Genomic DNA, 144179 nt, shown 5'->3' on the forward strand with positions numbered 1-144179 from the left:
TAATGCCTAAAGAAATAGAAGGAGTCATAGAAAGTCTTCCAACCAAAAAAAGCACAGGACCAGATGGCTTCAGTGCAGAATTCTACCAGACCTTCAAAGAAGAGTTAACACCAATACTCTTCAAACTATTCCACAAAATAGAAACAGAAGGAACACTACCCAATTCCTTCTACGAAGCCACAATTACGCTGATACCAAAGCCACAAAAAGATCCAACAAAGAAAGAGAACTTCAGACCAATTTCCCTTATGAACATCGATGCAAAAATACTCAATAAAATTCTTGCCAACCAAATCCAAGAACACATCAAAACGATCATCCACCATGATCAAGTAGGCTTTATCCCTGGAATGCAGGGTTGGTTCAATATACGGAAGTCCATCAATACAATCCACTACATAAACAAACTCAAAGAACAAAACCACATGGTCATTTCATTGGATGCTGAAAAAGCATTTGACAAAATTCAACATCCTTTCATGCTTAAAGTCTTGGAGAGAACAGGAATTCAAGACCCATACCTAAACATAGTAAAAGCAATATACAGCAAACCGGTAGCCAGCATCAAACTAAATGGAGAGAAACTTGAAGCAATCCCACTGAAATCAGGGACCAGACAAGGCTGCCCCCTTTCTCCTTATCTTTTCAATATTGTACTTGAGGAACTAGCTCGGGCAATTCGACAACATAAGGAGGTCAAAGGGATACATATTGGAAAGGAAGAAGTCAAACTATCATTATTTGCAGACGACATGATCGTCTACCTAAGTGACCCAAAGAACTCCACTAGAGAGCTCCTACAGCTGATAAACAACTTCAGCAAAGTGGCAGGTTATAAAATCAACTCAAGCAAATCAGTGGCCTTCCTATACTCAAAGGATAAGCAGGCTGAGAAAGAAATTAGGGAAATGACCCCCTTCACAATAGCCACAAACAGTATAAAGTATCTTTGGGTGACTCTTACCAAACATGTGAAAGGTCTGTATGACAAGAACTTCAAGACTCTGAAGAAGGAAATGGAAGAAGACCTCAAAAAATGGGAAAACCTCCCATGCTCATGGATCGGTAGAATCAATATAGTTAAAATGGCCATTTTGCCTAAAGCACTATACAGATTCAATGCAATACCCATCAAAATCCCAACTCAATTCTTCACAGAGTTAGAAAGAGCAATTATCAAATTCATCTGGAACAACAAAAAACCCAGGATAGCTAAAACTATTCTCAGCAACAAAAGAAAATCTGGGGGAATCAGTATCCCTGACCTCAAGCAATACTACAGAGCAATAGTGTTAAAAACTGCATGGTATTGGTACAGTGACAGGCAGGAGGATCAATGGAACAGGATTGAAAATCCAGAAATGAACCCACACACCTATGGCCACTTGATCCTCGACAAAGAGGCTGAAAACATCCAATGGAAAAAAGATAGCCTTTTCAACAAATGGTGCTGGTTCAACTGGAGGTCAGCATGCAGAAGAATTCGAAGTGATCCATCCTTGTCTCCTTGTACTAAGCTCAAATCCAAATGGATCAAGGACCTCCACATAAAGCCAGACACTCTGAAGCTAATAGAAAAGAAACTGGGGAAGACCCTTGAGGACATCGGTACGGGGAGAAAGTTTCTGAACAGAACACCAATAGCGTATGCTCTAAGAGTAAGAATTGACAAATGGGACCTCATAAAATTACAAAGTTTCTGTAAGGCAAAGGACACCATCAAGAGGACAAATCGGCAACCAACAAATTGGGAAAAGATCTTCACCAATCCAACATCAGATAGAGGGCTAGTATCCAATATATATATATAAAGAACTCAAGAAGTTAGACTCCAGAAAACCAAACAACCCTATTAATAAATGGGGTACAGAGTTAAACAAAGAATTCTCACCTGAAGAACTTCGGATGGCGGAGAAGCATCTTAAAAAATGCTCAACTTCATTAGTCATTAGGGAAATGCAAATCAAAACAACCCTAAGATTTCATCTTACACCAGTCAGAATGGCTAAGATTAAAAATTCAGGAGACAGCAGGTGTTGGAGAGGGTGTGGAGAAAGAGGAACACTCCTCCACTGCTGGTGGGGTTGCAAATTGGTACAACCATTCTGGAAATCAGTCTGGAGGTTCCTCCGAAAACTGGGCACCTCACTTCCAGAAGATCCTGCTATACCACTCCTGGGCATATACCCAGAAGACTCCCCATCATGTAATAAGGATACATGTTCTACTATGTTCATAGCAGCCCTATTTATAATTGCCAGATGCTGGAAAGAACCCAGGTATCCCTCAACAGAAGAGTGGATGCAAAAAATGTGGTATATCTACACAATGGAGTACTATTCAGCCATTAGAAACAATGAATTCATGAAATTCTTAGGCAAATGGATGGAGCTAGAGAATATCATACTAAGTGAGGTAACCCAGACTCAAAAGGTGAATCATGGTATGCACTCACTAATAAGTGGATATTAACCTAGAAAATTGGAATACCCAAAACATAATCCACACATCAAATGAGGTACAAGAAGAAAGGAGGAGTGGCCCCTGGTTCTGGAAAGACTCAGTGAAACAGTATTCAGCAAAACCAGAACGGGGAAGTGGGCAGGGGTGGGTGGGAGGACAGGGGAAGAGAAGGGGGCTTACGGGACTTTCGGGGAGTGGGGGGGGCTAGAAAAGGGAAATCATTTGAAATGTAAATAAATTATATCAAATAAAAAAAAAGAAATAGAAAAAAAAAGAATGGTTAATCCAGCTTTTTTCTTCAGACTGTTTGGTTGGAAATTTTTTTCTAGCCCTTTAACCTAAGGTAGTGTCTGCCTTTGTAACTGAGCTAGATTTCCTGTATGCATCAAAAATTTTCTCTTTGGTGTGTATCCAAGGTGGTACATCCAGGAGCACAGTGAGGACAGGAGTGGTAGAAAAGCTGGGACAGTGTCCTTCCATGATTCATCTGCAACAAGGAGATGTACTTCTCCATACCCATAAGTCCACTGGTCCTGTCAAAGGAGATCTGCTCTCCAGGGAGTGCTTTGTCTCCTGGTTTTTGGAGGTGAGACTACCATTTTCTCTCCTAGTGACTGTCCAATGTGGGTATTACCAGGAGCACATGGAGCACAGGAGTGGCAGAACAGTTGGGACAGGGTCCTTCCAGGCTCTATCTGCAGCCAGGAGCTAGGCTGATCCACAGCTATCTGAGGCATGGGAGAGTTGGTCTCCCAGGGGTGCTGAGACTGGCCTACAGCCCATAGGAGGGACAATTTTCAGCCAGAGCTGGCTGAACCAACTGTCTGTTAACACCAGAGATAACCAGATTGTGAAAGGAAAATGCAAGAACATTACCAACAGAAACCAAGGCGACATGGCATTATCTGAACCAAGTTCTCCCACAATAGAAAGCCCTGGATACCCCAACACTCCAGAAAACAAGATTTGGATTTAAAATTTCATTTCCTGATGCAAATAGAGGACTTCAAGAAGGAAATAAATAACTCTCTTAAAGAAATACAGGAGAACACAGGTAAACAAGGGAAGGAATTGAATAAAACCATCCAGGATCTAAAAATAGAAGTAAGAAACAATAAAAAATCACAGAGGGAAACAACCCTGGAGATAGAAAACATTGGAAAGAAGTCAAGAGTCATAGATGCAAGCATCAACAACAGAATACATGAGCTAGAAGAGAGAATCTCAGGTGCAGAACATACCATAGAAAGCATTAACAAAAGAGTCAAAGAAAATGCAAAAGGCAAAAAGCTCCTAACCCAAAACATCCACGAATTCTAGGACACGATGAGAAGGCAAAACCTAAGGATTACAGGTTAAGAAGATTCTGAAGATTTTTAGCTTAAAGGACCAGTAAATTTCTTCAACAAATAATAGAAGAAAACTTCCCTAACCTAAATAAAGAGATATCCATGAACAATCAAGACGCCTACAGAACGCCAAATAGATTGGACCAGAAAAGAAATTCCTCCAATCACATAATAATCAAAACATCAAATGTACTAAACAAAGAATTTAAAAAGAAGTAAGGGAAAAAATCAAGTAAAATATAAAGGCAAACCTATCATAATTACACCAGATTTCTCTCACAAGACTATAAACCCAGAGGATCCCTGGCAGATGTCATACAAATCCTAAGAGAACAAAAATGGCAACTCAGGCTATTATATCCATCAAAAATATCAATTACAGTAGATGGAGAAACCAAGGTATTCCATGAAAAACACAAATTTAAACAATATCTTTCCATAAATCCAACCCCACAAAAGATAATGAATGGAAATCACCAACAAAAGGATGAAAATTACACCCTAGAAAAAGCAAGGAAATAATCGTCTTTTAACAAACCTGAAAGAATACAGCCACATAATCGTAACTCCACTTCTACTAACAAAAATAATATGAAGCAGCAATCACTTTCCCTTGATATCTCTTACTATCAATGGAGTAAATTCTCCAATAAAAGGACATACATACACTAACAAACTAGATTTGTAAACATGACCCAAAATTTTGCTGCTTACAGGAAACTCACCTCAGGCACAAAGACAAACACTAACTCAGAGAAAAAAGCTGGAAAATAATTTTCCAAGCAAATGGTCCCAAGAAACAAACTGAGGTAGCCATTCTAATATCGAATTAATCTCACTTTCAACCTAAAGTTATCAAAGAAGGAAGGACACATCACACTCATCAAAGGAAAAATCTACCAAGATGAACTCTCAATTCTATACATCTATGCTCTAAATGTAAGGGCATTCACATTCATTAAAAAAAATTACTAAACCTTAAAGCACACATTGCACCTCACACAATAACAGTGACTCTCAACACCCGACTCTCAACAATGGACAGACCATGAAAATAGAAAATAAACAAAAACACAGCAAAACTAACAGATTTGAATTTTTATTTAATTTCATTTATTTTACATGTTCACTTTACATCCCACTCACTGCCCCCTCTCAGTCATGCCCTCCCAAAACCCTTTCCTCACCCCCTCTCTCCTTATCTCCTGAGTTTGTGGGGAACACCAAGGTAATCCCCCATCCTGGCACTTCAAGTCTTTTCTAGGCTAAATGCTTTCTTCCCCACTGAGACTAGACAAGGTAGCCCAACTAGTAGACATCTAGCAAGTACAGGCAACTGTTTTTGGAATAGCCCCCATTCCAGTTGTTAGAAACCCATGTGAAAGCCAAGCCACACATCTGCTATATATGAGGAGGGATGCCTAGGTCTAGTCCATGTATGTTCTTTGGTTGGTGTTTCAGACTCTGAGAGACCCAACACTCAAGGTTAGTTGTATCTTTTGGTGCTCCTATGGAGTTTCCATCTCCTTTAGGGCCTGTATTCCTGCCTCCTATTCTTCCATAAGAGTCTCCAACTCCATTTACTGTTTGGCTGTGGGTGTCTGTATCTGTCTTTGTCAGGTGCTGGGTTGATCCTCTCAGAGAACATCATGTTCCTGTCTGTAAGCATAATGTAGTATCATTAATAGTTTTAGGGTTTGGTGTTTGCCAATAGGATGGGTCTCAACCTGGGATGGCTATTGTTCGGTCATCTCCTCAGTCTCTGCTCCATCTCCTGTACCTGAATTCCTTGTCGAAACCCATAAGTCACTTCATGGATTAGATAGGGATACCTTCGATGGGGCAGGGGCAGAAGGAGTATGAGGGACTGACCTCTGACAGCGGCACTAGTGGACACCTTGAATCCTGTCCACCACAGGGTTGGAGCAGATTCACCATCATCCTTATTGCTTAAATCAACTTGTTTACTCAGACAAAGTGGGATGGGTTCAATCACGGAAAGATGAATATTAGTATGATCCTGGCAGTGTTTGTCATGGGTAGCCACCACTTCCTCTAGGGAAGAATTCTTAAGACTGTAAATGACTGCAAGGAGCATGGGAACAAAGAACAAGGAAGAGATAATCCCAGACGGTACCTCACTCTTCTGGGCAAGGAAGAAAACTCACATTCAGAGGTTAGGGACCCAAAAGTTTTCTGGGGATACAAAGGGAGACCAATATAGCAGCCTCCTCTCAAAATTGGTCGAGCATATGCGTCTTAATCTCGAGAAAATGAACTACCAGAAGGGTTTTCAGAGCCCTAATCTGGGGTTCCTTGATGGCACAGGGAAGGGAGCCTATGATAAAGAGCACAAAGGAAACAAGCAACAGATATGTCAAGAATGACAGAAGAGGCAATGAAAGTCAAGGTGTAATAAGCAGGGGATTCCCTCAGGTGTACCTCTAAGGCCTTATGCCTGGATGGGGTAGCCAGGAACAAAAAGGTGTTCAAAAGCTGGTCCCTGGTACCACCACCTGGGGAAACCAGTCCCTATGTCAGGGACTAGGATGAATCCAGACCAAAATTGAACATGAAGGGACAAAGACATAGAAGGCAGAAAAATGGCCACTGTGTGCTTCTTGTGGCACAATTACCCAAAGGCAATAGAGCAAAAATGTCTGTTGTACACTTGCAGCATGCTTGCCACAAAAAGCTCACTCAAAGACAAAGAAAAATGAAAAGATGGCCACTACAAACACTTGACTCAAGCTTGCCTCGGGTGTGTTTCACAGTTACCTCACACTTCTATCATGTTTACCTCACACTCACTCTTGAACAAAACAGAGACCCAAAGCGATATTACTGGAATGGACAGACAGAAAAGACAAAGAAGTCAGGAATTAGGACCGTGCACTCACCTTCGCTGGCCCAGAACATAGAACACTAAGGAGCCAACTCTTCAAAGAAGCAAGTGGATGGGGGACAACAGCAGCACCTCGAGAAGAAGAAGAATAGATCAGGCTGAAGCAAAAGTACAGTCCTTGCATCATCATGCAAAAAACAAGCCCCCATTAAGGGGATTAGCAAGCAGCCACAATAGGATAACAATGAAGTAGTCCATTGACATATTGGGTGCCAGATGTTGCCCAGGAAAACTTTCTGCTGGACCCTACCTGCTCTTGGGTGTTGAGAGTGAGTTGGCTCAGAGTCACTGACACAGACTCCAGGAGCAGGTGAGAAATGATGCAGCAACCTCATCTGAGCACTGCTGCAAGGTCTTTGAATACTCTCCACCTGTGCCCAGATTCATCCCAAGAATGTATCTATTCTAAACAGCTGTTCAGTAAATGGCATTATTTGGACCAGAAATCCTTACTCTCTCAGGCAGTCCTCAGTTGGATCCTCCTGCAGGAGATTCGTCTGCAGCTGCATGGCCCCAGAATTTACATAGAGGCAGCCCTGCTGTTCCTGCTACAAGCAGCTACCCAGAGAAGGCTGTCTGAAGGCCAAATATGGCTCTGTTAGAAAGTTTTCTGGCTTTCTGATTTTGATTGGAAACCCCAATAACTATTTTTAGAATTTTTCTAACAGGATTTTTGACTTGGCCAGAAGCTTTTCTTGACTTTGTACAGGAAACCCATAAGCAATTTAGAGAAATTATAGGATTTTTACTAGCAGAGAAAACTGTCTCAATCAGATAGGTTTTTGGATTAGCAATGAATAGCTGCCAAGAACAGAGCAAATGAGAGAGAGAGAGAGAGAGAGAGAGAGAGAGAGAGAGAGAGACAGAGACAGAGACAGAGACAGAGACAGAGACAGAGACAGAGACAGAGAAAAAAGACACAGACACAGAGAAATAAAGACAGAGAGACCAAGAAATTAATCTGAAAAGCTATCTTGGGCAGTCTACAGAGGGAAGAGCTATCTAGAGGGAGCTCCTAGGAAGCCATCTTAAGCAGAACATAGGCCACCAGATTAGGTCAATTACTTCACTTTGATTTGTTTGTTTTAGCCACTCACTGATATCCCTGTCTCAGGAAAACTGATCCTAGGCAGATAGCTGCTGTGGGAAAGTAAATATGTTCTCATCAATAATTCTTTAAATTGATGAAAAACCTCAAAATAATCTGTGAATTGCTAGAAACATGATGGTGTCTCCTCGATCAGAAGAGAGAGAGGGACTCTGGGATGCAAAAGTGAATGAGCATTCATCATATAATTCACCTTCTCTTCTTTGCTATACAATTCACAACGTTTTTATCTTTTAAGGCTTTGAGAGAAGAATAGTTATTCATTCTTATCACTACAACTCCCATCAATGAGCTTTCTAGGAATTATCACTTTCTCCCTAAGAAGCAGACCAAGTTTGGGGTACTAGAAATTCAAAAGGTCTAGGCTGAAACGCCATTCTTCCACTTATCCTGTGGGGGTCTTAAATGAAGATCAGACCTTGGGCTAATGTGTATAAACTTCAATGCTATCTCTACTTGTAATTAGTCTTGTGTCAGAGAACTATCCTTTCCTGAACTTGGTATTCTAATAGTAACAAAGTTTTGACAGTTTTCTTTTTTAATTTTTAAATATCTATTCCAAGACTCTTGGTTAAATTACATCATTTTTGTGACAGAGAACTTAGAACTATAAATTTTACATTTTATTTCTGAAATTTTTTTCTCTTTTTTGTCACTTTCTGTATCTCTAGCCCTTTTCTTTGTCTCTGTCATCTCTCCTTCTCTCTCTCTCCCTCTATCTAAACACATACACACAAACACACACACATATACACACACATACACACACACACAGAGAGAGAGAGAGAGAGAGGGAGAGAGAGAGAGAGAAACATGTATTATCTCTTTCTGTAGAATCAGTTGATAAACAAGTTCAGGATTCTATCAGATTGTGGTCTGGTTTGGTTTGGTTTTTCATCTATTAACTTTTTCAGGTCTTGAAAAAATTCACTCATTTCTTTCACCTGTTTGAGTGTATACTCTCATATTTATTTATATTCATCAATTTCTACTTTAAGGGCCTCTATCATCTTCATAAGTTTAGATTTAATATCACCTTCTTTTGATTCAATTGTGTTAGCATGTTTAGGCTTTCTGTAGTATAATAGCTGAGTTCTAGTGGTACCCGATTGCCCTGGCTTTTGTTGTTTGTCTTCTTAGGCTGACCTTAAACCATTTGGATATACCTAGTGTTGCCCGGCCTTGTAGTTCCTGATGAGAATTGTTGTAGAAAATATTTAAATGTCTGCCAGGGACTTCTACTTCATCATGATGTTGGATGAAAGTCACACTCACAACCTCTGCATTTATAGTAAGCCATAATCAGCATAATAGCTGGGCAGTTACCTACTCTCCATGCTATTAGAATCTATTTTTCTATCGATAATAGTAAGTTATTACTTACTATTTATTATGCTCTCTCTGGTTTGCTCTTAATTCCAATTGGGCATCCTGGGGACCATAGACTATTGGCCCTTAACCCATGCCAGCTTCTCCTACTTTCTCCTGCTCCTTCTCTTCATCCTACTATCCCCTAAGACTGCAACATAAACCCCACCTATGTCTCTTTTGCTCAGCGACTGGCTGTCTGCATCTTTGACTTGGGGACAAGATCAGAGGGTCTATGTGCAGACATAAGCCTTTCAGGACCCCTATTTATCATTAAAATAGATAGTAAAAGCCAAAACCTCAATAGGTAGAGTTGGTAGTCCCTGTTGTCAACAGGCCTCTGAAATTGCAGGTAGACCTGGTTGCCTATAGTGGCTCAAGACTTCCGGTGATGCAGGCAAAACTAGTAGAGTCTAAATGTTTCAGCCTGCTAGAAGTCCTGGGAAGGCTTGGTGTTGTGCTTGTGATCAAATTCCCAAACAAATAAAGGAGTCAATCACTAGGCTAGTATACAGGACTTCTGGGTTCAATAGAAGAAAAGAAGAAGCAGGAGAGAGTTAGGCATCTCTGTATGTGGGACAGCAGAAGGGTACAATGTAGCTACTACAGTTTCCTAGAATCATAGTAGATTTGCAAGGATTATCCACTGTAGGGGTCAGACTTTAATAAGGCCTACAAGATTAGGTTTTAATTGTGCTCAGAGATTGAGTTAACATTGTTTATAAACTAAGTATGTGTTGTGTCTTCCTTCAAGTGGTGCCCAGTCTGGCTTCAAGAGAGAAAAGTATGGTGGCCATGCATGGTTTGCCTGAGGTGCACCACAACGGCTGTGGGGTATTTGAAGCATGGGTTTGACATGGTAGCAACTTGCCATTGTGGACCTGGAAAACTATGTTGAGAAATTGTGGAGTTCAGAGTCAGATTCTCCATAAGATATAAACAGGTCACCCACTGCCCACAAGTCCATGGCCTGCCAGTTTGCTGGGGCAGAGGCACAACAGCAGGAATGAACCACTTCTACTTTTTTACTATTTCACCTAAAATGGGCAGGTGTCCAGAGATGGAGGTAGAGCTGGTGGTCACTGATAGTTGCAGTTCTCTCTTTGCCCCAGGCAACAAATTCATTCAAGGATAAAGGCAGATCTGTGGCCAGGAAAGTGCAATATGAGGACAGGATGATGCTTGCTGCTATTGGATTTTCCCAGTCAGGAAACTGAGGATAAATAGTGGTCTCACCTAGCAGTCACCAATGTCTGCACATGTCTCGAGTCATGGTTACAATGTATACCTAGAATGTGAACTATGAAGGGGTTATTGCAGACATCATGACTGCAGAACTGCATGGGAACATAGAAAGTAGAAATTTAGAGCTTGGGGAACTCAACTGCTTGACCCTGGAAGCAGCAGGAAAAGGGAGCAGGGGTAGGAGGATCAAGTGTAGGGAGAGCATGGGGAAAGAGATGGAAAATCAGAGATGGGGGATCTCTAAGACATTCCAGAGAGCTGAGAAATAGGCACCCACTAAGATTTCCTGGGACACAAATCCTATTCTTTTTGGAGACTGTATTAAAGATTCCCAAATGTTCTTTGATGCAAGAATAGTTCTTCTCTGTCAGTAGTTTCATTTTACATTTTAAAGAAATTCATTGTTATTTACATTCCTTGGGTATATTCTTGGAACAGGTACTCATGGAAAAAAATCGTTTTGTTTTTCAAATCATCTGAGGCAAAATCTGAACAAGAAACATCTGAAAGTCAAACTACAAACTATGCATGATTAATTCAGAAGACTACTTCATTTGCAAGGTTTTTAGGATAAAGAACTTACAATGACTACACCTGAGATGTTGAAGTTTATGATGCCTCTAGCCTGTTTGTCCAGGAAGCATTTTCAATAGATTATTGAGTTACAAAGTCAGTAAATTAAGTGACTTTATGTGAAGAACTCAATAAGAAAGCCTTGGAAGAAATAAGACAGAGACATAATGCATTATGTAGTAGTAATATAATTTGGGTAACTCCTAGTGCTGTTTAACTGTTCTTGGAAAAAAAATAAGAAACCATCTTATGACCGTATCACCAATGATACCTTGGAGAGACAAAAGTTTATGGCATTATGATAGTAATTTGTTTTAAATATTACTTTCAGGGGAATTAATGGCTCAAAGGCATGTGCAACATCAAACCACCACACCTGAACAAATGGTGACTTCCAAATACTCTATCATTAAATGAGAGTTTTTGTACACATTACTGTTTTGCCTACACATATGATAAATATGAATGTCAGAATATGGTACTGGATTCCCAGGAACTGGGATTATAGCATGTTGTGAGTTGGCATATATGTGTGTGTAGGGAACTGAACCTGGAAGCTCTGCAAGAGCAGCAAATGTTCTTAACTGCTGAGCCTTTTCTCCATCCCAAAAGCTGCATGTTGGAAACTCTGAGCAGTTTTCGGACTGTGACACAGGACAGCTCAGAAAGTCTTATCAGAAACCTCAACTAGTTAGCTCTCCTCTTGTGCTGAGCAAGCTCACTGCTTCCTGCTTATATCACATTCACAAAGGATCTTGTGGATCTTGCATTCAGGTTACCCATACTGGTTATCTGTGCTTGCTTCCTAAGTCTGAGAGACCCTCGGTAACATTCAAACTCAAGCTTATAAAGTTGTATTACATATTAACTCTAGAATAAGAAACATCAAATATTAACCTAAAAAGCCTATACAAATTTGGAATGTGAAGGATATTATTCCTCAAGATAATTTTAATTTCTGTTCACCTGTTTCCTCACTGAATAGATTGTAGTAACTGTCAATATTTGCATTCTAGAATATATGTTCACATAAACATATATACACAAATATATATTCATATATTGAGTCAATGGTATACATACATTAGTACCTGTGTGAATATATAGTACATATGTCAATAATACAGGTGCATATGTATCTGTGTATTCATATATGTGCATGTGTGAGTATGCCCATGACCTGGTTTTATCCTTCATGTTTTAGTTATGGAACTTCTACTCATGGACATTTTTAAAAGCTATGGATTCCTGCCCCAAAGCCACTGCCTTTTGTTGGGACAATGATTCCCTACAGAAAGGTGAGTGATGTGGAATTTCCTACTTTGCTTCAATGACTGTCATTTTCATGGGTGTCAAGAAACCCTGTGTCCATTCACCAGTACAAGTAGCCATTGCAATGAAATGCTAAAGTTTTCAGCTTTTAAAATTGTTTGTGCTACACTAACATAATTGTCAGGTTATTCCTGGGATTTATTGACATGAGTTTGTGACAACAGGTCTTTGTCAGGTCAAGTGAGAATGCTGGATTTTGATCCACCAAGGCCTGATGCTAAAATGCTGAAATCAATCTGCATGAAGACATGGCTAGCCCATAGTATCTTGTGATGCATTTGCCCATTTTAAAGTGTCAGAAAGACTACACTGCCAACAGTTCCATAAGTATGTTGTAATTCACAGTCTGAATTAGAACATTGCAGATCATGATTTGTCTGCATCATTTAATGATCTAGACAAATAGCCTTACTTTTATCCACTGTCATTTAAGGGTTCTTGGCTTCATTTATTATTAATTAGGACTTTTTTTAGTTGTGTAAAATGCATTAATTCAAACACAAGTGACACATGATTATAAATTCAGAAGAATATCTCAGCCCTCACTTAGGTAAAAGCAAAGCAGTTTATAAAAATATTTCCAGTATTCTCAAAGTAAGGCTTAATTTTTATCTTTCTTTATTTTTTATATTTTTATTTATTCCTTGTAAGTTTCACATAGGCCATCCCCATACTGTTCATCTTCATATACCCCCATATACTCATCTCAGCCTTGCAACCCAACCTCCCCACAAAACACACACACACACACACACACACACACAAACACACAAAGTCCACTACTACTGATGACAACAATGATGATGACCACAATGTCATTGGGTCTCCTCCCAGCTATTCTGCTGCTTCCAAGTGTCAAGGAAATTCTGAAATGTTGAAAAAGAAGGACTGGCAAAATACATGTGTCTGAGTCACTACCATATAATGTAGTTTTGAGGTGGGCCATCTCAGAACCCTGGACCTGGGCCTGGGTAGTATGAGAGCTAGCTAGCCCACTGGCTATCCCTTATCCACACTACAAGGGTGAGCTTACCAGCATTGCTATAGCCCTGCCACCCAATAGTACCATCAACAAAACACAGGATCAGCTTTCCTTCTTTCATTCCATGAGATGGTTCACCCACACCCACATCTCCAGAACCATATTTACTGCTGCCCAGGGAAGATGCAGAACTGATTCTTACCAGGGCTGCAGATGAGGAATAGGGCCAGTTTATCATTTCTCATGACCAGAGGGCCAATTCTCCCAGCTGCCATAGGTAATGAGGGGGAAAAGGAGGAGGGCATCTCTCCATCACCCACTGCACCTCATGGCAGATCAGTGACAGGGACAGCTCTGGCTCAATCTCATCCTCAGGGCTGACTCACCTGCACTTCCTCAACCTGGCCATCTCTACTGTGCTGCTCAGGTGAGTGGTAATGCCTCTAATTGTTAATTTTAATATAAATAAATATAAGGTGTAAATTAATATGATGGCTATTTTTCATTATCCAAGCTAGTTCCCCAGTAATGGCACAGAAAGACCAAGGTTTATTTTGAAGCTTACCCCGATCCTTGGGAAGTCAATTGTTTTATCTTATTCCCTTAAATGAATCTGGATACCTTCAAGCCAAATTCTGTGTAATACATTAATTTAGAGCCTTCCATGCTTCTGCTCAACTCTCATGAACTCCCTCCATTCTCCTTGTGGTTCAGTCTAAAACTTCCTTCCTCTTTCTCTTTCTGCCTACCTATTGGGTGATCAGCTTTTATTGAAATGGCAGAGAAAATATGATAAGGTAAAAATTTGAGTCATGAGATTATTGGCATAGGCATTACAATGCCATGTCCAGATTGAAATAATATATGGATAGCAGACTGGGCGGCGGCACTAGTGGCGGCAGCAGCAGCAACAGCAGCTGGTCCAGTGGAAGGGCCATCAGCAGTGGAACCAAGGAGACAGAGTCCAGGCAGGCCCTGCAACCGCTACCACTGACCTTCGCTGGCCAGCCAGGCTACAAGCAGTGGCAGATTTACAGTGACTTTCACTCCACAGAAGCCACATGAGAACTGCCTGTCAGTTAAGAGAGACTCTCCACAATCTTGGATCTCGGGCGCCAAAGAAATCAGATAGACTGAGGTACACAAATATAACTCGAGGCCAACATCGTGGGGGTCTAAGCCCAAGGGATGTTGGCCTACACCCAGGCCCTGGGCTGTTCGGGTGCCCATCGGTGTGCCAACCAGGCCAGGAGGTTGTTTGTCTGGGCCTGCGCACACACCACCATTTTGACTACAGGACGCCAGAGAGTTCTAGCAGGCAAAGTCAGCTAAGAGTCATAGCCCAAGGCTAACATGGGGGGGGGGGTCTAACCCGGACAAGCCTTGGACAGTCCCCAGACCCTGGGCTGCTTGGTGGGCCATCTGTGTGCCAACCCGGCCAGGAGGTTGTTAGCCTAGCAGACTCTCCGGGCACTTTCAATGAGCACGAGCACACACTCCACCATCCTGGCCACCTGACAGAACCAATTAACAGTCATAGCCCGAAGGGAACTTTGCTCGGGTCTTAGCCTACCAGACTTTTGCCTAGACTCAGGGCCTCAGCAGCTAGGCTAGCCTTGTGTGCACCAACCCAGTTGGGAGATCGGCTGCCCAGCAGAGTGACCAGCACTTGAAAAAGGTCTCACAGCATACACCATCAGCACTCCCCAAAGGAGCAAACGGGCACAGCCCTTATTCACACAGTCTGGGGCAAGGCACACTAGGGCTCCAAGGGCACCCAAGAGGAGGACAGCACATCAGCAATATGTAACAGGGGAAATCCAGCATCCAGGGTTGCAGAAATAGCCCTACAGCCTCACAGGAGGCACAAACACCAGCCAGAGATGAGACCAACTAAGGCCAGAAATAACAAGATGGCAAAGGGCAAACGCAGGAATGCTACTATCAGAAATCTAGGCAATATGGCAGTGTCTGAACCAAACTCTCCAGCATCAGCAAGTCCTGGTTACACAAACACACCAGGAAAACAAGATTTGGATTTAAAAATCACTATTCATGATGCTGCTAGAAGAACACAAAAAGGACATAAATGAATCTCTTAAAGAAATACAGGGGAACATGAATAAGCTAGAAACCCGTATAATGGAAACACAAAAAATCACTTAAAGAAATTCAGGAGAATAAGGCTCAAGAGATAAAAGCCAATAAAGAAGAAACACACACACACACTCACACACACACACACACACACACACACACAAACTTAAAGAAATGCAGGATAAAGAGAGTCAAACAGCAGAAGTCATGAAAGAGGAAACACAAAAATCTCTTAAAGAATTACAGGAAAACACAAACAAGCAAGTGCAGGAAGTAAGCAAAACGATCCAGGATCTAAAAACAAAAGTATAAACAACTAAGAAATCGCAAAAAGATACAACTTTGGAGATAGAAAACCTTGGGAAGAAACCAGGGTCCATAGATGCAAATATCAACAACCGAATACAAGAGATAGAAAAAAGAATCTCAGATGTCGAAGATACCATAGAAACCATGAACTCAACAGTCAAAGAAAATGCAAAATGCAAAAAGCTTGTTACACAAAACATTCAGGAAATCCAGGACACAATGAGAAGGCTAAAACTAAGGATTATAGGCATAGATGAGAGTGAAGATTTACAACTTAAAGGGCCAGCAAATATCTTCAACAAAATTATGGAAGAAAACTTCTCTAACCTAAAGAGAGAGATGCCCATGACTATACTAGAAGCCTACAGAACTCCAAACAGACTGTACCAGAACAGAAATACCTCCCCTCACATAATAATCAAAACTCCAAATGTACTAAACAAAGAAAGAATATTAAAGGCAGTAAGAGAAATAGGCCAAGTAAAATATAAAGGAAGACCTACCAGAATCACACCAGACTTCTCACTAGAGACTATGAAAGCTAGAAGATCCTGGACAGATCTCATTCAGACTCTAAGAGAACAAAAATGCCAGTCAAAACTACTACACCCAGCCAAATCTCTACAGATGCAAAAACCAGATATTCCATGGCATATCCAAGTTTACCCAAAATCTTTCCACAAAACCAGCCCTACAAAGGATAATAGGGGGAAAACACCAATACAATGAGGGAAACTTCACCCTGAAAAAGCAAGACAGTAACCTTCTTTCATCAAACCCAAAAGAAGATACCCAATCAAATATAAAATATAACATCAAAAATGACAGGAAGTAAAAATCACTATTCCTTAATATCTCTTAACATCAATGGACTCAATTCCCCAATAAAAAGACATAGAATAACAGACTGGATATGCAAACATGATCCTACATTCTGCTGCATACAGGAAACACACCTCAGTGACAAAGACAAACACTACGTTAGGGTAAAAGACTACAACACAATTCTACAAGCAAATGGTCTCAGGAAACAAGCTGGAGTAACCACTCTAATATCAGAAAAAATTGACTTTCAACTTAAAATCATCAAACGAGACACTGAGAGGCACTTCTTGGGGATCAAATGAAAAATACAACAAGAAGAACTCTCAATCCTGAACATCTATGCTCCAAATGCAAGGGCACCCTCATTCATAAAAGAAACTTTACTAAAGCTCAAAGCACACATTGCACCTAACACAATAATTGTGGGTGACTTCAACACTCCATTCTCCTCAATGGACCAATCAGTAAAACAGAACTAAAAAGGGACACGGTGAAACTAATTGAAGATTTGGACCAATTTGAATATATATATATATATATATATATATATATATATATATATATATTCAAACATGTTATATATATGTATATATATATATATATATATATTCAAACATGTTATATATATGTATATATATATATATATATATATATATATATATATATATATATATATATATAACATTTTATCCTAGAGCAAAAGAATATATTTTTCATCAGCACCTCATGGTACCGTCTCCAAAATCGACCATATAATTGATCACAAGATTGACCTCAACAAATATAAGAAGATCAAAATAATCCCATGCCATCTATCAGAACACTATGGAATAAAAGTGGTCTTCAATAGCAACAAAAACAACAGAAAGCCCACATACACATGGAAACTGAATAATACTTTACTCAATGATACCTTGGCCAAAGAAGAAATAAAGAAATCAAATAATTTTTAGAATTTAATGGAAATGAAGGCACAACATACCCAAATCTATAGTAAACAATGAAAGCAGTGCTAAGACAAAAACTCATAGCCCCGAGTGCCTCCAAAAAGAAAATGGAGAGAGCATACACTAGCAGCTTAATGGCACACGTTAAAGCCCTGGAACAAACAGAAGATAATTCACCCAGGAGGAGTAGAAGACAGGAAATCATCAAACTCAGGGCTGAAATCAATCAAGTAGAAAAAATAACATATAAAGAATCAACAAAACCAGGAGCTGGTTCTTTGAGAAAATCAACAAGATAGATAAACCCTTAGCCAGACTAATGTGGAGGCACAGAGACAGTAACCAAATTAAGAAAATTAAAAATGAAAAGGGAGATATAATGATAGAAACTGAGAAAATTAAAAAAAAAATCTTCAGATACTACTACAAAAGCCTATACTCAACATAACTGGAGAATCTGGAGGAAATGGAGAGTTTCCTAGACAGATATCAAACACCAAAATTAAATTAGGATCAAATAGAACATCTAAACAGTCCCATAACCCCTAAAGAAATGAAAGGGATCATAGAAAGTTTCCCAACAAGAAAAGGCACGGGACCAGATGGCTTCATTGTAGAATTCTATCAGATTTTCAAAGAAGACCTAACACCAATACTCTTCAAACTATTCCACAAATTAGGAACAGAAGGAACATTACCCAACTCCTTCTAGGAAGCCACAATAACACTGATACCAAAACCACACAAAGATCCAACAAAGAGAGAGAACTTCAGGCCAATTTCCCTTATGAATATTGATGCAAAATACTAAATACAATTCTTGCCAACCGAATCCAAGAACAAATCAAAATGATCATCCACCATGATCAAGTAGGCTTCATCCCAGGGATGCAGGGATGGTTCAATATAAAGAAATCCATCAATGCAATCTACTACATAAACAAACTCAAAGAAAAAAAACCACATGAACATTTTATTAGATGCTGAAAAAAAAGCATTTGCCAAAATTCAGCATCCTTTCATGCTAAAAGTCTTGGAAAGAACAGGAATTCAGGCCCATATCTAAACATAGTTAAAGCAATATACAGTAAACCGGTAGCCAACATCAAACTAAATGGAGAGAAACTTGAAGCAATCCTACTAAAATCAGGGACTAGACAAGGCTGCCTACTCTCTCCATATCTTTTCAGTATAGTACTTGAAGTTCTAGCTAGAACAATAAGACAACATAATGAGGTCAAAGGGATACAAATTGGAAAGGAAGAAGTCAAATTATCACTATTTGCCAATGATATGATAGTATACTTAAGTGACCCCCCCCCAAAAAAAAAAAAAAAACTCCGCCAGAGAAACCCTACAACTGATAAACAACTTCAGCAAAGTGGCTGGTTAAAGCATTTGACAAAATTCAGCATCCTTTCATGCTAAAAGTCTTGGAAAGAACAGGAATTCAAGGCCCATATCTAAACATAGTAAAAGCAATATACAGCAAACTGGCAGCCAACTTCAAACTAAATGGAGAGAAACGTGAAGCAATCCCACTAAAATCAGGGACTAGACAAGGCTGCCCTCTCTCTCCATATCTTTACAATATAGTTCTTGAAGTCCTAGCTAGAGCTATTAGGCAACATAAGGAGATCAAAGGAAAAGAAACTCAAAAGGAAGAAGTCAAGCTATCACTATTTGCAAATGACATGAAACTATACTTACGTTTCCAAAAAACTGTACCAGAGAACTTCTACAGCTGAGAAACAACTTCAGCAAAGTGGCTGGTTACAAAGTCAACTCAAGCAAACCAGTAGCCCTTCTATACTCAAAGGATAAGCAGGCTGAGAAAGAAATTAGGGAAATGCCACCCTTCACAATAACCACAAACAGCATAAAGTATCTTGGGATGACTCTAACCAAACAAGTGAAAGACTTATATGACAAGAACTTCAGATCTCTGAAGAAGGAAATTGAAGAAGACCTCAGAAAATGGAAAAAACTTCTATGCTCTTGGATGGGCAGGATTAATATTGTTAAAAATGCCATCTTGCCAAAAGAAATCTACAGATTCAATGCAATCCCCATCAAAATGCCAACTCAGTTCTTCATAGAGTTAGGGGGAGCAATTCTCAAATTCATCTGGAATAACAAATAACCCAGGATAGCTAAAACTATTCTCAACAGTAAAAGAACTTCTGGGGGAATCATTATCCCAGACCTCAAACATTACTACAAAGCAATAGTGATAAAAACTGCATGGTATTGGTACAATGTCAGGCAAGTGGATGAATGGAATAGGATTGAAGACCCAGAAATGAACCCACACACCTGTGGTCTCTCGAATTTCAACAAAAAAGCTGAAAACATCCAGTGAGAAAAAGATAGCTTTTTCAAAGAATGATGCTGGTTCAATTGGAGGTCAGCATGCAGAAGAATGCGAATCGATCGATTCTTATCTCCTTGTACTAAGCTCAACTCCAAGTGGATCAAGGATCTCCCCATAAAACCTGACACAATGAAAGTAATAGAAAAGAAACTGGGGAAGAACCTTGAGGACATGTGCACAGGGGAAAAGTTCCTGAACAGAACCCCAATAGCTTATGCTCTAAGATCAAGAATTGACAAACGGGACCTCATAAAATTACAAAGTTTCTGTAAGGCAGAGGACACTGTCAAAAGGATAAAACACCAACCAACAGATTGGGAAAGGATCTTCACCAACCCTACATCAGATAGAGGGCCAATATATACAAAGAAGTCAAACTATCATTATTTGCAGATGATATGATAGTCTACCTAATGACCCAAAAAACTCCAGTAGAGAACTCCTACAGCTGATAAACAACTTTAGCAAAGTGGCAGGTTATAAAATCAACTCAAGCAAATCAGTAGCCTTCCTATACTCAAAGGATAAGCAGACTGAGAAAGAAATTAGGGAAATGACCCCCTTCACAATATCCACAAACAGCATAACGTACCTTGGGGTGACTATTACCAAACATGTGAAAGATCTGTATGAGAAGAATTTCAAGACTATGAAGAAGGAAATGGAAGAAGACCTCAAAAAATGGAAAAATCTTTCATGCTCATGGAATGGCAGGATTAGTATAGTTAAAATGACCATCTTGCCAAAAGCAATATACAGATTCAACGCAATCCCCATCAAAATCCCAACTCAGTTCTTCATAGAACTAGAAAAAGCAATTCTCAAATTCATCTGGAATAACAAAAAACCCAGGATAGCTAAAACTATTCTCAACAGTAAAAGAACTTCTTGGGGAATCAGTGTCCCAGACCTCAAGAAATACTACAGAGCAATAGTGTTAAAAACTGCATGGTATTGGCACTGTGACAGACAAGTGGACCAATGGAATAGATTTGAAGACCCAGAAATGAATCCACACAGCTATGGTGACTTGATCTTCAACAAAGGAGCTGAAAAAATCCAGTGGAAAAAGATAGCCTTTCCAACAAATGGTGCTGGTCCAACTGGAGGTCAGCATGCAGAAGAATGTAGAAGAATTGATCCATTCTTGTCTCCTTGTACTAAGCTTAACTTCATGTGAATCAAGGACCTCCATGTAAAACCAGACACACTGAAACTAATAGAAAAGAAACTGAGGAAGAACCTTGAGGACATGGACACAGGGGGAAAGTTCCTGAACAGAACACCAATAGCTTATGCTCTAAGATCAAGAATTGACAAATGGGACCTCATAAAATTACAAAGTTTCTGTAAGGCAAAGGACACTGTCAAAAGGACAAAACATAAACCAACAAATTGGGAAAGATCTTCACCAACCCTACATCCAATAGAGGGCCAATATATACAAAGAACTCAAGAAGTTAGACACCAGGGAACCAAATAACCCTATTAAAAATGGGGTAGAGAGCTAATCAAAGAATTTTCACCTGAAGAAATACAGATGGCTGAGAATCACATTAAGAAATCTTCAACATCTTTAGTCATCAGGGAAATGCAAATCAAACAACCCTGAGATTTCACCTCACACCAGTCAGAATGGCTAAGGATAAAAACTCAGGAGACAGCAGGTGTTGGTGAGGATGTGGAGAAAGAAGAACACTCCTCCACTGCTGGTGAGATTGCAAGATGATACAACCACTATGGAAATCTGTCCAGCGTTTCCTCAGAAAACTGGACATGACACTTCTTTAGGACCCTGCTATACCTCTCCTGGGCACATGCCCAGAGGATTCTCTGGCATGCAATAAGAACATATGCTCCACTATGTTCATAGCAGACTTATTTATAATAGCCAGAATCTGTAAAGAACACAGATGTCCCTCAATGGAGGAATGGATATAGAAATTGTGGTATATTTACACAATGGAATACTGCTCAGCAATTAAAAACAATGAATTCATGAAATTTTTAGGCAAATGGTTGGAACTGGAAAATATCATCCTAAGTGAGGTAACCCAATCAAAAAAGAAAACATATGGAATGCAATCACTGATAAGTGGATATTAATTGGCCCAGAAGCTCTGAATACCCAAGACACAATTATCATATCAAATGACTCCCATGACAAAGTAAGGAGAGGGCCCTGATCCTGGAAAGGCTTGATCCAGCATTGTAGGGGATTAGCAAGACAGAGAAAAAGGAGGGAGGTGATTGGAGAATGGGTGGAGAGAAGAGTGTGTATAGGACCTATGGGGAGGAGGAAAATGGAAAGGGGAAAGCATTTGGAATGTAAACAAAAAATTTAGAAAATAAAAAAAAAGAAAGAAATGTGAGATCCTTGAGTAGATTTTAAACTGCACAGAAGAGGCTGATCTACTGAGACCGTGCTGTGCTTATCCTTGGATTTGTGATAACTAGTAACAAAACAATAAAAAATAGAAATGGCATGTGTCATTCATTTTAAAAAAATAATACTATATTCTGAGTAATGCTAGAAAAAAATCAGTGTGTCTGGGATTAAGAAGTTAAATTTATCAAAATGGAAAAGGGATCATGGTTGTCTTAAGACTGACAAAACAAATGCTGCTCTATGAAGCACAGTCTTCTGTGTAGGATTGTATTGATTTGTAGAACTGTGTAACACAGTACTACAGCTGGTTAACTAAAAAAAACAGAAATATATATGCCCTGGAATCCAGAGATCTAAAGCCAAGGAATCCAAAGGTTCTGTTCCCTCTGAGGTTAGAGTGGGAAAGATCTGCTCTAGGCCTCTCTCCTCATTTGTTAGTGGAACATTCACATTCATGTGACATTCTTGCTGATTATTTGTGCCTTGTATGCAAACCTCCCTTCCATAAGGACACTGGCCATTTTCGATTGAGACCCATCCCACTCTGTACTGTGATGTCTATTTCCAAATAGAGTCAAGATCTGAGGAAGTAAAAACAGAACACTACTAGTTATTGAAGACTGGGGTTCAATTCCCAGTAGCCATATGATACCTAAAATATATCTGTAATTTCAATGTCCTTGGATCCAGTGCCCTCTTATGTGCACCCCTGTGGGACGATATAGATGGATGAAAAACTGCTTATACAACTATCATTAAACCTTCAGGTGGAAGTGGTGGCATCAAGATCCACTTTACATTCAATGATAAATTTTTAATTGGATTGATATTCTACAGATCTAGAGGAATAACCACATTAATCATTAGTACATGGGTGCAATAGCAATAGCATTCCCAGAGTCTAGACTTTCATGGCACTCCTTTTGGCTCACGTTTTTTTGTGATCCATGCATGGACCAAACTGCACATCTCTTACATATGTGTGGGGATACCTTGGTCCAGCACATGTATGTACTTTGGTTGATGGTTCAGACTCTGAGAACACCAAAGGTCCAGGTTAATTGCCTTTGTTTGTATTCCTATCTCCTTCTGGGCAGGGAATCTTTCTTCCCACTCTTCCATAATAATCCCCAAGTTCTATCCAGTGTTTGGCTGTAGGCATATGTATTTATCTGAGTCAGCTGATGGGTAGAGTTTCTCAGAGAACTACATGCTCCTGTCTGCAATCCTGACAGAGTATCTGTAGTAAGCCACCTTTTGTTCATCTCTATTACAAGATGGCGCTGGCCAGATTCAGCTCCCTCGTAGTAAATTACTTTAGTACATGCGCAGTGTGCTATATTCATTATCACACTTACATGCTAATGAAGAACTCACTTAGTTCACCAATGAGGAAGCGGCTGGCTATCTCTCTTGGCAGATGGGGCTGAGTAGGCAATATAAGGTCAGGCAGGGAGAGAGCCCGGGGCTGCCAAAAGAAGAAATAAGCTTAATTTAAGTTTCCAGAAATAAACCATAAGAAGGAAGAAACTCCCTGGTGTTGCGTCCTCCTTGCCAGCGAGGGTGGGCGTGACATTTTGGTGGCCTGGTATGGAGTGTTCAGAATCTTCTGTGGTCGGGGGTGAGGGGGTGGGGGGGTGGGGGTAGTGCACTGGTAAGTTCCCGGTAAGTGGGGTTAATTAAAAAATTCCCGGTATATGGGAGGAAGGTTCCCGGCATTTGGGACCAGTTTAACTTATAAAGGAAGGTCAAAAAAAATTAATCGGTAAAAGAGGCCACAGAGTCTCTAGTCTGAAGTACAGACAAGGGAGAGTGTGGCTAGTTAGCCCCACCCTGCAGATTAAGGCAGGGGGTGGTGGGGAGTTCGCTGTGGAACAAAAGGAAAGGGAATTTGCATAGTAATGAACTAAAAACAAACCCCAGCATTAGAGAACTGTGGGAATTACAAGAAAAAGCAGTGTGCTTTCTGCTAGCCTGCATGGTTATTTGGGGGAGTGGTTTTAGATTCTGCCACTAATTATGCAATAACAGTGATAGAGGAAACTTATTGGGATGGGGACTTCCCAGTCACATCCAATTTTTCTGGCTCTTCATTGAGCTATCTTTGAGACGGAAGATTCTGAGAGTGAAGGAGAAATTCAGGCTCTCTTGATCCAGTTTAGAGACGGACGGTCATAAAAAGAAGAAGCAAACTTTAGAACAAAAGACAAAAGCCCGCCAAGGTGTCAAATTTCCACTCCGCTCTGCCAGCCCTGCCTCCTTACCAGGAGAGAGTTTAGGTGGTCCATTCACCCGCACTTTCTGGGTGTTCCTTTTGCCCAGAAGTCTGGGGGCAGGTCAGCTCGGGCCCCTCTCTCTGGGCAAAACTATTCCAGAGTGCCCTGCTCTTTACAAAGAAAAGAGAAGGCAGGGAGCCCGAGCTTGCTTTAAGAATAGCCCTCTTTTTGGAGCTCCACAGAGGGCTGGCTCACACCTGAGGAATTTATGCAGCTTACCCGAGCTAAATTCTCTGGGGGAGAATTTATTCTTTAAAAGTCAGGGGAGAAATCAAAAGTAAAAAACCACCCAGGCAGAGTGTAAGTCTTAAATTACAAAGAAATTCCTGGGCTCTCCTCCCCTCCTACCTCTCTCCACATGGTCATGGCCAGTATACTGTGTCTGTGTGTTCGCCTAGGTACCCCCTTCCTCACATTTTTTAAACTCTTTCTCTTTTTATGAACCTAATATGGGTTAAAAAAGCATGACACTATAGAATAACTATCAGTGGTTGCCACTATGTCTCTCCTCCCTTCTCTGGCAGAACTCCCAGAAGAAAAAGAAGACAAGGAGTTAACTCTTAAACAAGAGAAAAAGCAGGTTTCTGAAAAGCAGTTTTTCCATGTACAGGACATGGTATCAAAAAGTATAATAATAATAATAATAATAATAATAATAATGGTTAAAAGCTAATTTCAAAACTCTCCAAGAAAGAGAAGAAAATGGGAGACGTCCTATTTTCTCTCTGAATCCTACTGGAGATATTCTTAGTTCTGGTTAAGGTATTTGGATCTTTTTGGGACATCAAGTTCCATTTCTGTCTGTTGCCTATCTTTGGTGCACCAAACTTGTCTATATGTGTGTCAATTCATGTTGTCTATTGTTTGAATGGCTGAATGATTGTTGTGTTTATGTTATATGTTGAATAGAAAAAATAAAATGGTAAAAAAAAAAAAAGGCGTTATCTCCTGGCAGTCCTGCCAGTCTGCAATTTACACAGAAGAAAATGATTAAAGGTGCTTCACATTCTTAACTATGAGTTAAACACAGCTGGAGAAAAGGCTACTTTTTAAGAGGCCAGCAGCCTCAAACTCAATGGTTAATTCTCCTGGAAAAATTTCTACCATGGTGATGGTTGGATTCAAAGTGTTTTATTCCCCTGAAATTACAGCTGGAAAAATATATATGTATTTGGTTTAAATTAATGAGATTTGTGTAATCGCTTCATTTTTATTTCTAATTGGTCTTAAAGGTATAAATGTTTTACATGCCTTGACTATAGAGTATTGGCTCATAAGTTATTAGACATGATTTAAAAAATATAATGATGGTAACAAAAGGTAAGTTTAAAACTGACAATTTAGGGTTAAAGCTATCTTAAGCAACACATGGCATGACAGAAGCCAAGAAAAACAGATCTCTAAGGTATTTCTAAATTGACATAATGTTTTATGTGATTCTTATCCTAGAACTCAGACTTATAAAAAATAAGACTTAAAGTAATGTCTCTTCAATAAGTTACACTGTCATACACTCAAACACACAAGCTGATAGACAAACTTTGCAATGTGAAAATAATGTGTTTGCTATTATTTTAAGGAGAAAGGATTGTTTAAAACTGGGTTTTGCTTTCAAAACATTGTAGTTATGCTCTGATATTACAGGTTCCTTTTGTTATTTGACCTTCATACAATGGGGTCTGGTTACAGACTACTCCTTACAAGACTGATGGGTGTAGGTCTGGCCTTATCTTACAGGCTTCACCTACAGAGTTCTGGCCAAAAGAACATTTTTAACAGATTCACTCAGATGTGGTTCAAAATAACGTTTTAAACTTAGATCTATAAATCCTTAATAAGGCTATATAGAAATTATAAAGGCATTAAAATTCGGCCTTGGATTCACCCTGAATATTAACACAGGAGGCTAGAGTAGCCCTCAAGAGAGTAGAACAAGGGTTGCAAGATGCAATATTGTTTCGCTACAAGAAAGGAGGGAAAATTGCTTTATGCATTTTGTCTACCTTTTTGCAGCCTATAAGCCTGCTATGGCAGGAAGGTCCCCTGTTGTGTGGGTGCATCCTAGAGCCTCACCAGCAAAATCTATTGATCATTACCCTACTGTGGTTGCTAAATTGGCCCTTCTAGGGATACAACAATGTATACAGTTTTTTGAGAAGAATCCTGCATCACTGATCGTTCCCTATACTGCTTCTCAGGTGCAGGTTTTGTGTGGGACGATTGATGACTGGACCATATTGCGCTGCTGCTTTGATGGATTAAAAGATAATCATTATCCCAGACATCCTTTGCTTTCATTTTTTTTAAAGAACACCCTGTGGTGTTTCCAAAAGTAACTGCACAAGCACCTTTACCGGGTGCCCCCAATATATTTACAGATGGATCAAAAAACAGGCTGTGGAGCTTATATGATCGAGCATAATGAGCCCATTTTGTGCCAATATCAGCCTGGCTCCCCACAGATGGTTGAGTTGCAAATTGTTAGAAGTTTTCAAAAAATGCTCCTTTCCATTTAATTTACTTTTGGATTCATCTTATGTGGTGAATGCTGTTAGGTACGGTGAGTCATCTTATGAAGGAATTACAGAAAATTATCTGGCCCAGGGATTCAAAATTTTTATACAACATATTAGAGCCCATTCTGGTCTGCCAGGCCTGCTGAGTAAGGGCAATGACCTTGTTGATCGATGCACCAGAATGGAATATGCCTTCCTGACCTCATCCCTGGAAGCTGCACAAAAATTTCATCAGCAATTTCATGTTTCAGCTAGGACAATACAACAAAATTTCCATCTTTCCCGTGCAGATGCATGCCAGATCATGCTAGAGTGCCAACAATATATAGTTTTTCACCATCCCCCAGGTCTAGGAGTTAATCCAAAGGGCCTATTGCCCCTAAAATTATGGCAGATGGATGTGACTCATATATCTGAGTTTGGAACCTTAAAATATGTTCATGTCTCTGTGGATACATGCTCTGGCATTATCCATGTTACTGCCATGAGTGGAAAGAAGGCTCGCAATGTGATTGGACATTGCCTTGAAGCATGGGCTGCCTGGGGGCAGCCTTGTCAGTTAAAAACAGATAACGGTCCAGCTTATACTGCTCAGTCATTCTAGTCTTTCTGCAAACAAATGAATGTACAGTTAAATCGTGGGCTTCCCTATAATCCCCAAGGCCAGGGCATTGTGGAGCGTGCCCACCGCATCTTGGAGGAATGCTTAATAAAACAACAGGGAGGAATAGGGAATGGAAGAACACCAAAGGAGCAACTCTACATAGCTCTCTTCACTTTAAATTTTTTAAAATTTGGATCATGATGGCCGCTCTGCCGCTGATCGACATCAATGTTATGATAGCTCATTGAAGGGCTATGTAAAATGGAAAGATGTGCTTACCAATCAATGGAATGGCCCAGATCCTGTTTTAGCATGGGCGAGGGGTTCTGTTTGCGTGTTTCCTCAGGATCGACAAGACCCGGTGTGGATTCCTGAGAAACTGATCCAGAAGTGCAACAAAAATAAAGATACTATTGTTGCTACTGATCCTCATCAGGGGCCAGATGATGGTGTGGATGGAGCAGAGATGGGGAATACTCTCCGTGTTTCCAAAACCCATGCCGATACTCCATGATGCCGAATTGTTTCCCCGTCTTTTTAGTGCTAACAAAACTTTTGATGTGTCCTATTCACCTTTAGATAAAGAAATAGCTAAAATAGGTGAAAATAGAAATATGACCTTGTCTGGTAGCCTATACTTTGCATTTGGAGATAATATGTTACCTGATGGCTCATGCCCTAAATAATCTGTCATCTAGCGTTGCTCATGCAATTGATGTGCAAGTGAGCCTTAATGGTCAACTGAAAGGAGGCTTAATGGTTATAAACCAAGAATTGATTTAGTACAAGAACAAATTGAGACCTTGTAGCAGCTAGCCCAATTGGGATGTCAGTGGAAGTATTCTAGTTTATGTATTCCAACATTCAGTATGAAAATTTTACAAGAGCTGCGAATTTGTCTAAACAAATGTCTAAGTATCTTTTAGGAAATTGGACTGGTGAATTTGACGCCCTGATGGACCAACTCCGTATGGCCATCGTGACCATGAATTCCACTCGAATGGATGTGTCTTTGGCATAAGGACTGTCATCATGGATCAGCTCGGCAGTGAATCATCTGAAGGAGTGGGCGGGACTTGAAGGCCTTGCTGTTCTCATGATTTTAATAGCATTTGCTTGCCTGTGGTGTATCTATAAGATGAGGTTTGTCCAACAGAGATAGGCCGCAATGATGGTGCAGGCACTCACAGCTATTAAAGCTGGATAGTCCCCCCAGGCCTGGCTGGCAGCCTCAAAGGCCTAATAAGATGATTTCCATAAGTCCACTCAATGGGCTGAAAACATCAGGGGTCAGACCTCTACTCTCGCCTGATAGTGTGTTTAAAAATCAAAAAGGGGGGAACAAACTGGAGCAGAGAATGCATGGCCATGGTATGATTGGATCTTGTCAAATTACCAAAATGCTTTTACCTCACTAGCTCCTCTTGCTCGCATTAAGGGAGAAGAATTTTTTCTTTATGATATATCTGCTGTTAGGAATGTTAACAAAAGGGCAGTCAGACTTCTTAATATAACCATAAACTCACTTTTGCAAAACATAAGTTATTCTTCTGCCCCGGTTTGCCTCAAACCACCCTTTTTCTTCCTTATTAGTACCGATGTGTCTGGTGATCGCCTAGATTGTAACAGTACTCATACACAATGCTATCTATCAGAATGTTGGGATGGCGGCAATGATACTGCCTTGGTAGTTCACCTACCCATGTTTGTGCCCATTCTAGTTATAGAAGACCGAGACACTTTTCCTGTAGGACAATTGTTCCATGTCAAGAGAGATTTTGGTATTACTGCTGCCATTATTACAGCCATTACTATATCTGCAGCAGCCACTGCTACTGCTGCAGTTGCCGTGGCATCTCAAGTACAGACTGCAGAGGTAGTGAATAGTATAGTTGAGCGGTCTGCATGAGCATTACAGACTCAAAATCAATATAATACACATTTAGAAGCTGGAATACGACTTTTGAATCAGAGAGTAGATATCCTACAAGAAGAAATTGATGCACTTGTAACAATGGTGCAGGTATCTTGCGTTAAACATACCCCAGAATTGTGTATTACTCCCCTCCAGGTGATTATGACAGCTCTAAAAGAAAGTCAGTAGAATATCAGTGAATTCCTTAAAGGAAATTGGTCTCTTGAGGGAGAATTATTAACCAAACAGTTTGTATTTCAGATAGCTTTGCTTAATGCCACAAGACTGAAGTCAATCACCATGGAGGACCTGACCTCGTGGATTTCCAGTGCCTTTTCTTGGATCAAAGAGTGGGCTGGGATGTTAGCTATAGCCGCCCTTATGTGTTTAACAGCTTTCGTCTGCCTTTGGTGCTTCTGCCGCATTAGACGAGATCATGCAGTTCATAGAGCCATAGTTTATCAGGCCCTTGCAGCTATGGACGCTCAGGAAGATGTCTCTGTTTGGCTGGCCTCTCTAAAATCTTAGAAGCCTTCGCTCCAGGGTACACTGAGCATATATTACTGTACATACTATACTGTCTGGAATCCAATGACACTCAAAGACAGGCAACTTCTTGGCACTTGGATCAACCTATGACATGGGGCCCGGTGAGCGATAGGTTAACCCTCTGATTGGTAAGACCAAGTCGTGGCAGAGATGACCTAAGTCAGGGGTCATTGGTCAGCAGAATGCCAGTGACCCGATTAGCCCTGACCTGGGACGGCTTCTATTAAAACAAAAAGGGTGATATGTAGTAAGCCACCTTTTGTTCATCTTTATTACAAGATGGCGCTGGCCAGATTCAGCTCCCTGGTAGTAAATTACTTTAGTACATGTGCAGTGTGCTGTATTCCTTATCACACTTACATGCTAATGAAGAACTCACTTAGTTCACCAATGAGGAAGCAGCTAGCTATCTCTCTTGGCAGACGGAGCTGAGTAGGCTATATAAGGTCAGGCAGGGAGAGAGCCCAGGGCCGCCAAAAGAAGAAATAAGCTTAATTCAAGGTTCCCGAATTAAACCATAAGAAGGAAGAAACTCCCTGGTGTTGCGTCCTCCTTGCCGGCGAGGGTGGGCATGACAAGTATCATTATTAGGTGCTTGCCCATGAGATGGAGCTCAAGTTGGGCCCATTGTTAGTTGGTCATTCCCTCAGGCTCTGCTACAACACATATGCCTTCATTTCTTCTAGTTAGGAAAGCTTGGGGCTGAAATTTTTGTGGGTGGGTTGGTGTCTCTATTGCTTCACTGGGATTCCTGTCTGGTTACAGGAGGTGGACTCTTCAGGTTCCATATCTCCAATGTAGTGAGTCCCACAAAAGACCACCCCCCCTTGATTCTGGGATGCCACCCTTACCCAGATCTCTGTCCCATCCTGTAGATGCCACTCACCTCGCCTCTGTCAGTGTAGATTTCCATTATTTTTTATGGCCATTAACCATCTCTCTGGTCCTTCTCCATACCTGATCATGAGTGCCCCATTTCTGACCACATTCTCCTCCCTCCCAGTTTCCTTCCTACATCTACTTCTTATGACTATTTTATTCCTACTTCTATGTCAGGCTCAAACTTTCTAACTTGGACCTTTCTTCTTGTTCAGTTTTTTTGGGTGTGTGGAATGTAACATGATTCCAGCATTTTAGGGCTAATATGGAATTATAAGTGACTAAATACTATGGGACTGGGTTACCTTATTCAGAATGATATTCTCAAGTTCCAACCATTTGCCTGCAAAATTTATGATGTCTTGGTATTTAATAGCTAAATAGTATTTTATTGTGCAGATGTATCCCATTTTTAACCCATTTTTCAGCTGAGAAACATCTAAGTTGTTTCCTTTTTCTGATAATTTTGAATTGTTACAAACATAGTTGAACAGTGTCTTTGTGTAATATTAAATAATGTTTTTGGCTATATGCCCAGGAATCATGAGTCACAACTGTTCCCGGTTTTCTGAGAAATCACCAAAATGACATACCTGATCTTGATTCATCTTTGGTAAGCAATATATTTCTACAAAATGATCAATTTCATTAATAGTTACCAATTTTTGGAATACAGGCTTTTGAAGTAAGACCTAATGATTTTTGATTTTTTCATTAATTTCCTTAATATCAGTTATTATATCTTCCTTTTCAATACATGATTTTGGTTACTTATAGTAAGCCGTAAGCATGCATGATAGTTGGTCAGCTGCTGACTCTCCATGCTATTAGAATCTACTTTTTTATCCATAAAAGTAAGTTATTATGTACTTTTTACATTGTTCTCTCTGGGTTGCACTTAACTCCAATTGGGCATTTCTGGGGGCCATAGACTCTTGACCTTTAACCAATGCCAGCTTCTCCTACCTGCACCTTCTTTTTTCTCTTCATCCTACTATCCCCAAAGACTGTGAAACCTAAACCCACCTATATCTCTTTTGCTCAGCTATTAGGTGTCTGCATCTCTAAATTGGAGACAGGATCACAGGATCTATTTGCAGACTTAAAGGTTTGTGGGCCAACATTAGCATTACAATAGACAGTAAAAGAAAACCTCAATAGGTAGAGCTAGTCATTCCTGATATCAATAGGCCTCTGACATTGCAAATAGAGTTGCTTGCCCATACTGGCTCTAGGATTCCAGGGATGCAGGTAAAGGTAGTTGAGTCTAAATGCTTCAGCCTGCTAGTTGTCCTGGGTAGGCCTGGTGCTCTTCTTTTGAACAAATCCCCAAATGAATAAAGGAGTCAATCACTAGACTAGTAGGTAGGACTTCTGGGTTGGATGAAAGAATACAGGAAGCAGGAGAGAGTAAGGCTTTTCTGAATCTGGGGCAACAGAGGGGTACAAGGTAACTACTACAGATTCTTTGTATCATGGAGGATCTGCAAGAATTAGCCACTGGAGGGGGTCAGATTTTAATAAGTCTTACAATACTAGGTTTTAGTTGTTGTGCCCAGAAATTGAGTTACCATGGTTTCTGAACTGTTTGTATTGTGTCTATCTTCAAATGGTGTCCTGTTTGGGTTCAAGAGAGAAAGGTATGGCAGCCAAGCATGGATTTGCCTTAGGTGTTCCACAAAGGCTGTGGGGGATTTGAAGCAAGAGGTTGGCATGGTATAACTCAACAGTGGGAACCTCGTGAACTGGATAACGAGATTGAGGAGTTCAGAGTTCTAATCTCCATGAGATATAAGCAAGTCAGCCATTGCCCTCCAGTTCATTGCCAGCCAGGCTGCTGGGACAGGCACAACAGCAGGAATGAACCACTTCTACTTTTTCACTATTTCATCCAAAAGGAGCAGGCCTCCAGTGAAAGAGATAGAACTGGTAGTACCTGATAGTTGCAGTCGTCTATTTGTCCCAGGGACCAAAAGTCCTTCAAGGATAAAGGCAGAGCAGTGGCCAGGAAAATGGAATATGGGGACAGGGTTATGGTTGCTGCTATTGGATTTTCCCAGTCAGGAAACTGGGTATAGCGGTTTCACGAGGTGGTCACCAATGTCTGCACATGTCTGGAGTTGTTGCTACAGTGTATACCTGTAATGTGAAGTATGAAGAGGTTAGGGCAGACCACATGACTGCAGAACTGCATGGGAAAATAGCAAGCGGAAACTTAGGGCTTGGGAACTCAACTGGTTGACCTTGAGAGCAGCAGGAAAAGGAAGAAGGGGTAGGCAGATCAAGTGTAGGGAGAGCATGGGGAAAGAGATGGAAAATCAGAGATGTGGGCATCTCTTGGACATTCCAGAGACATGGGAAATGGGCATGCATTAAGAATTCATGGGATACAACTCCTATTCTTCTTGCACAGTATTTCTTAGGTTCCTAATTGTTCTTTGGTACAAGGATAATTCTCTGCAAGTAGTTTCCTATTACATTTCTACAGGGATTCATTATTCTTTACATGCCTTAGGCATGTTCTTGGAACAGGTACTCATGAAAAAAATGTTTTGTTTTTCACCTCATGTGAGTCAAATTCTGAACAAGGAACATTGGAAAATCAAGCTATACACTATGCATAATTAATTCAAAAGACTACTTCATTTGCCTTAGATTTATGGATAGAAGCATGTTCTATGGAACTTTGTGAGGAAATCTATGACTTTTATCTAATGAGTCTCAGAAGAAAAACTTTTTTCAATGTACAAAATATAGTAGAAATTTTACATGATCTGGTAATAGTAACTAACAAAAAATATCCATCACCACCACTATTACAATAACAAAAATTTGGAAGAAAATAAACCAGCAAAATGACTAAGAAGTGATTATGCTGCACCAAGGATACGTACTTGTTAGTCAGTGCTCAGAAACCACAAGATGCATGCAAGTAAAAGTGGGAAGAGTTGGTGAGTGTTGTTTCATAATTTCTGGAATTGTTAATAAAGATGATTATGTTGTTAAAAATACCTCATCTTAGGGATTCACTAAAGGTACAAGTAGAGTGTGAATGTGATGCCTTTTCAGAAGTCCAATCTATAGTATGCCACACTTCTTCAGCTATGGAGGATGTACAGTATGTGGATTACTAAGGAAATGAAAGAAAACAACACTATAAAAATTTTTTAAAATGTGTTCACCAACATCATCATATTTTTATTTTTTAAAGAACAATTTACTTCTATGGTATGTTTATTGTTGTTTTGAATCCTAGTGCACCAAGACACTGGGATTGCACATGCAATAGTGAGCAGTGTCAAGGCTATTCCAATAATAATGACATAGTGTAAGAAGAATATGTACAAAAAAGTGAATTGAGAAAAAAAAAAGACAAGAAAGAAATGCATGAGCCAGGTGGTGGTGGCGTATGCCTGTAATCCCAGCACTTGGGAGGCAGAAGCAGGTGGATTTCTGGGTTCGTGGCCAGGCTAGTCTCCAGAGTGAGTTCCAGGATAGCCAGAGCTACACAGAGAAACCCTGTCTAGAAAAACAAACAAACAAACAAACAAAAAAACAAATAAAAAAACCAAAAAAAAAAAAAAGAAGAAGAAGAAATGCATGAGACATTGTAATTTATCTGAGGGTGATTTTATTTATTTATTTAGGCTGGCATTTTGTCATACTTTGTTACTAAATGTAATACTTCACATTTTAAGGTATTTAAAGTGTTCCAGAGATATGGAATGTTTATGTGCATAAACATTTACAAAAGGAGCATGTGTGCAAATATTTAATAAACTTTGCAATGTAGGAAGCTACATAAATATAGAATGGAAATTTAGCATCACTCACATTACTATAATTTTTATTTAAAATATTCATGATCTTTGGTCTTTCTGAGAACATAGATTTAGTTATTAATTTCCTGCAGAAAATAACTACAAAAAATTTAAAATGTCAGTTTTAATGAACAATTGCTAACTGTAAAGAGGAAACTCATGTTTCAGTACATAGAATACAAAGTTCATTGTTCAACTGACAATATTGATTGTTCCACCTACTGCCCTAGCACATAAATACTGCTCATTGGCAGCACAGATACACAACTGGATGCAGAAGGGGAACTCAAGGCCTTACCTGCTAGGAAAAGTCAGAGAATAGATTTGTTGAAGTCAAAGCAATGGACCTGGTTCCAAACTTTTCCATGGAAACATGGGCACTGTTGTCAACTATCGTCGTGCTGCTCTACCTGTGAGTAAAGGCTCGGACTCCTCTTCTTTGTATTCCAATAGTTGGGATGATTCTTAGGCCCTTATTCCCTTTTAGAAAACAAAAGTTATTATCCAATGAAAATGCATTCTGCCAGGGATGATAAAAGAAATCTGCTGTAAACGAAATATTTTATCTCACTGAGCTTTTCAGCCATACTGTCAAACTCTTGTTTAGGAGCCAGTGTTGTGAGACTAAAGACCAGGCTTGAAATGGTTATTCAATTACTTATCTTGGTAGTTTTGTGTTATTGGTCTGTAATTTGTCACATTAGTACAGAAAGGTTTTTAGGATATAGAACTCACAATGTCTACACCTGAGATGTTAAAGATTATTCTGCCTGTAGCCTGTTTGTCCAGAAAGTATTTTCAATATAGATGGCTAGGTTACAAAGTCAATTAATTAAGTGCATTTAGCTGATGTACTCAGTACCAAAAGCCTTGGAAGAAATAAGACAGATATATGATGACTTATATAGTTGTAATATCATTTGGGTAACTCATGGTGCTGTTTAACTATTCTTGGGAAAATGGAAGAAAACATCTTATGACCATGTCACCAATGATACCTTGGAAAGACAAAAGATTATGGTGCTATGACAGTAATTTGTTTTAAGTATTACTTCCATGGGCATGAATGGCTCAAAGGCATCTGCAGCAAGAAATCACCACACCTGAACAAATGGTGCCTTCCAAATACTGTATCTTTAAATGAGAGTATTCATGCACATTACTGTTTTGCCTACATGTGTGATAAATATGAATGTCAGAATAAGGTACTTGATTCCTAGGTACTGGGATTATAACATGCTGTGAGTTGGCGTGTTTGTATGTGTGTGTGTTTGTGTGGTACAGAATCTGGTACCTCTGCAAGAGCAGCACATGTTCTTAACTGCTGAGCCTTCTCTCCATCCCAACACCTATATGTTTGAAGTTATGAACAGTTTGCAGACTGTGAGACATGACAACTCAGAAAGTTCCTCTTAAGTTGAGCAAACTCACAGCTCACTGCTTACATAACATTCACAAGGGATCTTGTGGACCTTGCATTCAGGTTACCCATAGTGGTTATCTGTGCTTACTTCCTAAGTCCGTGAGGCCCTCAGTAACATTCAAACTAGTTTATAAAGTTGTATTACTTATTAACTCTAGGATTAGAAACATCAAGCATTAACCTAAAATGTCTATGCTAAGTCGGAATGTGAAGGGTATGAATACTCTAAAAGTTTATGTTAAATTCTGGTTACCTGTCTCCTCACTGGAAAGATTCTAGTAACTGTCAATATTTGCATCCAAGAATATATATTCACAGAAACATATATACACATGAATATACTCATATATATTGAGTCAATGATATACATAAATTAGTACCTGTGTGAATATATATGTGCATATATCAATACCTATACATGTCCATATGAACCTGTGTTTTCATATGTGTGTATGTGTTAGTATGTCCATGACCTGGTTTTCTCCTTCATGTTTTAGTTATGGAACTTCTACCCATGGACATTTTAAAAAGCTGGGGATTCCTGGCCCCAAGCCTCTGCCTTTTATTGGGACAATGCTTTTCTACAGGAGGGTAAGTAATGTTGAGCTACTTACTTTGCTTCAGTGACTGTCATTTTCATGCCTGTTAAGAAACCCTGTGTCAGTTCACCAGTACAAGTAGCCATTGCAATGAAATGCTAAAGTTTTCAGCTTTTAAAATGGTTTGTGCTACACCAACATCATTGCCATATTATCTCTGGAATTTATTGACTTGAGCTGATGACTGCAGGTTTTTGTCAGGTCAAGGGAGAACCCTAGATCTTGACACACAAAGGCCCGATGCCAAAATGCTAATGTGTAAATTGTGTAAAAATAAAAGACTTAGGTTTCTTTTTCAGTTCAGATTCTTGAAAAGTACAATTATTCCTAATCAATATTAAAAGGATCATATGCATAAGTCCACTGAGTGGCACCCAACCAATTTGAATTAGATTTCAGTTACATTATTTGCTCTACTTGTTGAGTAGCTCGGGTACATGGCTATCAAGAATCATATTGGTACTTTGGGGGAATATGCACAAACTTGAATTCTTAACGGAACTCTTTAACTGTATTCTCATTTCCAACATAGCAGCCAAGGCTTTGCCACCTAAATGAAGATTTGGCTTTACTCCTTTTCACTACAAAATAGGACCCTTTGTATAACTCTAAGGAGCTGGAATATGGGAGACTAGATAATTCCTATGAACCACAGATGTTTAACCATATCATGAGTTTTGTTTCTCAAAATAGAAGCAGATTTATACAAAATTATCAATGAAAGCATGATGTGATAGATATGAAAATACTTAGTTGTAGTGTCTGTAGTGTGTGATATGTGTAAATACATACATATATACAAATACATGTACATGAACACACATACAGGCAATTTTGAAATGTTTATTTACATAAACATTTTGTGTATGCTTTCTAAAGATGGAGTTCTGGCATATCATTTTTAAAAACAGATCAACGTGTTAAATGTTTACTCATTAGATCATGATTCTTCCAAAATGAGGGCTTAAGGTCCAAAGAATTCCACACTTTTAGACCTCACTTTAAAAAGCAATAACTTCCCCCATAATTTTTTGATGACCTCTTTTTATGTATTTGAAATACACTTGTTGGGATAACCATGGGCTGAGGGAAAGTTTTGAATCCCAGAAACTTCATCCTTGACTGCTTAGAGGACATAGCGCCAGATTGAGACAGAGCCTTGTGAAATCTGTTCCTGGAAATAACGGGAACTGCTTGTATTTTCTGTACAGACTCTTCCGTTTGGACTTTGACTATGTTGTCTGGAAGAACTTTGTATCAGTATGGATCAAATAGTACCACCCTTTTTAGTTTTTATACCCAGATCAGTAATTTGTACCTAAATGTTTAAAAGCCCCAGATGTCCCTTACACTAGAAAAGGCCTCCTAATACTATCAAAGCATTCCAACAAAAGAAATTTGAGGATACTACTCAACAAATATACAGAGATGACAAAGATGTTACATGTTTAGAGACTGTGTAACATATCTTTAGAAACATCTAAAGAGAAATTGAATGTGCAATGAACTTGAACAGGTATTTAACAATTTGATTGATGGTTAGGAAGTCTAAACTAACATTATCCTGATGCTATCTATATTCCCTGCAAATGATATATTCTTCTATCCCATTTCAATTCTCACTTGCCCCCTCATTACTTAGAAGAGAAACATATAGGTATCTAAAGCCAGCACAACAGTAATTGTAACTGATATCCTAGTATCTCCTAGGTAAAACACCCCAATGTTTAAAACATTTAAATGCTGGGTTTTATACATTTCTTCTTGTGATGGCCAAGCTACAGAGCTATTATAAGAAAGCTGATTAACAAAACGGGCAGTTTACACTTGTAGGACAATGGCCATTCTGAGAGCAGCCTCTGGTTTTCCTGTTATTAGTACTGTAAAAGTTATGGTTAAAATTGATCTAGAAATACTTTTTAGTAAAATCCTAATGTAGTTCACAGAGAATGTGTTAATCAAAATCATCATACTTAATGTGTCATTAAGGTGCACAGGAACAATAGCAAAAGAAGGGCGTTAAGTAAAATAAGGTCTGAATGAGCAGAGGAATTTTCACAGAAATAATAAAACTGACCCAAGTAATTTTGAAGTGTCCCTAAGTCTCTTGAATAGGGAGATTCTCACTCACTTCAATATATGGAGGGTTGATAGATTAGGTAAGGTAAAATATAAAGTGATGTCAATGGCATGGTTTGTCATTGTTTCAATAGATCATTTGATTATCCAGGTGGACATCTAACAGCCTAAGGTCCTTTTCACCCCTTTCACTGACTATGGTATAATAGGAAATATCCAATGGGCAAGTTCTAAGAAGTTATCTTTAATCAGATGAGGTGAGCACATCTAGGATCATCCATCTACTAAGAGGAAAGGAATAGTATTGAACCATGGAGTATGCCATTTAAGGGGAATTTTATTCTGAAGAAAAGCACAGAAATCTCACCATATTCTGGGCATTGTCTATCCAATGGATAATGGAATTGATCAGAAACTAGAAAACTCAGGTGATGAATAAGTTGGTGATGTTTGATAAGCTCTACCCCTAATCCCAAATGGATAATAAAATAATAGTCCTTACCAGTCACTCAAATGAGAACATCCATACTGATACTACAATGAAAATGCAAATAATTCATGATATTCCAGTGCAGATAGAACACTGAAACATCAGAATTACACAGTAAACATCATATCATTAGTATGTAGGCTTCCTAAGTGTCTATGTGTCAAAATGGATGTCAGATTCATAGGCTCAGTAGACTTCATCACCTTCCATGGAAGTGGTAGAAAGTAATGCTAGATTGCTAAAAATTAATTGAATGTAAGTAACAGGCTGCCTTGTCTCATAGAGCACACATTTTTTTTTTTTGGCAGTGAGACATTTAACCTATCATCAAGTTGGGAGTATGATCAATGAGACTTCAAACTTATCATCATCTGCATCCCCAGTTTCTGGCACCCATAGTACAGCAGCTGCTTTCAAATAATAGGAATGTCTGAAAAGGTGCTTTGATACCCAAGCTGCTTCATAAGCTGCATCTGGGAAAACAAAAATATATCTATTTCCCGACGTAAGCACAGAGTAGGACCACAGTGTTTCCCTATAGCAAGATCTTTCTATAAACACCTCTATATCTGGAGCATGTCTGCCATAAATTCTCTGCAGCAGTTAATCTTTGTTGATCAAGTCTCAAAAATAAATAATCTAAATGAATTAAAATTGAGAAGATTTTTAGGAGTAGGCAGGTATATGTACAATTCTTTTTCTTTTCAAGAAACACTTTAAAAGACCCACTTACAATTTCTGGCCTTTGAGGAATGTAAGAGAAACCAATTATATGTACAATACTAAAGATGGCACAAATTTTAAAGGCACCAAATGTGTATGCAGGAATGTTGTTTTTAACATTTACAATGGCTAGCTATAGGAAATAATACTTATTTATTTATTTATTTATTTATTTATTTATTTTTATTTACATTGCAAATGATTTCGCCCTTTTTGGATCTCCACTCCCTGCAAGTCCCATAAGCCCTTTTCCGTCCCCCTATTCTTCCATCTACCCCTTCCCACTTCCCTGTTCTGGAATTCCTCTATACTCTTGCACTGAGTCTTTCCAGAACCAGGGGCCACTCCTCCATTGTTTTTGGACAGCATTTAATTTGTCGATGATGTCCTGGGTATTCAAAGTTTCTAGGCTAATATCCACTTATCAGTGAGTGCAAACCATGATTGATCTTTTGAAACTGGGTTACCTCACTTAGTATGATGTTCTCCAGCTCCATCCATTTGTGTAAGAATTTCATGAATTCATTGTTTCTAATGGCTGAATAGTACTCCATTGTGTAAATATACCACATTTTTTGTATCCATTCCTCCGTTTAAGGACACCTAGGTTCTTTCCAGCTTCTGGCTACTACAAATAGGGCTGCTATGAACATAGTTGAGCATGTGTCCTTATTGCATGCTGAAGAATCCTCTGGATATATGCCCAGTAGTGGTATAACAGGGTCCTCAGGAAGTGACATGCCCAGTTTTCTGAGGAACCGCCAGACTGATTTCCAAAGTGATTGCACCATCTTGCAATCCCACCAGCAGTGGAGGAGTCTTCCTCTTTCTCCACATCCTCGCCAACACCTGCTGTCTCCTGAGTTTTTGATCTTAGCCATTCTGACTGGTGTAAGGTGAAATCTCAGGGTTGTTTTGATTTGCATTTTCCTAATGATTAATGGTGTTGAACATTTTTTAAGGTGTTTCTCAGCTCTCCGAAGTTCTTCATGTGAAAATCCTTTGTTTAGCTCCGTACCCCACTTTTTAATGGGGTTATTTGTTTCTCTGGGTTCTACTTTCTTGAGTTCTTTGTATATATTAGATATTAGCCCTCTGTCGGATTTAAGGTTGGTGAAGATCCTTACCCAGTCTGTTGGCTGACATTTTGTCCTTTTGACGGTGTCCTTTGCCTTACAGAAACTTTGTAGTTTTATGAGGTCCCATTTGTCAATTCTAGATCTTAGAGCATAAGCTATTGGTGTTCTATTCAGGAACTTTTCCCCTGTGCCCATGTTCTCCAGGGTCTTCCCCACTTTCTTTTCGATTAGTTTCAGTGTGTCAGGTTTTATGTGGAGGTCCTTGATCCATTTGGAGTTGAGCTTGGTACAAGGAGATAAGAATGGATTGATGCACATTCTTCTGCATGTTGACCTCCAATTGAACCAGCACCATTTGTTGAAAAGACCATCTTTTTTTCCCCACTGGATGCTTTCAGCTCCTTTGTCGAAGACAATGTGACCATAGATGTGTTGGTTCATTTCTGGGTCTTCAATCCTATTCCATTGATCTGCTTGCCTGATATTGTACCAAAATGATTCTAAGCAATTAGTAAACTAATGTTTACCAGCATTCCTAGTCATTTGGATAAACATGTGGAGTAACCCAGACATGTGTCACATTTGTGGATGTCAAGAATTGATATGTCTGTAACATCTATCTACTATAAGATTGTAAGCCTTGGGGATTTGCACCATAACAAGCAGTAGGCAGATAGGTTACATGATCAGGACGATTTGCCATACCTGTATGACGATTTGCCATAACTATATGAGGTCTCAAAAGGCACTGGTGTCTGTGGCCACTACCATAGGTGGGTGGTCAGACATGTTTCACAGAGGTTGGTTGGAAATAGCCACTGAAGTTTAGGGTAGGCGAAGAGATGGAGACAATGAATTGATAAGGGCACACTTTTTGAGGTGAAAGACATCAGCACCCAGCAGTTGTGATAAGGGCACACTTTTCTAGACTGAAGGAGGGCAATTCTGATGGTCCTGTTCTCCGCAATTGGTTCAGTATTTGTCAGTAAGAGAAGCCAGGGGCCAATTTCTGGGAAAAAAATACAGGCAGATTTTTTACATACCAGGATGAAAAGGCAGATTCAAAGAGGGAGAAGGGGGTTTCTGGCATATTTGGAGAAAGAACTATATGAGGTCTCAAAAGGCGCTGGTGTCTGTAGCCACTACCATAGGTGGGTGGTCAGACATGTTTCACAGAGGTTGGTTGGAAATAGCCACTGAAGTTTAGGGTAGGCGAAGAGATGGAGACAATGAATTGATAAGGGCACACTTTTTGAGGTGAAAGATATCAGCACCCAGCAGTTGTGATAAGGGCACACTTTTCCAGGTGAAAGACATCAGCACCCATCAGTTGTGATAAGGGCACACTTATCCAGGTGAAAGACATCAGCACCCAGCAGTTCTGCCAGGTAGATGAATTGGAAAGGAAGAAAAGGAGAAATCATTTGAAATGTAAATAAAAAATATATCGAATAAAAAAAAGGAAAGGAACAAACTGTGTTTATGTGTGTATGTGTATGTGTGTGTGTACATATGCATGGGCATTTGTGTGTGTGTGTGTGTGTGTGTGTGTGTGTGTGTGTGTGTGTGTTTTGTCTGTGGATTCAAGGGAAGCCAGGTAGGGGCTGGTAGAATTATCACCACCCAGAGCTACAGACTAGTAAAAACAAAAGGGAAGTCAGTTGGGGGTGGTAGCTCAGCTGGTCCCAGAGAAAATCTGGTAGCCTTAAACTGCACACAACATTAGAGAACTGAAATTGAGACTGAGGCATAGCAGAGATATGATGGAGACTTGACTGAGAAGCTTGTTTAAACTGAGAAGACACACCAAATATCTGAATGGAATAATAGGAAGCTGGATATACTGCTTGACTTCTTTCCAAGAAAGTAGAAAGTCTAGTGCTTGAAGATTTTGAAGAAAATAAAGAAAATCTCCTGGTTCTGAAGCTGTTGCTGGGCATGCTGAGACAAGTGAAGTATCTCTTCATCCTCAGGAAATTTTATAAGCTACCAGGAGCCACATGCTGTAGAGTCCAGCTCTCACATTCTAACAGCAGGTTCTCTGGAAGGAGAGATGGGTATAGGAACAGGGGCAAGAGAAAACACATGGAGAGACACAAAAACATATAGCTTCTGGTTCAAGTCTCCATCTTCTAATCATCCCTGTCTCCCAAGAAACAAAGGTAGACCAAGCCCCTCCCCTGAAGGCTGGAAACTGGTTCTTCTTGTTCTTCAGAAGGTGGATGGTCAGGTTGCTGGCTGCTATTCTTGAGAGCAGTGGGCAGGAGGAAGTCACAATTCCTCCCTTCTATTCTTGAGAGTAGTGGGCAGGGGGAAGTCACAACATGCAAGGCATGTACACTGTCAGAGTAAATGTTTAGAGGATAAAGAAATGCAAAAGAGTCTATGCTTAGTGAAGACATAACTGAAACATACAAAGTAGGATGAATGACTTCTTCAAGTATAACATCAGCCATTCGCGATGGACTCTCACTAAGAAACACAGTACTTGCTGTGGGGATTGTATACCTCATACAAAGGATAAAATGATTAGAAAGTAATGTTGATGAATCTGAATTAAAATGTCTGCAGAATATGATATGCCAAGGAGAGCTACCTGTCAAGGGTCAGTGAAGGCATAGAGTACATCTATTTCCTCTGTGGGAGCCCCATCTGCCCTCCAGTCTATATCTCCTCCTGCAACTGAGACAAGAACTGCCCTCATGCACCAATGTCTGGCTTTCTCTTAGGAGGTTCACCCTAACCAGTGATACAGGAAGTCTCCCCTAACCAGGAACAAAGGAGGAGAGGCAAACCAGGGACACAGTAGGCCTCCTCTGACCAGGGACAGAGTAGACTGTACAAAACAAGAGACAACACTGCCTTCCTCCAAGGAGACCTGCTCTATCCCATGTTACAGCTGTTTACCTATTTACAAGTAGTCTGAATCCAGTCATAGATAACCAGGACAGTTAATATCAGAGATAACCAAATGACAAAAGGCAAGCACAAGAATATAAGCAACAGAATCCAATGTAATTCAAGATCATCAGAATGCAGTTCTCCCACCACAGCCATCCCACATTACCCTAACACACCTGAAAAGCAAGATTCATACCTAAAATTCCATCTCTATAAAATGATAAGAGACCTTTAAGGAGGCTGTAAATAACTCTCTCAAAGAAATATTGGAAAACACAGGAAAACAGTTAAAAGTACTTAAAGAAAAAACAAATAAATCCCTTAAATACATATAGGAAAACATCCTCAACCAAGAGAAGGAATTGATCAAAAATTCCAAGACCTAAACTGGAAATAATGACAATAATCACAAATGTAGGAAACCATGGAACCCTGCAAATGTAAAATTGGAAAGAAATAAGGAGCTACAATGAAAGCATAGCCATGTGAATACAAGAGATCGACAAGAGAATCTCATGAATAGAATATACCTTAAAAGATATGGACACACTGTTCAAAGAAAATATAAAGTGTAAAAGGCTCCTCATACTCATACAAAACATCTTGGAAATTCACAACACAATGAAAAGGTCAAACCTCTGAATATTAGGACTAGAATAGGGTGAATAGAGTTCAAAAGCCCAGAAAACACCTTCAATTAAATCATAGGAAAAAAAAGTCCCTAACCTAAAAAAAGAGATGGCCATAAACATACAAAAGACTACAAATCACCAACTAATTGAAACAGAAAAGAAAATCTTCCCCTCACATATTAATTAAAATACTAAACCTACAGAACAAAGGACAATATTAAAAACTATATGGGGAAAAGACAAAGTATAATATAAAGGCAGACCTATCAAAATTACACCCAAATTCTCAACAGGGCTGATAAAAAACAGAAGACCCTGTACATGTGTTTCACAGTGCATAAGAGAACAGAAAGGCCAGCCCAGGCTACTATATCCAACAAAATTATTTGTCACCGTAGTTGGAAAAACCAAAGTATTCCATGACGAAGCCAAATTTAAACAGTATCTTGCTACTAATCCAGTCCTATAAAGGATACTAGAAGGGAAAAAATTCATTACATAAAATACAGGCAGATAACACAACGAAGTAATAATCTCATAACAAACACAAAAGAAGAAAGTAATACAGACACACACACACACACACAATATTACCTCCCAAAATAAAAATATCAGGAACTAAGAATCAATGGTCGTTAATGTGTCTCAACATCAATAGTTTCAATTCCACAATAAAAAGATACAGGCTAGCAGATTGGATATGTAAACAGGATCCATCACTTTTATTGCATACAAGAAACAAATCACACTGACAAAAAACAGACACTACTTCCAAGTAAAATGCTAGGAAAAATTCCAAGCAAATGGTCCCATGAAAAAAAGCTAGAGTCACCATTCGAATATCCAATGAAATAGACTTTCAACCAAAATAGTTGAAGGAATTTCATATTCCTTGAAGAAAAAATCCACACAGACGATGTCTCAATTCTGAAAATCTATTCCCCAATGTAAGGGGTCACATATTCATAAAAGAAACTTTACTATAGCTCAAAACAAACGTTGACCTCACACAATAATAGTGGGGGTACAAACTTTTCTCTCAGTGATTCCACCACTCTTTCTTTTTTACAGATCTACAAGTCTGACATTTTACAAATATTATTTCTACTAATCTCAGAATCCACATTGAGCAACACATAAGTCAAATAGAAGGAATGAGGATTCCCAAAGGGCAAGATGATGAGAAGATTAGGGAAAGAATCATGGAAGAGAAATATAGAAGGAACATAGCTCTGAACAGGTTGTCTTCCATAAAATAAGGACTTATGTTGGAAATTTATTAAGTAGCATACCTTCTTACATGCTACATGTAGGGGAAAATGACCAAAGTCACCACAGAGTTAAATCAGACAATTTTGGAAAACAATCTAGGATAGTTCAGACACATTTGCCATTCTGACCGCTCAGGAAAAAGTCAGATCCCTTTGTAACTACAACTTCTACTTTTGTAATGCACTGTCTTTATCCCTAGACTATAACTTAGGAAGTCTGCTTGTGTACAAGGACACAAATGTAATATTCTCTTTATCCTTTCTTTAGGGTCTCTGAGCATGCCTTAGTTCAGAATAGCTCTAAGCCCTGGGGTAGTACTCTACAGGACAGGTTTTAACATCTGCCAGGCTGATAGTTTCATGCAGTTGAAATTCACAATGGCTGAAGAAATAAATGCCTTCTTTATATTGATTGCCTGGAACAGACAAATCCCTAGGATAGACCAGGCATCATATAAGCTATAGGATGATGCCACAGACCAATAATACCAACAGTTAAGAGGATGAGAAATTCAAGTTCAGCTTTATATACACAGAGACTGAGTCAAGCTGAGGTAAATAGGATTTTATCTCAAAAAAGTCACAATAACCACTTAATGACTACATTAATTCCTCCCACAACCCAGGGATCAGTGGTAACAGTTGAGATCAAGCTTTTGACTTATTTCCCTTATGTCAGTGAAGAACTCCTCATCTTTTGATGTTTAACAGAGGCACCAGAAGGCAAAATCATTTGCCTCTACTTCATTTCTACTATAAATCTAATATATATTGTCTTCAATATACTAAGGACATTAAAATCCTAAATAAATCATAGGGTGAGTGAAAGGGCAGTAAGCAGTGAGAAGCAAAGAGATTTGAAAATTCCTGTCAATCTCCCTGATTCTTGATGCCTTCATGCATCTAAATGTGAAAGGCTAGTGTGTTTCAGGATTACACAGTCAAAGCATAACCAAAGAAACTGACATAGAATAAAGCAGTTGGCACTCTACTTTTATTAGAGAAGAAAAAATTTGGGAATGTACAATACTCAGAAACAAAATCATGAATATCTTTAAATTCCTGGCATATCTCAGAGAATACTGTAGGATTTCAATTACTTGCAAGATAGAAATGTTAAAAAAATGAGCCTAATTTCCTGGTGAAATTGGTTTCTCACTTAGAGGCAAAATGTGTATAAAAATAATGATCTATTTAATTTGTTTTCCCAGGGTTTGTGGAAATGTGACGTAGAATTCCGAAAAAAGTATGGTGATATGTGGACGTAAGTAGTTTGGAAATGTGTAATATGTAGTTTTGCTAAGATGTGAAACCATCCTGACTGATGACTCTGTCAGCCTAGAGTATCTTGGGATGCATTGACCTATATTAAAGTGTATGAAAGACTGCCATGCCAACAGTTCCATAAGTATGTTGTAATTCACAGTCTGAATTAAAACATTGCAGGTCATGATTTTTCTGCATCATTTAATGATCTAGCCACATAGCCTTACTTTTACTCACTGTCATATAAGGATTCTTGGCTCTATTTGTTATTAATTAGGTATTTTTTAGTTGTGTAAAATATATTAATTTAGACACAAGTAAAACATGATTATAAATTTAAAAGAATATCTCCTGCCCTCACTTAGGCACCAGAAAAGCAGTTAATAAAAATATTTCCAGTATTCTCAAAGACAGGATTTCTTTTTCTTTTTCTTTGTGTTTTTAAATCTTTTTATTGATTACTTATGAATTTCACATAGGCCATCCCACTACTACTCATCTTACTATCCCCTCATATCTACCTCTCATCCTTGCAACCTAAACTCCCTACAAAATAACCACACACACACACACACACACATACATACACACACACACACACAAGCACACGCACACTCGCACACATACACACACACACACACACACAGGCAATTAACTACTACTGATGACAACAATGATGGTGCTGACAATGTCAAAAAATAAACTATAGAAAACATCTCATTGTGGAAACTACAGTATGTTTCTCTGTGTCCCACAGTATATCCCTCTGTCCTCACATCTTTACTTACAAATGTTCACTGCAACGAGTCATTGGTCTGGTTTGAGGGCTCTGACTTGTGTGACACCATCAGTATTGGATCCTCATTGGGACTTCTCCCAGTTATTTTGTTGTTACCAAGTGTCAAGGAAATTCTGAAACCTTGAAAAAGGACTGGCCAATTCATGTGTCTGAGTCATTAGCGGATGATGTAGATTTAGAGGTGGGCCAACTCAGAGCCCGGGATCTAGGCCTGGGTAGTAAGAGAGCTAGTTATCCCACTGTCTATCGCTTATCCACACTCAAGGGTGAGCTTACCAGCATTGCTATAGCCCTGCCACCCAATAGTACCATCAACAAGACACAGGATCAGATTTACTTCTTTCATTCCATGAGATGGCTCACTCACATCCACATCTCCAGAATCAGATCTACTGCTGTGCAGGCAAGATGCAGAAACAATTCTTGCCAGTGCTGCGGCAGATCAAGGATAGGGCCAGTTTGTCAGTTCTTTTGACCACAGGGCCAATTCTCCCAGCTACCACAGGTAATGAGGGGGAAAAAAGAGGAGGGCACCTCCCCATCCCCCACTGCACCTCATCATGGATGAGTGGTAGAGACAGCTCTGGCTCAATCTCATCCTCAGGGCTGAATCACCTGCATCCCCTCAACCATGGCCAGCTCTACTGTGTTGCTCAGGTGAGGTGTAAGACCTCTAATTGTTCATTTTAATATAAATAAATGTAAGGTGTAAATTAATATGATGGCTATTTTTCTTTATACAAGCTAGTTACCCAATAATGAAACAGAAAGACCAAGGTTTATTTTAAAGCTCCACCTCAATTCCTGGGAATTCAATTCATCTATCTTATTCATTCCCTTAAACAAATCTGGATATCTTCCAGCTAAAATCTGCATAATACTTTAATTTAGAGCCTTCCATGCTTCTGTTGAACTCTCATGAACTCCCTCCTTGCTCCTCATGGTTCAGTCTGAATGGGTCTTCTTCTCTCTCTCTCTTTCTACACACCAAATTGGTAATCAGCTTTTATTGACTCGGCAGAGAAAATATGGTAAGACAAAAATTTTAGTCATGAAATTATTGACATAGGCATTACAATGCCATGTCCAGATTGAAATAAGATATGAAGACAGAAAACTTGGCATTTGAATAACATTTCACACAGTGCACAAAGAGATTTGGCCTGCAAAGGTCTGTTCTTCTGAGCTCCATGTCCATTGAGAAACAGAGTAAGCTCATCTGTTCTTGACCTCCCCAGCTAGTTCTCTTCACTGGTGCAGATGGTGAGGGGGGCATCCACACTCCACCATTTCATCCCTTTCACATCAGGATTGTCAGGACCAGCTCTCTCATGCTCTTACCCTGGGTTAGCTCAACCATGCCCCTTAAACAGGGCCAGCCCTATTATGTAAATGAATTATATATAATATAAATTTAAATGGTGAATTAATCGGAAAGCTTTACTTCTTTATCTTATGGTATTCTCCAATAACTACACAGAACAAAGGGCATTTATTCACATCTATACCTCATAAGCTGAGCAGTTAAATGATCTACCCTTTTCTCCTATGTGGATCTGACTTCCTCCCACTCACATCCCATGATACTTGCATATTATTATTAATCTGGCTCTTTGACAACTTCTCCATTGCTCCGATTCCTCCACCCTGTCAGCTAATCTGAAAAGTGAATTCTTTCTCACTCTTTCCATTCTATGCCTGGCAGTTATCCTGCCCTACTCTACATTCTGCCCAGCCATTAGGTGGTTAGCATTTTTTGACAAGTCAGAGAAGAAATGATAAGAATTGTTTACACAAACTCGAGAGGGATATTCTTGGTAATAAACATTACAGTAACAATGTCTGCATTGAGACAATTTATGAGGTCAGAAAATGAGCATTTGAATAACTGAGGGTAAATTTAACACAATGTATAAAAACATTTTGCCTCTACTGTTGTGATGCCCAGACAAAGTACAGGGCCTGCTGAAAATGGGCATATTTATAGTTATTACTTTTCTTTAGTTTACATACTTATACAGTGTGGTTCTCTTATTGTTATTACTTCATTTTTGATGGAGGTTATAATTGCTCCCTTCCTCCCTTCCCTTTTCTCCCTTCAAATATATAATTTGTACATGCAAACGAATCTATATATATAATCACAACATTCTCAGGCAGTCTTAATTATATGTATGCATTATGGTCTGATTACATGGAATTGTGTAATCAGTTGATGTGTTCTTCCCTGGGAAAGACCATTTCTCTCAATCTCAGGATTCTCTACTTGTCTGTAATACTTTCCATAGGGTTAACGCATCCTGAGCTTTCTCTCATTATTTTTTTTTTTGAGACTAGACCTCCACATTTCCAAGGTAGAAGTATAAGTTTCTATAGCCCAGATATCACTGTTTTCCATTACTGCATCCTGACTACTTGTCTTAAAAGTCTGTATCATCACACTTAGCTGAAATTTCTTTTCCTTCTCTTTGTACTGCATTCATTACAAGACAATGACTATTTAATAGAATGTATACGGATATTTTCTCACAACCCATGCAACTAACTTTATAGTACAGGTACAGTATGTGTTAAATCATTCCATTGCATTTTAGGATTGTTTCATTAATTATTTTGTGTGATAACTGAGCCAACAGCAGCAGAACCTCCCTATGAGAGGTGCTTGAAATTTGGTTACGCTCTGACAAGAAGTAACACCAATGTTCTACATGACACAAGAAGGTAGAAGAGCCGGGCGGTGTTGGCTCATGCCTGTAATCCAAGCACTCTGGGAGACAGAGGCATGCGGATTACTGAGTTCAAGGACAGCCTGGACTACAGGATAACCAGGGCTATAGAGAGAAATCCTCTCTCAGAAAAAAAATCCAAAAAACCAAAACCAAAAAAAAAAAAAAAGAAAGAAAGAAAGAAAGGTAGAAGAGATTCTAATTCTTCATTTAATTTATTCATCCTCAGAAATCTCAGTGAGCACATGGCCGGCTGCATTGGCATGATCACTGAGAAGAAGGTGTTCCAATATCATGGGCAATCTGTGATAGATTTAACTTTTTGTTGGTTCCTTCTGAATTTTTTACCATATCATACACCCCAATTCAACTCAGTACCCTCTCTCCTCATACCCACCCTCAACCCTTGTGACTACCCTCAACAGAAAAAATAATAAAATCTAATTGTGGAAGCATTTATGTGTCAGAGAGTGTCCCACAAGATAAAATTTTGTTCACACATCTTTGCTTGGAAATGTTCATTGTAATGAATTGTTGGTATGGTCCTAGTCCTCTGGCTTCTGCTATACTATCAAATCTGGAACCTCACTGGGACATCTCTCAAATATTTTGTCATTATCTAGTGTCATGGAGATCCGGGGTTTTTCCATCTATAGATCTGTCACAATCATGTACTCCACCAGTTCCTGGAGGAGTCACTGTCAGGTTAGGCCAATTTAGAATCCTGTATTGTAACTGAGAGTTATTTGAAAAGATCAGCCTGCCAACTCTCTTATACACACACCACTGGGGCAAGATTTTCTGATTTCATGACCCCCAGCAGGTGCCAGCACCTGAACTCAGTTGACCTCAAGTAGAGAGGGCAAAAGTGAAAGGAGAGAATCTGTCCCTCTTCAATGATACTGAACTGTTCTACATTTCTAATGTTCGGAAAGGAAAAGTTCCTTGCAAATTTTAACACTTGTCAGTTGTTAATAGTATAGGGGCTGTAAAGATGGTTCAGTATTGAAGAACAATTGTTCTTACAGAAGATCAAGTTTCATTTCATAGGGATTGCTTCAAATTTCTCTCCATTTAGTTTGATGCTGGCTACGGGTTTGCTGTATATTGCTTCTAATATGTTTAGGTATGGGCCTTGAATTCCTGTCCTTTCCAAGACTTTAAGCGTGAAAGGATGCTGAATTTTGTCAAATACTTTTTCAGCATTCAATGAAATGACCATGTGGTGTTTTTTTCTTTGAGTTTGTTTATGTAGTGGATTGCATTGATGGATTTCCATATATGGAACCATCCCTTTATCCCTGGAATAAAGCCTACATGGTCATGGTGGATGATCGTTTTAATGTGTTTTTGGATTCAGTTGGCAAGAATTTCATTGAGTATTTTTGCATCGATGTTTATAAGGGAAATTGGTCTGATGTTCTCTTTCTTTGTTTGATCTTTGTGTGGTTTTGGTATCAGCGTAATTGTGGCTTGGTAGAAGGAACTGGGTAGTATTCCTTCTGTTTCTATTTTGTGGAATAATTTGAAGAGTATTAGTGTTAGGTCTTCTTTGAAGGTCTGATAGAATTCTGCACTGAAACCATCTGGTCCTGTGCTTTCTTTGGTTGGAAGACTTTCTATGGCCCCTTCTATTTCTTTAGGGGTTATGGGACTGTTTAGATGATCTATTTGGTCCTGATTTAATTTTGGTATTTGGTATCTGTCTAGGAAATTGTCCATTTCCTTCAGATGCTCCAGTTTTGTTGAGTATAGGCTCTTGTAGTAGGATCTGATGATTTTTTGGATTTCCTCAGTTTCTGTTGTTATATCCCCCTTTTCATTTCTAATTTTGTTAATTTGGATACTTTCTCTGTGCCCTTTGGTCAGTCTGGCAAAGGGTTTATCTATCTTGTTGATTTTCTAAAAGAACCAGCTCGTGGATGTTTGTATGGTTCTCTTTGTTTACACTTGATTGATTTCAGCCCTGAGTTTGATGATTTCATGCCTTCTACTTCTCCTGGGTGAATTGGCTTCTTTTTGTTCCAGGACTTTCAGGTGTGATGTTAAGCTGCTAGTGTATGCTCTCTACATTTTCTTTTTGGAGGCACTCGGGGCTATGAGCTTTCCTCTTAGCACTGTTTTCATTGAATCCCAAAGATTTGGGTATGTTGTGCCTTCATTTTCATTAAATTCTAAAAAGTCTCTGATTTCTTTCTTTATTTCTTCTTTGGCCAAGGTGTCATTGAGTAGAGTATTGTTCAGCCTTCATGTTTATGTGGGCTTTCTATTGATTTTGTTGCTATTGAAAAGCAGTCTTACACCATAGTCATCTGATAGGAGGCATGGGATTAGTTCGATCTTATATTTGTTGAGGTCTGTCTTGTGACCAATTATATGGTCGATTTTGGAGAAGGGGTTAATGGAGACTATACCGTTTCAAGCTCACCTCGTGTCCCAGCACAAGCTCCTTCCAGGACTTCTCCATGGTCAGGGTACTGTCACCTCCCTCTCCTATCTCCCAGTGTCTCCGGTCCTCCAGTGGCAGAAAGAGACAGGAAGGAGAGGAAGGAAGGAAGGGGAAAAAACCCTTTCAGTTTTTGGTTGTACTGTAAATCAAAGCCAGGACCTTCTGCACGCTGGCCAAACCCTCTACCACTGAGACTTACACCCCAGACTGAGGGGCTTCCATGTAAGGACCAGGACTGAGGTGCTGAGAAAAAGGTATATTCTTTTGCTTTAGGGTGAAATATTCTATAAATATCAGTCAAATCCAATTAGTCCTCCTCAGCTGAGGAATGGATACAGAAAAATGTGGTATATACTCAGCCATTAGAAACAATGAATTCATGAAATTCTTAGGCAAATGGATGGAGCTGAAGAACATCTTACTAAGTGAGGTAACCCAGTCTCAAAAGATCAATCATGGTATACACTCACTAATAAGTGGATAGTAACCTAGAAAAGTGGAATACCCAAAACATAATCCACACATCAAATGAGGTACAAGAAGAACAGAAGAGTAGGCCTTTGTTGTGGAAAGACTCAGTGTCTCAGTATAGGGCAAAACTGGAACAGGGAACTGGGAAGGGGTGGGTGGGAGAACACGGGGAGGGAAGGGGGCTTATGGGACTTTTGGGGAATGGGGGGCCAGAAAAGGGGAAATGATTTGAAATGTAAATAAAAATATATCGAATAAAAAGAAGAGAAAAAAAGATTCATTTCATTGTCCTGTATCAAACTGGTGTAATCATCTCTGTTTTCCTAATGCAGGCTATATGACGGGATGACCCCTGTTCTGATCATCACAGATCCAGACATGATCAAGAAGGTGTTAGTGAAAGAATGTTATTCAATCTTCACAAATCGACCTGTAGGTATTTTGTTTTCAAAATGTAAACATTGTGCATACTGGACAGATTTTTATCTTTGTATATAGTATATACAAAGTATAAAGTATATATGCTTTTATATAGACTATAAGTCTTGTTCCTTATACTCTACTGACTTTCAAAATTGTGAGCCAATGAATTTACTTTTGTTTATAAAATAACATAGATTACAGAATTCTTTGCAGGAACATGAGCACCCTTTCACTCTCTATACTGCTGAAAATATGGCTCTTCTTTTACTGGTTTCCAGTACTTACCAGTAGAAACAGAACCTCTCAATCTTTCCATTCTCCATGGTTTAGAGTTTATGGTTCTTATTCAGTGTCAGTCTTGTGTCATTAAACACAAATGCTAGAATTTCAAGAATTCATTTAGAATTTCTATTATATATATATATATATATATATATATATATATATATATATATATATATATATAAAACTATTATATACATATGCATATATGCATGGAGAAACATTTATTGCAAAACCAAATGAATATGACAAAGAGAAGTAAGGAGTACTTGCAAAAATATTTTATTTATAATCTGACAATGTAAAATATTAAAATGTGAGCATTCATTTAAAAATTTTACTATGAAAAGTTGGTATTGTTCCCCAGGAGCACATTTATCTTGCTCATGGTTCATGTTCTAGCACCAACAAACAAACAAACAAACATTTTATTTTGAAAATCTTATGATTTCACGATAATTTTCCAACAATGTTCATAGTGGTATGTGCCTTTGTGCTATTGTGTTGGGGAGCAAGGTAGCTCATCCTAGAAGGAAAAATCATCAGAAATATATGAAAATCTCCTTAAATTCGTTTGCACCTATAGCCTCTAGCAAATGGTTAAAGAGGACTGAACTTAATATCTAATCAGGTAGAAGTGAGAATGTGACACTTATCAGCAGAGAAGATAAGCTAACAAGATCACAGAGCAGAAGTCAGTAACTGATTTTAGCAGCTTTGCTGCTGAATGCCAAAGTCAGGTCTCTATTGTCTCCTTTATTTTTATTTCACCTATTCCCCAAGGAAAACTGGAAATAATAACTAAGGTTAAGGCTAGTGTTTTTCTGATCTCCTTCAGTTTTTCCTAGTCTATGTATATTTATATGTGCATATATATACATAGACTAGGAAAACCTGCACAAATATATACATATGTACAGATACATATATATCATATACATATACACATACACATATACATATATATGTATGTATATGTATTTATTTTAGAAGTATGTTTTTATTCTTTATTAGTGTCAGTGCATATATTCAAAGCCAGCATTCACAGTTTTCTGTGATGACAGAGATAAGTATTTATCAAAAAATGTTAACATCATTCAAATACAGACCTTTTTATACAGAGTTTAGTACGACAATTTGTAAATTTTAATTAAATTATATTTATATCATTTATTATTTCCTGCTCACTCACCTCATATTCCACACATATGTAGCTAGGTTTCCATATATGATTACTACCAATATTTTAATGCTGCTATTATAAATTTATTAGCATTTTCTTATAATACTATTTGTTTTCTTTCTTAGGTATCATAGCAGGATGGGCCTGCTCATTGCTGCCTCCCCTTATAAGCTTTTAGATCACCTTTCTGATATTCACTGTGTGTGGGTCAGTTACATTTTAAATACAGGGAATATTTGCTATTCCCTGTAGTTTCCTTTTTCTCTTCTCTCCAATTAAAATTCTCTTTTAATTTATCCATTTGTCCTTCATATTAAATGTATACCATGCATCCTGTTATTTTCCTCCTGGGAGTTTCCCTAGCCATGGTCCCTTCTACTCTTCTGCTTTCAGGGGTTACTCTTTATTGTATATTCACATATGAAGTTTGGGGTCTAGGAACCATATATATGAAAGAATATATGGTATGTGTCTGTATGGGTCTAAGTTATCTCATGCAATATAGTACTTTCTTGCTCCATTCATTTAACTACATGATTTCAATTTGCTTTTCAGTTATATAGTATTCCATTTAGTGTATGTGTATGTATGTAAGTATTTATGTATGTATGTATATATATGCACTTAGTAGTAGTAGTATACATATACATACACATATACATATATGTACATATGGAGCACTATATTAAAAAGAATTGAGGATGGAGGATACCTCTCTCTCACTCTCTTCTTTTTAATATAATTTAATGGTTTTGCTTAATTTGTCTCCAGTAAAAATAATCTTGATTGTGGATTTGTAATATAGAGAATTTATTATTTAATATTTACTATATATTTTGTTTGATGTATGTTTCTTTTGTTAGTATTTTCTTTAGAAAGTCATGCTAATTTTTTTCAAACACTATCTTAAAAGTATCTCTGCCAGGCCTTGAACACACTTGCACACCAGGCTGATCTTAAACTAACAGTATCTATCTGTTTCTACTTCCTATGTACTGAGATTAAAGCATATAGCACCATCACACTGAATTTTTTATATCACTTATTTACTTTTTAGTTTATTATTAAAATATTTTTATATTTTTTGAATTATGTGTGTATGCATTGAATCATCATGTGGATATGTTCATATGAATAATGGCAGTAGTTAATCTTTTATATTTTCATTATTTCTTGTTTGTATAAAAATTTTATTATGATATTGTTGTATGATTTAGTCTGTTTTAATTTGGTTCTTTTTTTGATGGGTCGAATAAGCATTAAACCAGAATACATTGCTAAGAGAATACAGAGAAGAAAATTCCAACCTTTAATATATCCAAACAGACACCACACACATTAAGTGCAATAACTAGTTCACAAATAGAATACATGTTACCATATGTACATGTAATAACTATATGCACACACACACACACACACACACACACGTGTGTGTGTGTGTGTGTGTGTGTATGTTGCTTTTATATAGACTATAAGTCTTGTTCCTTATACTCTACTGACTTTCAAAATTGTGAGCCAATGAATTTACTTTTGTTTATAAAATAACATAGATTACAGAATTCTTTGCAGGAACATGAGCACCCTTTCACTCTCTATACTGCTGAAAATATGGCTCTTCTTTTACTGGTTTCCAGTACTTACCAGTAGAAACAGAACCTCTCAATCTTTCCATTCTCCATGGTTTAGAGTTTATGGTTCTTATTCAGTGTCAGTCTTGTGTCATTAAACACAAATGCTAAAATTTCAAGAAAGCAATGACCTTTTCATGCCCCAAAGGGAACTTTCTACATGTCTCTAACTTTCCTGTAGACCATATACTGTTTAAAAGACTTTATTTATAATCATTTAAATATATGTGCATTATATGTAAATGTCTGAGTGTATATGTAAAGTGTTTATGAAGGTCAGAAGTGGGTGTTGGATTCCCTGTATCTGAAGTTACGGCAGTTGACCCACCTTACAGGGTCTAGAAACTGAACTCATGTCCTTCTCAAGAGTAGTATATGTACTTTACTAATAATCCACATCTCCTCTATAGGCTTTATGTTTCTTCAGGACTACTCCATTTATTTATTGCTCTTGGGCCTTTGAGTGAGTGATTTGGATATCACATTTAGGAGTGAGAATTCTGCTGTCATTCCTAAAATCTTTGTCTAATTATAATTTTCCTGTGCTAATCTTTCCCCACTGTAAAATAAACCTTCTATGACAATCACTGACAGCAGTAATCTATAGCTATAAGTGTAAGATTCTAGAAGGTATATAGATAAGCATCACATATCCATTTAGTAAGAAGAGATGTAGTTTAAGCACCAAGGCCTATGGCATGCTTTTACCAGATTTACAAAACCATGGTTGGAGTCAGTTATTACGAACACTGACTATAATTATTGATGAATGGGTTCAATTCCCTGTAGCCATATAATGTGTAAAACATGTCTGTAATTTCAATGTCATTGGATCCAGTGACCTCTTCTGGGCTCTGCAACTGTTGTACCCTTGTGGGACAGATGTAAATAGAGGAAAAACTGCTCATACAACTACCATTAAATCCTCAGGAAGAAGTCGTGGCATCAAGATTCATTTTATATTGAATAATGAATTTCTAATTGGATTGATATTATACAGATATAGAGGAATACACACAGCAATCATTAATTCGTGGGTACAATAGTAATATCATGCCCAGAGTCAAGAATTTCATGGAATTTCTTTAGCTCTAAGAGTATTTCCACCCTATCTTCCATAATGTTCTCATGGTCTTGGGTGTGACTGGTTATGCACTGGTTGTGAAGTAGTTTGGCCAATTATGACTTCCCTTAATTTTTGTAAATAATCCTTCTATTTTACACATAATTTATGACATACTAGAATATAAAAAAAATCCATTTTCCATTAAAATCTGTATGCCTTTTAATTTAGTTTTGTTCTCTTTTTTCCTTTATTTGATAATAAGACAATATATTAGAACGTGGCAATTTATCAGAGCTTATATAGTTACTTTTTTCTTTTGTTGTCCCTCCTGCTTTTTATTCCATTCTTTTATTGCTTTCCAGATTATAATTTCTTTTTTGACTTTTTAAAGATTTATTTTTTATTAGATGTAAATGCAGTGTTGATGATGGCATCAGATCTCTTTTTTTTTTTAATTCAATAAATTCTTTATTTACAATACAAATGATTTCCCCTTTCCTGGATTCCCCCTCTCCGAAATTTCCATAAGCCCTCTTTCCTCCCCCTGTTCCCCAATCCATCCCTTCCCACTTCCCTGTCATAGTATACCCCTATACTGCTGCACTGAGCCTTTTCAGGACCAGGAGCCACTCCTTCCTTCTTCTTGGGCTTCATTTGATAAGTGAATTGAAACTTGGGTATTCCAACCTTCTTGGCTAATATCTTCTTATCATTGAGTGCATACCATGTGTGTTCTTTTGAGACTGAGTTACCTCGCATAAGATGATGTTCTCTAACTCCATCCATTTGTCTAAGAATTTCAAGAATTCATTGTTTCTAATGGCTGAATAGTACTCCATTGTGTATATATACCACATTTTCTGTATCCATTCCTCTGTTGAGGAACATCTGGGTTCTTTCCAGATTCTGGTTATTATAAATAGGGCTGCTATGAACATAGCGGAGCATGTATCCTTATTACATGCTGGGGAATCCTCTGAGTATATGCCCAGGATTGGTATAGTTGGCTCCTTCAGATGTATCACTGTCAGTTTTCTGAGGAACTGACAGACTGATTTCCTGAGTGGTTGTACCAGCTTGCAACCCCTCCAGCAGTAGAGAAGTGGTACTCTTTCTCCATATCCTCGCCAGCACCTGTTTTCTCTTGAGTTTTTGATCTTAGTCATTCTGACTTGTATGAGGTAAAAATCTCAGGGTTGTTTTGATTTGCATTTCCCTGTTGACTACGGATGTTGAACATTTCTTTAGGTGCTTCTCAGTCATTCGATATTCCTCAGGTGAAAATTCTTTGTTTAGCCCTGTACCCTATTTTTAAAGAAGATATTTGGCTCTCTGGAGTCTAACTTCTTGAGTTCTTTATATATCTTGGATATAAGCCCTCTGTCGTATCTAGTGTTGATAAAGAACTTTTCCCAATTTGTTGGTTGCTGTTTTGTGCTTTTGACAATATCCTTTGCATTACAGAAACTTTGTAATTTTATGAGGTCCTGTTGATCAGTTCTTGATCTTAGAGAATAAGCTATTGGTGTTCTGTTGAGGAAATTTTCCCCTATGCCCATGTCCTCAAGGGTCTTCCTCAGTTTCTTTTCTATTAGTTTCAGTGTATCTGGTTTTATGTGGAGGTTCTGGATCCACTTGGACTTGAGATTAGTAGAAGGAGATAAGAAGGGATGAATTTGCATTATTTGCCTGATGACCTCCAGTTGAACCAGCACCATTTGTTGAAAAGGCTATCTTTTTTTCCATTGCATGTTTGTAGCTCCCTTGTCAAAGATCAAGTGGCAATAATTCTGTGCATTCATTTCTGGGACTTCAATTCTATTACATTGATATACTTGCATGTCACTGTACCAACATCATGCAGTTTTTAACACAATTGCACTGTAGTACTGCTTGAGGTCTGGGATATTGATTCCTCCAGAAGCTCTATTACTGTTGAAGATAGTTATAGCTATCCTGGGTTTTTTGTTATCCCAGATGAATTTGCGAGTTGCTCTTTCTAAGTCTGTGAAGAATTGAGTTGGGATTTTGATGAAGAATTCAGTTGCAGATTTTGAATCTGCAGATTGCTTTTGGGAAGATGGCCATTTTTTATGGTATTTATCCTGCCCATCCAAGAGCATGGAAGATTTTTTTCCATCTTCTGAGGTATTCTTTGATTTCTTTCTTCAAAGACTTAAAGATACTGTCATACAGATCTTTCACTTGTTTGGTTAGAGTCACACCAAGATACTTTATATTATTTGTGACTATTGTGAAGGGGGTCATTTCCCTAATTTCTTTCTCAGTCAGCTTATCCTTTGAGTATAGGAAGGCTACTGATTTGCTTGAGTTTATTTTATAATCAGCCACTTTGCTGAAGGTGTTTATCAGCTGTAGGAGTTCTCTGGTGGAGTTTTTGGGTTGCTTAAGTATACTATCATATCATCTGCAAATAGTGATAGTATGACTTATTCATTTACAATTTGTATCCCTTTGACCTCCTTATGTTTTCTAATTGCACTGGTTAGAACTTCAAGTACTATATTGAATAAATATGTGGAGAGAGGGCAGCCTTGTCTACTCCCTGATTTTAGTGGGATTGCTTCAAGTTTCTCTCCATTATTTTGATGTTGTCTACTTGTTTGCTGTATACTGCTTTTATTATGTTTAAGTATGGGCCTTGAATTCCTGTTCTTTCCAAGACCTTTAACATGAAGTGATGCTGAATTTTATCAAATGCTTTTTCAGAATCTAATGAAAAGACAATGTGTTTTTTTCTTTGAGTTTGCTTATGTAGTGGAATACATTGATGGATTTCCTTGTATTGAAAAATCCCTGCATCCCTGGGATGAAGCCTACTTGATCATGGTGAATGATCATTTTGATGAGTTCTTGGATTCTGTTGGCAAGAATTTTATTGTGTATTTTTGCATCAATATTCATAAGGGAAATTGGTCTAAGGTTCTCTTTCTTTTTGAACTTTGTGTGGTTTTTGCATCAGAGAAATTGTGGCTTCATAGAATGAGTTGAGTAATATTTCTTCTGTTTCAATTTTGTGGAATAGTCTGAAGAGTATTGGCATTAGGTCTCCTTTGAATGTACAATAGAATTCTACATTAAAGCCATCTGGTCCTGTGCTTTTTTCGGTTGGGAGACTGTCAATGATCTATTTCTTTAGGGATTATGGGACTGTTTAGATGGTCTACCTGATCCTGATTAAATTTAGCAGTTGGTATCTGTCTAGGAAATATTCCATTTCATCCAGATTTTTCAATTATATTGAGTATAGGCTTTTGTAGTAGGATATGATAATTTTTTTGGATTTCCTCTGTTTCTGTTCTTATTTCACCCTTTTCATTTCTGATTTTGCTAATTTTTATACTGTCTCTGTGCCCCGTGGTTAGTCTGGCTAAAGATTTCTCTATCTTGTTGATTTTCTCAAAGAACTAGCTCGTGCTTTTGTTGATTCTTTCTCTAGTTCTTTTTGTTTCTACTTGGTTGATTTCAGCCCTGAGTTTGATGATTTCCTGCCTTCTACTCCTCTTGGGTGTATTAGTTTCTTTTTGTTCTAAAGCTTTCAAGTGTTCTGTTAAACTGCTAGTGTACACTCTCTCCAGCTTCGTTTTGTAGGCACTCAGAGCTATGAGTTTTCCTCTTAGCACTGCATTCATTGTGTCCCACAAATTTGGGTATGTTTTGCCTTCATCTTCATTAAATTCTAACAAGTCTTTGATTTCTTTCCTTATTTCTTCCTTGACCAAGGTATCATTAAGTATTGTTCAGCTTCCATGTGTATGTGGGTTTCTTTTGTTTTTGTTGCTATTGAAAATCACCCTTATTCCATAGTAATCTGACAAGAGGCATGGAATTAGGTCGATCATCTATCTTATAACTGTTGAGGTCTGTTTGTGACCAATTATATGGTCAGTTTTGGAGAAGGTACCATTAGGTGCTGAGAAGAAGGTATAATATTTTGATTTGGGATGAAATGTTCTACAGATATCTATTAAATCTATTTGGTCCAAAACTTCTGATAGTTTCATTGTGATTTTGTTTACTTTGTGTTTCCCTGATCTGGCCATTGAAGAGAGTGGAGTGTTTAAGTCCCTCACAGTTATTGCGTGGGGTGTGATGTGTGCTTTAAACTTTAGTAAGGTTTCCTTTCCAAATGCCAGTGCCCTTGTATTTGGGGCAGAGATTTCTTCCTGGTAGATTTTTCTTTTTATGAGTATAAAGTGTCCTTCTGTATCTTTTTTATAACTTTAGGTTGAAAGTCCAGTTTATTGGATATTAGAATTGCTACTCCAGCTTGTTTCGTGGGACCATTTGCTTGGAGAATTGTTTTCCAGGCTTTTACTCTTAGGTGGTGGTTGTCTTTGACACAGATGTTTTTCTTGTATGCAGCAAAATTTTGGGTCTTGTTTATGAATCCAGTCTGTTATTCTATGTTTTTTAATTGGGGAATTGATATATTGATGTTGAGAGATATTAAGAAGTAGCGATTGTTGTTTCCTGCTATTTTTTGATGTAATTTTTATGTTTGTGTGGTTATCTTCTTTTGGGATTGTTGAAAGAAGATTACTGTTTTGCTTTTTCTTGTATGTAGTTTCCCTCCCTCTGTTGGTGTTTTCCATACATTATCCATTGAAGTGACAGATTTTTGGAAAGGTACTGTGTAAATTTGTTTTTGTCATGAAAAACCTTGATTTCTCCATTTATGGTAATTGAGAGATTTGCTGGATAGAACAGTTTGGGTTGGGATTTGTTTTCCCTTAGGGTCTGCATGAATTCTGCCCAGGCTCTTCTGGCTTTCATAGTCTCTGGTGACAAATATGGTGTAATTCCTGATAGGTCTACCTTTATATGTTACTTGACCTTTTTCCCTTACTGCTTTTAATATTCTTTCTTTGCTTAGTACATTTGGCATTTTAATTATTATGTGACAGGATGAATTTCTTTTTTGGTCAAATCTATTTGGATTTCTGTAGGCTTCATGTAGATTCATGGGAATCTCTTTCTTTAGGTTAGGGAAGTTTTCTTCTATAATATTTGTTGAAGATTTTTACTGGTCCTTTAAGTTGGAAATCTTCACTCTCTTCTATGCCTATAATACTTAGGCTTGGTCTTCTCAATATGTCTTGGATTTCCTGGATATTTTGGGTCAAGAGATTTTTGCAGTTTTCATTTTCTTTGACTGTTGTATCAATGCATTATATGGTATCTTCTGCATCCAAGATTCTATCCTCTAACTCTTGTATTCTGTTGTTGATGCTTGTATCCATGACTCCTGACTTCTTTCCTTGGTTATCTGTGTCCCACGTTGTCTCCCTTTGTGATTTCATTATTGTTTCTACCTCCTTCGTTAGATCCTGGATGGTTTTGTTTAATTCCTTCACATGTTTGGTTGTGTTTTCCCTTCTTCAAGGGATTCTCTCTGTTTACTTGTGTTCTCCTATATTTCTTTTTTTTTATTCGATATATTTTTTATTTACATTTCAAATTATTTGCCCTTTTCAGGCCCACAACTCCTCGAAAGTCACATAAGTCCCCTTCCCTTCCTCTGTTCTCCCACCCAACCCTTCCCATTTCCCTGTTCTCATTTTGCCAAATGTTCTAAACAAAGAAAGAATATTGAAGGCAGTAAGATAAAAAGGCCAAGTAACATATAAAGGAAGACCTATCAGAATCACAGCAGATTTTTCACATGTGACTATGAAGGCTAGAAGATCCTGGGCAGATCTCATGCAGACTCTAAGAGAACACAAATGCCAGCGAAACTATTATATCCAGGAAAACTCTCAATCACCATAGATGGAGAAACTAAGATATTCCATGACAAAACCAAGTTTACCCAATATCTATCCACAAACCCAGCCCTACAAAGGATAATAGGAGGAAAACACCAACACAAGGAGGGAAACTTCACCCTGGAAAAAGCAAAATAGTAACCTTACATCAAACCCAAAATAAGTTAACGAATCAAACTTAAAAAATAACGTCAAAAATGACAGGAAGTAACAATCACTATTCCTTAATATCCCTTAACATCAATGGACTCAATGCCCCAATAAAAAGACATAGACTAACCTACTGGATATGTAAACAGGATCCTGCATTTTGCTGCTTACAAGAAACACACCTCAGGGTCAAATACAAACACTACCTTAGAGTAAAAGGCTGGAAGACAATTTTACAAGCAAATGGTCTCAGGAAACAAGCTGGAGTAGCCATTTTAATATCAGATAAAATTGACTTTCAACCCAGAGTCATCAAAAGAGACTCTGAGGGACACTTCTTGCTTGTCAAAGGAAAAATACAACAAGAACTCTCAATCCTTAACATCTATGCTGCAAATGCTAGGGCACCCAAATTCATAAAAGAAACTTTATTAAAGCTCAAAGCACACATTGCACCTAACACAATAATTGTGGGTGACTTCAACACCGCACATTCCTCAATGGACTGATCAGGAAAACAGAAACTAAACAGGGACACAATGAAACTAATTGAAGCTTTGGACCAATTAGATTTAACAGATATATATAGAACATTCTATCTTAAAGCAAAAGAATATACCTTTTTCTCAGCACCTCATGGTACCTTCTCCAAAATTGACCATATAATTGGTCACAAGACAGACCTCAACAAATATAAGAAGATTGAACTAATCCCATGCCTCCTATCAGATCACTATGGAGTAAAAGTGGTCTTCAATAGCAACAAAAACAACAGAAAACCCACATACACGTGGAAACTGAACAATATTCTACTCAGTGATATCTTGGTCAAGGAAGAAATAAAGAAAGAAATTAAAGACTTTTTAGAACACAATGAAAATGAAGACACAACATACCCAGATCTATGGGACAAAATGAAAGCAGTGCTAAGAGGCAAACTCATAGCCCTGAGTGCCTCCAAAAAGAAAATGGAGAGAGCATACACTACCAGCTTAATGACACACCTGAAAGCCTTAGAACAAAAAGAAGCTATTTCACCCAGGAGAAGTAGAAGGCAGGAAATCATCAAACTCAGGGCCGAAATAAATCAAGTAGAAACAAAGAGAACCATACAAAGAATCAACAAAACCAGGATCTAGTTCTTTGAGAAAATCAACAAGATAGATAAACCCTTAGCTAGACTAACCAAAGGGCACAGAGACAGTATCCAGATTAACAAACTTAGAAATGAAAAGGGAGATATAACAACAGAAACTGAGGAAATTCAAAAAATCATTAGATCCTACTACAAAAGCCTATACTCAACACAACTGGAGAATCTGGAGGAAATGGACAGTTTCCTAGACAGATATCCGACACCAAAACTAAATCAGGATCAAATAGATCGACTAAACAGTCCCATAACACCTGAAGAAATAAAAAGGGTCATAGAAAATCTCCAACCAAAGAATGCACGGGACCAGATGGCTTCAGTGCAGAGTTTTATCAGACCTTCATAGAAGACCTAGCACCAATACTCTTCGAACTATTCCACAAAATAGAAACAGAAGGAACTCTACCCAACTCCTTCTTCAAAGCCACTATTACGCTGATACCAAAACCACACAAAGATCCAACAAAGAAAGAGAACTTCAGGCCAATTTCTCTTATGAATATTGATGCAAAAATACTTAATAAAATTCTTGCCAACCGAATCCAAGAACACATCAAAATGGTCATCCACCATGATCAAGTAGGCTTCATCCCAGGGATGCAGGAATGCTTCAATATAAGGAAATCCATCAATGCTATCTGCTACATAAACAAACTCAAAAAACAAAACATATGATCATCTCATTAGATGCAGAAAAAGCATTTGACAAAATCCGGCATCCTTTCATGCTAAAAGTATTGGAAAGAACAGGAATTCAAGGCCCATACCTAAACATCGTTAAAGCAATATACAGCAAACCGGTAGCCAAAATCAAACTAAATGGAGAGAAACCTGAAGCAATCACACTAAAATCAGGGACTAGACAAGGCTGTCCTCTCTCTCCATATCTTTTCAATATAGTATTTGAAGTTCTAGCTAGAGCAATTAGACAATACGAGGAGATCAAGGGGATACAAATTGGAAAGGAAGAAGTCAAATTATCACTATTTGCAGATGACATGATAGTCTACTTAAGTGACCCAAAAACCTCCACCAGAGAACTCCTACAGTTGACAAACAACTTCAGCAAAGTGGCTGGTTATAAAATCAACTCAAGCAAATCAGTTGCCTTCCTATACTCAAAGGATAAGCAGGCTGAGAAAGAAGTTAGGAAAACGACACCCTTCAAAATAGCCACAAACAATATAAAGTATCTTGGTGTGACTCTAACCAAACAAGTCAACGATCTATATGAAAAGAACTTCAGGTCTCTGAAGAAGGAAATCGAAGAAGACCTCAGAAGATAGAAAAATCTGCCATGCTCATGGATTGGCAGGATTAATATAGTTAAAATGGCCATCTTGCCAAAAGCGATCTACAGATTCAATGCAATCCATATCAAAATCCCAACTCAGTTCTTCACAGAGTTAGAAAAAGCAATTCTCAAATTCATCTGAAATAACAAGAAACCCAGGATAGCTAAAACTATTCTCAACAACAAAAGAAATTCTGGGGGAATCAGTATCCCTGACTTCAAGCAATACTACAGAGCAATAGTGTTAAAAACTGCGTGGTATTGGCACAGTGACAGACAAGTGGACCAATGGAATAGAATTCAAGATCCAGAAATAAATCCACACACCTATGGCCACTTGATCTTTGACAAAGGAGCCAAAAACATCCAGTGGAAAAAAGATAGCCTTTTCAACAAATGGTGCTGGATCAATTGGAATTCAGCATGCAGAAGAATGTGCATTGATCCATTCTTATCTCCATGTACTAAACTTCACTCCAAGTGGATCAAGGACCCCCATGTAAAACCAGACAAACTGAAACTAATAGAAAAGAAACTGGGGAAGACCCTTGAGGACATGGGCACAGGGGAAAAGTTCCAGAACAGATCACCAATAGCTTATGCTTTAAGATCAAGAATTGACAAGTGGGACCTCATAAAATCACAAAGTTTCTGTAAGGCAAAGGACACTGTTAAAAGGACAAAATGGCAACCATCAAATTGGGAAAGGATATTCACCAACCCCACATCTGATAGAGGGCTAATGTCCAATATATACAAAGAACTCAAGAAGTTAGACTCCAGGGAACCAAATAACCGTATTAAAAAATGGGGTACCGATCTTAACAAAGAATTTTCACCTGAAGAAATTGGGATGGCCGATAGGCACCTTAAGAAGTGCTCAACATCATTAGTCATTAGGGAAATGCAGATCAAAACAACCCTGAGATTTCACCTTACACCAGTCAGAATGGCTAAGGTCAAAAACTCAGGAGACAGCAAGTGTTGGCGAGGATGTGGAGAAAGAGGAACACGCCTCCACTGCTGGTGGGGCTGTAAGATGGTACAACCACTGTGGAAATCAGTCTGGAGGTTCCTCAGAAAACTGGACATGAGAATTCCAGAGGACCCTGCTATACCTCTCCTGGGCATATACCCAAAGGATTCCCTGGCATGCAATAAAGACACATGCTCCATTATGTTCATAGCAGCCTTATTTATAATAGCCAGAAGCTGGAAAGAACCCAGATGCCCCTCAAAGGAGGAATGGATACAGAAAATGTGGTATATTTACACAATGGAATACTACTCAGCAATTAGAAACAATGAATTCACAAAATTTTTAGGCAAATGGTTTGATCTGGAAAATATCATCCTAAGTGAGGTAACCCAATAACAAAAGAATACACATGGAATGCAATCTCTGATAAGTGGATATTAATTAGCCCCGAAGCTCTGAATATCCAAGGCACAAATTAGATAACAAATGACTCCCATGAAGAAGTATGGAGAGGGTCCTGATCCTGGAACGGATTGATTTAGCATGGGAAGGGAATATAAAGACTGAGAAAAAGGAGGGAGGTGATTGGAGAAAGGATGGAGAGAAGAAGGTTTATGGGACATATGTGGAAGGGGGAACTGGGAAAGGGGAAATCATTTGGAATGTAAACAAAGAATATAGAAAATAAAAATATTAAAAAAAAAAAGAAAAGATAAGATAAGGAGAAAAGGGGCAGTCCTGTCTAGTCCCTGATTTTATTGGGATTGCTTCAAGTTTCTCTCCATTTAGTTTGATGCTGGCTACCAGTTTGCTGTATATTGCTTTTACTATGTTTAGGTATGGGCCTTGAATTCCTGTTCTTTCCAAGACTTTTAAGCATGAAAGGATGCTGAATTTTGTGAAATGGTTTTTCAGCATTCAATTAAATAACCATGTGGGTTTTTTTCTTTGAGTTTGTTTATGTAGTGGATTGCATTGATGGATTTCCGTATATTGGACCAACTCTGCATCCCTGGAATAAAGCCTACTTGATCATGGTGGATGATTGTTTTTATGTGTTCTTGGATTCGGTTGGCAAGAATTTTATTGAGCATTTTTGCATCGATGTTCATAAGGGAAATTGGTCTGAAGTTCTCTTTCTTTGTTGGTTCTGTGTGTGGTTTTGGTATCAGTGTAATTGTGGCTTCATAGAAGGAACTGGGTAGTGTTCCTTCTGTTTCTATTTTGTGGAATAGTTTGAAGAGTATTGGTGTTAGGTCTTCTTTGAAGGTCTGATAGAATTCTGCACTGAAGCCATCTGGTCCTGTGCTTTTTTTTGGTTGGAAGGCTTTCTATGACCCCTTCTATTTTTTAGGGGTTATTGGACTGTTTAGATGATCTATTTGGTTCTGATTTAATTTTGGTATTTGCTATCTCTCAAGGAAATTGTCCATTTCCTCCAGATTCTCCAGTTGTGTTGAGTATAGCCTTTTGTAGTAGGATCTGATGATTTTTTGAATTTCCTCAGTTTCTGTTGTTATATCCCCCTTTTCATTTCTAATTTTGTTAATTTGGATACTTTCTCTGTGCCCTTTGGTCAGTCTGGCTAAGAGTTAATCTATCTTGCGTATTTTCTCAAAGAACCAGCTTCTGGATTCGTTGATTCTTTGTATGTTTCTCTTTGTTTTCACTTGGCTGATTTCAGCCCTGAGGTTTGTGATTTCCTGTCTTCTACTCCTCCTGGTTGAATTGGCTTCTTTTTCTTCCAGGTTTTCAGATGTGTCGTTAAGCTGCTAGTGTATACACTCTCCATTTGCTTTTTGGAGGCATTCAGGCCTATTAGTTTTCCTCTTAGCACTGCTTTCATTGTGTCCCAAATGTTTGGTTATGTTCTGTCTTCATTTTCATTAAATTCTAAAAAGTCTCTGAATTATTTCTTTATTTCTTCTTTGGCCAAGGTGTCATTGATTAGAGTATTGTTCAGTCTCCATGTGTATGTGGGCTTTCTGTTGTTTTTCTTGCTATTGAAGACCACTCTTACTCTATAGTGATCTGACAGGAGGCATGGGATTAGTTCGATCTTTTTATATTTGTTGAGGTCTGTCTTGTGACCAATTATATGGTCGATTTTGTAGAAGGCACCATGAAGTCCTGAGAAAAAGGTATATTATTTTGTTTTAGGGTGAAATGTTCTATAAATATCAATCAAGTTCAATTGGTCCAAAGCTTCAATTAGTTTTATTGTGTTCCTTTTTAGTTTCTGTTTTTCTGATTGGTTCATTAAGGAGAGTGGATTGTTGAAGTTCCCCACAATTATTGTGTTAGGTACAATGTGTGCTTTGAGCTTTAGTAAAGTTTCTTTTATGAATGGGGGTGCCCTTGTATTTGGTGCATAGATGTTCAGAATTGAAAGTTCTTTTTTGTGGATTTTTCCTTTGACCAGCAAGAAGTGTCCTTCTGTATCTCTTTTGGTGATTTTAGTTTGAAAGTCAATTTTATCTGATATTAGAATGACTACTCCGGCTCGTTTCCTGAGACCATTGGCTTGTAAAATTGTCTTCCAGCCTTTTACTCTAAGGTAGCTTTTGTCTTTGACATTGAGGTGTGTTTCCTGTATGCAGCAAAATGTAGGGTACTGTTTCCTTATCCAGTCTGTTAGTCTATGTCTTTTTCTTGGGGAGTTGAGTCCATTGACGTTAAAAGATACTAAGGAGTAGTGATTATTACTTCCTGTCATTTTCGATGTTATTTTTATATTTGAGTGGTTATTTTCTTTTTGGTTTGATAAAAGAAGGTAACTAACTTTCTTTTTCCAGGGTGTCGTTTCCCTCCTTGTATTGGAGTTTTCCTCCTATTATTCTTTGTAGAGCTGGGTGTGTAGAAAGATATTGTGTAAATTTGGTTTTGTTGTGGAATATCTTGGATTCTCCATCTATTGTGATTGAGAGTTTTGCTAGTTATAGTAATCTTGGCTGACATTTGTGTTCTCTTAGAGTCTGCATGAGATCTGCCCAGGATCTTCTATCTTTCATGGTCTCTGGTGAGAAGTCTGGTGTGATTCTGACAGGTCTTCCTTTATATGTTACTTGGCCTTTTTCCCTTGATGCCTTTAATATTCTTTCTTTGTTTAGTACATTTGGGGTTTTGATTATTATGTGACGAGAGGTATTTCCGCTCAGGTCCAGTCTGTTTGGAGTTCTGTAGGCTTCTTGTCTATTCATGGGCATCTCTCTCTTTAAGCTGGGAAAGTTTTCTTCCATAATTTTGTTGAAGATATTTGCTGACCCTTTCAGCTGTAAATCCTCACTCTCATCTATACCTATAATCCTTAGGTTTGGTCTTCTCATTGTGTCCTGGATTTCGTGGATGTTCTGGGATACAAGCTTTTTGCATTTTGCATTTTCTTTGACTGTTGAGTCAATGGTTTCTATTGTATCTTCGGCATCTGAGATTCTTTCTTCCATCTTGTATTCTGTTGTTGATATTTGCATCTATGACCCCTGAATTCTTCTCAAGGTTTTCTATCTCCAAAATTGTCTCCCTTTGTGATTTCATGGTTGTTTCTACTTCTGATTTTAGATTCTGGATGGTTTTGTTTAGCTCCTTAACTTGCTTGTTTGTGTTTTCCTATAATTCTTTAAGAGATTTTTGTGTTTCCTCTTTCTTGACTTCTGCTGTTTGACTCACTTTCTCCTGCATTTCTTTAAGGTTTTGTGTGTGTGTGTGTGTGTGTGTTTCTTCTTTATTGGCTTCTATCTCTTGAGCCTTATTCTCCTGAATTTCTTTAAGTGATTTTTGACTTTCCATTATACGGGTTTCTAGCTTATTCATGTTCCCCTGTATTTCTTTAAGAGATTCATTTATGTCCTTTTTGTGTTCTTCTAGCAGCATCATGAACAGTGATTTTAAATCCAAATCTTTTTTTTTTTTTTTTGGTGTGTTTGTGTAACCAGGATTTGCTGATGTTGGACAGTTTGGTTCAGTCACTGCCATATTGCCTAGATTTCTGTTAGTAGTGTTCCTGAGTTTGACCTTTGCCATCTTGCTATTTCTGGCATTAGTTAGTCTTGTCTCTGGCTGGTGATCCCTGAAAGTGCCTGGAGAGTCTGCTAGGCTAACAACCTCCTGGCCAGGTTGGCACACAGATGGTCCACCGAACAGCCCAGGGCCTGGGGTTAGTACAAGGCTTGTCCTGCTTAGACCCCTGCTATGTTAGCCTCGGGCTATGACTCTTAGCTGACTTTGCCTGATAGAACTCTCTGGCGCCCTGCAGTCAAAATGGAGGCAAGTGTGCCGGGCTGGGTCCTGGTCGGGTTGGCATACCAGTGGCCCCCCGAACAGCCCAGGGCCTGGGTGCAGGCCAACACCCGTCGGGCTCAGACCCCCGCAATTGTTGGCCTCAGGTTATATTTGCATACCTCAGTCTTTCTGATTTCTCTGGCTCCCAAGATCCAAGATGGCGGAGAGTCTCTTGTAACTTACTGGTGGGAGGCAGAGTTCTTACATCCCCTCCTGTCTTTCTTAAAGGATTCCTTTTATGTCCTTCTTGAAGCCTTACATGAAGCCCTCCATCAGCATCATGAGCTCTGATTTTAAATCCAAATCTTGCTTCCCTGGTGTATTGGGGGATCCATGACTTGCTGTTGTGTCATGATGTCTTAGTATTTAATAGATGAATAGTATTTTATTGTGTAGATGTACCACATTTTCTTTACCCATATTTCAGTTGAGAAATATCTACATTGTTTCCATATTCTGGCTATTTTAAATAAAGTTGTTATGAAACATAGTTGAGCAGGTGTCTTTGTGGGATATTAAAGAATTTTTAGCTCTAAGCCCAGGATTCTTGAGACACAACTATTCCCAGTTTTCTAGGAAATCACCAAATTGATTTTCCTGATCTTGATTTATCTTTGGTAAGCAATGTATATCTAGAAATTGACCAATTTCATTAATATTTTCCAATTTTTTGAATACAGGATTTTGAAGTAAGACCTAATGATTCCTTAAAATTCCGCAAAATAAGTTGTTATATCTTCCTTTTCAATACTGATTTTGATTATTTTGATACTGTCTTACACTCTCTTCATAATTTTGGCTGTGTTCATCCATCTCTTCAATTTTATCAAAAGACCCTCTGTTGGTCCTTTGTTTTGCTTTCTTTGTTTCTAATTGATTGATTTCAGCCCTAATTTTTATTATTTCCTGCCTGCTATTCCTGCTTGGTTTGTTTGCTTCTTTTTTTTTTCTGGAGCTTTCAGGTGTACTATTAAATTGCTAATTGAAAAACTTTCTAATTTCTTTATGGAGGCACATAATGCTATGAAATGCCCACTTACCTCTTCTTTCATTGTAAAGTATTAATATTTAATTAATAAATCCCAGTGGGGATTTTTCTACTGATATTGATGGTTTGTTTCCAAATGAAGGATACCCATACAGACACTCTATTTTACTATGCTTCACATAGCACAATAGATGGACAGCTCTCTAGGTTCCATGCTGCTAGAATCTACCATTCATAGTGAATTCCAAATTATCATTTACTGAATTAGATTTTCTACCTTGCCTGCTCTAGACTCAGATGGGCAGCCCTCTGTTCTGCACTCTCCTGACTCTTTAATGTAGCTGCTATAAGTCTCTAGCCTACACTCTTCTCAGGCATTGTTTTTCTTTTTGCCTACACACAGAAGCATGGTAGATCTCTCACATCTCCTAAGCCCTAACCCAGGAAAACCCCAAAACCTACCTCTGTCTATCCTCCCCAACTACCGGTATCTGTCATCTTTGTGGACTAATCAGAACTAACTGGGAGTAGGATTTCCAAAGCTATATCCAAACCCTCTCATGCAAATAATTCTTTGAGGAATATAGTTAGGATTTATCGCACAGCAGCTATATTTCTCCCTTTTGGTCCAAGGCACTTTTCTCTCAGATATACATTCAATATAATTATAGCAGTTATATAAATTATAAGGTAAGATGTACATTTATAATATCTAGTGAATCATATTTGGTAATTTTGATTAGTATTCTATTATCTATCCTAACTTAAAGAGTTTACAATTTGGTACTTCAATCATGTTTGACTTTTACCTTGCATTACCATGTGAAAGCCATCCTTGAAAATCTAGATCTTCTTCCTCAATGTTAGACAACTTAAGCTCAATTATGAGAACATAAATAGTCCTTAACCCCATCAGAGATCTTAGATGGAAATAAATATTACCTTAATATGTTAGAAACACAAAGACATAGCTTCCAAATCTTATTGAATTTGTTGAGACAAATGACATCCTGGACAGTCTACAGTATTCCTTATAATGTTGGAGCATCTGTCTTCAGCCTTATGGCACAGAACCATCTGACAGACCTTAAGTGAAGGAATTATGAAGAACAAGCACGCCCTGTCAGTTGGATACTTTCAACTATCCTGCATCCATTTGTCCTTATGGACAGTATTTTGTCTGTAGATGAAATTAAGTTATTTCTTAGCCAGTGACTATCTTGCCACAATTGAAGGGACTCCAATTGGAGTTCCTGATGCTCCATAACTCTTTTGAAGTGTTATGAGTGTACTGGAGGGAACAGAAATGTCTTGTAGCTAAAAGATATATTAATAATGAAAAGATTGTAAATAACAGATTCTGTGGACCTCTGATATATTTGAAGATCAACTATCTATATATAGTATAATTGAGTTGTTAAAACTGATTAATTTTAGATGTTTACTATTCAAATAATCATGAAAATATTTTATTGCAATTATATCAGTATCTAATATTACTTTGAATTTACTATCTTACCTTAAACTTGCATTACTTAGTCCTCCTAAAAAGTTTGTAATAGCAGCTATTGGAAAGACTGGGTCTAAGCCTTGTATTCTTATTAAGTTGCAAATGTACAATACCTATCTAACAGTAACAAAATTACTTTTAAATATTTATCAGTATACAAATATTTATGCCAGTGAAAATCTTAAACACTCTGCATCAAGTCAAGAAAATATAACTTCAATTATCAATCAAAATATACATTTAAAGCAATGTAAGATTATGGCTATAAGATGTTTTAAGGGTAAATATCGTAATCCATCCCCATATATCTACTTTCTTATTTTAAATTTTTTATTAGATATATTCTTTATTGATGTTTCAAATGATCTCCCCTTTCCTGGATTCCCCCTCCCCTAAAGTCCCATAAGCCTTCTTCCCACCCCCATCAACCCCTTCCCGCTTCACTGTCCTTGTAATCCCCTACGCTGCTGCATTGAGCCTTTCCAGGACCAAGGGCCTCTCCTTCCTTCTTCTTGGGCATCATTTGATATGTGAAATATTTTTGGGTATTCTGAGCTGCTGAGCTACTATCTGCTTATCAGTGAGTATATACCATGTGAGTTCTTTTGTGATTGGGTCCCCTCACTCAGGGTGACATTTTCTACTTCCACCCACGTGCCTAAGAATTTAATGAATTGATAGTATTTAATAGCTGAGTAGTACTCCACAGTGTAAAAGTACCACACTTTCTGTATCCATTCCTCTGTTGAGGTGCACCTAGGTTCTTTTCACCTTCTAGCTATTATATATAAGGTTGCTATGAACATAGTGGAACATGTGTCATTATTACATGCTGGGGAACCCTCTGGGTATATGCCCAGGAGTGGTATGACAGGGTCCTCTGGTAGTATTATGCCCAAGTTTCTGAGGAACCGCCAGATTGAATTCCAGAGTGGTTGTACCAGCTAGCAACCCCACCAGCAGTGGAGGAGTATGCCTCTTTCTCCACATGCTCGCCAGCAACTGTTTTCTCCTGAATTTTTGATCTTAGACATTCTGACTTGTATGAGGTGAAATCTCAGATTTGTTTTGATTTACATTTCCCTAATGAATAAGAATGTTGAACATTTCTTTAGGTGCTTCTCAGACATTCAATATTCCTCGGGTGAAAATTCTTTGTTTATCTCTGCACACCGTTGTTAATAGGGTTATTTGGCTCTCTGGAGTCTACCTTCTTGAGTTCTTTGTATATCTTGGATATTAGCCCTCTGTCTGCTGGAGGGTTAGTAAAGATCTTTTCTCAATTTGTTAGTTGCTGTTTTGTCCTTTGGACAGTGTCCTTTGCCTTACAGAAACTCTGTAATTTTATGAGGTCTCATTTGTCAAATCTTGATCTTAGAGCATAAGATATTGGTTTTCCGTTCAGGAAATTCTTCCCTGTTCCCATGTGCTCAAGGCTCTTCCACCATTTCTTTTCAATTAGTTTCAGTGTGTCTGGTTTTGTGTGGAGGTCCTTGATCCACTTGAATTTGAGCTTAGTACAAGGAGATAAGAATGGATCAATTTGCATTCTTCTGCATGCTGACCTCCAGTTGAACAAGCACCACTTTGAAAAGGCTATCTTGTTTCCACTGGATAGTTTTAGCTCCTTTGTCAAACATCAAGTGACCATAGGTGTACAGGTTCATTTTTAGGTCTTCAGTTCTATTCCATTGATCTACCTGCCTGCCACTGCAGCAATGCCATGCAATTTTTAACACTATTGCTCTGCAGTCCCGTTTGAGGTCACCAATATTGATTCCCCGAGATGTTCTTTTACTATTGAGAATAGTTTTAGTTATTCTGGCATTTTTTGTTATTCCAAATGAATTTGAGAATTTCTCTTTCTAACTCTATGAAGAATTGAGTTGGGATTTTGATGGGGATTGCATTGAATTTGTCTATTGCTTTTGAAAGATGGTAATTTTTACTATATTAATCCTGCCAATCCAAGGGCATGGAAGATTTTTCCATCTTCTGAGGTCTTTTTGATTTCTTTCTTCAAAGACTTGAAGATCTTGTCATACATATCTTTCACTTGTTTGCTTAGAGTCACACCAAGATATTGTATATTGTTTGTGGCTATTGTGAAAGGTGTCATTTCCCTAATTTCTTTCTCAGCCTATGTATCCTTCGAGTATAGGAAGGCTACTGATTTGCTTGAGTTAATTTTATATCTGGCCACTTTGCTGAAGTTGTTTATCAGCTGTAAGAATTCTCTGGTGGAGTTTTTGGGATTGCTTAATATACTATCATATCATCGGCAAATAGTGATTTTTTGACTTCTTCCTTTCCTATTTGTATTCTTTTGAACTCCTTTTGTTGTATAATTGTTCTATGTAGAACTTCATGTACTATATTGAATAAATATGGAGAGAGCAGACAGCCTTGTCTAGTCCATTATTTTAGTGGCATTGCTTCAAGTTTCTCTCCATTTATTTTGATGTTGGCTACTGGGTCACTGTATATTGCTTTTATTATGTTTATTTATGAGCCTTGCATTCTTGTTCTTTCCAAGACCTTTAAGATGAAAGGATGCTGAATATTCTCAAATGATTTTTCAGTATCTAATGAACTGACCATGTGTTTTTTCCTTTGAGTTTGTTTATGTAGTGTATTACATTGATGGATTTCTGTATACTGAACCATCCCTGCATCCCTGGGATGAAGCCTACTTGATCATGGGGAAAGATCGTTTTGACATGTTCTTGGATTCAGTGGGCAAGTATATTATTGAGCATTTTTGCATCAATATTCATAAGGGAAATTGCTGTAAAATTCTCTTTCTTTTTTGGATTTTGTGTTGTTTTGGTATCAGTGTTACTGTGGATTCATAGAACGAGTTGGGTACTCTTCCTTCTGTTTCTATTTTGTAAAATAGTTTGAAACGTATTGGTGTTAATTCTTATTTGAAAGTCAGATAGAGTTCTGCACTAAAACCATCTGGTCCTGTGCTCTTTTTGGTTGGGAGACTGTCAATGAACATTTCAATTTCTTGAGTGGTTTTGGGACGATTTAGATGTTCTATCTGATCCCGATTAAACTTTGGTAGTTTGTATCTGTCTAGGAAAGTGTCCATTTCATCCAGATTATCCAGTTGGTTTGAGTATAGGCTTTTGTAGTAGGATATGATAAGTTTTTGAATTTCCTCAGTTTCTGTTGTTCTATCTCCCTTTTTATTTCTGATTTTATTAATTTTGATAGTGTGTGTGTACCCTCTGGTTAGTCTGGCTAAAATCTTATCTATCTTGTTGATTTTCTCAAAGAATCATCTCCTCATTTTCCTGCTTCTTTGTATAGTTCTACTTGTTTGTGCTTGGTTGATTTTATCCCTGAGTTTGATGATTTCCTGCCTTCTACTCCTCTTTGGGGTATTAGCTTCGTTCTGTTCTAAAGTTTTCAGGTGTGCTGTTAAGCTACTAGTGTATGCACTCAACAGTTTCTTTTTGGAAGCACTCATGGCTATGAGTTTTCCTCTTAGCACTGCTTTCATTGTGTCCCACAAATTTGGGTATGCTGTGCCTTCATTTTCATTAAATTCTAAAAAGGTTGTGGATTCTTTTCTTATTTCTTCCTTGACCGAGATATCATTGAGTAGAACATTTTTCAGCTTCCATATGTATGTGGGCTCCCTGTTGTTTTTGTTGCTATTGATGACCACACTTACTCCATAGTGATCTGATAGGAGACATGGAATTATTTCATTCTTATATCTGTTAAAGTCTGTTTTGTGACCAATTATATGGTCAATTTTGGAGAAGGTACCTTGAGGTGCTGAGAAGAAGGTATATTCTTTTGATTTAGCATGACATGCTCTATAGATATTTATTAAATCCATTTCGTCCAAAATTTCAGTTAGTTTCACTGTGTCTCTGTTAACTTGTGTTTCCCTGATCTGTCCATTGAGGATAGTTTGCTGTTGAAGTCCTCCACAATTATTGTGTGGGGTGTGATGTGTGCTTTAAGTTTTAGTAAAGTTACTTTTACAAATGAGGATGCCCTTTTATTTGCAGCATAGATATTCAAAATTGAGAGTTCTTCCTGGTAGAGTTTACCTTTAATGAGTATAAAGTGTCCCTCTGTGTCTTTTTTTTTTTTTGATGACTTTTGGGTGAAAGTCTATTTTATTGGAAATCAAAATGGCTACTCCAGATTATTTCATGAGACCATTGTATTGGAAATTTTTTTTGAGCCTTTCCTCTGAGATAATGTTTGTATTTGACACTGAGATGTATCTCCTGTATGCAGCAAAATGTTTGGTACTGTCTGTGTATCCAGTTGTTAGTCTATGTCTTCATTTTGGGGAATTGAGTCCATTGTTGTTAAGAGATGTTTAGGAATGGTGATTTTTGATGCTTCTATTTTTGATGTAAATTTTGTTTGTGTGGTTATCGTATTTTGAGTTTGTTGAAAGAAAATTAATTTCTTTCTTTTTCTAGTTTGTAGTTTCCCTCCTTTTGTTGGTGTTTTCCAAATTTTTAAATTTTTAAAAGTGAGTTCTTGTCCAGTGGTTGGGATACGATTGATAGTATTAATATGGATGTTCTAGACCTGGTCTCTATGCCTGGGAAAAGTGCATAACAAAGAGGCACAGCATGCAAAGGAGAAGGAAGTGTACAGCACAGAGGGCTGCTCCAATGTGTCAAGAGCAGCAACATATAACATATAATTTAGTAAGCTGTACCCATCTAAGGGGTAGATTCTAGCCGAATGGAGGCTATGCGGTGGCCCAGCTATTATTCTGCATAAAAAATATTAAAATATAAAAGCAGTGTGTTTGGCCTTCATTTGGGAACATAAATCATTGACGTTTGTAGCAAAACCTGCACTACTATCCCAGGGGGACCTCCACTCTCTTGTCACCTCTCCTCCAATTTCATCAGACTCATGAACTATACAGCTAAGCATCCCTTCTTCCACCCATATTCCCTGTTCTCTGAGATGTCTGAGCCAAGCCAAGCTACCTTGAGCAGTCCACCATCTCAGAGGTACCTCCATTCTCCCACTGCCTTCCCCAATCTCCAACAGACCAGAGACTCCTGAACTATACAGGTTAACTTGGCTTGCCCAACAATATTCCCTGCTTGCTATGAACTCTGAATCAAGTCAAGCTACCCTAACCAACTGCTATCCAAAGGGAACCTTCATTCTACCACTAGCTCTCTAACACCCTCATCAGACTCCTGAATCACACAGGTTAGATTCCCTTAAGTGAGCCATCTTACCTGCTCTCTGAGACATCTGACCAAGCCAAGATGCCCTGAGCACCCTTCTATCCAAGGGAGACCTTCATTCTCCTGCTACCACCCTACCCACTGTCATCAGACATGAGCTTCCTGAATTTCACAAAACTTCAGGTCTAGAAACATACAGCCAAATGATACCCATTAGAAGACTTCCACACTAGGACCATTGATGTTCACCTCCCACCAATACCTACTTAAACAAGAACATCTAGGGACCAAAACCATCCAGCAAGCTAAAAGGCAACAAAAAGACTCAATCAACAATAGCCTGGGCAATATGACACCTCCAAAGCAACTGTACCTTACTACAGCAAGTTGTGGATATTTTAGCAAACAAAACAGAAAAATATGACCTAAACTCAAGTATTATAAAGATAATAGTCATATTTAAAGATTCAATGAATAAAATTCTTAAGGAAATACATAAAAATACAACCAAACAGATAGATGTCTTCAGAGAGAAATCAAGTGAATCCCTTAAAGATTACAAGAAAATACAATGAAACAGGTGAACAAAATAAATAAAACTGCATAAGACCTGAAAGTAGAAATACAAGCAATAAAGAAAACACAAACTGAGAAAATCCTGGAGATGGAAAATCTAGGGAATGGGGCAGGCAGAACTGATGGAAGCCTCACCAACAGAATGCAGGAGATAAAAGAGGACATCTTGGTTTAGAAGATACAATAGAAGAAGCTGAAGCATCAGTCAAGGAAAATGTTAAATCGAAAATATTCCTGTCATGAAATATCCAGGAAATCTTGGATACTCTGAAAAGACCTTTCATAGGAATAGTAGCAATAGAAGAATGTGAGGAGTCCCACTTCCAAAGCACTAAAATTATTCTCAACATAATCATAAAAGATTTTGTTCCCAATAAAAGAAAGAAATGCCAACAAACATACCAGAAGTTTTTTAACCAATTAGACTAGATCAGAAAAGAAAATCGTCCTAGCACATAATAATGGAAACACAAAATCTATGGAACAAAGAAAGAATTTGAAAAGTGGTAAAGGAAATGGTGAGGTAACTCACAAATGCCTTCTTAGGGAGTCAGAATTACACCTGATTTCTCAACAGTGACACAAATTGCCATAAGGGCTTGGTCATATGCCTTGCAACCTCTAATTAACCACAGGTACCAACTCAGAGACTACCGTCCCCAACAAACTCTCAATCACCATATATGAAAAAAAAATGAGATACTTCAAGACAAACCTAAATTCAAACACTATCTATACATAAATCAAACCCTACAGAAAATGATAGAAGGAAAAGTACAAACCACAAAAGATAACTACATGTAAGAAAACACAGGAAATAAGTGCTTCTATACTACCAAAAGATGAAAAGCACATACACAAACACAAATACACATACACACCACCATGAACACCACCAAAACAAACACCAACAACAACACCAAGACAACCAACACCACAACCACCATCACCAACAACAATAAAATAACATGAAATAACAATTACTGGTCATTAATATCTCTCAATATCAATAGATTCAGTTCCACATTAAAATACACAGGCTAACAGAATGGATTCAAAAACAGGATTTATTACTCTGCTTCATACAAGAAACACACTTCAGCAGTAAGGATAGATATAACCTCAGATTAAAGGGCTGGAAAAAAGTTTTGCAAGCAAATTGGCCAAAGGAGTAAGCTTGACTTATCTGTTAATAATCTATAATAAATTAGTATCTATTAATAAATAAATTAGATATTAATTCTAATAAAAATAGATATTCATCTAATAATATAAACTTTCAACTAAAATTAATCAAAAGAGACACGGGACACTTCATACACATAAAAGGAAAATAATACTAAGATGATATCTTAATTCTGAGCATCTATGCCATAAGCACAAGGGCACAGTTCTCAATGAAATATAGCTTAAATAGTACAACAAACCCTACACATTAATAGTGAGAGACTTCAGCGCCCCACTCTCATTAACTGTCAGGACTTCCAGAAAAAAAAATGAGAAATAATGACACTAATAAACATTATGAATCAAATGACCCTAACCGACATCTATAGAATGCTTCACCCAAACTCAAAAAAATATGCACCTTCTCCTTAGGACAGTATAGATCCTCCTCCAAAATTTACCATATATCCATTCACAGAGAAAGCTTCAATAGATATAAGAAAATTGAAATAGTCTTTCATCTAATCATCCAGCTATGGAGTAAGCTGGATTTCCACGACAGAAACACCAGGAAGCCTAGATACTCCTGCAAATTGATCAATTCTGCACTCTATGTTCTCTAGGTCAGAAAAGAAATAAAAGAAATTAATAGTTTTCAGAATTCAATTAGAATAAAGGTACAAAATTCCCAAATTGATGAGACACAGGACAGCTTGACTTGACTCAGAGGGCACAGAAAGCAGGGAAGATTCCCTCTTTCCCTCTTAATATTAACATGTATTTTTATCATCAGGAAACATTGGAATATTCCACATTAAAATCAATGGCAGGCACATATTATGGAAGAATGTTTCCATTGGGAAAATAGAGTTATAGTTCTCTTTTGCTTATTTTTCAATATAGAGAGTCAAGCAAATATATTTCCCTAATATTAGACTAATGTTTAGTCTAATAATATCTAGTCCTTCAGTATTCTGATAATTTAATAATTACAGGATTATTCATTTCTTTTGAAACTAGTTCATGCTCTATATACTGGTAAGTACAAAACTTGTCTGAGGAAACGTTTGACAATATAGTGTCCTATGTGTATCATTGTGATTGTAGAACAATTTTAATCAAAAAAATGTCTGATCTGGCAAGGGCTCACATCCATAGGCCTTCTAGATCTGTGTGACCCATCTGGTATGCTACGCCTTTAGCATCTTGCTGGAATACAGACCTTCCCTTAGAACACAACTTTATTCTCTAACAATGTAGATGATGTTAGTTTGTAGGAGGATGCAATCATGTTTGAAAGTGGCCTCTAACTGATGGACAGAGAATGTGATAAATAGAGAAAGACTTGACATAATGAGTCAGAGATAGGATACACAGAATTCTCATGCAAATAGATAGGAAGTATAGGCTACTTAAGAGCATAGAATATTGAATCAATACTGGAGGGCTGTACTGGAAAATATTAAAACAGCAATCCACACTACCACTGGAAAATCACCAGTGGATGGGCCAGCCTGTTCTCTGGAACACAGTTAAATTGTTACCTGAAGAAACACATCACAAAATATTAGTTTAAAATCAAAAGGCAACACAATCGTTTGGTGCAGTAGGTAGCATCTTAATCTTTAAGATATTTTAAGTTAGTATTAGTGTTAGTGTGAGTTAGCTGGGGTTAGGGTTAGGGTTAGGATTAGGGTTAGGAATAGGGTTAGGGTTAGGGTTTGGGTTAAGGTTAGGGTTAGGGTTAGCCATGTCTGTTGGACTGAAAACAGGCCAGTCATCTGTCTTCCAGTATCTTTCTGGCGCTAATGTGGATTGTTTTGTGAAATATTTAACACTAAACATGAGAGGCCAATGTGGGACACAAGAATGTACAAGAAATGTAATATTCCTAGCCTATGAGTTAAGAATTTAGTCTTGGCAAGCAGTACAGTGTCGAGTCATGTGATGCCTCAAGCACAGGAACCTTCAAACAAAAAAAAGTGGGCTCTGAGGTCCCCTGCTGTGAAAAGAGGCAAGATGGCTGCTCTTAATCAGTGAACTGGAGAAAGGAAGCTGCCTACTAATTGTGCCAGATATTGGTTGAATTCTGAATTCATAAAATTAGGATTATTTGCTTTTAGTATAGATTTATATACAGGTTTTGTCTGAATCACCTGGGAAATTTGCCAACAGCTTGGATCTAGAATAGGGAAAATTATTGACTTCAAGGACAGAGCAATGATAATTGGCTACTATGAATACGTATAATTAATAGAAATGTGCCTATAGGTAGAGAGCAAAACAAATAGATGGTATAACAGATATTAATAAAATAGATGTCTGTATCTCCAGGCAGGGAGTATAACAGAATAGATGGTATAATATAATCTATAGGAAATTCATCTTCTTTGAATGTGGGCTTCATGGGAATTTTAAGTTAAAATCCTGATTTGACAAGCTATCTGTTTCTTATTAGCAGGTGTTAATAAAAGTATGATTAAATAGTTTTAATAGTTAGGAAAGAAGACAGATTTTCAAAACGAGTAAAATTATGAGGTTTTTAGTTGTTTTGTTATTCCACTGAAAGAGAAGGCAGGATACAAGCTTTCCTTGTTGCTGACTGAATGATATGCTGATTTGAGAAAAAGATTTTGTCTTTGTGTTTTTAGAATAGGTGATTAGTGCCTATATACCTTCTAAAGATATATGGACCAGGTATTACAGAGGGAGACTGCCTGAATATGAATTCAGGTGAATCAAATGAAAAACTATTCTTCATGCTACCCCCCATATGGCACAAATGCCTTGATGGTAGTAGTGTGGGATTTATATATTTTAAATATTTCATACTACAGAGGGAGGTTCATTGTATGCAGTTCAATTGCGTTCAGTTGAGTTTCTTCCTGAGTTCCCTTCAGTTTGTAAAGTTTGAGAAGTGAAGGTCAGCAGAGGCATTTGAATCCAGAGAATAAAAAATAGACAGAAAATTAAAAATAAATTCCAAACTTAGTTTGAATCCAACCAGAGCAATTCAGTGAGAAGCTGAGAAAAGCCCCCTTGAGTCAGTAAGCTTGGATAGGATCTTAAGCCAAAGCATATGCCTTGAAACAGCCAGGCGTGAGTTCAGATAGAACTAGAAAGGGTGAGTTCATTGAGCAGTAAATCTCTGAGATGATGATTACATCTGGTGAATAAAAGGTACAATTACAATGGCAAATTGCATATGCAGTGCTGATTGTTTTTGGCACCATGACATAAACACAGACATAGTTAGGAAGAGTCTTCAATTGAAAGAATGCCTCCATTAGCTCATGTCTAGAAATGCTCCAGGGCATATTCTTAATTAGTGACTGACAACCAAACTCACTGTGGTTGACACCATCCTTGGGAAGTTAGTCCTGGGTTATATATGAAAGCAGGTGAGCAACCCATTAGGTGACATTTATGCAGAGCTTCTGCGTCAGTTCCTGCCTTCTATTCCTGCCTTGTGTCTCTGCCTTGACTTCTTTTTTTGAAGAAAAGGGATCTGAATTGTAAGCTTAAATAAACCCTCTCGAACCAAGTTGCTTTTGCCCATGTTCTTTATCACAGAAATCACAACAATAGAATGCTACTTAGGAAACCAATCTTTCTTTATTCTATTTTCTATACTGAGTTGGAGACTATATTTCAATCTTTTTCCTATCTATTCATTTTAAAACAGTCCCATAACCCCTAAAGAAATAGACGGGGTCATAGAAAGTCTTCCAACCAAAAAAATCACAGGACCAGATGGTTTCAGTGCAGAATTCGATCAGACCTTCAAAGAAGACCTAACACCAATACTCTTCAAACTATTCCACAAAATAGAAAATGAAGAAACCCTACCCAATTCCTTCTACGAAGCCACAATTACGCTGATACCAAAACCACACAAAGATCCAACAAAGAAAGAAAACTTCAGACCAATCTCCCTTATGAACATCGATGCAAAAATACGCAATAAAATTCTTGCCAACCGAATCTAAGCACACATGAAAACGATCATCCACCATGATCAAGTAGGCTTTATCCCAGGGATGCAGGGTTGGTTCAATATACGGAAATCCATCAACGCAATCCACTACATAAACAAACTCAAAGAAAAAAACCACATGGTCATTTTATTGGATGCTGAAAAAGCATTGGACAAAATTCAGCATCCTTTCATGCTTAAAGTCTTGGAAAGAACAGGAATTCAAGGCCCATACCTAAACATCGTTAAAGCAATATACAGCAAACCGGTAGCCAGCATCAAACTAAATGGAGAGAAACTTGAAGCAATCCCACTAAAATCACGAACTAGACAGGGATGCCCCCTTTCTCCTTATCTTTTCAATATTCTACTTGAGGTACTAGCTCAGGCAGTTAGACAAGATAAGGAGGTCAAAGGGATACAAATTGGAAAGGAAGAAGTCAAACTATCATTATTTGCAGATGACATGATAGTCTACCTAAGTGACCAAAAAAAAAAAAAAACTCCACTAGAGAACTCCTACAGCTGATAAACAACTTCAACAAAGTAGCAGGTTATAAAATCAACTCAAGCAAATCAGTGGCCTTCCTATCTCAAAGGATAAGCAGGCTGAGAAAGAAATTAGGGAAATGACCCCCTTCACAATAGCCACAAACAGTATAAAGTACCTTGGGGTGACTCTTACCAAACATGTGAAAGATCTGTATGACAAGAACTTCAAGACTCTGAAGAAGGAAATGGAAGAAGACCTCAAAAAATGGGAAAACCTCCCATGCTCATGGATCGGCAGGATCAATATAGTTAAAATGGCCACTTTGCCAAAAGCAATATACAGATTCAATGCAATACCCATCAAAATCCAAATTCAATTCTTCACAGAGTTAGAAAGAGCAATTCTCAAATTCATCTGGAATAACAAAAAACCCAGGGTAGCTAAAATTATTCTCAGCAACAAAAGAAATTGTGGGGGAATCAGTATCCCTGACCTCAAGCAATACTACAGAGCAATAGTGTTAAAAACTGCATAGTATTGGTACAGTGACAGGCAGGCAGATCAATGGAACAGGATTGAAGATCCAGAAATGAACCCACACACCTATGGCCACTTGATCCTCGACAAAGGGGCTGAAAACATCCAATGGGAAAAAGATAGCCTTTTCAACAAATGGTGCTGGTTCAACTGGATGTCAACATGCAGAAGAATGCGAATTGATCCATCCTTGCCTCCTTGTACTAAGCTCAAATCCAAATGGGTCAAGGACCTCCACATAAAGCCAAACACTCTGAAGCTAATAGAAAAGAAACTGGGGAACACCCTTGAGGACATCGGTACAGGGAGAAAGTTTCTGAACAGAACACCAATAGCGTATGCTCTAAGAGCAAGAATTGACAAATGGGACCTCATAAGGTTACAGAGTTTCTGTAAGGCAAAGGACACCATCAAAAGGACAAATCGGCAACCAACAAATTGGGAAAAGATCTTCACCAATGCTACATCAGATAGAGGGCTAATATCCAATATATATAAAGAACTCAATAAGTTAGACTCCAGAAAACCAACAACCCTATTAAAAATGGGGTACAGAGTTGAAGAAAGAATTCTCACCTGAAGAACTTCAGATGGCGGAGAAGCATCTTAAAAAATGCTCAACTTCATTAGTCATTAGGGAAATGCAAATCAAAACAACCCTGAGATTTCACCTTACAACATTCAGAATGGCTAAGATTAAAAATTCAGGAGACAGCAGGTGTTGGAGAGGGTGTGGAGAAAGAGGAACACTCCTCCACTGCTGGTGGGGTTGCAAATTGGTACAACCACTCTGGAAATCAGTCTGACGGTTCCTCCGAAAACTGGGCACCTCACTTCCAGAAGATCCTGCTATACCACTCCTGGGCATATACCCAGAGGATTCCCCACCATGTAATAAGGATACATGCTCTACTATGTTCATAGCAGCCCTATTTATAATTGCCAGATGCTGGAAAGATCCCAGGTATCCCTCAACAGAAGAGTGGATGCAAAAAATATGGTATATCTACACAATGGAGTACTATTCAGCCATTAGAAACAATGAATTCATGAAATTCTTAGGCAAATGGATGGAGCTGGAGAATATCATACTAAGTTGAGTAACCCAGACTCAAAAGATCAATCATGGTATGCACTCACTAATAAGTGGATATTAACCTAGAAACCTGGAATACCCAAAACATAATCCACACATCAAATGAGGTACAAGAAGAACGGAGGAGTGGCCCCTTGTTCTGAAAAGATTCAGTGAAGCAGTATAGAGCAAAAACAGAACAGGGAAGTGAGAAGGGTTGGGTGGGAAAACAGGGGGAGGGAAGGGGACTGATGGGACTTTCAGGGAGTGGGGGTTCAGAAAAGGGGAAATCATTCAAAATGTAAATAAATATATCAATAAAAAAAACGAAGTTTTCCTCATAAGTAAATTATATTGATGTAAAAATTGTAATAGGACAGGTTAATACAATATCATATAGCTGTATGTATCCTTCTTGTACTTTGAAGTATTTTACATATTTAATTTATTCATCACATTGTGTGCTTGAGTGTATTATATGCATGGCATTTGTGCAAGTGGTCATAGAGACCAAAGGAGGACTTCAGATACTAAGAGCTGTAATTACTGGTAGTTGTGAACCACCAACTGGGTGTGTGCTAAGCATTGAACCAGGGTCCTCTGCGAGAAGAGTAAGTGTTCTTAACCACCAAGCCACTCGTTCATTCCCAGTTTGAGACACTTTATTGAGAGACTTGCAAAATCTAAGCCATCTAGAAGAGGGTTACTATCAATTAATATCAAGGAATATTGTCTATTTTATAAATATTTTACAAATTCCAAGATAACCAAAATAATGAAAGCGAAAAGTATAATTTTCTTGGTATTGTAGAATTTGGGTCCTGGTGGAATTTTGAAAAACGGCCTTATAAGAAGTGAAAATGAAGAATGGAAAAGAATTCGATCATTGGTTTCTCCAACCTTCACCAGTGGAAAACTGAAAGAGGTAAGAAAATAAAGGATGTTTTTTTTTATACATGTGATCAATTCTGAGGACAGGGTGAAGTAATATATTCTTCAAAGAAATGTTCCTTTGTGCATCACATTGCTAAGAATTGTCTTTCTTTTCTTTGTTGATGTTGTTATTTTTATTGTTCTTCCTTTTATGGTTTTTATTTGTTTCAGTGGAGGTTTCTCTTTCACCTCTGTTAAAATGTGACTCTTTTCATAATTTCAAAAGTCTTGTTATTTGGGAACCTCAGATGTTGACATTTGTCAATGCAGTGTATTGTATTTTATACTTAGATGTTCCCCATCATCCAACACTATGGAGATGTGCTGGTGAAAAATATGAGACTGGAAGTAGAGAAAGGCAAACCCATTGCTGTGAGAGAGTGAGTAGTAATGCTTGTATTGGCTGTGGGCTCTGTCACTTCTGGAGACCTCCCCTACTTTTCAAGTACCCCAGATTATTCCAGACAGAGAAAAGGGACAAGTTTGATGTTATCCTCCTGTAAACCATGTATTAAGAAACACCTCCCAGATTAATTTTAGAGAATCTCCCTCTTGTGTATATGAAACAAAATTAGATTAGCTTTTGTTGTCTCTTATTTCAGAAGACAAATTATATAGTTTAGAATGAAAGATGAAATTTAGGTAAGATACAGCTCTCAATATTAAAAAATGAAAGAGGAGAATATATGAGGTTCATTAATTTGTCATGAGTATGACAGTTTATATCTTTGGACAGTCTAAAATTTATGGTTTGCTGAGCATCTTAGAAATATACAGGAAAAGACAAATCTCTTCTACCTCTATTTAATTAAACTAAAGAGGGATGACTTTCTGGAAATTATGTGGGCAGTAAAATCACGTGGAATTTTGAAGATGCCACAATAGTAAACTCAGGCTGCACTAAACATAATACAGACAAATTGTCCCATAGTTCAGGATCTGTGTTGGTCTCATATCAAACCCTTTGTCTTTCTTAGCATTTTTGCTGCGTACAGCTTGGATGTGATCATTAGCACCTCATTTGGAGTAAAGGTGGATTCCCTCAACAATGCTCAAGATCCTTTTTTGAGTAATATCAGGAAGTTTCATAAACTTAACCTTTTCAATCCATTAATTTTCTCTATGGGTATGTTGTCTATTTTTAAACTATTACAATCTTAGTCTTATTGTAGCATTCAAAGTACAATATACTTTACAGCATATCAATACACAATTAATTCTCCCTCCTTCAGGCTTCACTGCTATATGATCTGTATTATCCCCCTTTGTACTTCCATCTTATATGTGGTTATCCCTCATCGCTACATACTTTGCTCTTTTTAGATCATTTTATTACATGACCATGTCATTTCTGTCTTTGAGACAATGCCATGATTTATATTTATACATTTACATATATTAATCATTTCACTATATCTTGAAAGAAACTTAAATGAATATCATTTACTTTTAATGTTTGTAATTTTTCTGGATAGTATATTAATTTTAGGAGTAAGTACAGAACTCACTATTTTGTGGCAGAGGTTATTCTGTGGCATAATATATAGTATTTGATTTATGAAATTAAGTTCACATATTTATGCATATACATTTAGAGTTGCAATGTTATATGGATCATAGTTCCCTTAAATGCATGAAGTGGTATATACGCTTGTGATTAGTTTTGGTATATCAGAATAGTAATGCATGCTCATTTCCTATGTTGATATTTGATGGTTGGATATATTTCTTGGAATCAGCAAAACAAATTCTAATACAATTGGCTAGTTTGTGTATTGTTTGTTTGTAGACAAACTCATGATCTTGGCTGCTCTGTAACTGGCTATGTAGACCAGATTGGATGAAACTCATAATGACCTGCCTGCCTGTGGTTCCTGACTACAGAGGTTAAAGGATGCGTTACTACTATCAGCATTAGTCTGTGTCCTTTGCTAAAAGAATTGAAACCATTTATTTTCAGATTCTTAATGAAAAGCATTCACTGGTTCTTATCATTTAATGGCACTTTGTGGCCTTGTTTGGTGCTCTTTTTTAACAACTGCCTTAGCAGTTTTAAAACTTTCCCCCCCTCACTCTTGGCTGTAATTATATTTTCTTCAGTCCAAATTCTTCTTTACATTATGTAATACATGCAGGCTTTGCTGTGATTAATTCTTTAGGCAATTCATTAGGCTGACATAGCATTCAGTTTTTGCTTCTCCTTTAATTGTAATCAATAAGTTTTTGAAATATTAAGACTTATCAACAGATCTTATTTTTTAAACAGGAAATATATCTTTTAAACAGCCCCTGGCTTTCTTGTTTACTGTTGAAAAGAAAGAAGTCACACTGAGGAACTTCTCTTTATATATGAGTTAGTCCCTCCTTTTGTACCTTCCAATACATTTTTTTATTTGTGTATTCACTGCTTTATCTTTAGTGTTAAATGGTAAGTTTATTCTCTGGTCTTATCTGTGGTATTCTTTGTCCATTTTATAAGTATGTGAGTACACTTGGCATTTTGTAATTTCCTTCAGTTTGGGGACTTTTGTTTTGTAATTTTATTGACAATATGAGAAAAGTTTCTCTCCATTTGACATAGAATTTGTACCATAGTTCTATGTTGAAACTCATTGAGTTATTTAATCCTTCAAAACTTACATGTTCCATTGAATGGTTTAACAAATTTATCAAAACTCGTGACTGAATAGTCCTAAAACTCTGATTTGCCTTCATGCTCTGAAGTTCTGGCTTCTATATGATCCACTATAATTCTGAGACGTTCTGGTGAACTGTGTATTCAACTTTATGAATTTTTTCAATCATCATTTCACTTTGTTTTTCTTCTCTATATCTCTTTATCAAACACTATTTAAATATTATATGTTTATAATATTTTATCTATGTTATATATAATAATTCAATGTGTTTATTTCTTTCAGCTTTTAGCAATCTTAAGTATTATATATATAATATTATATATATAATATTATATATATATATATATATATATAATTCAATGTGTTTATTTTTCAGCTTTTCGTATACTTTTGGGATTAAATCAGAAGATAAGCTTATGTTCTATGAATTCCCTTAACACATGTTTAATCACTTTGATTGTTTATCTTGTATTTTGTAAATTTTATTCATTTGTGGTACTGTAATATTGAAGGAGAATTGATGAAGTATGCTTGAGAACTGAGCAATGCCAATGTGTGGTTATATTAATATTTACATTTTGTTATTATTTTTGTTAATTCTTGTAATTTTGTCTCTTCATTTGGAGTTTTTCTCACTGATCAGGAAAGCCAAGGATGTAGATTATTTTGTTAATTCATGTCATTTTCTTCCTTCATTTGGACTTTTTCTCACTGCCTAGGATGTTGTCTTCTTCTGCTAGGTATGAGTCAAGTGCCCCATATTCGCACTCTAGTGATGTTCTGGGAGAAGATCTATCTTTGAAGAATAAATTTTCTATCAATCAGTAAGCATTCTATGACAATAGAGTGGTGGTTGATTGAAAAATGGTCATTAGTCCTTCCTTAAATTCCAACTATGTATGGCAGAAAAAAGTATACGTTCTCTTTATCATCATAAAGATGTATTAGCTACTGAAGGTAGAAAGAGAAATAGAGGGGAAAGAGAAAAGAAATAAGCCATGATGGGATTACTGTTAACATAGCGTTGCTAAGTGGTAAATGGAGAAACAAAAAGCATTTGAGAAACAAATGGTACTGTGAAAAATGGTAAGGAAAATTTGGGCATTATAATTTAAGTGAAAGTGAGAAAAAGAGAGGGTAAGGTTATAAACCTATATCATGCAAAACAGATACATCTCTGAGAAAAATTAGTCTCAGGGATCCTATACACTAGGAAACTTTATGTTACTAAGAAAGAAGAAGAGATATACAAGATTCTTTAAAAATTGGAAATTACAAAAGGTTTACAAATTGAGAAACTGGGTTGATTTCTTGTATTGACTTTGATATGATATAAATGTGAAATTGCTCAAGATGTAAATGACAATGCAATGGATCTCTTAAATTATTAAATTATCCTATTGCTCTATCTAGGATTTCAAGGACTATATTGAAAAGATAAGGAGTAAGTGAAAAGACTTTTCTTTTCCCTAATTTAGTGGAATTGCTTTCAATTTCTCTCCATTTAGTTTGATGTTAGCTTTTGGCTAGCTGTATATTGTTTTATTGTGTTTAGGTATATGCCTTGAATCCCTGTTCTCTCCAAGACTTTTACCATAAAAGGGTACTGGGTTTTGACAAAGGGTTTTTCACCATCTACTGAGATGATCGTCATCATGTATTTTTTCTCCATTTGTTTATATGGTGGATTACATTGACAGGTTCTGTGTACTGAGCTACCTGTGCATCACTAGGATAAAGCATACTTGATCCTGGTGGATGATATAGCATTGAATTTGGTTTGTGGATATTTTGTTGAGCATTTTTGCATCGATGTTTGTTGAAAAAAATTGGTCTGAAATTCTCCTTAATTGTGGCACTTTGTGTGGTATGAATGTCAGTGTGACTGTGGGCACAAAGGTGAGTTTGACAACATTGGTTTTCTATATTTTATGGAATAGTTTATGGAGTCTTGACATTAACTCTTCTTTGAAAGTCTGGTAAACTCTGCAGTAAAGTCATCTGTTCCAGGGAATTTTTGATTGTGAGACTTTAAATGACAGCTTCTATTCCACAGGTGTTATAGGATTATTTAGTTTATCTAATGTTTATTTAACTTTGGTAAGTGGTATTTATTTAGTAAGTCACCCATTTAATTTACATTTTCCTATTTTGTGTAATACAGACTTTTGAAATAAGTCTTAATATTTTTTTAATTTCTTCAGTGCCTGCTCTTATATCTTCATTTTCATTAATGCTTTTCTTAATTTGAACACTGTCTTTCTCCCTTTTACTAAGCTTGGCTAAGAGAATCTTTTTTCTCAAAGAACCAGCTTTTGATTTCATGATTCTTTGTATTGTTCTGTTTGCTTTTTGTTGGTTGATTTAAGTTCTAAGATTGACTACTTCCTGCCATCTATTCCTCCTGAGTGTGTTTCCTTCTTTTTGTTTTAGAACTTTCAGGTGTAGTGTTAAATTGCCAGTATGCAATATCACATATTTCTTTATGAAGGCATGTAGTGCTATGGCATTTCCTCTTATCACTGCTTTCATGTTTGGGTATGTTTTGGCTTCATTTTCATTGAATTCTGGAAAGCCTTGGATTTATTTCTTCTTTGACCCAGTGGTCACTGCAAAAAGAGTTCTTCAGTTGCCACGAGGTTTTAGGGTTTCTGTTATTAATGAAGTCCAGTTTTTGAATCCATAGTCATCAAATGATAAACAAAGTATTACTTTAATCTTCTTGTATCTGACTAGGCTTCATTTTTACTGAGTATATGCTCAATTTTTGAGAAGATTTCTTGAGGTGCTGAGAAGAAATGATACTATTTTGTGTTTGGGTGAAATGTTATATAGGTATCTGTTACTCACCTTTGATTTATGCCTTCTGTTATAGGCCCTGTGCTTCAATTTAGCTTCTCTTTTGATGGCCTGTTCAGTGATGAGAGTGGGATGTAGATGCCTCCCACTATTAATGTGTGGGGCTCAATGTGTGATTTGAGCCTCAGTAATGTTTCTTTTAGGATCATGGATACCCTTGTATTTGGCAAACAGATAGAGTTGAGACATCCTCCTAGTGGATCTTTCCTTTGACAAGTATGGAGTGATATTCCCGTCCTCTTTTTATTAATGTTGATGGAAAGTCTATTTTATTTGATATTAGAACAGCTACAACATCTGGTTTCTTGGGTTTCTTTGCTTAGAAATAGTTTTCCAGTCACTGATTCAGTTAGTGTCTATCATTTTGGCCAAGATGTGTTTCTTGTATGCAAGTGAATGTTGGACCCTATTTATAAAAGAGCTTTATAAGCCTCTGACTTTTTATTAGTGAATTGAGTTCATTGATATTGAAAGATATTAATAACCAATGATTGTTATTTCCTGTTAATATTGATAGTGTTTTTGTGTGTGTGTGTGTGTGTTTGTAGGAAAATTATTCTCTTAGTTTTGCTGGTGTGAAATTATTAATTTTTGTGTTTTCTTTGGTGTAGCTAGCCTTGTTCGGTTGGAATTTTCCTCCTAGTATCTACTGTATGGCTAGATTACTGGAATAATAGTGTTTAATTTTTGTTTTGTTGTAAAATATATTGGTTTCTCATTCTATAGTAATTGAAATATTTGCTGAGTAGAGTAATCTGAGCTGATATAGGTCTTCTCTTGGGGTCTGCTTGACATCTGTCTAGACCTTTCTGGCTTTTAGAATCATTGTTGAGATGTCAAGTGTTATTCTGACTTTATGTGTTTGTTGGCCTTTATTTCTTACAGCTTTCAATATTCTTTCTTTGTTCTGTATATATTGTGTTTTCATTATTGTGCGGCATGAGGAATTTTCTTTTCTGGTCCAATTTATTCTGTGTTCTCTAAGCTTCTTGTATGTTTATAACCATCCTGGTCTTTAAATAAGGAAAATTTTCTTCTGTGATTTTGTTGAAGATATTTTGTGGTGTTTTGAGATACAAAATATCCTTCTTCTATTCCTATTATTCTTAGGTTTTCTATTTTCATAATATTAGAGATTTTCTGAATGTTTTGTGTCAGGAATTTTTTTAAGATTTAACATTTTCTTTGACTCCTACTTCTTCTACAGTATCTTCTATGAATGAATGCATTTCTTCCATCTCTTGTATTCTGTTGGTAAAACTTGTTTCGGTGTCCCTGATATCTTTCTAGATTTTCTCTCTCCAGGAATTCCTCAGTTTGTGTTTTCTCCATTGCTTCTATTTCCATTTCTCAGGCTTTGAACAGTTTTATGCATTTCCTTCACCAGTTATATGTTTCTGTACATCTTTATGGAATCAATTTATTTGCTTTTTATAGACTTGTATTATCTACATAAGATTAGATTTAAGGTTGTTTTCTTGCTGTTGATGTGTGTTAGGATATACAAAAGTTGCTGTAGTAGAATAGGTGAGTTCTAGTGGTGCCATATTATCCTAGCTTTTCTTGAGTGTATGCTTACTCTAGCCTTTAGTCATCTGTTTGTCCCTGGTTTTGCCTGGTCTGATAGTCAGTGCTGTTTTTTTTTTTTGTTGTTTTTTTTTTGTTGTTGTTGTTTTTTGTTTTTGTTTTTTTTTTGTTTTTTTTTTTATACTGCATTTATAGCTGGTATTTCTGGGTTGAGCCAGATGGCTACTGCCCTTCAGGAATAATAAATTATTATGACCTGGAAGATGTAGAATAGAGGAGATCACTTTGAAGATTTTCTCAGTATGGTTTTCCTGCTAAAAGTTTCTCAATGACATTGTTTGTTGTATTAGATATGTGTATACATAAGTATGCAGATAATATTGTGTTAAGTGTGTTGGGGAAGATTTTTGACCCCAGAAGTAGTGCAGTAGAGGCAGAAATATTACAATCCTTGACCTCTCCGACCTACTATCAAATTCTTCCTCAAACCCAGACAAGTTTTGAGCTTCATGATAGCATACTTATCTAGCATGTATAAGGGTGTGCAGTTTTTCACCAACACTGCAATTATTTCTTAATTTTTAAACAGTTTCTCTATAATAATCACATCTTCTCTCAAACTATTGTTTCTTGGCCTCAAACTGCAGAACACATGACAATTTAATTTTGTTCATTTTTGTGTATACATACTGTACCATAAAAGACATAGGAACCTCGTTTTATGATTCTAATAGCTGAATAGATGTGATGATGGAGTGAGCAACCTTTTATTGCCCTTTTCCAGAAAGTAACAAGAAATATTTCAACCCTCAATATTTGGCTACTTAGTATCTATTGACAGTTTTCATAAAGTTTAGGGAATTATATGCTATTGCTAATTATCTGAGAACATTATTTAGGAAAAATGTTTAGTTTTTCCTGAAATTTTTCAGAATACTCAATCTCTGATTAGTTGTGCAATTTGATATTTTTCTGTCACGTGCCTTATTTGATAGCATGCATGTTAATATATAACAAGATTAATTTCATGATTCTGCATTCAGGTGGTAAATGTTTGACTGATAAGTTAACTTATCAAACTTTTAAGTCATGTTTCTATACAGGATTTCTTTCCCAAAAGGTTTCTGATTTTAGAAACAGGGATGGAGAAACTTCCAGATTCAATTTTCCACTATTACCTAATTTTCTATGTTTTGGAAACTCACATGAAAACTTGGTATAAATTGTCTGTTAAATATTTCATAAAACTCCACCATGAATCTTTCTGGAGCTGAATTCCTCTTAGTGACTCTGTTTTTTATTTAAAATTCAGTTACTTTTAAGTATGATAGAATATAGGTTATAATAACATTCATTTCTACCACAATATTTCCTGTTGTTTTTTCAACTAAATCATTGAATTTTATCTTTATTAAATAAAATGAGTGTCAAAAAGTTAAATGTTTGTTTTCATCATATATTTTTTCTTTTTTATAGCCCTTTTTCCATTCCTTTACCGAATATATGACAAACTAAACATCTCCATTTTTCCAAATGATGCTATAACATTTTTTAAAAAATTTGTAGAGAAGACCAAAAAATGTCGGCTTGAAAATACCCAACAGGTAATATATGAAAAAATTCTTTCAATTCAAAGGCAATGATGTCAAACTTACACATTCTCCAGAGAAGATCTTATTGAGATATTTGATGAATTTTGTCTATTCAGTTTGAAATGTGGCTAGTCTAGAACTTGGACAGTTATATTGGACCATAGAGATTGCCAATTGCATAACCAAGTTTTGCCTAATGCAGCCTATAAACTGGATGAGGGATATTGGCAGAAAAATAACATAGCAGAAGGATATCTGGGAGTCAGTATTGTGCCTGAGATGTCACTAGTGTTTGTCTAGTATTCTGGTGTTTGGAGCATTTCAGATAATCATATAAAACCTGGGAATTAGAGTCACAAATACCCATCAATAATTATGGGATGTGGGTTCAGAATGTGTCAAGGACATGACAAATTGACATATTCTGCATACAGAATTTCTTTCTAAACAAGTGTCTGTGACAGGATAAGGAACTATATTCAACAAGGCAAAGGCTTGTGCTCATCAACTACAGATGTGCAGAATCAGAGAAAGCCATGAGGGAAAAAAAGGTGTTGGGCATGGCAGCATGATATTAGATGTACACATCTTGTTTTCTAAAATGTAATGATGAGTGTTTTGTTCTACTAGTGATTCTGGCAACAATAGCTATATTCTAACATTATGTAATTTATAGCCTCAACAAATTTTAAGTTCTTCATTAAATTTCAATTTTAAGCCCCCAAACACAAATCTGTCTTTGATATTTCTGTCTGATTTCAGAACCAAGTAGATTTTCTTCATCTGATGATGAACTGCGATAATTCCAAAAATGAAGATGGTTCCCATACAGGTAACCAAAGATACATTAGGATCTAAAAGATATGTACAGAAGAAGGGGTTGGTTCTTAACATATAAAGGAGCAGTCTATTAAATTTCAGAGAAACACTGACATGTGCTGTTATATACAGCAGCATAAGGAACACTCTAAAAACACACAGTAAAGAATGCTCATATTCTGAAGATTACTGTGCCTTCTATCTATGACAGAGAATCTACCTGCATGAAATCTCAAAAATCTAGCTACCTAATGAAGACATAATTAGTTTTAAATAATAGGTTAATATCCCTAATAAAGGAGGGAAACCTCAGGGGGACTCATCCACAGATAACAAGCTACAGGGATAATGAGGCATCTCCATGAATGAGTCCCATAAATAGCTATCCAATATCTAGATATCAGCCCTAGAAACAACTATATGCAGATAATACTGAAAGAATTCCTTAGGTTATACATTTATGATTATTCATTTGTGTGTATGTTACAATGATGCTCAAGGAATTGGAGGCTATGTATTTGCAAGTAAGTGTGGATGTGACATAGGAAGTGTAAGAGGGAATGTCATACTTAAATAGTATTATTCTTGTAGTTATCTTAAAGCCATTTGTAAGCATGATTTTTTAGGCCAAAATTCATTTATGATGTATGCATTTCCTAAATTAGCCAACACTGTTTATTAGCCTCATGCAGAACCATTGATTTATAAATTTATCCTGGAAATCTGCTTCCATGGCATACAGGAGGTACAATGGTTTGCATGTCATTAGTATTTGCCAATGTAAGAGACTTGGAAATTTTATTTTTTCTTTCATGGTGATCTAGTGACAATTTTTCTCTAAGTAAGAAGGCTCTTTCTCTTTACTAATATACAACATACAGACAGAAAAATTATGAAACAGATTATGAAATTAGTAAGTAAGAGTTACATTCAAATAGACCAATCTTTTCCTATCTGGCAATTCAAAAAAAAGTATTCAATTAACTATCCTGGTGAGTTTAGATTTTGGCATCTAAACCATTTTAGATTTTAATTTTTAAATGAACTTAATAGCATCTTAAACCTAAGTATCTTCCTAAATGCTAAACAACTTAAATTTAAATCTTCATCTTTTCAAGTCTTCAACCCCATCAAAACCTGAGAAGTAATAAGATTACTTGAGTATGTAGAAAGTACAGGAATTGACAGAGACTGCTGACCTTCTGGAAGTCCACAATGTTGCCTCTATAACATTGAAACATCAATCTTTAGACTTTTGAACCAATATATCTGACAGACCTTAAGTGAAGCAGGAATTATGAAAGAATGTTTAGCAAACATTGCCTGTCTCCAGATACCTAGTATCTATAAATTCAGGACACATATTTCATTTATGATTTAGACAAATATCTGATATGACCATGAGTTTGACTGTCTGACTATTAATTGGCATGAATTATCTTTAACAGTTTATAATATCAGATATTAAGAGAACTGAACTAAACCTTGTATTCTTAAAATGAGTTCCATGGGCATAATACCTATCCAAGGTGTGAAATATACATATATTTCATTGTAACAAAATTAATCTTATTTATATGCAGAGATTTATACCAGTGTAAACTTTAAACCTGTATCAATTAATAAAGTTATGTACAAATTTAAAAAAAAACTATAACCTCATTTCTGCATCAAAATGTAAAGATCTCTACCAATGTAATATTATTTTAGTTCAAGAGTACATTCAATAATCTAATTGTATTTGTCTAATTTCATTCTGTTCAATCTCCTTACCCTTACAAAAGAAAAAAGGATAAATGTGGAAGCACATATTTATAGAGCCCTCATACTAGTGTGACACCAATTTCCAAGTTAGCTCTCATGAGTGGCAATTGGATTTCCTGTGGGAACCCCATATTCCAAGGAGTGGAACTACAAGGGATTGAAGGAGAGGCTGCAGAGAGAGAGAAGCTCATTACCTGGAGAAAGTGCAAGTTATATGGGATAATATAGATGGAAAAAGAGTAGTATATTGGGAGATCTGCCCAATCTAGGCTTATAGCTTGTTTTGTTACTGATTGAGTTGAGATTTCTTTTACCAGGGAACTGGGTTGGAAACAAAGCAGCAACAACATATATTAGTTTCACTTTATCTCTCTTTAGTTTCTTTTTCAAAGATCTCTCAATTAGTGAGAGTAGAATGTTGATATCTCCCACTATTATTTAATGAGGTTCAATGTGTGTTTTGAGCTATAGTAACATTTCTTTTATGCATGTGTGTGCCCTTGAATTTGGGAAATACATGTTCAGAATTGAGACTACCTCTTGGTGGATTTTTCAGTGGAGGAATATGAAGTTTTCTTCCCCATCTCATTTGATATTTTATGATTGAAAGTACATTTTATTTGATATTAGGGTGGCATCTCAAGCTCGTTTCTTGATATAATATTCTTATAAACATTCTTTCCAGCCCTTTATTCTGAAGTAGTGTCTGTCTTTTTCAGTGAGCTGTTTTCCTTGTATACAGGAAAATGATGGATCTTGTTTAAACATCCATTCTGTTGGCCTGTGTCTCTTTAATTGTGGAATTGAGCCCATTAATGTTGAGAGATTTTAAAGACCAATGATTGTTAGTTCATGTTATTTTTGCTGCTAGATGTGGTATTATGTGTGTATGATTCTCTTCTTTTGGATTTTTTGTGAAATGTTCTTTTTCTTGTGTTTTCTTTGGTGTAGTTGTGTGCCTTTGTTGGAGTTTTCCTTCCACTATCCTCTGTAAGACTGGATTAGTAGAAATATATTGTTTTAATTTGGTTTAGTCATGGAATATCTTGGTTTCTCTATCTATGATGATTGAGAGTTCTGGATGCCATCTTTCTATGATCTTCTGGCCTTTCGAGTCTCTGTTGATAAATCTGGTGTAATGCTGATAGGTCTGCATTTATATGTTACTTGGCCTTTTTATTCTTACACCTTTTAATATTTTTCTTTGTTCTGTGCATTTAGTTTTTGATTATTATGTGACTGTAGGATTTTCATTTCTAGTACAGCCTATTTAGTGTTATGTATGCTTCTTATACATCTATCGCCATCTCTTTCTTTAGGTTAGAGAAGTTTTCTTTTATGATTTTGTTGAGGATGATTTCTGGCCCTTTGATCTGATTTTTCACACTTTTCTGTTACTAGTATTTGTACATTTGACCTTGTTATTGTGTCCTAAATATCATGGATGTTTTGTGTTAGGCACCATTTCCACTGTTACATTTGACTTATGTGTCAATATTTTCTATGGTATCTTCTATGCCTGAAATTCTCTCTTCTATATCTGGTATTTGGGTGGTGATGCTTGCATCTATAGCTCCTGATCCATTTCCTAATTTGTCCATACCCATGGTTACCTCCCTTTTTGTTTTCTTAATTGTTTCTATTTCCATTTTTGTTCTTGGACTATTTTGTTTAATTCCTTCATGTGTTTCATTGTATTTTCCTATATTTCTTTTAGGGATTTACTTGATTATTTTTATGGGCTTTTTTTTTTACCACCTCTTTGTCTGTGTTTTCATATAATTCTTTAAGGGAGCTTTTTCTATACTCCTTAAAGGTCTCTATTATCTTCATGAGATGAGATTTAAATCAGTATCTTACTTCTCAGGCATGTATCTGGGATTGCTGTGATAGGAGAACTGGGTTGTGATGATGCCAAATTGTATTCATTTCTGTTGTTTATGACCTTGTGTTTGCCTCTGACCATCTGCTTATCTCTGATGTCAACTGGCCTGGGTGTCTTTGACTAGAGCTGGCCTCCTTGGAGGGAGGCAAAGCTCTGTTACCTGGGTTAGAAGAGATCTATCACCTTGGAAGCAGGCAGTATTGTCTCTGGTTGGAGTGGGCTTCTTGTCTTATTTTTTTGACCAGGCTGTCTCTTTCCCTGATTACTGAGAACCTCCTGCGATGCAAGCAGGCTGTGTCCCTGGTTCCTCCAGACACCCTGGAAGGTAGACAGGCTGTGTCCTTACTTGGACCTCTTGGGAAGCTCAAAGGCAGTAGCATATTAGCAGGTATCATACCTCTAATCTGACTTGGATGGGGAAGTGGATCAAAGAGAAAGTGGAGCTGTGATCTTGGTTACTGTATACCTCCTGGGAAGCATAAAGTCTATAAGATGTTGGCAGGTATGTAGCTGCTGATCTGGCCTACAGCTCACATTTTAAGTTTACCTTTGCTGCACAACTTATTGGGAATAAGCTCAAAATCCCAGTTCTTTCCTATTCTATTTTATGCAACTTTCCAATGCATGACACATTGACATCTTGCTTATTACTATGCATAGTGTCCTATATTATTGTCCACACTTCTCTGATAAGTACAATATATAGTATTTTTACATTTATCCTGGTATTTGTTTACTATATATTCTCATAGAACACTGTCCTACACATGATTGATAATATTTTCTCAAAATTATAAAGAGATGTGGTATCAACTATGCCATCTTCCCAACATGATCCATTATACCTGTTATGACTGATCTTATTTTAGGTCTCTCTGATCTGGAGATTGTGGCCCAATCAATAATATTTGTTTTTGCTGGCTATGAGACAACAAGCAATGTTCTTTCCTTTATTATGTATACACTGGCCACTCACCCTGATGTCCAGAAGAAACTCCAGCATGAAATTGATGCAATTCTGCCCAATAAGGTGAGTAGATAGCATCTGAAAACCAGAATACATCAAACATCAACAAGAAATATTTCTTCCTCACATATTTTGAAAATGATAATAAATATCATAAACATTGGTTCTTATAGAAATCAATAGTGAAAATCTAAGTGCAGAAGAGAAATGAGAGATGGAAGTCAATAGTGTTCATAGAGAAAATTAATCATTGTACTTTTTAATGATCCTCTAATATCTATTATTTCTTGCCAAAATGACATACTCTAAAAGCATGAACAAAATATCTAGTCTTTAAGTATAATCACTTAACAGTCAATGACCTTTTAAATCTGCACTTAATGTATGTAACTATTTTGCCTAAATGTATATTTATCATCATGTCCATGCCTAGATCCTGAGGTGACCAGAATTGTAAAACAGATGCTCCAAAACTAAATTTCCTGTAATTGTGATCCACAACTTTGGTACTGGGAAACCACTCTTTGTCCTTTGCAAGAGAAAACAGTGTTCTTCATCACTGAGGCATCCCTTTAGTCTCTCAGTGACCTACTAGCTGCTTTACTACTGTGAATGCTTTGGCAAGAATATTAACAATGAAAACATATCTGTTTTTACAAGCATTTTATTGTATTTTTCAACCACTTTGGAAATCAGTCTGGCGGTTCCTCAGAAAACTAGACATGACAATTCCGGAGGACCCTGCTATACCTCTCCTGGGCATATACCCAAAGGATTCCCCGGCATGCAATAAAGACACATGCTCCATTATGTTCATAGCAGCCTTATTTATAATAGCCAGAAGCTGGAAAGAACCCAGATGTATTTTTAAAAAAAAATAGCCTCAGAAGATACAACTGAGGGAAATGAAATAAAGCCTATATCAGAGATCAAGGAGCAGTAAATATCTGAAGACATACAATAATCTAGAAGATATTCATTTTTCTGTTTTTAGATTGACAAGAGATTCTTCTCTCATGTTTTACATTCTTAACACATTTTCTCCTCCATCCACTCCTCACAGCCCCACCACCTTCTGTCCTATCCTTCAGACTCTCTCTCTCTCCCTCTCCTCTCCATTTTCCTCCCCACCTCCTCTCTCTCTCTCTCTCTCTCTCTCTCTCTCTCTCTCTCTCTCTCTCTCTCTCTCTCTCTCTCTCCATCTCTCTCTCTCTCCTTTCAGGAAAGATCAAGTCTCTAAGAGGTAACAACCCAATGAGACAGAACAGGATATAATAGCACAATACAAAAACCAGCCATTATAACTTACAACTTTTCTTATCAAAGGTAGGCAGTTATTCTCTACATTACTTCTTTCTCCAGTCATGTGATTAGATATGAACATGGAAATTATGGAAGCTTCCAACATAAGCTTTTCAACTTATGGAAGATCCAATGTCCCATGGAGCAATAGCAACATATCACATAAGCTGTCTTCATATCTCTACACAAAAGTGACTGCAATGGAGTGTGTGGTATCTAATCTGTGGCTGTCTAGTTATCAGTGAGAAACATACAAAGCATCATCATGTCTCATACTAACCTTCTGTTCTTACTTCGTTCTCTCATGTAGCAAATACCAAGACAAAAACAGTCTATGTAGAGGAAATTACTCATTTCAGCTGGCATTTTTTTGATGACAATCTATCATGGAGTAAAGAAAATGCAGGGACTCAAGACAAGAACTTGTAGGCAGGAGTGCTTGCAGCTCCACATAGCATTTCTTTTGACAAAGGCACTTACTCAAAGTCAAATAAGAACATCAGGGACCATGAAGGATGCTAGCTACTATCTGACCTACTCACTGAGCTATCGTGATATAGCTATTTTCGTATACCCCAATATAAACTTCTCATGAAATAATGCTACCCACAGTTGCCTAGACACAGCCACATCAATCAATACAATCAGGGAAACAAAATTCTAAGACATACCCGCAAACCTATCTAATCTACTAATCCTTAATCTCTCAGTTAAGACATCCTTTTCAGACAACTCTAGGCTGTGAGATGTTGAAAGGTAAAGAATTGTTTTAACACTATATGAAGCAAGAAGAGGAAGTCTGTTTCAGCAACTCTGCATGGAGTTGAATGGAACTTTCAGTAGAATATAAATTTTACAGTCACTTATTGCCCACTTTTATCTTATTTTACCAAGAAGAGTTTCAAAGGAAAAGATCATACTGAACTTAATTCACTATAATGTCATATGTTATTCCTGTTTAATATGCCATTAATCTTCACACCTATAGTAATATTAAACTTAATAATAGGTTTTACACACAATGAGTTCTCATTAGAAAGGCTTGATATAGATTTTTCAAAGATAATTTGACACTGTGTGCATTAAATTTCCTTGGTCTGCAATAATGGCCTCTCTATAAAATGTTATGATTACCTTGGCAGCTGATCTATAGTGAACAAGATTGATAAAATATGATACTCATTATTATTGAAAAGAAGAGCAGTATAAAGAGAAACTTATGAGTTGAGATCTAAAAAGAAGTTTATCTGATTATCTCCCATAATCGTTTCACTGTGAATTTCAATGGCCCTTTAGCTGATCAAAACACAAGACTATTGTGAATATAACATATCAGTGTTCAATTCACTCATTAATCTGTGTTGATTGACGAGTTTCTAATGACTTAGAAGTGCTGTATGTATTGATATGAAAGTTAATTACAGATCTCAAATCATCAAATATCTGTTTTTCTCTTCCCAGGCACCTGCCACTTATAATGGCCTCGTAGACTTAGAATATTTGGACATGGTAATAAGTGAAACTCTGAGATTATATCCAGTTGGTGCCAGACTGTCCAGACTAAGTAAGAAAGGTGCTGAAATCAATGGTGTGTTCATTCCTCAAAATACAAAAGTAGAGGTACCTGTCTTTGTTCTTCATCGAGATCCCAAATACTGGCCAGAACCTGAGAAATTCTGTCCTGAAAGGTATGATGTCTATGTGAAGGGAAACACACTCTGAATCATAGTTCTCTAAGCACATTAATATGTCTCTTATAGTAATCATACAGATTGAAATTTTTATTATCTTAAATGTATGTTTAAATTTACATCGTTCTTACTACAAAGAGATAATTATTATTTTAAAATGCTACAAGGATTTTAGCTGAACAAAGAAATTATATTTCTAAATTGTGAAATATTTTTAGAGTCTTAAAACCTTCATACAAACTTCCTTAATACAGTGATATCATTTTACACATTTCTAAGTATGGGTAGATATTTAAAAATTAGTATAAACACATGTTTCTCCAGTTTTTATAAATACTGGTTACTTTATATAATTTATCAAAACTATTTTTGAGGCATGCTTGCATGATGTATGCATGTACGTGTGTTAGTACCTGTCAGAGAGAGCAAGCACAATTATAATGATTATGAAACTAATGTTTTATTAAAGTCACTTGTTTATGTTTCTTTGAAGTTGTCCTTTATGCTAGAAGAAATCTTTAGACACATGCCCAAATATGGGAATCATGTCTCAAATATGGGAAACCATTGAGTTACACATGTGTGCATTTAAAAGTTGCAGAAATTCATACTTTTAGTAGTTTGAGCAGTTTCACTGAGGATAAATGTGAATGCACCTGCTCCTAGTGTTGTCCCTGTCTGCTTCCTGAAGATGGCTCCTCCACAGTCATTCAGTGAGTGATTCCTCCAAATGCAAGTAATCTATTCCTTAGAGAGTTGATATGATCTTTCTTTTATTGAATATTTTATTTAGTATGTGCACATTTTCTGAGATCTTCTTAGATTTCTTTTTTGAGAGATTTGCAATTATTGATATACAGCTATTTCACTTGTTTGGTTAGATTTACTCCAAGATATTTTATATTATATTTGGCTATTGTGGAGGAAGTGGTTTCCCTAATTTCTTTCTCAGCTTGTTTATCATTTGTATAAAAGTAGGCTACTGATAAATTTAAGTTACTTTCATATCCAGCCATTTTGCTGCAGTTGTTTATCAGCTGGAGAATTTCTCTGGTAGAAGTTTTGGTATCGCTTATATATACTATTTGTAAATAGTGACACCTTCATTTCTTCTTTGCCAATCTGTATCCGCTTGCTCTCTTTTCGTTGTCTTATTGGTCTAGATATGAGGAGAGTGAACATCCTTGTCTTGTCCCCGATTTTAGTGGTATTGCATCAAGTATGTCTCCATTTAATTTGATATTGGCTGTTGATTTGCAGTAAATTGTTTTTATTTTGTTTTTGTCTGGGCCTTGAATTCCTGATCTCTCCAATACTTTCAACATGAAGAGGTATTGTATTTTCTCAAATGTTCTTTCTGAATCTAAGAAGAGGATCATGTAACTTTTTCTTAAAGATTGTTTATAAAGTGGATTACATTAATGGATTTTTGTATATTAAATGAAATTGCATCTCTGGGATGAAGCCTACTTGTTGTAGTGAATGATGGTTTTGATGTGTTTTTGGATTTCAATTTGCAACAGTTTCATTCTGTATTTTTGCATCTATATTCATAAGCAGGATTGGTTTGAAATCCTCTTTTGTTCCTTGTGTGGTTTAGGTGTGAGAGTAATTGTGGCTTCATAGAACAAGTTAGGTAGTGTTCTTCTCTTTCTATCTTATTGAATATTTGGAGGAAAATTGGTATCAGTTCTTCTTGAGGATCTGTTAGAATTCTGTACTAAATCCATCTGGCTCTGGACTTGTTTTGGTTGGGAGGTTTTTAATGATTTCTTCTATTTTCTTAGGGAATATGGGCCTGTTTAGATAGTTTACCTGCTCTTGATTTTTCTTTGGCATGTGGAATCTGTCTAGAAAACTATGTGTTTGATCTAGATTTTCCCCTTTTCTTGAGTATAGGCTTTTGTAGTAGGATCTGATGATTTTTTTGAATTTCCTCCGTTTCTATTGTTATGGCTCCCTTTTCATTTCTGATTTTGTTTACTTGGTTACTGCGTCTGGGCCCTTTTAGTTAGTTTGGCTAGGGGTTTATCTATCTTGTTGATTCTCTCAAAAAAACAGCTTCTGGTTTTGTTGATTCTTTGAATTTTTTTTTGTTTATTTTTGGTTCATTTTAGTCCTGTGGTTGACTATTTCCTGCCTTCTACTCCTCTTGGATGAGTTTGTTTCATTTAGTTCTAGTGTCCTCAGGTGTGTTGTTCTTAGTGTTACATCTCTCCAGCTATTTCACCAGCACACTTAATGCAATGAATTTCCTCTTAACAGTGCTTGCATTGTGGCTGGGCAGTGGTGGCACACGCCTTAATCCCAGCACTTGGAAGGCAGAGGCAGGTGGATTTCTGAGTTCAAGGCCAGCCTGGGTGTTTAAGTCTCCCACCTCTATTGTTTGTGGTTCAGTGTCTGTTTTGAGATATAGTAAAGTTTTTTTAATTTATTGATATATTTATTTACATTTCAAATGATTTCCCCTTTTCTGGACCCCCACTCCGCGAAAGTCCCATCAGTCCCCTTCCCTCCCCCTGTTTTCCCACTCAACCCTTCCCACTTCCCTGTTCTGATTTTGCTCTATACTGCTTCACTGAGTCTTTTCAGAACAAGGGGCCACTCCTCCGTTCTTCTTGTACCTCATTTGATGTGTGGATTATGTTTTGAGTAAAGTTTTTTTTTTTTTTTTAATAAATGTGGATGCACTTGCATTTGGGGCATAAATTTCAGAATTGAGAATTTCTTTTGTGGATTTTCCCCTTGATGAATATGAAGTGTCCTTCTTCATCACACTTTATAACTTTTGGTTGAAAGTCTATTTTCTTGGATATTAGAATGGCGAACCAGGATTTTCCTTGGGACCATTTACCAGTATTTTACAATGAGATACTGTCTGTCTTTGTTATTGAGATTTATTTATTTTATGCATCAAAATTCTGGATCCTGTTTGTGTATCCAGTCTGTTAGCTTATGTCTTTTTATAGGTGAGTTGAGTTCATCAATATTGATAAATATTAAAACAGAATATTATTAGTTCCTGTTATGAATTTTTTGTACATGGCATTATGGGCATGTGGTTTCCTCCTTTGTCTTTGTTGTAAGATGATTAGTACCTTGTCATTTTGATAAAAGTAGCTTCCTTGTGTTGGAGTTTTCCTTCTGGGATCCTATATAAGGCTGGATTGGTAGATAAACTGTTTATGGTCCTGCACTTGTCTTTTGCTATTTGGATATCCGTTGTGATTGTTGGTTTCAGTGACTGTCTAGGGTCTGCCTCTTTTGTTTCTGGGTTGCTTCAGTTCTCCTAGTAGGCCTGCAGCATTGGCTGTAGCAAACCACCTGTGGGACCTTCCAACTGCAAACTTTTCACAGGGCAGAGAAACTGCTGATCTGTTGTCCTGGCTGCAGTAGATTTTCTGGGAGGCCTTCAGGCTCTTGGGTCTTCACTGAAGCAGTCAAGCTACTGTCCAACTACTCTGAGTTCAGCAGATCCTCAACTGTTCTGCATTCTGTGGATTCTCAACTGCTCTGAGGGCAGTGGATCCTCTTCTATTATGAGTGCAGCAGGTCCTCAAATCCTCTGAGTATAGCTGGTCCTTTCAGATAGGTTAGGATATGATTTCTTCAGTGGAACACCCCAGCTAACACTCTGTCACAGAGGAAAGGAACAGGCAAAAGGGGCAAAGTGGATGGGAGGGAGATTTTGAGATTTTAATTTAGGTATAACATTTGTTCTTATACTTCTCCCACCCAAAATTTATTGTACATGTCTACCCATACTTTTTCAAGTTGAAGGTATCTTTTTGTTGTAATTGTTATTGCTTGTATATAAGTGTATGGCTATACATATATTCATGAAAGTAATCTGCTTAGTCCACATAATACTACTTATGTGAAATATATTTTTAAGATAGTAGTAGTTGAATCAGGATTCAAATAATTTAGATGAATAGTGTTCTCTCATTTTTCATAAAGATTTTGATGCCTAAGTCTTCTAATATTAGTCCTCCCTCTAGATAAGGCAGTTTAAATATAGTACACATTGGAAGATTAAAATAGAGTTGACAGATTTCAGTTTCCTGTGTAGGTGAAATCTATATACCCAACAATCTCACTTTCTGTAGCTAAATGACTTCAAACTGATGCCATTTATTGTACACATTGATGCCATTTGAACCCAATATTATATATTCTGTGAACATCACTGACTACTAGCCCAGAGAGTGAAGAATGCAAAAGTTAAAAAGAAAAGATTAAGGTTATGGTTATAACCCAACATATAATATAAAAGTCTACAACAGTGTTCTAATATTTCTCATATTTGTTTATAATCTTCCTTAATGAGATTCACCAAATTCATCTTGCACATACATTCCAACACAACCTCCATCTGACTCCAATGTATTCTGTAAAATATTACTAAGGAATTATTTCACAATCTTTCATGATGCTTAAAAACTCTCAGAGAACAGATGGTTATTAGGCTTCCTGAGCATTTCCAGAATCTGCATATTTATTTATATAATCACATGAGAAATTAAATTTTTAAATGTTTTTCTTTTTCTTTTATTCTTTAATGTTTTTACAGTCCAGTCTTCATCTTATTCCTGGTCTTCCCCCTGATTGTTCCCCATCCCATTCCTCCTCCCCTCCATCTCCAAGAGAATACCCCCACTCCACTGAATTTCACCCTGCCAGGCCTCTCCACTCCCTGGGATCTCAAGTATCTTGAAGGTTAGGCGTATCTCCTCTAATGGAGGCCAGACCAATCAGTCCTTTGGTGTATATGTGACAGGGGCCTCATATAAGTTGCTGTAAGCTGTCTGTATGTTGGCTTAGTGTCTGAGAGATCTCAGGGTCTAGGTCAGTTGAGAGTGATGATTTAAATGGTACATAGGACATTACTTTTAGTAGTCTTTCTCCTAATGGAACAGATAGAGACAAAAGTCATTGATAAGAGATTTGAAAAGCAGTGTGTTGCCAGTCCAGCTTCACTTCTTCCTCCGGGGCTTCCAGACACCAGCTGTACACTATGCTGCAAGGAGGGAACAAAGTTAATCTATATAAGTGCATCCAAAGGATTCTGGTGTGGCAGTTATTGCAGAGAGAAACAGGCTTCTCCCAAGTTTTCAGTAAGGAGTAATAAGTGTTATGTAAACCGTATGTAATATGTAGCATGTAGGGGTTTTCATAGTGAGTGTACACTATTTTTTAATTTATTGAATATCATCTTCATTTACATTGCCACTAGTAAAACCTTTCATGATTTTCCTCCTCTCCCCCACACACCCAACCCCTCCTCCCACCCCCTGCCTCCATGTATATGCCCTTCCACCCGACCCACTTCCTCCCTAGCCCCCCTCAGTTTCCCTTTGTTGTGGCATCTATTGAACCTTCACCTGACCAATGACCACTCCTCCCACTGACGCTCAGCATTCCTCTGCCACATTTTTGCTGGAACATGTGAATCCCTTGGTTGATGGTTTAGTCCCTGGGAGTCTGAGGCATCTGAGTCACTGAAATCATTGTTCTTCCCTTGGGGCTGTAAACCCCCTCTGCTCCTCCTGACCACCCTCCAGTTCCTCCATTGGGAACCCCATGCCAAGTCCAATGGTTGGCTGCTAGCATCTGCCTCTGTATTTGTAAGGCTCTGGCAGAGCCCCTCTGGAGACAACCATGGCATGCTCCTTTTGGAATATACTTCTTTTCGTTGGGTTTTGGTGACTGTTTATGGGATGAATTCCCAGGTAGGTCAGTCTCTGGGTGGCCTTTACTTCAGTCTGCATCCTTATTTATAATAGCCAGAAGCTTGAAAGAACCCAGATGTCCTTCAACAGAGGAATGGATACAGAAACTGTGGCATATATACACAATGGAATACTATTCAGCTATTACAAACAATGAATTAATGAAATTCTTAGGCAAATGGATGGAACTAGAAAGTGTCATCCTGAGCAAGATAACACAATCCCAAAAGAAAGCACATTATATGCACTCATAAGCAGATCTTAGCCCGAAAGCTCAAAATAAACAATTTACAATTCACCCAGCACAGGAGGCTCAAGAAGAAGGAGGACTTAAGTGAGGGTGCTTTGGTACCTCTGAGAATGGGAACAAAATACTCACAGGAGTAATAAGGGAGACAAAGTGAGTGTACATTATTAGTTGTAGCTGAGATGCTAGGAATGCTTCAGTTTCATGAAGAGGAATTCCAGGTGATTTCTGGACTTGACCTTATGGGGAGGAAAGAGGTTAAACCTGGAAGTGACCACCAGGCTCTGTCTCTATCCCAAAGGTTTTGGAGGTGGGGAACCGAAAGCTATGTTTACTAGCACATGCAGGCCCAGAGACATAGATGGAAAAATCCTTACTCCTGTTTGTCTCAGGATGAGCTTGACAGGGATTGGATATGCCTCAGCATCATCCTTGCCCTAGGCCACATCCCCCATCACACAGCTCGCGTCTTTCATAATGTGTGTCCTTGCAAACTAATTCACTTGATGACTCTTGAAGGAAGGAAAGAAAAATCAAATTTTAAAGTATCTTAATGAGGCAAAAGGAGTCCTAAAATGAAAGGGATAATGAAGAAAATGAAGCAGATTAGAATGAGTAGAACAAAGCAAAGATAGGAAGGCAAGAAAGGAGCTTGAGGAAACTAGAGGATACAATACAAACAATTCATTCATAACTTATATCTTCTCCTTTGTTCCCAATGAGTGAATCCCCAACTCAGACCTCAGGACAGTTCCTTTTTCACTTACTTGTATTTTGTAATGTTTAGACATTGGGAACCTAGACTTCTTTAATATTTTAATGACTTTAATGTTTAAGGACACATTTGATTTCAGTGAGCGTCCACTACACATCATCTTTAATTCTGGAAGTGTCCTTTTTGTAAAACTGTACAAAGAACCTTAACCTTCCAAATCTCATAATAAATCAACTCCACCACTATTAGAATAGTGAAAAACCGGAATTCCTATGTATGATTCTGTCTGGCGGCTATAATTGAAACCCACAAATATATCACTCATGTGTTCTTATTTCCTTATTTATGTTCTTGCTCAATTTTGGCACCAGATTCAGCAAGGAGAATAAGGACAGAATCAATCCTTATGTATACATGCCTTTTGGAAATGGTCCGAGAAATTGCATTGGCATGCGGTTTGCTCTCATTAACATGAAGCTTGCTGTTGTCAAAATCTTGCAGAATTTTTCTGTACAGACTTGTGAGAAAACAGAGGTGAGGCAAAATGTATTCTTTTTGATATTGTTTTGTAAATGGTACAAAGAATCTTTAACTACCAAATCTCATAATAAATCAACTCGACCACTATTAGAAGAGTGAATACCCTGAATTCTTATGTATGATTCTGTCTGGGGGCTATTAATGAAACCCACAAATATATTGATTTTGTGTACTGTTTATCACATACATTTTCATAACTTAGGGTTATGTATCCCATAGATACATAGATAGTTAGATAGATGTACATATGTATGTATATATATATATATATATATATATATATATATATATATATACACACATATAAACATATATACATATATACACTTATACATATATACACATATACATATATACATATATACATGGGTACATACATATATACATATACATATATATGTACACATGTATACATACATTTATGCATGCATATATATACATATATACATATATACATGCATATATATATGCATACATATATACATATATACATACATACATATATGCATGCATACATATATATATACACACATGTATATTCATACATACATGCATACATACATAATACATACAAACATAAATACATGCATATATACATGTATACAAATATACATACATACATGTATTCATCTATACACATACATACATGCATAATGTATACATGCATACATGCATATATATACACCTGTATACATGTGTATATGTATACATGTATATGCATACACATATACATGTATACATATATACATGTATACATATATATGCATATATATACATGTATACATATATACATGTATACATATATATACATTTATACATTGATACATTTATACATATATACATATATACATATATACATATATACATATACCTATTTATCTTTAATTAAATGTTCTCTGTTTAAGATGTATTTAAAGTCATGTGTGAGCTCTAGGGCCCTTCATTTTGGGGGCAGTTATTCTGTGTCTAAGTGTAAGTTGTAAGATCATGTAGAGTTAATGAAAATATCCCTTATATGGCTATAAAAATATCATTGAATGTAGGTGATTTTTCCCTCATTACAAGTATATTTGTATTTTACATTGAAATTGGCTTTGTTAGAACATTTTCATTCTTGTGTATACTATATATGTTACCAATTCTTTTCTGTTTTTCATAAAACCTATCTCAACCATAGCCTCAACTCCCTCCTCTCTTCTCAGGACCCTCTCCTGCTTCCCTCTCTACCAGATCTACTGCTGCTTCATTTATCTTCATAAAAGAGTAGATCTTCCAGTGCTAGCAACAAAACACATCATAAAAGAATGCAATAGAATATACATAAACAGTTCTTGATGGGATAACTCAGTAAGAGGAAATGGATCGCCCAAGAAGGCAAAAGACTCATACACACACACATACACACACACAATCCTATTGTTAGAAGTCACACAAAAACTCCAATCTATACATGCACAGCATATATATAGAGAGAGGGCCACTGCAGTCTCTGTGAGCTCCCATGAGCCCTGCTTTGTTCTGTGGACCATGTTCTCCTGACATCATTGACCTGTATGACTCCTACAGATATGGAAGAGATTTTTAAAGTGTGTATCAGTTTAACAATTTTTAAAAGTATATGTGTGTATCTGCCTATGGTTCCTGAAAGGCACTGTCTCCTTGAAGTAAGTCATCTGGTCTTACAAATCCTCAACCCCATTCTGTATAAACTTTAAAAGCAAGTTGTCACATTCACAAACATGTTTGAAATGTCCCATATGAAGAACTTAAGAATATATTGTAATAAACTTAATAGAAAAATGCCCAGCAAGTTTAATTTCATGAGTTTTGTAACACGTATGTCTCAAAATATTTCTGATGTAGAACCCCCTGTCCCACAAACCAACAAGAATATAATTTTAAAATTAATCAAAATAACTGTACATTTTCTTTTAGCAATATCTTTTAATTTCAAAATAGATAGAGGGGACTAATACCTTAAAAGTTCCCAATGTCCACCCTGTATTATGAGCACAATTGTGTCAGATTGGAAGGTAAACATACTGTTTGGAAGTCAGAGTATGACAACAGTGCTCACTATGAACAAACCCTACTCATGGTTGTCTTTCCAATTTACTAAATGGAAATTAACTTTATATCACATTTTTAAAAATGTATACTTTGTGCCCTAAGATGTGCTTTACGAAGTTCAAATTTCTAGTATTACTTTAAAATTTAGATCAAATAAAATGATACACTGCTACAATTTTGTCCTAGGCCAATTACAAGATAAGTATTCAATATGTATGTTAAAGTATAAATAGACTGAATCATAGTTTCATATTCTACATGAGCAATTGAAGATATTCAATATTAAAGTGATATTTAATCACTTATATGTATTTTCTGAAAACAGGAAGAAGTCTGTGTTGATCACCAGGTTTTGACAATATTATGTACCTCAGTAAGCCTTAAATTCTTCTTCTTCCTTCCTCTTACTTCTGAATATTGGGATCACAGCCATGCAACAACATAGAAAGAAGCCATTATTGTTATTAATATATTGTCTCTAGCAAACTGTAAAATTTGATAATTCTTTTAACTTACCAATGTGTTTATTCAATTATTTCAGATTCCCCTGAAATTAGGTAAGAAACTGATTCATTCTCCAGAAAAGCCTATTGTCCTGAAAGTTACATCAAGAGATGGAACCATAAATGAAGGATGATTTTGTTCTCAAGTTCTGCTATGTTCTTTAAAGAATGAATGGCAAATACCTGAGATTTTAACTTACCCCAGAAGAAAATCTAGATCACTATGACTTTATTCTTCTGCACTTTATTAGTTGAATGTTCAGTGTTCAATTAGTTTTAATTGTCTTGATACAGTCTTGATTATTATATGTGAAAGGAAAATTATTGTTCAGTAATGTACATGTGATCTCATATCAAAAATCCACTTTTCCAGTGATAGCAAAATCACCTTTGCTTTATGTCTATAGTAATTAAAGTTTACCCAATAATACTGTCAATGTTGTTTCATTGTATAATCTTTAATTTCCCATTTGTGGCTTAGCATTCTACTAGCAACTTCTTTGATTAGTACACATTTACTTACTATGGTTTGGGGGAGCTGAGTTTTCTTGCTATGTTCCTGTTTGAAGTCTAGAACTTGCTGTATATCTCAATTGGTTTTAATCATGGAATCCTCCAGAGTGTGCATATTAATTTCATAGATTATAGGCATGTAGCATCACTCTCAAAATGGATTATTGTTCTCTTTCTGTTTTATTCACTTTACATCCTAATCGCTGCCCCACTCCTACACCCCCTTCCAGAGTCCATAACCCTTCCCCACTCCCCCTTTTCTCTGAAAGGGACACGCTCCCTCCTCTAGTATCTCCTCACCCTGGAACATCATGTCACTGTGGGGCTAGGGCTAGGTGCTACCCCCACTGAGGTCAGAAAACTTTAAATCTCCGCTATGGGAACAGATCCCGCAGGTAGGCAACAGATTTAGGGATAGCCCCTGATCTAGTGGTTTGAGAACCACATGTAGACTGAGTTGCATATCTGCACATATACTTGTGTGTGTGTGAGTGTATGTGTATGTGTGTGTGTGGCTGTGTGCACATGTGTGCGCACATGTCAATCTAGTTCCTGCATGTTTATCCTTTTTGTTGATAGTACAGTCTCTGAGAGCCCCCAAAGGTCCAGGTTGGTTGAACATGTCGGTCTTCCTGTGGAGTAGATATAACCTTCAGAATGCTTAATCCTCCCCCTAACTCTTCCAGAAGAATTCCCAAGCTCTATCAAATGCTTGACTATGGATCATTGTATCTGTCTGAGTCAGCGGCAGAGTTGAGTCTCTAACAGAACAGCCATGGTAGGCTCCTGTCTACAAGGAAAACAGAGTACCATTAATAGTGTCAGAGATTGATGCTTCCCCATGACATGGGTCTGTAATTGGGTCAAATATTTCTTGTCTTTTCACTCAGACTCCAAACCATCCCGCATGTTTGCATTTTTGTCAGCAGAATAAATTTAGGGTGGAAAGTTTTGTGGGTGGGTTGGTGTCTCTATAACTCTATTGGGTTTTCTACCTGGCTATAGGAGATGACCTCTTCTGGTTCTAAAATCACAAAGATAAGAGTCACAACAAAGGGCACTCCCAAGATACTTGGGAGCTGCCCCATCCACAGGTTTCTGGCATATCCTCAAGCCATTTTGAGCCCACATCCCTGCAGCCTGAAGATTTAAATTCATTCTCAAGACCATCTGGCCATCTCCCATATTTCTACCTGGGTGTGGAGGATCTGATACTAAAATTTTGTTCCCTAATCGGTTCTTGATTGTGTCAATTAAGATGGTGTAAGCCAATTGCTGGGCAAAAGGAAAGGAAATACATATGGATCCCAGGAGGAAAAGAAGGGACACACGGAGAGAGGAAGTTTCTTTGGACCAGGCTTCAGAATGAGTAAGACACAACAACCATAAGTTAGAGCCTGCACCCTCCACCACAGACAGGCACAGATGAGGTTGTAAGCATATAGTTGATAACATTAGGGCAGAATATTCTTTGCCCAACTATTGTATTATCTGGATAGATTTAAAATAATAAAACTGTCATGCTCTGAACTAAGTTGGACCTGATGTCTCTGTATGTCTCATGTACTAGTAGTGCCTCTCAGGTGACAGCTATATCCAGCTCCAGTCAGGGAGGACATGTGGGCATCGATAATAGTATCCGTGTTTTGTAAATGTATATGGGATGGATCCCTAGGCTAGGTAGTCCCTGGATGGTCTTTTCTTCAGACTCTGTTCCACACTTTGTCTTTGTATCTCCTTCTGTGGGTATCACATTCTAAGAATGTTCTCACTTCTAAGAATGTCTAGTGTACTCATTCTTTGTTCTTTTTTCTTCTTTGGTATCATTTGATATGTGAATTGTGTCTTGGATATTCCAAGCTTCTGGATTAATATCCACCTATCAGTGAGTGCACATCATGTGTGTTATTTGTGATTGGGTTAGGATGATATTTTCCAATTCCACCCATTTGACTAAAAATTTAATGTATTCATTATTTTTAATAGCTGAGTAGTATTCCTTTGTGTAAATATACCACATTTTCTGTATTTATTCCTCCATTGAGGGACATCTAGGTTCTTTCCAGCTTCTGGATATTATAGATAGGGCTGCTTTATCCCCTTTCCTGGTTCTCCTCCTTTCAGGAAGAACCCCCCTTTCTTTCCCTCTTCCACCTGCTTCAATGAGAATGTTCCTCTACTCATTCACACACTCCTGTCTTTCTGCTCTGGCATTCCCCTACACTGGGGCATCTTTCAAGCCTTAATATCACCAAGGGCCTCTTGTTCCATTGATGCCTGACAAGGCAGTCCTCTGCTGCTACATATGAAATTGGTGCCATGTGGATTCCATGGTGGATGGCTTAGTTCCTGGAAGCTCTTTGGGTATCTGGTTGGTTGATACTTTTGTTCCACCTATGGGGTTCCAGACCCCTTCCCTTTCTTCTACCCTTTATCTTACTCCTGTCTTGGGGACTTTGTGGTTAGTCCAATGGTTGGATGTGAGCATTTACCTCTGTATTTATAAGTATATGGCAGCTCCTGTTAGGAGATAGCCATATCAGGCTCCTTTCAGCAAGAATATATTGGAATCAACAATAGTGTGGTTTTTGGTGACTGTATATGTGATGAATCTCAAGGTGGGAAAGTCTGGATGGCCTTTCCTTCATTCCCTACTTGACATATTGTCTCCATATTTGCTCCTGTGAGAATTTTGTTCTTGTTCTAAGAAGGATGGAAGTATCCACACTTTGGTCTTTCTTCTTAAACTTCATGTCATCTGTGAATTGTATCTTGGATACTTGGAGTATTTGGGCTAATATCCACTTATCAGTGAGTGCATACCATGTGTGTTCTTTTGTGATTTGGTTACTTCACCAAAGATGATATTAGTTCAATCCATTTGCATAAGGATTTCATAAATTCAATATTTTTAATTGCTGAGTGGTGCTCCACTGTTTAATACAGTAATGCAACACATTTTCTGTATTCATTCTACTGCTGAAGGACATTTGGATTCTTTCCAACTTCTGGGTACTATAAATAATGCTAGCCTTCCTCTACACAAAGGATAAAAGAGCTGAGAAAGAAATTTAAGGAATGACACCCCTTACAATAGTCACAAATAATATAATATACCTTGGTGTAACTCTAAGAAAATGAAAGATCTGTATGGCAAGAACTTCAAGAATCTGATGAAAGTAATTGGAAAAGATCTCAAGAGATGGAAAGATTTTCCATGCTCATGAATTGGCAGGATTAATACAGTAAAAATGGCCATCTTGTCAAAAATAATATATAGATTCAATGCAATCCCCACCGAAACTCCAAATCAGTTCCTCATAGCGTTAGAAAGAGCAATTTGTGAATTCATTTGGAATAGCAACAAACCCATGACAGAGAAAACTATTATCAACAATAAAAGAATTCCTGGGGAAATCACCATACCTGACCTCAATCTCTATTACAGAGCAATACTGATTAAAATAAAAGTGTATGGTATTGGTAGAAAGAGAGGCAGGAAGATCAGTGGAATAGAATTGAAGACTCAGAAATGAACTCACACACCTATGATCACTTGACCTTTGACAAAGGAGCTAAAACCATCCAGTGGAAAAAAGACAGCATTTTAAAAAATGGTGCTAGTTCAACTGGTGGACAGCATTAGAAAAATGCAAATGTACCCATTCTTATCTCCTTCTACAAAGCTGAAGTAGACATGGATCAAGGACCTCCACATAAAACCAGATCCACTGACACTTATAGAGGTTAAAGTAAGGAAGAGCCTCCAACACAAGGGCACAGGGGAACATTTCCTGAACAGAACAATGGCTTTGATTTAAAATCAAGAAACAACAAATGAGACTTCATAAAATTATAAAGCTTCTGTAAGGCAAAGGACACTATCAATAGGACAAACATATTGTCATTGACATATGAATTTTTCACAAAATTGACATATGTCACAATTTTTGACATATTGAATTTTCACTGAATTCTTTAGCCTTTAATTTCTGGCGTTATTGCTTCCATGATCCAGAGATCATTGAATAGGGAGTTGTCAAATTTCCATAATTGTGTAGTCTTTCTGTTGTTTCTGTTATTGTTGAAACCCAGCTTTAATACATGGCAGTCTGATAAAACAAAAGTTGTTATTTCAATTTTTTTGTACTTGTTGAGGCCTGATTTGTAACAGATTATACGGTAATTTTCAAGGAGGATCCTGGAGTTGCAGAGAAAAAGGTATATTCTTTTGTGTTTGGTCGAAATGTTCTGTAGATATGTTAGGTCCATTTGATTCATGGAATCAATTTCATTATTTCTGTTTGGTATTTTTCTGGATGACCTGTCAATCAGAGAGAGTAGATTGTTGAAGAATCCACTCTTAATGTGTGTATTTAAGGTCATCTTCTTTTGTTTTGGTTGTGTTAGAATACCCAGGGTTTGCTATAGTGGGGTAGCTGTGCCCTGAAGGTGTCATATTGTCCTGGGTTTCGTTGATTGTGTTCCTTTGAAGACATTTAGCCACCTGGATGCGTGAAAGTTCCTGTTTTAGTAGGTATTTCGAGGTGGCCTAATCTCTATCACCCTGGTGTGTCAAGACTCTGGTTAATATCCCTGTTCTGTATGGCTCCAGATCAGCCGGTCTGATGAAGGTGGGTTAGAAGTAGGGGGAGAATGGCAGTTCAGCCGGGATTGCAGGTTCTTCAGGGCAGCTGGGGCCACTCCAGAATTCTCAGCAGGTAAGGGATATAGGTGCAAGAATGGAATCTAACAGGTATGCTTCTGGATCAGCAAGTCTGATGAAGGTGGGCAGTGAGGTAGCAGGATAATAGAGGTCCACATGGATAGCAGGTGGTTCAGGAAAGCTGGGGGTGCCCCAGAGTACTCAGTGTGACATATTACTGTTCTTCAAATATTTTTTTACTTGACTTCCATTGTGGTTTTTGGATGTATTTACTGTGTATTCATATGCTCTTACAACTGTTGTAGCCCCTTATGAAATTAAGTGAAAAGTATTTATCTAGAGAAAGCCCCTTATTCTTAAGGTTGTATCAAGAGATTGAAGTATATCTGCAAATACTTTGCAAATGTGTAAGCAGAAGACTTTAGATTGGGTCTCTAGAACTTCTTTAAAATATATGTGGAGTCTTGGGTACTTTTAACACCAGGACTGGGCAGGTAATTATAGGCCTAATCTTGTAACTCATTGTCAACATATCCTAAACATCCAAAAATAAGTATGAAATGAAATTGACAGGTAGTCATATGTGTAGAACCTCACATGTTTATATGCAATATATATACTAGCCACAAATACATTCATATATAGAGACACTAATATGTATTCGAGACACACAAACAAAATATACATGGCATTTATAACATAAAATAAGTAAAAGAAAAATCTAGAGAAGAAAGGAAGGAATGGAAATTAGATCATAGAAAGGGAAGAAGATGCAGACGAAACAGCAAAAAATAGAGGGGGTGAAAGGAACAAAGAAGTAAAACCGGGGTGAAAGGAAAATGGAAGAAAGGAAAATGACAAATAATTTAGTTTTAAGGAATGATCCCATTTCCGGTACTCAATAACAACATAAAAAAGCAATAATTATGTCTAAGTTGTACCATTTTCACAGCTATAAATGTATCCCTGCATTCCTGTGCAGTAGCACTTTGTATCTATGGAAGTATACAAAGTTTGCATTGTCGAGCATCCTCCAACCCACGTGTCTTAGTTATACATCGCTGTCACTAAAGACAATGTTCAAGGCAATTTATTAAAAAAAAAAAAAGCGTTTTCTTAGGATTGTGATTAAAGGGTTTAAGGTTCATAATTGTTAGAAGAAATATTGTGACTGGGTCTCCAACCTCCCAATGGCTCTCTCCAATGTCTTCCTAGCTGCTAGGAGGGTCCATTAAATCCTGGTTGTAGAAATCAACATCTATTCTACTCCAAAATCCCAAAAATTCCAAAAGTCTTTTTCAGATTCTTTTAAAAGATACATAGGAGGCATGGGATTAGTTCGATCTATCTTCTTATATTTGTTGAGGTTTGTCTTGTGACCAATTATATGGTCAATTTTGGAGAAGGTACCATGAGGTGCTGAGAAAAAGGTATATTATTTTGCTTTAGGATAGAATGTTCTATATATATCTGTTAAATCTAATTGGTCCAATTAGTTTCATTGTGTCCCTGTTTAGTTTCTGTTTTACTGATCGGCCCATTGAGGAAAGTGCAGTTTTGAAGTCACCCACAATTATTGTGTTAGGTGCAATGTGTGCTTTGAGCTTTAATAAAGTGTCTTTTATGAATGTGGGTATCCTTGCATTTGGAGCATGTATGTTCAGGATTGAGAGTTCTTCTTGTTGTATTTTTCCTTTGACCAGCAAGAAGTGTCCCTCAGAGTCTCTTTTGATGACATTGGGTTGAAAGTCAATTTTATCTGATATTAAAATGGCTACTCCAGCTTGTTTCCTGATACCATTTGCTTGTAAAATTGTCTTCCAGCCTTTTACTCTAAGATAGTGTTTGTCATTGACCCTGAAGTATGTTTCCTGTATGCAGCAAAATGTAGGGTTCTGTTTACATATCCAGTCGGTTAGTCTATGTCTTTTTATTGGGGCATTGAGTCCATTGATGTTAAGTGATATTAAGGAATAGTGATTGTTACTTCCTGTCATTTTTTACGTTATTTTTTAAATTTGATTGGTTAACTTCTTTTGGGTTTGATGAAAGGTTACTATCTTGCTTTTTTCAGGGTGAAGTTTCCCTCCTTGTATTGGTGGTTTCCTCCTATTATCCTTTGTAGGGCTGGGTTTATGGATAGATATTGAGTAAACTTGGTTTTGTCATGGAATATCTTAGTTTCTCCATCTATGGTGATTGAGAGTTTTGCTGGGTATAGTAGTTCAAAGGAGGAATGGATCCAGAAAATGTGGTATATTTACACAATGGAATACTACTCAGCAATTAGAAACAATGAATTCACAAAATTTTTAGGCAAATGGTTTGATCTGGAAAATATCATCCTAAGCGTGGTAACCCAATCACAAAAGAATACACATGCAATGCAATCTCTGATAAGTGGATATTAATTAGCCCAGAAGCCCTGAATACCCAAGGCACAAATTACATAACAAATGACTCCCATGAAGAAGTATGGAGAGGGTCCTGATCCTGGAAAGGATTGATCTAGCATTGGAAGGGAATATAAGGACAGAGAAAAAGGAGGGAGGTGATTGGAGAAGGGATGGAGAAAAGAAGGCTTATGGGACATATGGGGAGGCGGAATCCAGGAAAGGGGAAATCATTTGGAATGTAAACAAAGAATATAGAAAATAAAAATATGAAAAAAAAGATACATAGGCAAGACTTTCACCGGAAGAGCCCACTCCCTGGTAGCATGTCCCATCTTTTTTTGTTTTTGTTTTTGTTTTGTTTTTCGAGGCAGGGTTTCTCTGTGTAGCCCTGGCTGTCCTGGAACTCACTCTGTAGACCAGGATGGACTCAAACTCAGAAATCTGCCTGCCTCTGCCTCCCAGAGTGCTGGGATTACAGGTGTTTGCCACCACTGCCTGGCAGTATGTTCCATCTTAGTTAGATTTTCATGACTGTACCAGAACACCCTAACCTAGAAAATATCCAGAAGAATACATTTAATACATCACTTGCAGAGGGTTAAAGTTTGTGGTACGGAACATAAGCATGAAGACAGGAACATGTGAGGACTCACATCTGGATCTAGAGGAAGGAGACATATAGGACACTGAGAATGACTCTGTCTTTTGAAATGTAAAAACCTATGAGCATTGCCATATTCCTTCAACAAAGTTGCACATCTTTTTCCTTCCTGAAGAGTTCAACCAAATGGAGAATGAATAGACAAGCATTTGTGACTATGGGGGAAATTTTCATTCAAACCATTAACCCCTGCATTCTTTATCTTCATAGTTCTACTTTCAATGAGTTTGTCCTGCCTTTAGAGACATTTTGGGTTCCCAGTCTGCTCTTGCTTAGGGTTTTTTCCCCTGTGGCTCACGACCAGGTTTTATTTATTTTTTATTCGATATATTCATTATTTATATTTCAAATGATTTCCTCTTTCCTTGATCCCTTTTGTATATACCCTTGCCTCATTGTTATGTCCCTATCAATTATTCATAGAAGTCAGAACAGTGAACTCCTAATTCAAACACTTGGATGTGGTCCAGGATTCTATGAATATGTCATGTGACTAGACCACTGTGCTCATGAAATATGATTTTGTAAAACGAGTTCGTCAGAGAAAAATGAAAATTATTGGGGTTGGTAGTACTATACTGATAATGACTCGGCAGACATCCCTTACGAAATGCATGAAAATTATGTGTATTTGTTGTCTTTATGGATAGAGAATTCACTGTTCAAATCATGGTCAAAGATGACATTTTTTTGAACTGAGGTGATTTATATTAATGAATCCTGTGGTGCTCAGATTAAAGATCCTCATGGCTTCAAAAAAAAATATTTCCAGTGGTTCTCAGAGTTGTTGTTTGTTCTGGTATATGATATTCCTTACTTTTTAATTAGGGATTATATGTGAAATTTTTCTTCTATATGCATCTCATGTCACTGCATGGATTTGGAGCTTAGGAAACAGTTTTTAGGTATCAATTATCTCCTTCCACTATGTGAGTTGCACAGGTCAACTTCAGCTTGTCAGAATGGATGTCAGACGCATTTACACAATGAACCATCTCTGCAACTCCATAGCTATTTTTCTCCAATCAAAATAAGCAAGAATAGATTCATTTATAACAGTCAAAATAAGAGAGATAATGAGATTTACTTTATTTAAAAGTATTATTTATGAAAAAGTGATATGCACAGATATTAAAGCCTTAAAATGATGGAAGAGAATAGGGCCCACATAGGATTCCATCATTTTATGCTATTTCAAGTCTAGTTTGATTCAAAAAATTCCCATCTAAATCCTTTCAGAATTCTTTGCATTATAAATGGAAGTTAAATATGTTTTTAATACTTCTGAAATTACTACAAAGATACAACTTTTCCTCTTTATTAAGAATACTGTGATAATTCTATATGGGTAATTGAATGATTTACATTTTTTACAATAAAACAACTTTAAGACATTAAAAATGTATATTAATGATTATACCAGAAAATAAGAAGTTCTCTCAAGCTTTGTATTGGTAGGATTAGTATTACAAAATTACCCTTCTACCAAAAGCTATCTACAGAGTCCATGTAACACCAATAAAATATATCAAACACAGTTCTTTGCAAAATTAAAAAAATGTTTAACTCCTTATGGAACTACATATATATATATATATATATATATATATATATATATATATAACACATATGCACACAAACACATACTATAGCTCAAACTATCATGAATAATAAAAAACATTGGTGGTATCACCATCACAGACTTCAAACTGTACTACCTAACTATAAGAATTAATAAATCATGGTATTATCATTAAAAAGACACATTGATTAATGGAGTTGAACTAGAGAATTGGACATCAGTACACTCTTCTGATAACACCTGATTCCTGACTAAAAACTAAAAATTCATAATGAGGAATGAATGTATTCTCGTCTGTAGTATTGATCAAACTGATTCACTGCATGTAAAATAATGCAAACAGATCAGTTTTTACTACCTTGCAAAAAACTCCACTCAAAGTGAACAAAGGACCTCAACATAAGTCCATCAGACCAAATCTAATAAAAGAAAAAATAGGGAATAGGCTTGAACTTGGGCTAATATCCAAAATTAATGGACTCAAACAGGAGACTACATACCAATAACTCAAATGTCCCAATTTAAAAATGGGGTACAAAGCTAAACAGAACTCTCAACAGTGGAATCTCAAATGGCAGAGAAGAACTTCAATAAATGTTCAAAGTTCATAGTCATCAGGGAATAGAAAATCAAAACAAAACCTCTGAGATTCCATATTGTACCCATCAGTATGACTTAAATAAAAAAAAACATCTTGAAGAGATAGTACATGCTGGCAAGGATTTTTGGAGCAAGCGGGACACTCCTGCATTCCTTCTGAGAGTGCAAACTTGTACAGTCACATAGACAATCAATTTAATGGTTTCACAGAGAACATAATAGTTCAATGTCAAGACCCAGCTTTACTACTCCTGGGCATGTACCCCAAAAACTGCTCCACCATCTCCCACACACAAAACTATCCCATTGGCAAACATCAATGCCTAACACTATTAATGATACTTTGTTATGCTTTCAGAGAGGAGTATGTAGTCCTCTGAGAGGCTCCACACATCAGCTGACTCAAACAGGTACAAACTCCCATAGCCAAAGAGTGGATGGAGCTTGGGAACTCTTATAGCAGAATAGGAGGCAGGATTTGAGACCCCAAATAGGATAGGAACTCAACAGGAAGACCAAAAGAGTCAACTAACCTGGACCCTGGGGACTCTCAGAATCTGAAACACCAACCAAACAACATTCCTGAGCTAGACATAGGCCTGCCCACACATTTGTAGCAGATGTGCAGCTTTGTCTTCATATGGGATTGGAACAACAGAAGAGAGGGCTATCCCAAAACCTGTTGCTGGCACATGGGATACGTTATCCCAGCTAGATATCCTTGTCTACACTCAGTGGGAAGAGGATACAACTAGCCTTGAAGATTTGATATGATGGAGTGGGAGGATAGCCAGGGGCCCTTCACCTATTCAGATGAGAAGAAGAGGTAGTGACTGGAAGGATTATGGGAGGGCTGACTGGGACAGGGCCAGTGAAAGGAATGTAATTTGAATAAGTAATATTTTTTACAAAAGAATAAAATCCTTAAACATAAATAATCATATTTCCATCACTGCATACTGGCATATCTGTACCCATCACAGTAACTGGACAGGCCCAGAGAAGAGTTTGATGAAACTCAACCTGAAGTATATTCTGGAGCAGAATTTTTGCATTAAATAATCCATAGCGTCCTCCATTGGTGAGAAAGCCCAATATTCTGGCCAGGTGATTTTCTTATCTAATATCTCCACCACCGTCTCATTTCTACATATTCCTTTTTATATCATACCCAATATCAATAAATATTCCAGGTTTTTTTAAATTTTTATATGGAATGCGATTTCTTTGTTTTATAAACCTTTCTTGATAACCTCTCTCATTCATTGAACATATACAGGCCTGGTTTACAGTATCTCTCTGACTTGCTTTTCTGGGAGATGAGATCATTTTACACAACATGACAGAAGAACTCTACCTTTTTGATTTTAGTCTACTTATAACCAAAGCTTTCACCTCTTCACCTATATTTTTCTTGTCTCTACCATGTCCTTTCTATCTAATTCTCCTCATCTATTTCCTACAAGAAACATTGTATTAATCACTAGTCAATTGGCGATTTGCATATGATTATTTTCTCTTTTTACTTACTTATACCAAATCAAAACATCTGACATATAAATACAAAGAGAATTGAGTATGCCTTACTTTCTAAAACAATTGGCATATAAAGAATGCCTAATGACTGTTTTATAGACATCAACTACTATATTGTCATAGAAGTCTTACAGATGGATAGCAATTGGTATTGGAAACATGGATCACATCTCTGAGCATAGCTGAGAGGAGAGCTCAGAGCTCTGCATACAAGCCTGACAATGGAAACTACCACCTCAACCCCACTAAAACCTTGACTTTCTTTTTTTTTTAATTTTTTATTCACAAACTCATGAAAGTTAAACAAAGCAAAATTAAAAAAATTAGGTCAAGACAGAATTCAAAAACAATTGGACAGTTTTGAGAATTTAATAAAAATGATATTTTTTTATTTACATTTCAAATGATTTCCCCTTTTCTGGGTCCCCACTCCCCGCAAGTCCCATACCTAATTAAAGGAAAAACAAAACTTAACCACTGAAGTAAAAACAACTGGGGGAGTCTCATTGCTAAAATACAAAAAATAATGAAAAAAACAAATCAATTTTCCTTCAATAATTATTTAGCTCATAATAAGCACAAATAAGAGAAACAAACATAACTCAAGTCAAAAAATTGAAAATGACTGTAAACACGTTCAATGTATTTATATAACACAAGCATATCTTATACTAGTTGGCCTGATGCTGCTTGTATTCTAATGATAACATTGTCTCCCCAAGACTGATTGCCCTAGAGACATAGATATAAATACTGAGTGACCCCATTCCGAAGTTATTTCTAATTGATAAAATGATACCAGCACCCAACAACTGGCGAGAAGGGACATCAGTGTGGTTTAGGTTTCATGGGGTTGGTGTTGCAAAAGAACCATGAGAAAAGAACTTGCAGGAGGACAGAGGAGAATACACTGTAGGTTAGCAGGGCTATTCTGAGGACTGTCCAACTGTAGTAAAGACAAACCAAGATGAAGCATAGTAAGTAGTAAATAATAAGTCAGGTATGTTGTTAGGAAAGTAGATTCTAACAGCATAGATGGTATGCAACTGCACATTCTTGTACTGTTTAAGGCTTATTGTAAAAATAAATGCTGTGTGCTGTTTTTATCTTGGACCTAACTAATCTAAGCCAGGACAGGAATCCCCATGTCAGGATTAAATAATTTCTACAACAATATTTTCTAAAGTAATCCCAAGAAAACAACAAATTCTGAACAAAGTAGGGACATTGATTCAGGCTATTAAAATATAGGTTGATTTTTTAAAAACATAAAAATACATAAATAGATAAAGTAGAGTTTGTTTTAAAAGATAGAGACACAGAAGAGAATCAAAAGTGAATGAAGACATAAACGACAATTTCATTAAGTTATATATGAAATTCAATGGAAAGCCTCACAGAATGGATTGCGTAGAAAATAGACCATGAAGGCAGAATGATAAGAAAGAAGAATAGAACGATTTAGTCATGGTTGATTATCAATTTGATAAAGAGGTTGGATATGATTTGCAAATGTTTTTGGGAGCTGAGGAGCAAACTCTTTCAGCTTCAGCATATAGCAGTGAGAAGAATTTCATTCCTGACCAAATCATATAAAATGTTCTCAATAAAAACAAAAGCAAACTCCTAAAACCTTAAGAAAGAGATGTCCTTGAAAATACAAAATATCTGGAGAACATCTCATAAAAAAATCAGAAAAGAAACTTACCATGTCATATTAAAGTTAAAACAGACAACACAGAGAACAAAGAAAGCATACTGAAAGATATAAGTTAGACTGACCAAATCATATATCAAGACAATTCCATCAGCATAATTGCTGAGTTTTCAGTGGAAACCTTGAAAACCCAGAGGGCTAAGAAAGACATATTGTATGTTCTCAATATCAACGGTGGCAGAATAAGATTAAGATAAAAACAAAACATAAATCGCAATTAAAGCCGGAAAAACTATCCATGACAAGCCAAGCTAAATTAATTTATGCTTGTTACAAAACATAAATGAAAGAATATTTGAACCCAAAGAAAAGGATAATTACATCCAAGAGGCAAGAGGAAAAAAATAAAGAATGCGAAGATAGCTGTTAAGGACCAGAGAACTAAGAAAATATCAGACAGTAGCAAATGAATAAAGTGATAAGAATTGGATAACATTCATTTCAATTTCATTCCAATGATGGGGGAATGGTTCAATCGTCTAATACTTAACAACTCACCATCCAGCATACACCAAAGCCTGTTAAAACCACATGTACTGTGCACATACAAAGATCGATATTGGATCAGAACATTCAATAGAGACAGGGATAATTAAGTGTGTCTGGATATAGGATGCATAAATTTTTACATTCTGTGCTAATTAAAACCCCATGTAAAACTTTTTATCCAGGACCTGACCCCGACTATGAGAAATGTAGGAACAAAAATGGTGCAGAGCCTGATGGAAGGGCCATCAGAAGACCACTTCACCTTTCAATCCATTCCATCTTTGGACCCAAAACTCTGACACTATTGCTGAGGTCAAGATGTGCCTATAAATAGGATCCTGGAATGGGTGTCCTCTGAGAGGCTCTACCAGCACCTGACTAAGACAGATACAGATACAGTCAACCATTGGACTTAGCCCAGGGACCACAATCGAAGTGTTATATGAAGGGCTGAAAGAGCTGATTGAGATTGAACTCCCATAGGAAGAATAAAAGTAGCAATTAACCAGACCCCTCAGAGCTCTTTGTTTACATTCTAAATGATTTCCTCTTTCCAGGTTACCCCCTCCCCATAAGTCCCATGAACACTTGTCCCTCCACCTGTTCCCTAATCATCCCCCTCCCACTTCTTTGTCCTGGTAATCCCTTACATTGCTGCATCAAGTCTTTCCAGAATCAGGGATCTCTCCTTCATTCTTGGGAATGATTTGATATGTGAATTGTGTCTTAAGTGATCAGAGTTTCTGTGCAAAATCCACTTATCAGAGACTGCATGCCATGTGTGTTCTTTTTTGAGTGAGTTACCTCACTTAGGATGATATTTTACAGTTCCAGCCATTTGCCTAAGAATTTCATGAATTCATTGTTTTTAATTGCTGAGTAGCATTACATTGTATAAATATACCACATTTTCTGTATCTGTTCCTCCATTGAGGGACATCTGGGTTCTTTCCAGCTTCTGGCTATTATAAATAAGGCTGCTAAGAACATAGTGGACCACGTGTTCTTATTGCATGCTGCAGAATATTCTGGGTATATGCACAGGAGTTGTATAGCAGGGTCCTCTGGAAGTATCATGCCCTGTTCTCTGAGGAACCACCAGACTGATTTCCAGAGTGGTTGTACCAACTTGAAATCCCACCAGCAGTGGAGGAGTTTCCTCTTTCTCCACATTCCCGCCAACACCTGCTGTCTCCTGAGTTTTTAATCTTAGCCATTCTGACTTGTGTGAGGTGAAATCTCAGGGTTATTTTACTTTGAATTTCCCTAATGACTAATGATGTTGAACGTTTCTTAAGGTGCTCTCAGCCATCCAAAGTTCGTTAGATGAAAATACTTTGTTTAGTTCTGTACCCCATTTTTAATATTTGGCTCTCTGGAGTCTAACTTTTTGAGTTCTTTGTATATATTGGAAAATAGCCCTCTGTCGGATGTAGAGTTGGTAAAGATCGATTCCCAATTTGTTGGTTGCTGTCTTGTCCGTTTGCTTTACTAAAATTTTCTAATTTTATGAGGTCCCATTTGTCAATCCTTGATCTTAGAGCATAAGTTATTGGTGTTCTATTCAGGAAATTTTCCCCTGTGCACATGTGCTCAATAATTTTCCCCATTACTTTTCTATAAGTTTCAGTGTGTCTGGTTTTATGCGGAGTTCCTTGATCCATTTGGAGTTGAGCTTAGTACAAGGAGATAAGAATGCATTGATTCGCATTCTTTTGCATGCTCACACCCAGTTGAACCAGTACCATTTGTAGAAAAGCCTATCTTTTTTCCATTGGAGGGTTTTAGCTCCTTTGTTGAAAACCAAGTGACCACCATGAATAACTTCATGGATAGACCATCTTAATACATACTTGATTTCTTAAATGATGTAACCTGTTCCCTGTGGTTTGAGAATGATGACAATCTCTCAAGTCAAATAGCTTTGACCATAACAGGAAAACCGTATGGCAATAATAATGCATACAATTCATTCCTTGTCGTGGCAGAACTGTTAACTCTTAGTTTAGCCAATAGAGAGGTACAATCCTCTGGTGATGTGAGAGACATTAAACTACAGCCTTATTACATTGAACCCCAATGTCTAAAAATTGTTCTTATTTTAGGTTTGAGCTACAGTAAGGTCCAAGCTGTCCTAAAAGCAATGAAAGAAACAAAAAGACTTTATGTTTATTTATTATGTCTATCATTTTTATGAGTGGTATAAAATATATTTTGTGCTGAATATAATAAAAATAAAAATAAAACAACAACAACAACAACAAAAAGATCCAAAGAAAGAACAACAAAAAAGCACAATACAACAGGTGAAGGAATTGAAAAAAACAATCCAAGTCCTAAAAGGGAAATAGCAAAGTAAAAGAAATCAGAAATGAATGTAACTCTAGAGAATGAAAACCTAGGAAATAGAATAGAAACTATAGATGCAAGCATCAAAACCCAAATACAGGAGATGAAAGAAAGAATCTCAGTTATAGAAGATACCATAGAATATGTTGGTACATTAGTTAAAGAATATACAAAATGTCAAGAGTTCATAACCCAAACTATTGAGAAATTTTGGGACACAATGAAAAAACCAAACCTAACAATAGAAATAGAGGTGCGTAAGGATTTCCAGTTCAAAAAGTCAGGAAACATCTTCAACAAAATTGTAGAAGAAAACTTCCCTAACCTAAATAAATAGCTAGCTATTGTTTTAGTTAGGCATTTATTGCTGTGCAGAGACACTGAAACAATTTTTAGGAGCAGCATTTAACTGAGGCTTGCTTTCTGGTTCACAGATTCAGTCCAGTATCATCAAAGCATAAACATGCACCATCCAGTCAAGCATGGTACAGGGGGATCTGAGAGGTCTACATCTTCATCTGAAGAACTCTAAAAGAAGAGTGATTTCAAACCAGCTAGGACCAGGATATTAAAGCTCTTGCTCACAGTGACACACCTACTCCATCAAGGCCACACCTCTTAATAGTGCCACTCCCTAGCCCAAGCATATACCAACAAACAGAGCTATAAACTTACAAAAAGCCTTCAGAACACAAAATAGATTGTATAACAAAATAGTATCCTCCCACCACATAATAATCAACACATAAATACACACAACAAAAAATGAATATTAAAAGCTATAATGGGTAAATGCTAAGTAACATATAAAGGCAGATCTATTAGAATTACATTCACAACAGAGATTCTATAAGCCAGATGATACTGGAGAGATGTCAAAAGACCCTAAGAGAACACAGATAACAACCAAGACTACTAGATGCAGCAACACTCTTAATGAACATAGATGGGGAAAACAGTATATTCCATGACAAAACCAAATGTAAACAGTATCTCTACTAATCCAGACATACATAGAATACTAGAATGAAAACTGCCACACAAAGATGGTAACTACACCCAAAGAAACACAAGAAATTAATCATCTCACAACAAACCCAACAGAAGATAATCACAAACACACACACTCACACACACACACACACACACACACACACACACACATGCACACATGCATTCACACACATACAAACACATAAATTACTACCATCAACAACAAAATTAACAGGAATTAAGAATCATTTGTCAATAATATCTCTCAACATCAATTGACTCAGCTCCCTAAAAAAGAGACAGAGTCCATCAGACCAGATGTTAAAAAGAATCCTTCATTCTGCTACATACAAGAATCACACATTGTCAACACAGACACTACTTGAGAGTAAAAGGTTAGAAAACCGTTTTTGAAGACACAAGTCATAGTAGCCATTCTAATATAAAAAATAAGTGAATTTTTAACCAATGGAAATGAAAAGCAATGGGAAAGGACAGTTTATACTCATCAAAGGAAAAAAATACACCAAGATAATGTCTCAGTTCTCAACATCTATGCCTCAAATGCAAGGGCACCCACATTCAGATAAGAAACTTTACCAAACCTCAAAACACATATTGAACCTCACGCAATAATAGTGAGAGATTTCAAATCCCCATTCTCAACAATGGATAGGTCACTGAAACAGAAACAAAACAGACAGTAAAATGAACAAAAGTTATTAATCGAATGGGTTTAACAGATATCTACAAATCTTTTTGCCCCCAAATAAAAGAATATACCTTCTTCTCAGAACCTCATGTAACCTTCTCAAAATTTGGTCATATAATCAAACATAAAACAAGCATCAAGGAATAAAAGAGATTCAGTTAATTACCACTCACTAATGCTACACTTCAACAAATTCATAGAAGAAAATTCGCTAACCTAAAGAAAGAGATAGATATTGTCTTGGTTATGGTTTCATTGCTGTGAAGAGACAGCGAGGTAATTCTTAAAGTAACAGCATTTAATTGGGGACTGGCTTACTGGTTCACAGATTCAGTCAAGTATCATCAAGGCAAAACATGCAGCATCCAGAAAAGCATGGTGTAGGATGACCTGACCTGAGAGGTCTACATCTTCATCTGCAGGCCTCTAAGAGCAAAGTAACTTCCAGGCAGCTAGGACCAGAGTATTAAAGACTGTGCCCACAGTGTCACACCTATTCCAACAAGGTTAAAACCCCGAATAGTGCCATTCCCTGGCCCAATCATATACAACCAACCACAGCTATAAACATTCAAGAAGTCTACAGACAACAAATAGATTTAACCACAAAATGAAATCTTCCCACCACATAATATTCAAAACATAAACGCACAAAACAAAGAATGAATTTCAAAAGCTATAAGGGGTAAAGGCCAAGAGCATATAAAGGCAGACATGTCAGAATTGCATTCACAACTGAGACTCCAAAAGCCAAACAATAATGGACAGATGTAACAAGACTCTAAAAGACCACAAATAACAGCCCAAACTATTATACTCAGCAACAGTCTAAATGAACATAGATTGAGTAACCAATATATTCCATAACAAAGCCAAATTTAAACAATATCTTTCTTCTAATCCAGCCATACACCAGAAAATAGAAGGAAAACTACAAGCCAAAGAGGGTAACTATACTCAAAGAAACACAAGAAATTAATCATCTCACAACAAACCCAACACAATAGAATCACACACACACACACACACACACACACACACACACACATACACACACACTAATTACAGGAATTACAGGAATTAACAACCATTGGTCAATAATATTTCTCAACATCAATTGAATCAATTCCCCAATAAAGAGACAGAGGCCATCAGACCAGATATGTAAAAAGAATCTATCATTATGCTACATACAAGAAACACACCTTGACAACACAAACAAGGACGACCTGAGAGAAAAGGGCTAGAAATCACTTTTCCAAGAATAACTCACAGTAGCCATCTAATATCAAAAACTGAATAAATTTTCAACCAAGAAAAACAGAATATACCTTCTTCTCAGTACCTCATGTAATTTTATCAAAATTGACAATATAATCAAACATAAAACAAGCCTCAATGGATACAAGATTCAGTTATCACCACTGATTAAAGCCAGACTTCAATGAAAACAAAAGCAACAGAAGGCCTAGAGACTCTTGAACTAAAGAACTCTTTAAACATCTTGTTCTGGGAAGAAATAAAGTCTATGTAGGATTCAATGAAAATGAAGGCACACCATACCCAAATTTGTGGGACACAATGAAAGCAGTGTTAAGAGGAAAATTATAGGAGTATGTGCCTTCATAAAGAATTGGAGAGATCTTATACTAACAACTTAAAAGCACAACTGAAATCTCTAAAAGAAAAGGAAGCAAACACACCCAAGAGAAATAGTTAGCAGAAAATAGCCAAAATCAGGGATGAAATCAAACATTTAAAAACAGAGAATGTTACAATGAATAAATAAAACCAAGAGCTGGTTCTTTGAGAAAATCAACGGGCTAGAATAACCCCTAACATAACTAACTAAAAGAGACAGAGTCAATATCCAAATCAAAAACAAAAAAACCAAAACAAAACAAAACAAAAAAACCATAACGGGAAAGGAACACATAAGAAAAGAAACAGAAGAAATTGAAAAAACCATCAGATCTTACTACAAAAGACCATACTCACAAAAGTGGAAAATCTACAGGAAATAAATGATTTTTCTAGGCAGATACAACTTATCAAACTCAAGCCAACATCTGGTAAGCTATTTAAATACTCCCATAACCCCTAAGGAAATAAAAGCAGTCACTGAAATCTCCCAATCAAAAAAGTCCAGGGCCAGATGATTTTATAGCAGAATTCTAACAGGCCTTCAAAGAAGATCTAATACCAAATATTTCTCAAGTTATTCCAGAAGATAGAAACAAAAGAAACACTACCTAATTAATTCTTGAAGCCATAGTTACACTTTTAACTAAACCATACAAAGACCAACAAAGAAAGGGAACTTTAGACAAATTTTCCTTTTGTAAACTGATGCAAAAATATTCAATAAAATTCTCACAAACTGAATGCAATAACATATAAAAACATCATTCGTAACAAATATGCTTCATACCAGAGATGCAGGAGTAGTTCAATATACAAAAATAAAAATCCATCAGTTTAATCCACTATATAAACCAATTCAAAAAATCACATGAATCTCATTGGACTCTGAAAAAGGACTTTCTAAAAATTCAAAACCACTTCATGTTAAAAATCTTGGAGAGATTAGGAATTCACGGCTCATACCTAAATATAAAAAATGCAATATATAGCGAAGCAACAGCCAACATCAAATTAAATGGAAAGAAACTAGCAACCTCACTAAAATCAGGGACAAGATAAGGCTGCCTACCCTCTCCCTGTTATTTAATAAAGTATTTGAAGTTCTAGCTAAATCAATAAGACAACAAAAATATTAAATGGATACAAATTTGAAAGGTAGAAGTCAAGGTATCACTATTTACAGATGATATGATAGTACACATAAAGGAACTGAAAATTTTTACCAGAAAACTCCTTCATCTGATACACAACTTCAGCAAAGTGACTGGATATAAAGTTAACTCAAAAATAATCTGAACCTGTCTGCAGATTCTCCAAGACTTTCCTACGGGGTGGAGTGTGGACCTAGGGGGCAAGAGGCACAAGAAATTGAGACAAGACAGGATTCTGATCAAGTCTCATTTAATTCAGGTTCACATAGCTGTTATATGGTAAAACATTTGGCAGTGAAAAATAACAGTCTGTGGTAAGCAACCAGTAAAGACAAAGAACCTGACCTTCACAAAGAATCTAATTTAAAGTATATGTCAGCATGCTGTGTCTCATCAAGAGCTAAGGGTACAGTCAACAGCAACAGTTCCAGACTGACCAGACCACTTCTTGTGACTAATGTCCCCACCTTGATCCTGCTCAGACCTGAGAAAGGCATGTCTGACTGCAGTGGTCTCCTACATGTCCCCCTTCTGTAAAATAAAATAAAAGCCAATGAATGATAGTCTGTCTTAGTTTCTGTGGTGCAATCAGCCTCAAGTCATGTTTGTAGCTGTCATTGAATGAACATCCAGCAAAGGTATGCCTTCTGTCTCAGCTCAAAAACATGATGCCCCCTGTAAAACTGTCACCATGAAGATTACCTGGCACTGACTACTAATTAGCTAAGGCTAGCCACTTATAATCAACTTGTATAGGTTTAGATTGAATTTGATCAAGCTGTTTTTTCAGAAAGTTCATGAGTTTATTGAATAAAACTGGACGAAGGGACAATAGGATGATCAGACCTAACAATGACACAAGCAGAGAAGGTAGAAGAGTAGTCAGCTGCAGGGAATTGCAAAAACAAGTCTGAAGCCATTCTATATCCCTTTCCCTCAACCTCTTACAAGCCTCTAACCCTTCACACACTTTGGCTAGAGAATCTTCTATGACTCCAGTGTGATCAGCATAAAAACAACATTCTTCCTTTAGGGCAGCACATAAAACTCCTTGATGCAAAACTAACAAATCTAAACCAATTTTATTTTAAAGAACTACCTCAGATAAGGATGGTATAGAATCTCTCATGAGAGACATGGCTACTTCTAAATTTTCTAAATCTACATCTATGACTACTCAAACTCATTAAAATGTTTGTTTTGCAGAACAAAGGAGGAAATACCAGTGCCAGTTCCATTGACTCCCAACCTCAGCAAAACAACCATAGTCACAGAAGTGACAAGTTCTCTGGTCCTTCAACTAAGGACCAGGGTGTCATGGGGGTCTCAGGTATCTAAAAAGGCCTGACCAGAGAAAACAGCAACAAGTGGAACAAGTTGCACTAGAACACGAAAATCATAGTTTTCAAAAAATTCAAAGAAATGGGGAGTAATGCCACTGTCACAAGTCCAACAGAAATTTTCTGGTGGCACCAAATAGTATCATTGAATACCCTATGGATAGCACAAAAATGACTGTAGTCTCTCATTAACTGACCAATGCATAAACCAGTCCCCACTATATACAAAAGAGTAACTCTTTCACGAGATTGACTCCATCAACAAGCAACCTGATCAGAAGCTATCCAGATAGTACCATTAGAGGCTATAGCTTCATAAAATGGGAGATTGGAGGAAAGGCAGAAGCAACAGTCTTTAGTAAAGTTAGGTTGAGAAAAATTCAATGCTGAAAAGGATCTACTGACAAGCTTAAACAATTGTCCATGGGAAGAGGCCAAAGGTGCCTGAGGGAGGACCAGGGTAGGATGACTCACAGAAAATAGATTTGGAATAATATAATCTAGATGCAGTAAAAATGGAACAAGAAGTTCATTTGGACCAAGACCCTGCATAGGTGGAACAGCCTTCTTGATATGCCTAATTCTGAAGTATTACCAACATGATAACTTCCTGAACCTTCTGATATATATACTTGGATACCCCACACAAAACCCCCTGACCCATTAACCCTCTTACCCTTGTCAGTGAATGAAATACCTAAGGTGGGATAGACAGTGTTGCTTCCTTTACAAGAATAGAGATTATTTAAGGACACAAAGTTCTTACATCTCATAGAGATGCCAGAATCTTGTCCCCTGAGATACATAGTAATCAAGTCTTCACCCTTAGTCTACCAGGAGATGTGTCCAGAAGCGTCACAGCGCCAAGTTGCAAAATACAAAGGGTCACTAGAGCCAGAAGAATATTCCTCAGAATCATGAGCAGGACATATGTAAAAATGTCCTTTGGGTGACCAAGTCCGTGGGGCACAGCTAAACAAGTCCTTTCCTGAGAGAGTGGTTTCCAGAAACCAGGTTCCAGGAGTTGTTGTTCTTGTCACTGATGTAAGTTTTCTCCCCTTTCCATCTTCTATGATCCATGTCAGATCCACTGGTTCATGCAGTGCAGGTATTTGGGCAGCCTCCACAACAATCTGGATCGTGACCATCAGCATGATGCTCTTCATTTGAAAATATATAAAAGATATTTTCTCAAGGACTTAGCCTTGGATCAATCATTAATTTGCTTCACCAATCTTTCTGGTAGCCATCTGGCTGAGTTAGCTTGATGATCATAAATACAAACAGATCCTTGACCCTACATGAGAACAGGGGAGGATTGATTCCAAACTCAAGACAATTGGGGTTGCAAGCTGGTAAAGTCACTCTGGAAATCTGTTTGGCAATACCTCAGAAACTTAGACATAGTACTACCTGTGGACCAAGCTATACCACTCCTGGGCATATACCCAGAAGGTGCTCCTACATGTAACAAGGACACATGCTCCACTATGTTTATAACTGCCTTATTTATAATAGACAGAAGCTGGAAAGAACCCAGATGTCCCTCAAGAGAGGAATGGATACAGAAACTGTGGTATATATACACAATGGAGTACTATTCAGCTATTAAAAACAATGAATTCATGAAATTCTTAGGCAAATGAATGGAACTAGAAAGTGTCATCCTGAGCAAGTTAACCCGGTCACTAAAGAACGCGCATGGTATGCACTCACTAATAACCGGATGCCAGTCTAAAAACTCAAAATAAACAAGGTACAATTCACCCAGCACAGAAAGCTCAAGAAAAAGAAGGACTTAAGTGATGGTGCTATGGTTCCTCTGAGAAAGGGAACATAATAATCACAGGAGCAATAAGGGAGGCAATGTGAGGAGAACAGTCTAAAGTAAAGGCCACCCAGCGACTGCCCTACCTAGGGATCCATCCTATAAACAGTCTTCAAACCCTGACACTATGACAAGAAGTGTGTACCAAAAGGAGCATGCCCTGGCTGTCTCCAGAGGGGCCCTGTCAGAGCCTTACAAATACAGAGGCAGAAACTAGCAAGCAACTATTGGACTCTGCTTGGGGTCCACAATGGGAGATCTGGAGGTTGGTCTGGAGGAGCTGAAGGGGTTTATAGCCCCATGGGAAGAACAATGACTTCAGACACCCCAAGACTCCCAGGGACTGAACCATCAACCAAGGGGTACACATGGTTCCAGCCAAAATGTGGTAGAGGAAAGCCTTGTTGGGCATCAGTGGGAGCAGTGGTCTTTGGTCAGGTAAAGTCTCAATAAAGGCCCCAACAAAGGGAAACAGAGGGGTTTGGGAAGGCCAGGGGAGGTTGGAGTGTGTCAGGTATAGGGGTATATACAAGGAGGCAGGGTGTAGGAGGAGTGGTACGGAATTTTGGGGGAGGAGACTTTTCGGAGGGGGGAAATTGGGAAAGGTTTTACCATTGGCAATGTAAATGAAGAAGATACTCAATAAAAAAATCAATTAAAAAAATACAAGCAGATCCTTGACCCCACATGAGAACAAGGGAGGGTCAATTCCAAACTGCAGACAATGGGTCCTTCCATGTGACTTTTGCATACATAGATATGGAATCTGCATGCCAAAAATGATCAGCTGTAGATGTACCATCCTTGACTACATTTAAAAAATTCAAAATAAAAATAGAATATTGAAGTAGGTTTTGTAGTCTTCTTTGGGTGTATTATACCCTCCCCACTTAATTTAATAAAAAGATGTTTTAAAATGCCATTGGCTCTTTCCATAATACCTTGGCATTGTGGATTATAAGGTATGCCTGTTTTAAAAGAAATCTTTAATTTACTACAGAAGCTCTTTAAACTATGAGAGCAATAAGCAGGTTCATTATCAGCCTTAATAAAAGAACGTAGACCTAATATGGAAATACAACTTAGGAGATGTGCTATGACATTATTGACTGCCTCTCCTCTATGTATGGAAGCTAAAACAAATCCACTAAAGGTATCTACACAGACATGAGGAAATTTTAATTGTCCAAATTCAGGAACATGAGTAACATCCGTATGCAATAAAGCACTGGGTATCAGTCCTCGAGGGTTAACTCCTAAATGAGTGACAGGTAACAATTTAGCACAATTTGTGCATTGTTTAACAATTTGATGTCTCTGATCTCAAGTTAGCCAAAACTGAAGCTATAGTGCTCTAGAATTTAAATAATGTAATTTATGAGCCTCTTGAGCTTCCTGTAATTTAACAAAGAAAGTATTTCTAGTAGCAGCATTAGCTTTAGCATTGCCAGGAAATAAGGGAACTGGGAGATTATTGTGGGCTCTACGAAGTCCCAAGGAAAACTTTTTGGTGCATGTTCTTATCGCATCTACATGCTGTAAAAATATAGGAACAGTTGGGTTATCAGACGTGAAACTGCCTAAAGTCTCCCAAAAAGAAACAGAGTGAACTACAAAATTAGAATGAGAATAGATATTAAGAGTGGTATCAGCAAACTGTTTCAAAACTTCAAATACTGCATAGAGCGCAGTTATTTGAGCAGAAGATATAGGAATAACATTATTATCTTTATACTGATATACAGCTTTGCAAATAACAGAGCCATCAGTAAATACTTTAAAAGCGTTTTCCAAAAGGAGAAAAAGAACTGATAAAAGGAAATAACAAGGAATGCTCGTCAGCAAATTGAATTAATTTACCTGTAGGGTAATGATTATCAATATCACCATTAAAACTGATACAAGATAACAACCATTGCTGATCATTAACTATAAGCCATTGTACTTGTTCATTAAAGGGCACAATGATTTTTGCTGATTCTTTGCCAAAATATTTTACACTCTCAATTCTGCCCATAAAAAGGTCAGAAACTGATAAATAATAGGGATAAATGACTCTTTGGTGGAGAAGGTAAATGAAGCCATAGCAAAGGTCCCTCCTGCCATAAGAGTCCTGTGGGTAAGATTTTTGCCTGGAAATAATTAAAATGATGGGAAAGTCATAATTAACATATTTGACTAATTGATTTTGAATAGCTTGATGTACTAACTCTAAAGCCTGCTTAGCTTCTGTGGTCAGGATTCTAACAGATAAAGGATCAGAATCCCCTTTTAAAATGTCAATTAGAGGCTGTAACTCTCCTATAGATAATTTTAAATAAGGTCTCAACCAATTAATGTCCCATAACAACTTTTGAAAGCCATGTAGAGTATGTAAATGCTCAGTTCTAATCTTAATTTTCAGAGGATGTATATCTTGAGGAAAAAGATGAAAACCTAAATATAAATAAGGACATTGTAGCTGAATTTTTTTTCTTGAGCAACTACTAAAACAAATTCAGCTAAATGAAATTACAGGTCCTTAAAACATGTTTGTAGATCACCATAATTAGGATGAGCTAGTAATATGTTATCCATATAATGAAATATATATGCATCTTTCCATTTCTCACTAGCTGATTGAATAGCAGCTGCAACAAATTTTTGACAGTGTAGGACTGTTAGGCATCCCTTGAGGCAATACTTTCCATTGAAATCTATTCATAGGTTTTTTAAAATTTATAGCAGGTAGCAAAAAGGTAAATCTCTTCTTATTCTCTTCAGCGAGAGGAATAGTACAGAAGCAATCTTTTAAATCTGTAATTTTGTGAAAATTTTGGGGAATTGCAACAGGTGTGGGAAACCCTGGCTTCAAAGTACCCATGAGAACCAAGGTGGTATTCACGGCTAGAAGATTCTGAAGCAATCTCCATTTACAAGACTTTTTCTTAATGACAAAAATTGGTGTATTCCAGGGGGGTTAATGACTTCAAGATGACCAGCTGCCAATTGTTCCTGTACTAACATATGAGCAGCTTCTAGTTTTTCTTTAGTTAGGGGCCACTGATCAATCTACACTGCATCGTCACTTTTCCAAGTTATAGGATCATCATGGCATACAGGAATATCAGCGGCACCTAGAAAGAATATCCAATTCCTTTGGTATCAATTTGACCTGACAGCCCCAGCCTTGTCGCAGAGCTGGGTACCCTCGAGTGAGGTCTGGCTGTCCAGCATCTCAGATTGTTCCTGCCAACACGTTGAGTGGTGTCCTGGGGCTGCCCTACATCCCAACACCAGCCATTAACAACCTGATGTAAGCATGATCAAAACTTCCCACATCCTGACTTACAGAGTGGCTGGGGCCTGTGGTGGAGCAGATGCAGTACAGCATAACCCTACAAAGCTCACAATCCTTGAGTTCCCCTACATTGATTCTTCACCTGACCAATGGCCTCTCCTCTCAGTGATGCCAGATAGGGCCATCCTGTCCTACATATACTGCTTGAACCATGGATCCCTCTATGTGTACTCTTTGGTTGGTGGTTGAGTCTCTGGGAGATCTTGTGAGTCTAGTTGGTTGATATTGTTGTTCTTCCTATGGGATTGCAAACCCCTTCAGCTCCTTCAATCCTTTCCTTTTTATTGTTAAGAACAATTTTTGATATCTTAGGTTTTTTTATTATTCCAAATAAATTTTCTAATTGCTCTTTCTTACTCTATGAAGAATTGAGTTGGAATTTTGATGAGGATTGCATTTAACTCTGTAGATTGCCTTCAGCAAGCTGGTCATTTTTACCTAATTAAACCTGCCAGTCCATGAGCATGGGAGATCTTTCCATGCTCTGAGACTTTCTTTGATTTCTTTCTTCAGAAACTTGAACTTCTTGTCATATAGATCTTTCACTTGCTTGGTTAGAGTCATACCAAAGTATTTTATATTATTTGTGATTATTATGAGAGTTTCCTTTCCCTAATATCTTTCTCAGCCTTTTTATTCTTTGAGTGTAGAAAGGCAAATGAATTGTATGAGATTATTTTCTATCTAGCCACTTTGCTAAAGTTGTTTTTCAGGTATAAGAGTTCTCTGGTGGAATCTGTAGAGTTACTTAAGTATACTATCATATCATCTGCAAATAGTGATATTGTGACACCTTCCTTTCCAGTTTGTATCCGCTTGACCTCCTTTTGTTCACTAATTGCTCTAGATAGTGCTGTGAGAGTTGTAGGGGTAGTCTGGGAGCTTTGTCTAGGTTCTGAGTTTAGTGGGATTGCTTCAAGTTTCTCTCTATTTAGTTTGATGTTGTCTATTGTTTGGCTGTGTATTGCTCTTATATTTTTAGTTATAGGCTTTGAATTCCTGATCTTTCCAAGACTTTTTAACATGGAGGGATGTTGAATTTTGCTAAATGCTTTTTAAGCATCTAATGTGATGATCATATGGCTTTTTTTCTGTGGAGTTTGCATATAGTGTATTTCATTGATGGATTTTCTTATATTTCTTGAATTATATTCATCTCTGGAATGAATTCTACAGGATCATGCAGAATGATCTTTTTGATGTGTTCTTGGATTCAGTTTTATTATATATTTTTGTATCAATATTCATAAGGAAAATTTGTTTGAGGTTCTCTTTCTTAGTCGTGTCTTTGTGTGGTTTAGGTGTAAGCATAATTGTGGTTTCGTAGAATGAATTGGGTAGAGTTGCTTCTGTTTTATTTTGTGTAATGTTTTGAGGAATATTGGTAATAGGTTTTCTTTG

At 37.2% G+C, this 144179-nt stretch overlaps 1 protein-coding gene across 1 annotated transcript; it reads left to right on the forward strand.

The window, feature by feature from the left end:
- The first annotated feature begins 35167 nt into the window (after window positions 1-35167).
- On the forward strand, window positions 35168-115395 carry LOC127672477 (cytochrome P450 3A13-like). The gene is made up of 13 exons (XM_052167623.1): window positions 35168-35238; window positions 36747-36840; window positions 47235-47287; window positions 54067-54166; window positions 88288-88401; window positions 88701-88789; window positions 89387-89535; window positions 96911-97038; window positions 97789-97858; window positions 102364-102524; window positions 105225-105451; window positions 112520-112682; window positions 115300-115395. The coding sequence occupies exons 1-13, from the start codon at window positions 35168-35170 to the stop codon at window positions 115393-115395; spliced, it is 1515 nt and encodes a 504-aa protein (XP_052023583.1).
- The last annotated feature ends 28784 nt before the right edge of the window (window positions 115396-144179 follow it).

The sequence above is a fragment of the Apodemus sylvaticus genome, chromosome 22 (assembly GCF_947179515.1).
Source record: "Apodemus sylvaticus chromosome 22, mApoSyl1.1, whole genome shotgun sequence".
Taxonomy (NCBI): domain Eukaryota; kingdom Metazoa; phylum Chordata; class Mammalia; order Rodentia; family Muridae; genus Apodemus; species Apodemus sylvaticus.

What these genes read in the sequence shown, in the direction of transcription:
- LOC127672477 (XM_052167623.1), top strand. Translation starts at nt 35,168, where the DNA reads ATGGACCTGGTTCCAAACTTTTCCATGGAAACATGGGCACTGTTGTCA. An exon ending in GGCTTGAAAATACCCAACAG is followed by an intron (nt 97,039 to 97,788) that starts GTAATATATGAA and finishes GTCTGATTTCAG; the next exon opens with AACCAAGTAGATTTTCTTCA. An exon ending in ATGCAATTCTGCCCAATAAG is followed by an intron (nt 102,525 to 105,224) that starts GTGAGTAGATAG and finishes TTCTCTTCCCAG; the next exon opens with GCACCTGCCACTTATAATGG.